The sequence below is a fragment of the Phascolarctos cinereus genome, unplaced genomic scaffold (genome assembly GCF_003287225.1).
Source record: "Phascolarctos cinereus isolate Bilbo 61053 unplaced genomic scaffold, phaCin_HiC Scaffold_4;HRSCAF=312, whole genome shotgun sequence".
In the NCBI taxonomy this organism is placed as follows: Eukaryota; Metazoa; Chordata; class Mammalia; order Diprotodontia; family Phascolarctidae; genus Phascolarctos; species Phascolarctos cinereus.
This window is the reverse complement of record NW_027555847.1, coordinates 721,666,135-721,777,535: the sequence shown is the minus strand read 5'-3', so window position 1 is coordinate 721,777,535 and position 111,401 is coordinate 721,666,135. Positions and strand designations below refer to the sequence as shown.

The window sequence follows — 111,401 nt, the reverse complement described above, 5'->3', positions numbered from 1 at the left end:
AGACAAAAACCAAGGTCAGCTGGGGGTCAGTGCCTGCGCCAGCCCTGGTCGTAGCAAGGGCGCTCGACGAGGGACACGAGCTTCTCCCCTCTCCAGTCTCCCTTTCCTTCTCTGTCCTACAAGGCCTTGGGCTCCCAGGGCCCTTCTAGCCCTGCCTAGTAGACTTTCCTGGGCGGGCGGCAAGGGTGATTTTCCTGCGTGGACAGACAGCTAGGCACCCCACAGAGGGCTTGCCAAGGCTGCCTAACCAGTGTTCCTCCCATAAATAAGGGAGGCTGAATCAGAAAAGTCAGGGAGGCAGACCCAGTGATAAGGAAACCTGGATGCTTTTACTTCTCTGACAGCAGCCCCAGGAGGCCCGGGCTCCTGGCACAGGGATCCACGAGCCTGTCCCTTTAGCCCACAGCTGGGGGCCTGAGAAATGGATCCTTGTTGACCTGACCAATGGCCAGTGGAGGCCTGTCCTGCACGCTGGACCTCCTGACCTGGGGCAGAGGGCTGGCTGGGAGCCGAGGCCACATGTGCTCATCCCCACCCCCTGGCACCTGCTAAGGGGCTCTGAGCTCTTGCTTCAGGTTTCTGACCCCACACAGCCCAGGCAGAGCTCTGCGGAGCAAAGTCTGGGCTGGGAGCCTCTCACACCCTTCCCAGCCCAACCCAAACAGGACTCCTGGGGCTTCTTTCCAGGAGCAGGCCACAGAGAGCCCACCCTCTTGCCCCAGAGTGGGGGTAACTGCTGAGGGACAGCAGAGGAGGAGGGGGTGGCGGCTTCGCCTGGGCAGGCCCAGATAGGCACTGTGAAGGAGAAGGCCTCTGGGCGTGGGCAGGAGTTCGGGCTGTGGGTGGCAGGCAGGCAGGGCCAGGCAGCTCAGGTGCCCAGCTCCCGCCTCAGCTTGACAATCTCCAGGACCAGTTTCTCCTTTTCCAGCAGAATCTTCTCTTTCTGCAGCTGCAGTGTCTCCTTCTGCAGCTCCAGTATCTCTGTCTGGAGGCGGCTCTGCTTGGCCAGTTCCCCAGCATCCTTCTCTGGGAGCCCCTCCTCGCTGGGCCGGGGACCTGGCAGCAAATCCTCCTCCGCAGTCACCACCGAGCCGCTCACTGAAGGAGAACAATTGAAGAGAGGGAGAAAAGACGAGGAAGTCAAACAGGATAAGGAAGACTGGCCAGCCTAGCTGGGAATGGGGAGCACAGGATAAAAGGGCAAGGACCCAGTCTGCACGACCACGTGGCCTCTGGCTACCTCTGAAGCCCAGTGGCAGGCACTAGACCCAGAATCAGAGAATTTGGGTTCGAGTCCCAGCTCCAGGGCTCTTCCTCACGCCAGCGGTCAAAAAGGCAAGATGGTACAGTGGAAAAAACTGCCTTCGGAGTCACAAGGTCTGGGTTCAGACCCCACCTCTACTGTGTAATCCTGGGCATATTCCTTCCCCTCCCTGGGCCGCAGTATCCTTTTCCATAAAATGTCAAATGGACTCTGAGACCCCTTTCAACTCTAAATCTAGCATCCCAATGGCCTCACTTTACCAGTGAGTGAGTCAGTAACCTGAAGCCCTGGCAGGTGACAGACTCAAGATCACCAATTCCTGGGCAGGTAGAATGGGTCAGCAAATGGCCTTAGCAGCAAGGAAGCCTCAAAGGCCCAGAAGGGATGAGGATGGAGGCTGCTGCTCAGGCATGCACCCACCCTGGGCTCCATCTGCAGGCTGAGGGCCTGCTCTAAGTGCATGACTAATCAGGGAAAGCCCCAGGCTGAGGCTGGCAGACAAAGGCATTCCTGTGGCCTCCAGGGCGGATGCGTGACTGTCCCCTCCCTCCTGTTCTCTTCAGACACTGCCTGATGATCTCACTCGAACAAGCAGACCAGAGTCATCCCCTGTGACCGTTGCTGATCTTTGTATGGACAGGCCGACTCCGTCCAGTGGTCCCTGCCAACCCTGAGGGGGCCCTGCAGGTCCTTCCCTTGGTGGGCCTCAGTTTCCTCACCTGTAGAATAAAGGGTTGGTTCGAGAGCCTCGCTCCAGGCCCAGCCAGGGTGCTTGGGAGAGTAGGTACTTACTGGCTATTATCACTATCACTGAAAGGTAGGGCAGCAGTGTGCTGAGTGTCTCTCTGAGACTGCGAGGTGTAGCCAGGATGCCCACCTGCACCAGGGGAGGAAGTTTTCTCACCTGGGAGAACGCTACTGGTGAAACCATGGGTTTAGCGTCTGCCCTCTTCTACTGATCGCCACCCCCACCCCAACCATCATCATCAAACGCTCCTTGAGCACCAGGCCCCAGCTCAGCGCCCGCCCGCTACGCCCATTCAGAGAGCACCTGAGCAGAACCTCAGAGGACCTGACTAGGACTTGTTAAGAGGCCCCCGAGGTCCCAGGTGCCAACTGTTCCATCTTCGAATGTTCTTGGGCAAGTGATTCTCTTGGAAGGTGAAGTGGATTTTGAGGAACGACAAAAGTCACTCGAGTCTTGTCCAGAGACTACACGGGATGGGATGGGGGGGGGTGTGGCATGTCCCCGCTGGCTCAGGCCACTGCCACGGCCTCCTCACTCACCTCCCTGGCTCCAGTCTCTCCTCATTCCAGGCCATCCTCCACAGAGCTGGCAAATGAACTATCACCACTCCTACCCAGTAAACTCCAATGGCTCCCTATTACCCCTGAGACCAAATACAAAATCCTTTGGTAATAATTCCCGTCATCTGACCCTTCATTCCCCTCCACACTCTCCAGGCAAGTCACAGTGCCTTTCTTGCTATCTCTCTTTCCCACCTCTGTGCCTTTGCCCTGGCTGTCCTCCACACCTGTAAATGCTCTTTCTCCTCAGCTCTACCTAAACTCAAGGACCCCGCCCCTCCCCAAAGCTGCTAGTCTTCCTCTTTAGTTACTCCAAACTGGTCTTGCGTTCACGTCCAGGTGCCTGACATTCCCTGTTCTGAGGCCGCTCCCAGCCCTGACATGCCCTGTTCCAAGGCTTCTTCCATCCCTGACATCCCCTGTTCCAAGGCCCCTCCCAGCCCTAACATTCCCTGTCCTACGGCCCCTCCCAGCCCTGACATCCCCTGTTCTAAGGCCCTTCCCAGTCCTAAGCCAAATTCTGTGTCCAAACCCCTTCTACTGCAGCTCTGGCATTCTAGACCCAAAGGTGCCTTTTAACTCAGACCTTTCAAGCTCTGACAGTCTCTGATTATGTTTCTTTCTTTTCTCTTTTTCACAGAGGAGGCCCCCCGACCTTGCCTGTGCTGGGACTGCACTGACCACTCACTGGCCTGATCCCACTGCTCATGGAGGGGAGGCCGCTCCGTTTCTGACCTGGTCCCCGGCAGCCCAGAGATCTGCCAGGCCCCGCCTCCCACAGGGGGGCTATGGGTGTGTACCGCCACACCCGGGTCTCTGGGGAAGAGGGGTCCTAACCTTCCTTCTCGGGCTTCCCACACTCCCCCTTTGGTATCCATTTGTGTCCACATTCACTTCCTCATTTAGAATACACACTAACAAGTCTGGCAATGGCCTCTCCTTGGACTGGGAGCATGGTAGTTGATAGACCAACAGAACAACGCATGGAGAGGCCCGGGCTTCGAGACCTGGCTTCCTGACCTCACCCCTCTGGGCCCATTCCCAAGAAATCATCAGCTGCTCACCGGGGGGGAAGCTGACCTGAGCCGATCCCCAGACCAAGGCCTGAGCTCCAAGCTGGACAACTGCTAATTCAGCCTGTACCCTGGGAATCTGGAGACCAGCCAGGCTAACCCTCCCATTTCACAGACCAAGAAACTGAGGCAGAATGAAGTGAGCTATTTTCCCAGGTCACACTGAGGTAGTAAGCAGCAGCAGGACACGGGCCCATGCTCCAGCCTCTGCACACACTATTCTTTCTCCCATGTCCCCCTGCAGCTCCTCTTCCCTCACTCAGATCCTCTGTCTGCTGAGGCTGTGGGAGCCCCTTCCCTCCCGTGCCTCTTCCTCCCTGCCCTCCTTGGGGGAGTCGAGAGGGAGACCTCTGACCCTGGCTCTCTGGGGCTCTGCTGGTGATGCAGAACCTCCCTCCTCATCCCCTCCCTCCTCATCACCCTAAGGCCTTCACACCTCCCACCCCTGATGCTGGAGCCACCAGCTTGGCCCGGCAGGTAGAAGAAGGGGAAGTTTTTTCACAGCCATCCTCAGCCACCCTGGCAATGCTGATTGTCAAATCTTCCTTCCCCAAGTCTAGGCCAAGGCCAGTTGTGGTCACCACAGCCGTTTCCTCTGTTCTGGGGCTAGCACAGTGGGGTGAGGGGGAAGGAAGGTAAAAGCACTCTGTGCCGGAGCACTTAAAGCCGACAGACGTGAGTGCAGCAGGCTGGCGAGGCAGGAGGGGGCGGGTGAGGGGGCTGCTCTGGGACATTAGCTTTGGCTGGCAGGATAAAAGACATGAAGACCTCGAGGGAGAGGTGGGGAGATGTGCAGTGCACCCCCAGGAGGGAGACGACCGGCATGAGGCCCCAGCCACAACTCTGGGAAATACATTTGCACTTAGGAGGAAGGAAACCCCAAAGGTGGTCAGTGCTGCAGGAGGGAAATCAGGAGTGTCCATTATCAGGGGAGAGGCGGGGTCACTGGCCGTGGTACGAGGTCACAGGGTGGGCCCCTGACACCTCGGACAGCTGCTCTCTCTGCCAAGTTACGGTGGCTGTGCCAGCTCTGGCTTTGGCCTGTGGCTTACAGATTCATCCCAAACCACCCGGTGCCGACATACACAAAGAAATCGTCCAGGGTCTTCCCTGATGAAGTAGCTGCTTTTCTCGGTATCAGAAGGTAAGAACGTGGCTCTGTAACTGACTCTTCCCTCTCTCCGAGCCCCCTCTGCCCCATTCTCAAGCCCAAGCCAGGAGGCCAAGGTGCATTCTGGTCAGGGGGGCCAGAGGCACTCACTGGCTTGTTGCGGGGGTGGGGTCGGGGGGCAGAATCAAGGCCATGAGCCCAGGTCCATGCCAGCAGAGGCTCCAGGAAGGGGTCATGCAGGCACCATGGCAGAAGAGCTGCAGCTGTGGGAGGTGCCATGCTTGGGTCATGGGGTTACACACGAGGAAGGGAGTCAGTTAGATGGGGCAGCGGAAGGTGCAGGGGACTGAGAAACAGAAACCCCCTGGCCACTTACTGCCTCTGCCCTCAGAGTGCTCTGGCTTGGCTCCCATCACATCTGTGTGAATTATGTGCCACCCCTCCCCTTCCAGGTACCTGGAAACCTTGGATTTCTTTTTATCTTTGTATGCCAAGGACCTTAAATGTGGGAGGCAGTTATTTAACAAAGAGAAATCAGATCAATGACATGTTTTAAGACCTCGGGCAAGTCACTCCCCATGGGCCTGAGTTTTTTCCATCCACCAGTGAGAAGGTGGAACCTGAGATCCTCATTCCTGCCTCAATGCTTCTGCTCAGGCATCCTTCACCTGAAAGCCCTTTTCTTTTCCTTGGCAATCCACAGCTCCCCCAACTCCTTCCAGGGCAAGGATCAGAGCTGTCCATAGTTCTAAGACTGATGACAGACAGTGGGATTCCTAACACCCTTCTCAAGGACTGGGATAAAGGCACAGATGGCACGGTGACCCCAGTGGGGAGGCAGAGTTAACATACTGGACGACTGAGTCAGACCGAAAGGGTCCCGCTTGCCAGGCTGGAAGATGAAATTCAGCAGAGAGAAATCTCTAACCTTGTATTTGGGAACGAAGAATGGCAGTGGCCTGGCTAGACAGCAGATCTGACAAAGCATTTATGTTGCACCTACTATGTGCCAGGCATTGGGCTAAGCACTTTTGAAATTTCTTACAAGTTTCATCTCATTTACAGATGCTCTCTCCTTCCATCTCGCCGCCTCCTTAGGTCTCTTCTGCTTATACCTCTGTGATGGGGGCCTCGCTCCCTGTACCCCCATTCTCCTTAAGCCCCTCCAATTCCAGCTTCCAATATCACTATTCCACCGAGATGGGTCTCTCCAAAGTGCCCAGTGAGCTCTTAGGGGCCAGACCCAGCGGCCTCTTCTCCATTCTCATTCTCCTTGGCCTCTCTGCATCACTCTCTCCTCCTGGATCCTCTCCTCCCTCTGTTGGCTCCTTCTCTGCCTCCTTTGCTGGTTCCTCCTCCAGGTTAGGCCCTCTCACCATAGGCATCTCTCAGGGCTCTGTCCTGGGCCCTCTTCTCTTCTCCCCCATACTACTTCACTTGGGGATCTCATCAGCTCCCACTGATTTAATGACCATCTCTGTGCTGATGATTCTCAAATCTACCCGGCCTGACTCTACAATCTCGCATCTCCAACTGCCTTTCAGGTATCTCACACTGGATGTCTAGTAGAGATCTTAACCCCTTGGCCTTCGAGTACCAAATGAAGAAAGGTAGAGACTGATAGAGTTTTGTCAAGATAACTCGCTGTTCATAGCAAACGCTTTTTCAACAACCCAAAAGGCGACTCTCCACGTGGACATCACCAGACGGCCAACAGAGAAATCAGATCAATGACACGCTTTGCAGCCAGAGGTGGAGAAGCTCTCCACAGGCAGTGAAACAAGACCTGGAGCCGCCTGTGGCTGAGATCATGAACTTCTTCTTGCAAAATTCAGACTTCATTTGAAGAGAGTAGGAAAAACTACAAGACCTTACAAGTGTGACCTAAATACCATTCCTTATGAGGATAAAGTGGGAGTGATGAATAAATTTAAGGGAACAGATCTAGTAGCTAGAATGCCTGAAGCACTATGGACACAGGTTTGCAACACTGTACAGGAGGCAGCAACAAAAAACATCCCAAAGAAAAAGAAGAGCAAGAAAGCAAAATGGCGTCTGATGAGGCTCTATCAACAGCTGAGAAAGGAAGGAAAGTGAGAAAGGTAAAGATCTACCCAGGCGCATGCAGAATTCCAGAGAACAGCAGGAGAGATAAGAAGGTTTTCAGAGAAATTCAAAGAAACAGAAGAAATCAATGGGAACAGGAAAGACAAGAGATTGCTTCAGGCAAATTAGAGAGTGTTTCATGGAAAAATGGACAAGATAAAGACAGAAAGGGGAGGAATTTAACAAGCAAAAGACATTAAGAAGAGGCGGGAAGGATTCACAAAAAAAGATCCGAACACCATTTCCCATCAGATCTGTGGCTATCAGATCCCATCAGATAACCACAAAGGTGTGGTTACTGGTCTAGAAGGAGTCAGACGTCCAAGAGAATGAAGTCAAGTGGGCCTTAGGAAGCATTGCCAACAATAGGGTAGTGGAGGTGATGGAATTCCAGCCGAGCTATTGAAAACCCTAAAAGATGATGCAGTTAAAGTACCTCACTCGATATGCCAGCAGATTTGGAAAACTCAACAGGTGGCTACTGGATTGGAAAAAATCAGTTTACGTCTCCATCCTAAAGAAGGGCGACGTCAAGGAATGTTCAAATCACTGAACAGCTGCCCTCATTTCACATGCCCGCAAGGTTATGCTTAAGATTCTGCACGCTGGGCTCCAGCAATAGGTGAGCTGAGAATCACCAGAAGAGCAGGCTGGTTTTCAAAGAGGCAGAGGAACCAGAGACCAAATTGCCAGCATTCCCTGGATTACGGAGGAAGCAGGGGAGCTCCAGAAGAACATCCACCTCTGCTTCACTGACTACACTAAGCCTTTGACTGTCTGAATCATAAGAAAATGTGGCAAGTCCTCACAGAGACCGGGAGGGGGGGGGGACCCAGATCATCTGACTTGTCTCCTGAGGAACCTGTATGGGGGCCAAGAAGCAACAGCTGGGACCAAACATGGAACAGCTGTAGCAGGTTTAAGATGGGAAAGGAGTATGACATGGCTGTACATTGTTGCCTTATTAATTTAACTTCTTTGCAGAGCACATCATGTGAAATGCCAGGCTGGACAAATCAAAAGCTGAAATTCAGGCTGCCAGGAGAAATATCAACAATCTCAGATGTGTACAGATGATACCACTCTTGAGAAGCCTCTTGATAAGGGTGAAAGAGGAGAGTGTCAAACATGAAAAAAACTAACATCGTGGCAATGGGTCCTGTCACTTCCTGGCAAACAGAGTGAGAGGAAATGGAAGCAGAGTCAGATTTTGCATTCTTGGACTCAAAGATCCCTGCTGATGGTGACCACAGCCAGGAAATGAAAAGATGCCTGCTCCTTGGAAGGAAAGCCACGGCGATCTGGACAGCAGACTAAAAAGCACAATCACCTTGCCCAGAACGGTCCACATAGTCAAAGCTATGGTTTTTCCAGTAGCAATGGATGGCTGTGAGAATTGTACTTGAGGAAAGCTGAGCAGCACAGAATCAATGCTCTTGAACTGTGGTGCTGAAGAAGACCTCTGAGAGTCCTTTGGACAGAAAGGAGATCAAATCAGTCACTATTTAAAGAAATTAATTCAGGCTATGCACTGGAAGGTCAAATACTGAGGCTGAAGCTTAAATACTTTGGCCACTTAATAAGAAGAAGGGACTCACTGGAAAAGATCCTGATGTTGGGAAAGACTGAAGGTAAAAGGAGAAGGGGACGGCAGAGGATGAGATGGATAGAGAATGTCATGGAAACAAGGAACATGAGTTTGGACAAACTTGGGGAGATAGTGGAGGACAGAAGGGCCTGGCACATTATGGTCCAGGGGTCACAGAGTCAAACACAACTGAACTAGACATCTTAAACTCAACATGTCCAAGATGGAACTCATCATCTTTCCCCTCCTCCTACCTTCCCTATTCCTGCTGAGGGCGCCTCCATCCTCTTAGTCCCAGACTTACACCCTAGGACTCATCCTGGACTCATTAATAGCTCTGACACCCCTTCACACACACATCCAAGCTGATGCCGAGGCCTGTCAATTTAACCTTGGTACTACGCCCCCTTCTCTCCTCTGCCCCTGCCCCAACCCTGGTGCAGGCCCTTATCACCTCATACCTGGACTATTGCAATGGCTGCTGGGGGGTCTGCCTGCCTCCGGTCTCCTCCCATTCCAGATCATGCATCAGCTGCCAAAATGATTTTCCTAAAGGGCAGATCCCCACTCCCCACTCGCCCACTCTCTAGTGGGTCCCTATCGCCTCCAGGAGCAAATACAAAATGCTCTGGTTGGCATTCAAAGCCCTTTATAAACTAGCCCCTCCCATTTTTCCAGTCTCCTTACACCTTACTCTTGGGCCAGTGACCCTGGCCTCCTGGCTGTTCCATAGAGAAGACCCTCCCTCTCTTGGATCTGAGCATTTTTTCTGGCCATCCCCTATGCCGGGAACACTGACCTTTATGTCTCAACTGAAACCCCACCTTCTGCAAGAAGGATGCTTTCCCCAACCAGCTTCCCCCTTCATTCTGGTGCCTACCCTCTGTTCTTTATTTCCTATTTATTCTGTCTAGAGCTGGCCTTGTACATATCTGTTTGCATGCTGTCTCCCCATTAGATCAGAAGGTCCCTGAGGGCAGGGATGTATTTTATCTCTTTTTGTATCCCTAGGGATTAGTACAGTGCCTGGCACATAGCAGGCACTTAGTAAATGTTTGCTGATTGACCGATCTTTTGATCTGGGGCTTTAGTGGACTGCAAATTCCATCGGAGTCAGTCATGTGATGTGATGGCCAAAAAAGCTAATTCAGTCTTGGGCTGCATGAAGAGAGGTTGGCTGCCAGGAACAGGGGAGTGATTGTCCCTGCTGGGATAGTCAGCTTTCAACAGAGGGCTGTGTTCTGTTCTCAGCACCCTGGCTTAAAAAGGGCGAGATAAGCTGAAGAGTGCCGAGGGGTCAGCCAGGATGCTGGAGGGCCTGGGGAGTGTCCTGGAAAGAGGCCAATTAGGCTGGGTGTCAGGACGTGACCCCTCACAATCCCAGCTGGGCCACAATGGAACACCCCCCGACTAGGTGAGGGATTTCTAAGGTCCCTGCCTCATTGGACATTCCCTGATTCTGTAATACTGGCCTCACAGCAGCTGCTGTGGACGGCCCCAGCAGAGAATGGACACTGAATAGGTTAGGGCACAGGAAACAGCTACTCGTATTTGTATAGAGCAGAAGTTCCAAAACATCTAGCCAACGTCCCCTTAAAAAAAAAAAATTACTCAGCACCACCTTGGAAATCTACTTCCTTTAATGGTTTTTTGAAATTTGTATCATTTTGAAAAAATATAAAATATATATTTTTTAAAATGATGCATCTTAAATTTAATAATTTATGGTAAATTTGTCTTTTTTTCTGCATTGAAGTTTTGATGATGCGATATGACATCATGTTACCATATAGTATCATATTGTAAACAAGTCATTACATGCACACCTTCCTGCCAATGCATGCTGGACTTCCCAACCACGCGTGGCGGGCTCACCTGCCAACACCTGCTTGTTAAGACCTGCTGGTGCACTTGACCACTGATTGGTCAACTTTCTTTTTTGTGTGTTTATTTGGAAAATAATGTAATCACTGCGACTTTGACTCTGTTCCACGACAGATGAAACACGTGCGAATGGTTTTTCAGAATTCTCTTCTCTTCTCTTCCTTCCTTATGCTTCCACCGCCCCACAGTCACAGCTGAGGCTACTACCGTGCCCCCCATTTGTTCCAACACCCCAGGCGGTGGTATCACCCACTTTGGGAACCTACAGGTCACAAAGCTGGTGGGCAGGAGAGAAGATGTAGGGGTGGCTACGTGGCATCACAGGGCACCCAGCACCCAGCATGGAGTCAGGAAGGTGAGTCTTCCTGAGTGCAAACCCAGCCTCAGACACTAACTGACTGACTCTGAGCTGGTCACCTCAGCCTGTTTGTGATCTGTGCCAAGAAAACCCCAAATGGGGTCATGAAGAGTCGGACACAATTGAAAGTGACCAGTGGAAAGAATATACCCTGACCAGAGGTTCTCCAGTCTAACCCAAGGCCTCTAGTAAGGGACAGCCCCCGCCCTGTGCCCTGGGCAGCCCCTTCCCTTCTGGGACAGTCTGACTGTTAGGAAGCTTTGCCTCAGAATGAACCAACATCTGTGGCCCCCTCCATGTTCTGCCCTGGGGGGCCAAGCAGAATGAGGCTTGAGATAAGATTTGCAAAGTGCCTAGCACAGTGCCTCCTACACAGTGGGTACTATATAAATGCTTATTCCCTTCCCTTTTCCCCATTCCTTCACCCATGGAAGTCCTTTTTGATCCTGATCATCACCCAGGATAATCTCTCTCCCTCCTGGCTTTGACGTGTGAAGATGGGCTAAGTAAGCATGCCTGGCCCACCTCCATCCAAGTCACTGATAAATGTTGTGCCAGTCAGATCTCTGGGACACCCACTCCCATAAAGGCCTTTGGATCTGATCACTCAACTGGTGCAAAATTCACCTGTAGTATCAGAGGTGTGTCATTTGGTGTGCTCTGGCTGGGTCCCAGAGCTACAAAGTGTCAGGGCCAGGATTTTTCCCCAGAGGACGCCAGGATCACAGACAGGTTGACTGGCAAAACCGATGAGGGTGGAGCTCACACTACTTAGGAATCGATCCAAATGTCACATCTTCCCCCCAAATATGGCCAGTATCAAACATGATGAAAACTGATTCTCTCTATTGAGTAATGAGGGACAAAAAGGGCATGAACAAAAAATCTTCTTATTTGAAATGAGAGAAATTTTTAAAAAGCTCCTTCAAAAAATGTCATCAGTCTATGCTGTTTCCATCAATGCAAATCCTAATCTCTACACACCCTGACAGCCCATTTTTCAAACTGCTGTTGTTAAAAAAAAGAAAAATCATCTCCTGATGGCTAACTTGTAAATTTGTGAACAAATCCGTGTCATTATTGTTTCGTGTTTAACTCTACGTTTCTCTTCTAACAAAATGGTTCAAAGAGAAGGAGAAACGGCAGGGATCACAGAATGCGAACCCCTGGGCTCCAGTCCAGGCTCTGACACTTTGTAGCGTGACCTTGGGCCGCCGACAGCCTCAGTTTCCTCCTTTGTAAGCTAAAGGGATAACCCTGAAGATCCCTCAGACTGAGGCCTCATTGTGGGGCACAGCCTCGATGTTAACCATAGCAATAACCGGGTCACGTTGCTAACTCACTCTGCTAGCCTTCAACAAGGCCAAAGAGAGCTCGAGGTGCTCACCATTGTCGTTTATGGCCGTGTGGATCCCTTCCGTGCTCAGAGCGTCCATGCGGCCGCTGGGCGTGACGGGGCTCGAGCTCACTCCCAAACAGGGCCAGTCTAGCAAAGGACTCACGGGACATTTAATCTTATAAGTCAGAGCCGGGTCTGGAGATGGGCTTGCTGGCACTGGCATCACACAGAGAGGGGGCACGTCCCCGGATGGGCCCTCCGGTGACACTGCCCTGCTGGCCGCGACGGGATGCACCTGGGGCACGGGCTCACAGTGCAGAGGCAAGTCTTTCAGCGGGTCTAACAGCCTCTTCTCGCCATAGTCGGAGGCATCCTCGGTTAGACTGTCCTCCTTGAATCGGGCCTGAACCTCCACAGGGGGTGGGAGGAGGCTCTTCCCTGTGACTTCGGGCCAAGAGTCTAGTTTTCTGCCCATCTCAATCTGACAGAGACCCTCCCTCTCCTGGCCGGGCTCTATCCCACCACCCTGGGGCCGGAGCACCAAGTTGGGCACAACGGGGTCCAGAAAGCCTTCCACCTTGCAGGCAGGCCCCGAGGGGCTAGCGGGACCTTTAGTCCGAAAGCCGGGGCCGGCCGCATACAGCGGTTCGGGGAGCTCAGAGCCTGTCTTATTGAAGAGGGCAAAGATGTTATGGAAGAGGCGCTCCTGGGGGCGCCGCCGGAGGAGGGGGTGCTTTGCGGTGGCCAGCTCCTTGCGGGCGTCAAGGATCATGTTCTTCCACTTCTTGCGGACCTCTTCGGGTGTGCGCTGCACAAGGGGGTTCAGCGAGTTCACGGCCATCGTGATCTCTTCCCAGGCTTGCTGCCGGTCCGACGTGTTGCGGTAGCGGCCTGTCTTGGGGATGAGAATGTCCTTCCGCAGGCTGAACTCTTCCAAGATCACAATCTTCTCTTCCTCAGAAAACTTAATTCTCTTTGGCTTGGATGTCATCATGGTGACCCTGAAAAAAAGTCCAGCACATCATTCCCCAAGCACTGGCTCACCTACACACAGCCATCAGCCCAGGGCACGGCAATACCGAACCCCAACCTCGTGCTCCTGCGGGAGTCCTTTCGACAGCCTCTCCCTGAAATGCTGGGAAGGACGCCAGAAGCAGCCCCACTTTCCTGAGCTGTAATTCTGCCCGTGTCCCTCCTCTACTCAGGGCAATCCAGAGGCTCCCTATCGCCGTTAGGACCCCACCAAGACTCCTCTGGCTGGCGCCTGGAGCCCCCCAAACGTGGCTCCATAGCCCATGGCTCTCCTGCCTCCTGTGTGACCCCACCATCTCCCCCACCCAAGCCTTCGCCCTGTCTCACCTGGGCTTCTCAGCATCTCTCAAGGGCCAGGCTCGGGGGTCACCTGAGGGGTCATACACGGGATGGGAAGCCCTCCCTGATCCCCTTCCCCACCCCTCCTACAACATCGGGGGGTCCCCAGTGCCCTTTGGCCTACTGGCCCTTCCTGGGCACCGAGTCTTTGGGGACGCCGGGGGGTGCACCAGGTGGTCCTGCCCACCCCAACCCCAGTGTCGGCTCCCAGAGGGCAGGGATGGTTTCGCTCCGGGTGTTTCGGGTACAGTCGGCACCTAACCATTTGGGAAGTGGCGAAGGCGGCGCGAGGGTGGGTGGGGCACCGGACCCGGGGTTCAACTCCAACCTCAGACGCCTGACAGCTGTGGGATCCAGGACAAGCCTGTTTGTGTCTCAGTTTCCCCATCTGTAAACGGGGGCCATAACCGCACCTACCTCCCAGGGTGGTCGTGAGGGTCGCATATGACTAGAACGAGGACGGCTAAGCCCAGCGAGGGGTCCCCTACACGCCCTCCCTTGGGGGTGCGGCTCCGGGCCTCCGTGGGTGGCCGGCCAGGGCCCCGCCGCGCAGCCCACGCGCGCCCTTCCAACCCACCGGAGGCGAGGGCACCCGCCCCCACCAGTGGCCGCGGCCGGCGCGCTCCCAGCCGGTGTCCTGGCGGCGCGCGGCGATGACGTCACGGAGCCGCCATCGCTCCGCGCCAACGACCGCGGGAGACCGGGCGGGGCAGGTGTGGTTGCCTAGGGAACCGGGGGGGCGTGGCCGGCGCCCACGTGCGCCCCCGAGCTACGGAGGCTCCGCGGGGCCAATCCTCCCATTCTCGTGGGTAGGCGGGGCTGCGGGCTGGGAGGCTTTGGCTCTACCGGGCCGGACCACCTCTTACCCTCCACAGCCCGGCGTCCTTCCGGTCAGACAAGCATTTACTATGCACCAGCTACGTGCCAGAAACTGTGTTCAGCGCTGGGGATGCAACGAAAGGCAAAAGCACATGCCCTACCCTCTATGAGCTCCCAGTCTAATGGGAAGACCACGTGTAAAGGAGATGCATTCAAAGTATTATTGGAGATAACAGGGGAAGACGCCAGAATTATGGGGAATCCGGGAAGGCTTCCTGTAGAAGGTGGCCTGGGAGGTCAGTGGTCAGAGTGATGGGGTGTGGCCCAAGCCGAGGTCTTTGCCCCTTGCCCTAAAGGGAATCTGGCTCCCCTTTTGTCTACAGGCCCCAGCCCCTCATCTCCCTTTGAAAGCCTTAGCCTACCTTTTAATTTCATTGATACCTTTCAGTTCCTTCATTATCTATTCCCATTGTCTATTCAATCTCTGAGACATTCCAGTCTCTGGGAATTCTCACCCAGACCCTTTTCCCAGACCCAAAGTATATAAGATCTACCCTGGCCCTCATTCGGGGCTGAGAATCTGTCATGCCTGCTCGTCTTTATGGGCATCACCCGGCTGAGAATCTTTCGTGCCCCAAAGGCTGAGCCTTGTCCTTACGGGTGTCACCCGGCCTATATGTTTTACCACTAATAAACTTTTCCTCTGGCTGAAGAAGATTTGAGTTGAATTCTTTCAGGCAGGGCCCAGTACCACGATCTTGGGGTCCCAGCACCCCAAAACCCCTAGACCTCTTCAAGAGCAGAGGTGGGAGAGCATCCAGGCATGGGGGACAGCCAGGAGGCCCCGGGCATTGAATCAAAGAGGACCTGAAGGGCAATGAGGTGGAAAGGGAGGAGACGTTTTGTATCTGATCCTGGAGGCCACAGGGGGCCACGGGAGTTTATTTATTGAGTGGGGGGGTGACATCATCAAATCTGTGCTTTAGGAAGATTATTTTGACATTTGGGGGATGGATTGGACTGGGGACAGAGTAGAAGCAGGGGGTTCAACCAGAAGGCTACTGCAATAGTCTGGAGTGAATTTTTATGTAGAAAGCTATATACAGGGGTGTGTGGGTGTGGGTGTGGGTGTGGGTGTGTGTGTGTGTACCTATATAGAAAATGTTTTGAAGGTAGAATTAACAGGACTTGGTAACAGGTTGAATATGGGGGTGACAGAGGGAAGTAAAGCTGATCCCTAGGCTATGAGGCTGGGTGACTGAGAAATTAGGAAGAAGAGAGAACTTTTGGAGAAAGGCAGTGAGTACAGTTTTGGCCCTATTGAGTTTAAGACTTCTACAGGACATCCAGGTCAAGATAGGCAATTAGAGATGTGAGTCCACATGTCAGGAGAGGTTAGGCCTGGATAAGTTGACCTGGAAATTTTCAGCTTAGAGCTCCTGAGTCCATGGGAGATCACCAATCCAAAGAGTCTATAGGGAGAAGGGGGAGTAGGACAGAACCTTGGAGAGCCCCCATGGCTAGTGGTCATGAGCTGAATGAAGATCCAGGAAAGGAGACTAAGAAAGAGCAGTCAGGTAGAAGGAAGAAACAGGAGGTCATGTAGTAAGTGGCAGAGCAGTTAAATTGGCAACTATTACTTTGTATGTAATTTGGATTTCCTTCATTGTGTATATGTTGCATCCTCAGCCCAGTAGAATGTAAGCTTCTTGAGGGCAGTTTCTTTTTATCTTGAATCCCCAGCACCTTGTATAGTGTTTGTTCCAGAGCAGATGCTTAATATATGGTTGTTACATCAAATGCTATGGTGGGAGCAAAGTATAAAAACTGATATGACAGAAGCAGCTCTCCAGGATCTGCCAATCTAGTTGAAAGACCTGTGCCACTTAGCTGGGCAAGTCCTTTTCCCTTTCTGAGTCTGTTTCCTGCTCAGTAAAATAAGAGTGGTCTCTAAAGGCCCTTCAAAATTTTTTTTTAAAATTGTATTAATTTATTTTGATTTGGAAATAATCACTTCCATGTGCTTTTGAGTTTAAAATTTTTCTCCCCCTTCCTCCCCACCACCCTCCCCAAGATGGCACACAATCTCATATAGGCTATACGTTTATATTCCTATTAAACATATTTTCACATTAGTGGTATTTAAGTAAAAATTAAAACCAATAGGAGGAACCATCAGAAAGAGGAAACAAAACTCAACAGAAGAGAAAAAAAATAGCAATTCAACTTTCATGGTTCTTTCTTTAGATGTGGATAGCATTTTCCATCACGGGGCCTCTGGAGGTGTCTTAGATCCTCGTGATGCTGAGAAGGGTTCAGTTTAACAATCTTAGTCACTGCACAACGTGGCTGTTATTGTGTACAATGTTCTCTTGGTTTTGCTTATTTCACTCAGCATCAGACCATACAAGTCTTTCCAGGTTTTTCTGAAGTCAACCTGTTCATCATTTCTTATAGAACAATAGTATTCCATTACATTTATATACCACAACTTGCTCAGCCATTCCCCAATGGATGGGCATCCTCTCAATTTCCAATTCTTTGCCACCACAAAAAGAGCTGCTATGAATATTTCTGTCCATGTGGGTCCTTTTCCCATTTGTATGATCTCTTTGGGATACAGCCCTAGAAGTGCTATTGCTGGGTCAAAGGGTATGTACATTTTTGTAGCCCTTTGGGCATAGTTCCAAATTGTTCTCCAAAATGGTTAAATCATTTCACAACTCTACCAACAATGCATTAGTGTTCCAATTTTCCCACATCTTCTCCAACACTTATCATTTTCCTATTTTGTCATGTTAAGGTCCTTTAAATTCTAAATGCCTTCCAACCATTCTGGAGAGCAATTTGGAACTATGCCCAAAGGGCTACAAAATTGTGCATACCCTTTGACCCAGCAATAGCACTTCTAGGGCTGTATCCCAAAGAGATCATAAAAATGAGAAAAGGACCCACATGTACAAAAATATTTGTAATAGCTCTTTTGTGACGGCAAAGAATTAGAAATTGGAGGGATGCCCATCCATTGGGGAATGGCTGAGCAAGTTGTGGTATGTGAATGTAATGGAATACCATGTGCTATAAGAAATGATGAGCAGGCGGACTTCAGAAAAACCTGGAAGGACATACATGAACTGAAGCAGTGAAGTGAGCAGAATCAGGAGAACGTTGTACACAGTAATAGCCACATTGCAGGATGACTGACTGACAGACTTGACTCTTCACAGCAGTGAAAGAATCTAAGACAACTCCAAAAGACTCATGGTGAAAAATGCTATCCACATCCAGAAAAAGAATCATGGAATCTGAGTGCAGATGGAAGCAGACTATTTGCTCTCCTTTTCCTTTATTGTTTTGTTTTATCGCTTCATTCTTGTGGTCCTCCCATTAGTTCTAATTGTTCTTTACATCATGACTAATGGGAAAATATGCTTAATAAGAATGTATAAGTAGAGCCTATATCAGATTGCACACAATCTTGGGTGGAGGAGAGACGGATGTGGAGAAAATCTGCAACTCAAAATCTTATGGAAACGAATGTTGAAAACTAAAAATAAATTAATTATATACAAAAGAAGTTCTAAATGCCAGGCCCTCATAAAACTGCTGGTCTGGCCTTAGAGGATCTGCAGAGTGAGCATGTTACGTGTCTTTTTAGACACTGTTCTGCTCAGAGGCTCCGTCCCTCCTATTTGTCTCTCTCCCTTCCATCTCTCTTTCTGTTACTATCACCCTTTATTAAGCGTCTGCGGTGTGCCGGGTAGTGTGCTAAGCTGAGGATATACAAAGAAAGATGAAAACAATCCCCTCCCTCAGGGCAAACAAGTATGTACAAACGAGATGCAGCCAGGACAAACTGGAGAGAGCCAACAGAGGGACCACCCGGCGTTAAGAGGGATGGGGATTTCCCCTGAGCCTCGCGGCTTTCATGCGGTCTCGCGGCCGCCTCCTCTCTTTCCCCAGCACGTGGCACACAGTGGGCGCTGGATGACTCTTTCTCAGACCGTTCCTCGGACTCCGAGTCCCTGTGTCTCTGTCTCCATGAGTGGTCAGGCTGTCCCTGCGTCTCTGATCAGGTCTCTGTCTCTCTATCTCCCTGAGTCTCGGGCTCCCGGAGTCCCTGGTGCGTCTCTGCATCCCCCGCCCCCGCCCCCCCGCATGGTAATGAGCCCTCCGGGCCGCAGGGGGCGCTGTCCGGAGGCGCCGGCGGCGGGAAGGCTGGGCTCGGTGGCCCCGGAAGCCGGAGCGGAGGTGGGAGGGCACGCCGGAGCTTCGCTCCCAGCGAATCACGCACCCGCCGGAGACCTCCCGACAGCCTGGGACCGCCGCCGCCGCCTCCATGGGCGCAGAGCACCAGGCCCGCGCCTGCCTCGCCAGCTGCGGCCCCGCCACGCCGCCCGCCCTGCGAGAACTGCTGCGCATGCTCCAACGATTCGCCGGGTGAGCCGGGCCCCTCCCCCGCGCGCCCTGCACTCTTCCCTTCAGCCAAGCCCCGCCCCCTCAGCAAACAAGGCCCCGCCCTCATGGGGGGGAGCCTGACTCCTAGATGGGGCGGGGCCAAGAATTTGGCCACGCCCCAAGGGGAGGTGAGGGCCTGCCCCTAGACGAGGCCAGGGCACCCCCCCCAACTTTGGGGAAAGGGGCGAGGGGTCTCTGGGATATGGGGGTTTGGGGTTTGGGTGGGAGTGAAGGGGGGAGCCCCGCAGCCGCTGCGTGTCTGTCTCTCTGTGAACCTCTGTCTCTGACCCTGTCTCTTCCTGCATTCTTGTGTCTACATCTGTCAAGCAATAAGCATTTATTAAGCACCTACTGTATGCAGAGTCTTTGCCTACCCTTCCCTTTGTCCCTGCTGCCCACAGTGTCCTTGCCTCAGTCTCCCTGGGCCTCTGAGTCTCTCTGGTCTTGTACCTCCCTCTCCCTCCCAGACTCTCTGCCTCTCCCCTTGTCTCTGGGTCCCCATGTCTCCCTGAGTCTCTGACTCTCCCCTTGTCTCCATCACCTCTCCATCCCCCATGCTCCCTGCACCCTGCAGTCACCTCTGGGCTGCCCCGAGGCCTGTGGACTGCCTAGCCCTTGCATGGGTGAGAGAGACCACTCCCTCCCTCCACTAAGAGAGCATGGCACTACCCCACCCCTCACCCGCAGCAGGGTCAGGCTCTGCTCTTAGGAAGGGGTGCCCCTGGAGAGGTCCCCACCCCATCCCCAGATCAGTCCGATGTGCAGGGAGGGACGTGGGGGCTCAGGTAGATGTTTGGTTTGGGGTTCAGGTGCGCTTGTATGAGTGAGGTGAATGGATAGGCTGGGCCAGGGTTTGTGGAGTGAGTGAAGGTGGGTGATGCCGTCACACCGACCAGCCCCATGGGGGCAGGTGGGGAGTGATGCCCACACACTGACACGTTGGGGGGGCCCAATGCCATCATGCTGACCAGTCCCTGTTCCTGTCTCTGCAGAGCCTCTGGCCGGCGGTGCCAAGAGCAGAGCCTGGCAGACACTGGCAGGCTCCTGCCTGCCCTGAGCCAGGCCTGGGCTGAGCTGGGTGCCGCTGAGGCCCAGCCCTTCCTTCGCTGCCTCCTCAGCTGTCAGCTGGAGGCCATGGGCAGCCTGGGGGCCTTCCGCAAGCTGGAGAAGGTGGGTGGATCCAGGTAGCCCAGGCTGGGCACTGACTACGGGGGTGAGAATGGGGTGGAGGGGTGGGATCCCAGGTCCTCGGGCCTCCTCCCCTCATCCTCGTGGCCCCAGACAGGACCGCTTCTGGGTTCTAGAGCTGAAGGATAGCTCAGAGGCCAGCCAGCCTAACCTGGTCATTTTACAGAGGAGAAGGACTCAGGGCCACTTAAGTGGCAGAGGTGGGATTTGAACCTAGTCCCCTGGGCCAGGCTCTGTGCTGGGCTGCTGAACTGTGTCTGCTCGCAGTGTGCCTACATTTTAGGGGGTTGCCTCTTGGTGTGGTGGAAGATCTCTGGGTTTGAGTGTGTCTTTTGATAGCTAGGTCACCATGTGATCCCGCAACCTCTCTGAGCCTCAGTTTCATCACCTGTAAAATGGGTTGATAACACCTTTATGACCTTCCTCCTAGAGGTCATAGAGAAGTTATATGAGAGAGGGTGAGCCAGGTACTCTGTGAACCTTCCAGTGCTAGGAGGGATTGTGCTAGGGATAAGGGAAAGAGCCTGAGGAAAGTTTGAATAGGGATGAGAGCCCTTTCATCCTGGGAGGAGGTGACATAGGACCTGCAGCTGGACAGGAGAGGAGGAGGGAGCAGCACATGCAAATGCCCCGAGGTGGGAGATGGAGCCTACAGTACAGAAAGGTTGGGCAGGTAGATGGGTGCCTGATGGTGGGGAGCCTCCAGTACCAGGCTAATGGCACCTGGGGAGCTTCTGGAGAGGAGCCCTTTTGGGCCAGAGGCTTGATCAAGGGCCCCCCAACTCCCAGGCTGGCCCCATTTTTTGGTGGAATTCCACCCCCATTCTCCCTTCCTTCCTTCCTACAGATTGTGGCCACGTTGGCTGCAAGCAGAGAGAGCATGGTGTCTGAGGAAGTGGCCAGGATGCTGGGCAGCTTGACCCAAGGCCAGCAGGTGAGGGGGGGCTTGAGTGGGGCGGGGTGGGCGGTGACAGGGCCCGAGTTCTCAGGATGCTGGTCCTCTGACAGGAACGGCCTGGGCTGCTTGGGGCTTCCTCCCGCCCCCTGGGGTCTTGGGTCTGACCATGCTGTGGACGCTGATGCCTGCCTTTGCCTTCTAGGCCCTGGCTCTGGGACATCTTCGCACAGGTCAGTCTCTCACCCTTGTCCCCACGGACTCCTCTAGCCTTACCCCTTTATTTCACAGAGGAGGAAGCTGAGGCTGTTGTCTAAGAGGGGGTGGCAGGTTGGGGCATAATCCCCTGGGGCCTCCCAAGGCCCAGCCCAGGATCTCTGCCTCCACACCATCTTGGAGATTGGGATCGCATCACTGGGGATGGGGACCAGAGAGCAAGCAGAGTTCCAGGAACTCTTTGTCCTAGGAACCCAGGGCCATCTACCTTCTGACCCTCTGCCCTGGGAGGCCTGGAAGGAGGCTAGGGGAGTAGCCCCAGCGGCCATGTTTTGAGGGGCTCTTTGGGGGTGCTGGGGATCCCCCATTTGCCCACTCCCTGACCTCCTGGGCCCTTCTGCCCAGTGTGTCTATTCCTGGAGGAGAGCAGCCTGGCCAGAGAACACTGGAGACGCGCCCTGGATCCCCTGCTGGGCAGTGCTGCCTCCACGCTGGCCTCCGTGTTAGAGGAGCCTGCCGTGGGGCCCTCAGAGCGGGCCTGCCACGCAGTGAAGGTGGGTGTGCTTCCTTGGTCCCCATCTTCTCCCCGTAGCCACACCCTGGAAAGTTGGGCTGGGTGGGCCGTGCCTGAGTGGTTGTGGTGGAGAGACCCTAGGGCTCTGGCAGCCCCCCACTCCTGCTTGCTGGCCTTCTACTGCCGGTGGGCCACAGGAAGTGTGGCGGGGGCCAGCTGATGATCACACCGGGTGACGGGCATGCTCTTTGCCCACAGCTGGCCCTCCAGCTTTTCCAAACCATGCCAGGGGAGGTGGGTGTCCTGCTCTGGAGTCCAGCGGGCAACGCGGAGGCCCTGGCAGGCATTGTTCAGTCGCTGGTGCAAGTCATCATGGGAAAGGTGATGAGACCCTTTGTGAGGCTGAGAGCCAGCCCTGTGGCCCAGGTGACGGGGAGGGGGAGCTGCTGACTGCCTTCACGAGAACACTCTCCTGCTTCTACTCTTGTCCCTTCTGCAGGTGGCCAACAAGGACGCCCGCCTTCTGGCTGGCACGGCCCTGGGCATGCTGGTGAACACTGCCCCTACCCTAGAGGCAGGGGCCAGGGCTGTGTCTGAGCTGCTGGAGCTGCTCAGCCCAGGTGAGGTGCTGAGATGGTGGGGGTGGGGGGGAGAGAGACCAGCGTGGCCCCTCCCCTTGTCCCCAGGCCCAAGCCAGGGCAGTCTCCCCTGCATTCAGTGTGGCCTGTTAGCTGACACCACGGGCAGGCAGGGCCTGGGGGCACAGTAGGGCTCTCTGCTCAGGGTGCCATAGTCTCATTGAGGAGATGGAAATGTCCCTAGGAAGTAGGCCTGACTTGAACCTCAGGGAGCTGAGTTCTGGTCAAGAGAGGAGCTGATCGGTGCTAAGCTAAGCTTGGCCCCAGCCCAAAGGAGCAGGCAGTGGTTGGAGGAAGGAGAGAAGCCCTCCTCTGAGCAGATCTGTTTGTCCTTAGGCCCCAGGGAGCAGAGGCTTGGGGGGCTCCGAGTGACTGTGCCCCCCCATGAACGCCGATGGGCTGGAGTGCCTGGTACTGAGTCAAGGCCTTCTGACCGCCTGTAGGAGGGAGGTCCTGACCTTCAGGCCTCCTGGTGGGAAGGTGAGTCCCAGCCTGGGCTTGGGAGCCTGGAGGAGGTGGTGGCAGCAGGGGTGACCTGGACGGAGGGATGAGGAGTCGGAGGCTGAGCGAGGCCTGTCGTGGCCTCAGACCCGGTCAGGGATTTGCCAAATGTCTGCCCTGCCTGTGCTCGGCTCTCCCAAAGGAACCTCTCCTTCTGTTCCTGGACCCTGGGCCCACTGCAGCCTGCTTTCTTCACACACACCACCCCCAAATCCCCAGGCCTGCCTGCTGCTCGGAGACCTGATGCCCCCCATTGGCCTAGGCTGGAGCGAGAAGAACATGGACTACCGGGCCTCCCTCTTGCAGGGTGAGGACTCCTGGGGGCAGCTCCTGCTCTGTGAGCAGGGCCTGCCGGTGATGGAGGCCTGGGGCTGGTGAGAGAGTGGCAGAGGCCTAGGTTGGGGTTGGGGAGCAGAGGAGATGATTCCGAAGATCTGGGGAGTGGACAGAGGGGCCGCCTTCCAGGACCATTCTGTCCTGGGCTTTGGGAAGGAGACGAGTCCCAGGCAGGGCCCTAATACTCGAGAATGGTCCCAGAGGTGCTAGGGCTGGAGACTGAGAAGTAGAAGGAAGAAGCTGTAAGCCTGGGAACAAGGGGATCTTTCCAGAGGGCCGTGGGCTGGCAGGGTCATAGAGAACAGGGTGGTCATGAGGTTTAGACAGAGAAGCCAGAGGCTGGGGCTAGGAGGGCTCAGGGCAGCCTGGCTCGAGAGAGGAGCCGAGCACTTGCTGCCCCTTCCCAGCTTTCTTCCTGTGGCTGCGGCGGGTACGTGAAAGCGCCCCGGGCATCTGGACTGGGCGACTGCTGAGCGGGGCTTCCCTGGGGGCCCAGCAACTGACTCAGTTCATCTGGACCAACATCAAGAACCCAGTAGGGAGCCCCCACCTTGCCATCTACAGCTGCCGGGATTGGGGCCCGGCCAGGCTGGGTCTGGTCTGTCTCCTCCCCGTGTCTGAGTACTGCGTCCAGAGAAGTCAGCCAGACTGCATGGCCTGTTCTTGGGCTACCCAGGAGGCGGCCCAGGGAAGATGCAGCCAGAGACACTGGCTTGGTCTGATACTGTGTGTGGTGGAAATGCCCCTGGCCTGGGACCTCAAGACCTCCGCTCAGATCTCAGCACTGGGAGCTCACGGAGGCCCCTCCCCTGTCTGGGCGTAGGGTGCAGGTCCTGTGTCTGTATAATGAGGAGGGGCTGAGGTGATGACAGGTGCCTCGAAAGCCCCTTGTGGGTTGATGAGATAAAACTCTAGAAGGAATGCAACCTCATCATTTTACAGACGAGACAGCTGAGGCCCAGATTGGAGAGGGGATCCCCAAAGTCACACATAAGCCATCTCCGCCCTGGGAGGGTGGACACCACGGTTGGGTCCAGGGAGTTAGGGACTGGAGAAATGCCAAAGCCTGGCGGGGGAACAGGGCACAGCCCTGTGGGGTGGCTGAGGAAGTAGGCGGCCGTCTCCCTGGCGCCCAGTGGGGAGGATGAGGAAGTAGGCGGCCGTCTCCCTGGCGCCCAGTGGGGAGGATGAGGAAGTAGGCGGCCGTCTCCCTGGCGCCCAGGAGGGAGGATGAGGAAGTAGGCGGCCGTCTCCCTGGCGCCCAGGAGGGAGGATGAGGAAGAAGGCGGCCGTCTCCCTGGCGCCCAGGAGGGAGGATGAGGTTGTAGGTGGCCTTCTCCCTGGCACATGGAGTCTGTGCCTTCCCCCACAGCTGGAAGGCCTGTCTGAGGCCACCCTGCGTTCCTTCAGCCTCTTTCTGGAGCTCTATGGGAAGGAGTGTGAACACCTCGGGGATGAGGCAGTGCGACCCCTCTATGATGAGTTCCTGGAGAGGGTCTGGGCTCTGCCCTGGCCGACCAAGGCCCGTTACCCAGCCCTCTGTGCCCTGCTGCCCTTTCTGGGCTCTGAAAGAGTGAGTGCTCCCTCCTTTGGGCCGGTCAGAATAGTGGGGAGGAAAGAAGGGGAAGGCTGGGGAGGAGCCCCAGGGAGGCTGACTGCAGGGAGGGAGCCCTCAGCTGCTTAGAGGTGGCACTAGGCGTGGAAGGCCAGGGTGGGGGAGCCCCAGCCTGGGTGTGCAGCATTTCAGCACCATGGCCAGGGGTGAGCAGGGCCAGAACTGAGGGCCCCTGTAGCCTTCCTGGGCTCCATCGAAGGGAGAGGCCAGTGGAGCTTCATGCTGGTGATTGGTAGACAGGCGCAAGGTGACTGTGATCCAGGGGAGGTCTTTGGGCTTCAGGGAGGGTGTGAGTGGGAGCTCTCCCAGCCTGAGGCACTCCTTGGACCATAGCACCCATACCCTGTAGCCAGCAGGGCCCTGGCTAGAGCGGGCAGAGGCCACAGTCCTCTTTTCCTGGGGTTATCTTGGTGGGCCTGGGAAGCCGGGCACTGTGGGCCAATGTGGGCACTGTTCCTTTAGGTCCTGGCTGTGCTCCCGGAGCTCCCGAAGCACCTCTTGCTTTGCCTCTCCACCAATCCCCTGAGCCCCGCAGCCACAGACACATACCGCTGCTTCCTCCAGGCCCAGCGGAGAGAGTGGGCCATTGCAGAGGCTGGGGCCAGTGAGGGGGCGCTGGCTGAGCAGTGGGCCCAGCACTGGCTGCCCTCTGTGGCTGAGGCCCTGCAGTCCCCAGTGGTGGCCCTACAGGCCCGGGCAGCCAGCTCCCTGCTCCCTCACACCCTCCGGCTCTTCCCAGCCTCTGCCGGGCTCCTGGAGAAGGCTTTTGCAGGCCCAGGGCTGGCCTGCCTGCGGGGGTGGGCAGCCCTGCAGAAGACTCGAAAGGAGCTGGGCCAGGGCCCCCCGGCAGCCAGCCAGAACCCAGCCCGCCTTGCCGCGTGCCTGGCATGTGAGGATGAGGCTGTGCGCCTGGCGGGGGCAAGCCTCTTGTGTGGGGGGCCTGGCTCTGCCCAGGCCCCTGGCCCGAAGGAGCTGGCCATCTTCCAGGACTTCCTATGGCTGAACCTCAGTGGCTCTTCAGCGTCCTTCCGGCAGCTGCTGCAGGCAGCTGTGAGCAGACTCCTAGGCCGACTTCGGGACAGTGCGCTGGCTGCGCTCCGTAGCCAAGGGACAGCAGGGTCAGGCCCGCCCCCAGAGCCTCTCTTACTCACTGGAGGTGAGCCTGGGGGCCCTGGGGAGATAGGCCTGGGAAGTGGAGGCTTGCGGGAGTGGACTCTGGGACAGGGAGGCTGGGAGCTTGGGGAGGTGGGCTTTGGGCTGGAAGGGCTTGGGGGGCCTGGGGAGATAGGCCTGGGAAGTGGAGGCTTGCGGGAGTGGACTCTGGAGCAGGGAGGCTGGGAGCTTGGGGAGGTGGGCTTTGGGCTGGGAGGGCTTGGGGGGCCTGGGAAGTGGAGGCTTGCGGGAGTGGACTCTGGGGCAGGGAGGCTGGGAGCTTGGGGAGGTGGGTTTTGGGCTGGGAGGGCTTGGGGGGCCTGGGAAGTGGAGGCTTGCGGGAGTGGACTCTGGGGCAGGGAGGCTGGGAGCTTGGGGAGGTGGGCTTTGAGCCCAAGGACGCAGGCCAAGAGGGGATAGGGGGGCCAGGGGAAGTGACCTCTGGGCTGGGATTGGAGTCCTGGGGTAGCAGGCTCCTTCTGGAGTATTCCCAGCCTCCCCTTGTCACCTGCAGACTTCGTGGAGTGGCTGCTACAGCTCAGTGTCTCCCAGCTGGGCCCAGCCTCAGGCTTCCAGCGCCGAAGGACTGCCCTGCTCCTGCTCACAGCCCTGCTGGCGACATGCACGGATAGCTGGAGCCCTGAGCGGAAGAAGGGGCAGCCTCCCCGTGAGTCCTGACTCAGCCTTGCCTCCTGTGACCCCTGCTGGGGTGTCAGCCACTTCCCACACAGAGCCCAACCCGACCCCCACCTCTGGGCCTAGCTCTCCTGACCCTCTTTCTGCTGCTTCCTCCCGGGGCCGACCTCCCACCCTACTGATCCCCCACCCCTCCATTGCCCCACAGCCAGCATGGCGGCTTTGCTGACCTGGGCCAGGCGGAGCGGCCTCTGGGACTTCACCTCAAGGGCCACCCTACTGGCCTTGCTCAGTTGCCTTCAGGACGGCACCAGTGAGGTGAGGTGCCTGGCCGTCCTGGGATGGGGAGGGGCACCAGGTGGGCTGCCCACAGCCTGGAGGTGGATAGGAAGAAGGGGAAGAGGAGATGGGACCCCAGCATCTGGGAGCTCTGAGTCTGGTTTAGGAATGAAGACCTCCCCAAAGGAGTGATGAGCCCATGATAAGAGTGCGTGGTGTTTCTAGAGCGGCTGAATGTTTGCAGAGCCCTTCTGGTCCAGGGAAGCCCTGGCTCTGGAGGCCAAGACGCAGGGTTCAAATCCAGTCTCTTCCTTCCCTTTTCTGGACCTCAGTTTCCTCCTCTGTAAACACAGGCCTGGACTCGATGTCCTCTGGGTCCCATCCGGCTCTAGCTCTAGGAGCTAGGAATGATGTCTTAGGAGGCAGGTGGGGTTGGTTAGTGCAGACCTGTGAGGTCATTGAGGCAGGTAACTCCGTGCATGGAGAGTCCTTTCACTGACAAAGCTTGGCCACAGCTTGGATATTGCACAAAGGAGGAGCTGAGGGTGAGCCTCGGGGAGAATGAGGACGCCTTCCGTAGAAAAAGGGGCATTCAGAAAGGAGAGGGCTTCGATGAATTCCGTTTTGGACATGTTGAGTCCAAGGCGTCTGTGAGGCACTAGCGGAGTGCTTAGGACTGGACCAGTAGACCTGTGATCTGTCCAGATCTGGGATGAGAAGCAGGGAGACGGGTTAGAAGGATGCTGTGATAACTTTGGGTGCAGATGAGGACACCCTGCCCTTGTCCCCATGCCCCAGGAGCTGGGCGGGGAGCAAGCCTTCCCCAAGCCCAGCAGAGCCTGACCTCTGCTTCTCCTCCCCCAGATCCGAGAGCCAGCTGCCAGCCTTCTGCTTCTCTACTTTCCTCCTGCTCTGCCCATAGACCTTGCTGGAGCCCTGTTGGAGCGGGCATGCCAGGCTCTGAGCAGTTTCCGTGGGCAGGAGGTGGAAGCTGGGGCCCTTATGATGCAGACTTTGCTGCAGAAGTAAGGCTTTGGGAAGGAGAATGGGGGCAAGGTGGGCTCAGAGACTCAGACTACTCTCCCTTTCTTCCCCTACCCTCTGGGGCCACTTCAGCCCTCAGGGTCCCCCTTGGCCCCAGGCCCCCTTTCCTCCACCCTGTCTCTGAGGTCCACTTGGAGTGAAGGGAGGTGGTGGGGCTCGGTGGTCTTGGCCAGGGCTCCCTGAGGCTGGAGGGAACCAGGGTTGTTTTCTCTGTTCTGAGCCCTAGGACCACAGACAGGCAATGTATATTCTCCTCTTTGTCAGAGTGGACAGTGACACCCTCCAGAACATAGTCCCCAGGCCCAAGGAGGAGGGCCCAGCCCTGGGCTGCCCCAGCCTCATTCTCATCTCCTACCTTCTCCGACTGCTGCAAGAGCGTCTCACTGTGGCCCAGCGAGACCTGCTTCAGGCTGCCTGTGTCCAGCCGCTCCATGGTGGGGCTCCTGGGGGATGGGGAGCCTCTAACCTTGCTCTCCCTTCCCGCTCCTGGGTCTCCTGAGTTCTCGCTCGCCCCCATTCTGCCTCTCTCTCCACCCCTTTATCTTTCCTTCTCACTGTGTCTTCTCCACTTTCCCAACTATGCTGCATGGTTCTTTCTTCCCGGTTTTTCTCCTTTCCCCATCTATGTCCTTCCATTTTCTTTGTTCACCATTAAGTGCTCCCTTTTCTCTTTTCTTATCAGTCTGTGCCCCTGCTTCTCTCTCCTTACCATTGTATGCCTTTGTTTCTCTCTCCTCACCGTTGGGTGCCCCCACTTCTCTCCTCACCGTTGGGTGCCCTGTTTCTCTCTCCTCACCATTGGGTGCCCTGTTTCTCTCTCCTCACCATTGGGTGCCCTGTTTCTCTCTCCTCACCATTGGGTGCCCTGTTTCTCTCTCCTCACCATTGGGTGCCCTTGTTTCTCTCTCCTCACCATTGGGTGCCCTTGTTTCTCTCTCCTCACCATTGGGTGCCCTGTTTCTCTCTCCTCACCATTGGGTGCCCTGTTTCTCTCTCCTCACCATTGGGTGCCCTGTTTCTCTCTCCTCATCATTGGGTGCCCCCCTTCTCTCCTCACCATTGGGTGCCCCCCTTCTCTCCTCATCTTTGTCTGCCTTTGTTTCTCTCTCCTCACCATTGAGTGCCCCCACTTCTCTCCTCACCATTGGGTGCCCTGTTTCTCTCTCCTCACCATTGGGTGCCCCCTCTTCTCTCTCTTCCCCGTTGTATTCCATCAGTTTTCTCTTGTGCCAAGTACTCTTTCCCTTTCCCCAGTCTGTTCTTCTAGTTCTACTTTTTCCTCCCACCACATCCCCCAGTTATCTCTGTCCCCCGTGTCCCCCACTCCTCCCTCCCCTTCTCATTCTATCTTCCCAATGCCATCTGCTCCCTCTCTCTGTGTCCCCCCAGTTCTCTCTCTCTGGACCCTGCCCCCAGTCTGATCCTCTCTCACTGTCTCTTCATTCTTTTTCTTCCCCATGGCATCCTCCAGGTAATTTCCTCCCCTCTGGCTTCCTCCTCTGTGCTCTCTCTTCCCTCCCATCGTCCCCACAGTGTCCTCTCCTTGTCCCACCCACGCTGTGCCCCAGGTCTCACTCTTCCCTTCCCTGCTGCCCTTGGCCCCTGCCCACCCCATTCCCCTTTTTCCTCCTAAGGATGGTTTCCAGGCAGCCATTGTCAGTGGGGGCTTTGGGGAGTTTGGGGCTCTCTCAAGGCTAGGCTGGGCTAGGAGATATCCCAGAGCTGGGCGGGGCGGGGCTGGGCAAAGGAGGGATGAGGGTTCAGGGAGGTCCCGGGGAGCTGATGGAGCAGGTGTCCCTTTCCCAGGACCTCTGTGTGCCCTGCGTCGATGCCTCCTGGAGGCCCCCTGCACGGGACGGTCCATGTGGCAGGCCTCTACGCAGGGGTCCTGGCAGGAGCTGCTCTTGGCTACCGTGAAGACGCTGTCTGAGGTCGCCTCCTTCCTTCTGGCCGTACTGCACGGTTCTGGAGAAGACTTGCAGCCAGGTGGGTGCCATCATCCTCCTTGCCCCACCATGAGCAGGGAGGCTTGTCCCTGTGTGGCCTGGGGCCTATCTCTAGCCCTTCTCCTGGGGCCTGCCCTGCCCTGCTTCCCAAACCCCTGGCTCCCAGCCCCCTTGATCCTCTGGGAGCTCCTCTCCCTCAGCTCTTGCCCCTTGATGGCCCTCATGCCACCCTCCTCTTAGCAGCTGCTGCACCCTCCCTGGCCGACATGGGTTTGGCCATCAACACTGCTGTGTGGCAAGGCAGAGCCGGGGGTCTGAGGTCTGAAGAGGAGGAGGAGGAGGAGGGAGAGCCCCCACTCTTGCTGTCCGAGGAGCAGGGATGTATTCTGACCTGTTGCTGGATCTCTGCAAAGGTAAGAGCAAGGTCACTCAGGGTGGCCTCTAAGGGCAGGACTGCCCAGTCACGGAGGACAGAGGCTCCCACCCAGAGGAGGAAGGAGACCACTGAGGCAGCCCAGCATGGACAGGCATGGTGAGAGTGAGGTCACTGAGGATGACCTCTGGCCCAGGGCCCCAGGCCATGTGCCGGGAGTGGACGAGACTGCCCAGTCATGGGGGACAGAGGCTCCTACCCAGAGGAGGAAGGAGACCACAAAGGCAGCCCAGGGTGGACAGGCATGCCCTGTGGGAAGGACTTTGAGAGGAGGCTGGAGGCTGTGGCAGACGTGGACCAGGCAAAGGAAGTGGGAATGTCGAGTGTGGAGAAGAGAAGGCCGAGGGGGGACGTGACGGCTGTTGTCAAGTACCCCACATTCTGCTGTGTGGAGGAGGCAGAATCAAGACCCCTGAGGGGAAGCTGCAAAGGGGCGGGTTTAGGTTTGAGTTAAGGAGAGATGTCCTGATGTTGGGAGCTGCCCTGAGGGGGAATGGGCTTCTCGTTCCTGGAGGTCTTCCAGGATATTGAATGACCCCTTGTCACGGATGTCAGTGAAGTCGCTTAGGCGGGTCCTAGTTGGTCTGGAGGCCCTCGACCCTCCCAGCGCTGAGATTCTGTTCCTCCCACAGTCTGGCACTGACATAGGCCCTTGCCCCCTGTCCCAATTAGGCCTCCATCCTTAGACTGGCATACTCCTCCTCCTCCTCCTCTGGGCCCTGCCTCCTGTCTGAGATGTCCCTGGGCAGGCTGGGGCAGGGGAGGGGAAGAGGGGAGAAAGAAGAGGGCCCTGGGGTGGGGTGGGGACACCTGTGTTGGGTCAGACCAGACGCATTGGGGTGTTCTTCCTTGGGGGTCATGTTCTCCATCCCCCTTGACCTGGACAGAGCTAGTTCTGCTGCCTGGGCTGGGAGGCTGCGGAGGCCCTTCAGGGCTCAGTTTGTTTGCCCCAGCTGGGCTGTTGGCCTGGGGCACTCTCCTTGCTGGAGCTGGGCTGGGCCCTATGGCCTGCAGCCTCCCTCACACCCCCATGCTCACATCCAGGAGATCGGCCTGCTTCTGGGAGGCCTGGCAGAGAAGGTCCTGCTGCTGGCCCCGCCAGCCGCTGGCCCCAAGCTTCCTCTTTTGCCCGTGGAGGGCTTGCAGACCACTGTGGCCACCCTGCAGGGGCTGCTTCTCAGATGCCGCCATTGGGTGAGTGGTCTACCTTTCCCCAGCTAGACAGGTGTACCGGGGTGGGCCCTGGGCCCCGCAGCTTCCAGCCTCCTGAGGCCGTGGCCCTGGAAGGAAGGGTGTGGCTATGGCTGGGGTGGACCTCAGTGACCAACATGGCCTGTCCTGATTACCCTTCCTAGGCCTCAGTTTCCCTCACCAGACACCCTTTCCCACCATGCCCTGTACAACCGGGCCCAAGGCTTAGCTTCTCACAGCACGTTCTGCCCAGTCTAGGCCACCTTCTTCTGGTCCCAGCCCTCCCCTCTCCCATCCCTCCTTCCAACAGGGCACTCTGGAGGGCTGTGCTGCTGGCCTCACCACGGTCTGCAGGGCATTGCTGAGCCAGCCTGACCCGGAACTGCAGGAACTGCCCCAGAAGCTCCTGTCGCAGGTACCTGCCCCTCAGCTCCTTCCCTGCGTCACCCGCGTCAGCAGTTTGGGCTCCTCTTGTGCCTTCACAGGGACCCCCACAGCCCAGGGGAAGCCTAGAGGGCTCACCCCTGCCCCTCCTGCTTATCCCGTCTCCTGCTTTGCCTCCGAGGGCCTGGAATTGCTGAGTGGTCCACGGAACAGCTCCGTGACACGCCGGGCGGCGGGTTTCCCCCTCTTCATCCAGTGCGTTGTGGCGGGGGAGCCACCGACTGGTGCCCGGCCCCTGTTGACCTGCTGTGTGAGCACGCTGCTTGAGCTGGCCAAGAGGCCCCTGCCTCAGGTGTGGGACCAGACGCTGGACCTGCCACAGGTGAGGGGTGTGGGCTGCCCCTCCCTGCCTGGGAGGACAATGGGCCATGGTCCTTAGTCCTTCTGAGGGCCTCAGCCTCATTGCCAGCCCGGCCCCCACAGCCTGGCCCCAGGAGCCCAACAGGGAGCCCACGTAGTCCCTGGCTCCAAGCAAACACTGTTTGTCCATCTGGCTTGGGGCCCCGGGGGTCCTGCCTCAGTTCCCTCAGGGGGACGATCATCCTGGTTGTCACTACCCCTCTGGGCACCCCCCCCCGGGCCATTCCCCGTGAAGGCGCCGTGTCTGTGAGTGTGAACTCTGAGTGTCCTTTGAGCTGATCTTGAGCTTCCGTGTGCCCCTCAGCCTCAGCGGGTCCTTGGTTCTTGCCTAGGCTGTCACTCCCGTGCCAGCCACACTCTTCTTCCATCCCAGTCTTGACACCTCGATGAACTGGGTCATCTTGCCACCACCCCTCCCCTCAGACCCCTAGTTCCTGTCTCCCCCCACCAATGACCCCTACCAGACCCCAGGCCTCGGTCTGCCTTCGCTCCTTTCCCCCCCTGCTCACGGGGCGAAAGAACGTCTCAGCACTGCTGGAGGCCTGTCACACGGTGACATCACATCATCCAGCCAGCTGTAGCAAGGCCGTCCTACTGCCCCCTCACACCCGCTGACCACAGAGGGCACAGCTGCCATCCCTCTGCCCAGGAGCCTCTGCACAAGTATTTGTGGGGCCTAAACGATGAGGTTCCCAGCACCATTAAGGGCTTCAAGTGTCTGGTGGGAAGACAAGACTGGAAACTGAAAGCCTTAGGGTGCAGGTCTGTAGGAGGGTGGACTGCCCAGGAGCCCTGGGATTTGTCACTTCTCTTCTCTGGATCACAGATTCCTCTTCTGTAACATGAGAACATTCAGAGCAGATGATTCCTAAGCCTCCTCCCCGCTCAGACATTCTGGTGCCAAGGCCCCTGCCGGCCCTGACATTCTCTCTGTTCTAAGGCCCCTGCCGGCTCTGACATCCCCTGTTCTAAGGCCCCTGCCGGCCCTGACATTCTCTCTGTTCTAAGGCCCCTGCCGGCCCTGACATTCTCTCTGTTCTAAGGCCCCTGCCGGCTCTGACATCCCCTGTTCTAAGGCCCCTGCCGGCCCTGACATTCTCTGTGTTCTAAGGCCCCTGCCAGCTCTGACATTCCCTGTTCTAAGGTCTCTCCCAGCTCTGACGTTCCTTGTTCTGAGGCCTCTCTCAGCTCTGACATCTATTCTAAGGTCTCTCCCGGCTCTGACATCCCCTGTTCTAAGGCCCCTCCCAGCCCTGACATTCCCTGTTCTATATTGGCTCATATGGTTCAGGGTATTAAATCAATGCTCTGAATATAGCAAGTGCTGGTACATCCCTGTTGAAGGCCTGTAGGTTGATGACACCTCAGCTCTTTGTCCTGAAGGGCCAGTGATGCCAAGGACAGGGATGTGGCCAGGAGGCACAGGGAGATGGGTGGGGAGCCCCCGGGGGGCGTGGGAAGGATGACTGGGCTGCCAATTCTCCTGCAGGTCTCTGCTCTGCACGTGCTACAAGCCTTGGTGCGGGGGGCTGGCCTGGGAGCCCCAATGCTGGAGTGGGCCGGGCCACTTCTCGAGCTGTGTTTGGAGGCACTGGGCCCCCCTTGCTGGGCCATGAGGAATGCTGGCACCCAGCTCTTTGGTGAATGAAGGGCTCTGCTGGGGCTTTCTCCAGATGGGGTGGGGCAAGGGGTGCAGGGAAGGGAGGGTCCTAGGGCTGATGCTTTAGCAGCCCTCCCTTGGGCTGAGCCAGTGGATTTATGGTCCCATCTCTGTCTCTCCAGGTGCCCTGATGGGCCGGCTTCTGGGTCAGAGCCTGAGCCGGGAGGATAGCAGCTCCCACAAAGGCCTGAGCCCAGAGGCTTTCTTCACCCTGTACCCTCCTCTGGAAGCTGTTCTCCTGGCCCCGCTGCTCGCTCCCCTGGGATCCCCAAGGGACAGCCACCTCCGCCCTGCCCTCCAAGCTGTTCTCACCCTCCTGGCCAAACTCCAGCCTGGCACAGAACCTCTGAGCAGGTACTAGGCCTTGGGAGGGCACGTGGCCTGGAGGAAGGAGTGCCCATGGGGGCGGGGGAGGGGAGGGTGAGACAGGCCAGGGCCCTGCCAGGAGGGACAGTCTGATCATGTCCCTGGTGCCGAGTGCCTGTGACGCTGGCCTGGGAGCATGGTGGCATTTCCGGGCTTGATCTCTGCTCCTCTGGGCCTGGGCCACACTGGTCTGCAGACGGGAAGACAGAGAGATGATGGTGGAGAACAGTGGCCGGTGCTGCCGCCAGATACAGGGAGAGCGGAATGCCAAGGGGGCCTCTCTCTGGCTTCAGCTCGTCCCACTCGGGGCCCCCGGCCCCCGGCCCCCAGCTTGGCTTTCAGTGTCTGTGCTAACTGTGCCTCACTTGTCAGTGCAGCTGTGGCCGCTGGCCAGGCCAGGAGGGACCAGCGCGGTCCTGAGCTCATTTAGTCCTGGCCATGTCTGTAAGGGGCCATTGCCTGGAGAGTGCCCGGCCCCCAGGCTTGAGCCCATTGGGTGGAGGGGTTGGGAAGCCTTGGGCTCCACAAAGGGCCAGAGGCCTCACGTGGGTTTGGCCTCATTCGTAGCCGCATGGCCCGGTTCCGGGAGCGGCTGCTTCATCTCTCGGCGAGTCCAGTCTATGCTACGCGGACAGCGGCCGCCCAGGCCCTGGTGCCCTTCGTGCCTCTGGCGGAACTGGAGGATGTCCTGCTGCTCCTGCTGCGGGGACTAGCGGAGCCCGGCCCCCACAACATGCTGCATGGGCGGCTACTGCAGGCCCAGGCCCTGCTGGCCCAGGACGGTGCCCGGTGAGCCCATCTCGGGAGCTTTCTCCTTGTCCCTCTCTCAGCGGGGACAGCTTCTGTCCCAGTCTGAGCGGCCAGCAAGGCTGGCCAGGCCCTGGGTTCAGGCCCATCCTGGGGTGGGGGGTGGGGCGGGCCCAGAGGGCCTATGGCTGAATGGTCTCCTGGGGAAGGGCTGCGGCACTCAAGGCGAGGCAGGGTGCTCCAGAGGGGCCATGGGCAGCCGTGGGCAGGTGAGGCCGAGGCCTGGGCTGTGGAGAGTCGAGGGTCTGGGATTGGGTCCCAGGTGAGATACCTCCTGGCTGGGTGGCTCTGGACCAATCACCCCCCATTAGATCAGTCTCCTCATTTGTCAGATGAAGGCTTTGGACTCAGTGCTCCCTGAGGTCAAGCATGTGGGCCTGACATTGAGAGTTGAAAGGGATTCCTTAAGAAGCCTCAGGGCTCCCCCCTCATCATTTGACAGATGGGGAAACTGAGGCCCAGGGAAGTAAAATGAATTGTCCAAGGTTGTGCAGCTGGGAAGCACCAGAGGTGAGATTTGAACCTAGATCCTCTGGCTCTGGGACTGAGGCTGAGTCCGAGTGCCCCGTGTTACAGAAAGAGACTGAGGCTCAGATCTTTCAACTCAGATAATGTGTGGATGCCAGTGAACAGCTGGATAAATGTTAACTATTCCCCCTCATTATTAAGGGGGGTCTGCCCGGGGGTACACACACCGGAGCCAGGTGAGGGGGTCTGCCCGGGGTCTCCTGGGGGTACACACACCAGAGCCAGGTGAAGGGGTCTGCCTGGGGTCTTGTGGGGGTACACACACCGGAGCCAGGTGAGGGGGTCTGCCCGGGGTCTCATGGGGGTACACACACCAGAGCCAGGTGAGGGGGTCTGCCCGGGGTCTTGTGGGGGTACACACACCAGAGCCAGGTGAGGGGGTCTGCCCGGGGTCTTGTGGGGGTACACACACCAGAGCCAGGTGAGGGGGTCTGCCCGGGGTCTCCTGGGGGTACACACACCAGAGCCAGGTGTGGGGGTCTGCCCGGCGTCTTGTGGGGGTACACACACCGGAGCCAGGTGAGGGGGTCTGCCCGGGGTCTCGTCGGGGTACACACACCGGAGCCAGGTGAGGGGGTCTGCCTGGGGTCTCGTGGAGTACACACACCAGAGCCAGGGACCAGAGCTTCCAAGCAGAGGCTGAGGGAGCCTGGGGGAAGGGGATTTCTTTGGGGAGTGAGATTCTGTGACAGAAGCTTAGGTCCTTTGACACCCCCCCAGCCCAATGTTCTTTTTTTGGGGGGGGCCTAGGCAGTGGGGTTAAGTGACTTGCCCAGGGTCACATAGCTAGTAAGTGTTATGTGTCTCAGGCTGGATTTGAACTCAGGTCCTCCTGAATCCAGGGCCGGTGCTCTATCCACTGTGCCACCTAGCTGACCCCCCAGTGTTCTTTCTACTGATCCATTTAATCCAACAAGCCTTTATGAAGCTCCTACTGTGTGCAAAGTGTGGGCTTCATGAGGCCACAAAGTGGGGATGACAAACTCTTGTAGCCTCGGCAGTTCCAGGTGTATGGAGGGGCAGGTGGGCAGGCAGGTCCCTTAGCATGAGGCTGGTCCTTTGTGGCTGAGGAGACAAAACAAGTTAGGGATGAGGGTGGGCTTCCTGGAGGAGGAGACACCTGGGCTGAGGATTCTGAGGGATGGTGTTGAGGAGGAGGGAGGCCCCTGGGTGGCCACCGTGGGCTGAGTCCGTGCTTTTCTCTGTCCTCAGCCGGGCCTCCCAGGGCCTGCAGGCTGTTGTGCGTCAGGCGGAGGCCGCGCTCTGGCTGCTCACGCCTGCCCAGCGCTGCCCACTGATCCGCTCGGCCTACTTGCGGCTTCTCTCCCTGCTGACCAGCAGCTGCAGCACGGACTTTCTGAGGCAGGTTGAGGCCACTGTGGCCCAGGAGCTGGGCCCCTCTGGGCCGGACCCTCAGGTAGGAGCCTGGTGCATGGGCCCAGACTTGGGGTGCCGGGTGTAAGGGGAGGCTGGGCTGGCTCCTTTTGTGGTCTGGGGCCAAGCCAGAGGAGGCCTGCGAGGGTGGGCCCCTTGCCGGGCGGGGCCTCTCTGGCCTCAGGAGCGTGGACATCATCGTCTGACGCCGTGTTGGGAGAGGGAGGGCGCCCTGGAGCCCCTGTCTGGAGCCGGTGGCCTGGGCAGGTCCATCATGAGCAAGACCGTGAGTGGGGGAAATGGACCGCAGTCAGCAGCAGTGGAGAGGAGAGGAGTCCTATGGAGGGCACTGGTTCAGAGGGAGAAGCACTGAGGCTACTGCTGTTGGGATCACCCTGACTTTGCAGAGAGGGAAACCGAGGCCCAGAGAAGTTGAAGGACTTGCTCACAGTCACGTAGGTAGTAAGTTCATAGGATCATCATTTAGAGCTGGGACTGCAGCGACCATCTAGCACCAGAGTGCGGCCTTCTAGGTCCTCGGGTGCGGCCTTTTGACTGAGTCCGGGTTTTACAGAACAAATCCTTCTATTAAGGTTTGGATTCAATCAAAGGGCTGCCCTTGAGGACCACAGGCTCCCCACCACGGTCTGGTGCGACCCCCTCATTTTACAGAGAGGAAAACTGAGGCCCAGAGAAGGAAAGGTCAGGGCCCAAGGAGCAGAAGAGTCCAGGGCCCCATGCCTCCCTCCATGTCCTTTTACTGGCCTGTACTGCCTTGCAGAAGCCAGAGAGAGCCCAGCCAAGGCCAGGTGGATCCTCCCTGGCCGGGCCACGGACTCTTTGGGGGCAGGGCTGGGCACACAGTAGGTGCTCAGGCCATGCCGGCTGATGGGCTTTGCTTGGTCCTCAGGTGGGCGCCAGCGTGCTGCGACAAGAGAGCGCCAGGTTCCTCTGCAGGGAGGTGGGGAGGTTGGCCGATCCCAGCCGGACTCAGGCCCTGGGCTCCCTGCTGCGGGGGCCACACCCAGAGGTGCACCAGGCCGTCCTGGCCTGGGTGCTGGAAGAGGGGGGCTGCTGCGAGCCCGTGGCCAGCGTTCTTCGGGCCCTGCTGCTGGTGAGCCCCTGCCCTCGGCCTCCCTCCCTCGGTCCTCTCTCTGCCACGTCTGTGTGGGGGACCGAGCCCGAGGGGGCAGGAACTGCCCCAAATGCATTTCAGCACAGTTAGGGCAGTGGGGGGTGTTGGGAGCTCAGCCACTCAGGGGGTGGAGAGGAGCTGGGGATGGAGCAGACAAAGCCCAGCCACCTCACAGCCCTGGGCAGGAGCTTGCTTGTGATCTGGCATCCACACCCGGGGGAGGGGGTGCTTGCTGAGCTGAGGCCGTGTCGGGGGCCCTCAGTGCCCCCGAAGAGGCCCCAGAGCCAGGCTGGAAGGCCCAGGGGCCTTAGGACGTGACAAGGATGGGCTGGGCTCTAAGCCTAGTCCTTTGGCCTACCCCTCAGGAGACCCTGTGGCCCGTGCTGCAGGAGGGAGGCAGCCCCGAAGGCCTGAAGCTCCACCTGGAGGCTTTGGTGCACCTTCATGAGGACCCCTCTGCCTGCAGTGACCAGCTTTCGCCAGCCCCGCCCCCAGCCTGTCTGGATCGACTGCTGGCCCTGGTGGAGATGGCCAGCGCCAGCCCTACCCTTCTGGGCAGGGCGCTGTGTGCCCTCAGCTTGCTCCTGGCCCTGGGGTAGGTCCCCTTCAACCCTTCCCCCACTGCCCTCTCTGGGCCCTGGATCAGCCCCGACTGGGGGTGGGGGTGGGAGGGTGCTCAGAATCCCTGGAGCCCTGGCCTTGGGGTCAGAGGAGCTGGGCCACATCCTCCCTGCCCTTTGGGATCAGGATGACCTTCAGCAGATGCCTTCATTTCCTGAGCCTCAGTTTACTCATCTGCAAATGTGGGGATTGGGCTAAATGACCTCTTGGGTCCCCTCCGGCTCTAAGGCTGTGCCCCCTGTGGTCCTGTGGCCTTGGTCTTGAGCCTCCAGCTCTGCTCCTCGCTCCCCCTTCAACTGTCCGGGCCTCAGTGTCCTCATCGGTAATTTAAGTGGGTCAGACGAGGTGTTCTTAAAGGTTCTATCCATTCCAGCAGCTTTTGAGTCTTGGATGAGTCACCCTGGGTGAGTCACTTCCCTTTCTCTGAGACTCAGTTTCCTCATCTGTACAATGGAGGTAACAATATCTGCACGCCCTCCCTCGTAGTGATTTCATCTGTAAAGGGTTCTGTGACCCTCAAAGTGCAGCAGGGGCAATACTAGCTGTGGAGGCCAGACAGACCTGCTGTTAGACGCACCCTTTCATGATAAGGCCCCTAGAGAGCCAGGAAGTGCCATGTGAGGTGAGGGCTGATGGGGAGGGCCGTCAGCCCGTGGAGGGATCAGGGGTGACCTCCTGGAGGAGGCAGCATTGAACTCAGAATTTAAAGGGGGGCCAAGTGTTCTGGCCTCTCTTGTGAGGAAGCTTCAGGAGGACATGAGCGCTGCCCTCAAATATCTGAAGGTGGGTCATGGGAGGGGGTCAGGGGTGTTCTGTGCAGCCTCAGATGGTGGAACTGGTGTTCTAGAGAGACACATTTAAGTCTGGGCTCAGCCACAGGCTGCCCAAACAGGTGGTGAGCTCCCCGTCGCTGAAGGTCTTTGAGTGGAGGCAGTTCTCTCTCAGGCACCCGGGCCTGATTCTGTTTGCTGTCTGTGATGAAGGGATCTGATCAGTGTGACCCCAGAGGACAGACCCCACAGCATTAGGAGAAGTGACCAAGAGAAAAATCAAAGCCAGGTTCTAGACAAACCTCCCTAACCGTCAGGGCTGTCTAGGGCAGGACCGGCTGCCCTCCTGCCTTGGAGGTGTCCAGGCAGGGGCCGCTGGTCATTCACTTGTCAGGCTGCTGGGGAGGGCCCCGGGGTCTCTGCCAGCTCTGGGGACTTACACGTTCCCCAGGCTTGGAGAGAGGGAGAGGGCATTACAGGCACAGGAAACGGTCAGCAAACGTTTATGAAGCACCTACTGTGTGCCAGGCACTGTGCACTGGGGATACAAAAGGGCAGACGTCATGGGCGCAGGCCCAGGACACCTGGAGGGCTGGAGATTTGAAGGAAGAGCCCAGCCCACAGGAAGGTGCCTCCTCAGAGCTGGGCTGTGCTGCCCACAGGCCAGAGGGCTTCTGTCTTTGTGGCTGGCTCACCCACCCCTTGACCCCTCAGACTCCTCCGTGTCTTGGTAACAATAATAGCTAGCATTTCTATAATATTTTAAGGTTTTATAAAGCGCTTTACAAATATCTCATTGAGTCCCCATAATAACCTGGGGGCAGGTGCTGTTCTCATCCCCATTTTACAGATGAGGACACTGAGGCAGGCAGGTGGTGATGTGACTTGCCCGAGGTCTCGTGGCTGTCTAGAAAGTGCCTGAGGTGGGAATAATCACTGTCCTGAGAACTGAATCCTGTGCTGGGTGGGCAGGCTTCTGACCTTTTGGCACGCAGGCAGGCTGGTCCTCATCCTCGGCACCTCCCTGGCATCATGGCAGGACCTGCCGTGGAGCCTTGGAGCCCCCTGGAGGAGGCAGGGGAGGAAGGGTTGGTGCCCGCAGGGGCATGGTAGCTAGAGAGCCAGGCTTGCAGTCAGGAGGAGCTGGGTTCAAGTCCTGCCGTGTGACCTCTGAGCCCAGGCAGCTCCTGCAGATGCTCAGTCACACGTGAGTGGCTGATCTGCACCAGGGCCCGAGTTTCCACACTGGGAGTTCCCCAAGCCCATCGTTCAATGGCAGTGCAGATTTCTTTAGCTCTTCGGAGTGGATGAGGGAGGGAGAGCAGCTTATGATCCCTTTTGAGAGAGGGAGAAGCTGAGGCTCTGAGGAGGTGAGCGGCCTGCTGGGACGTGAGACAGTGTTGCTGCTACCCCTTGCCCTCACAGCCGTCCTCCCTTTGTCGCTTACTCCACGTCCAGGACGAGCTTTCCTTTACATGATTGTCTCCGTCGCCCACGATATCCCTTTGTTTCCCCTTCTTCCTCTCTGTGTCAGCAGGACTGGGACTCAAGCCCAGACCTCGTGACTCTCACTGGGGCTCTTTCCCCTTTCCTACCCTGTGATCTGGTTCCTGGGAGCCCAGGGCTTGACCTGGGCTGGGGAATCTCTTTCTGGCCTTCCCCGTGGCTTTGCTCTCGCCGTGACGGCGTCCCTGCTTTCTGTCTTTGTGCCCTTCCCAGGCCTGAGGACCTTCCTGCCCTGGGCCGCTGGAGCCTGGCTCTCGAATGTTGGAGTGAGCCCCGCTCCGGTGAGGATCTGAGACTGGCGGCTGCGCAGTCCCTCCGCCTGGCTGGGGTGCGGGTGGTGGTCAGAGCCTGCGCAGGACCTGGGCCCACCCTGGCAGTCCTGGCTCTCCGGTAAGCTGCTCCCGAGCCTCTGGGGATGGGCACGGGGCACTCTGGCCAACTCTCGTTGGGATCTGCCCCCCACTGGGGGCTGACGGGTGGCCTGGGAGGGCACTGGTGGGGAACCAGAAGCGCTTAGTCTGGAAAAGTGTCTAGTCTCAGGGGAGACATGAAGGGCTGTTATCCGGCAGAAGGAATAGTCTCGTTCTGCCTGGCCGCCGGGGCGAGAACCAGGAGCGCTGGAGGGCAGGTCGCAGAGGGCCGCAGGAAGAAGGCTCAGAGTGGAGTCAGGAGCTGGGTTCAAATCCCAGCACTGCCCCATGCCAGCATCATCTCTCTGGGCCTCAGTCTCCCTTTCTATAACATGAGGGGGTTGGACCCACTGGCCTCGAAGGGCTCTCCAGCTGTGTCCTCTCAGCTACAGGGAAGCAGCTTTGGGATTGATGGTAGGGAAATTTTCGAACAAGTCAAATTGACCCCAGGTGGCAGGGGCTGTCGGCTGGCTGAAAGCCATTTGTCAGGAAAGCCTTAGTCAGATCTGGCTTAGGGGAGATCTCCTTCCTGCTTGGAGTTCCTCAGCCCTGGACTGTGCTCCATGAGGGCTAATGTGGTCCCTAACTCCACGGACTTCACAGCCCCCCTGGTGAGAAGGGACTCGTGCTTCTCAAAGGACAGGCAGTGAACAGGACGCTCTGAGGAGTCAGATTCCAGCCCAAGATAAAGACCGAGCTTCCTACAGTCAGATGGAGTGTTTGGTGATGTAGTGAGCTCCCCATCCCCGAGAGTGGCCAAGCCCAGAGTGAGTGGGCTCTTCTAGGGATAATGTGGCAGGGGACAGCCAGCTCTAGGAACCTGGAGCAGTGCAGAGGGGCTAGCATGTTGAAAGGCCCAGAGGCAGGAAATGAGGTGCTCGGTGCAGAGAGCCGCAAGTATGCCAGTGTGTCTGAGATGAGAGAAGGGAGAGCCGAGTGGGGGCTGCTGTCATCAAGGAAGGCTCAGGAGGGGAGAACGCAGGTACAGATGGGGCTCTGCCCTGCAGACCATGCGGGCCACCCAACCTACCACAGGTGTTCTAAGGCAGAAGGAATGAATGAATGAGCATTTATTAAGCACTTGCTGTGTGCTAGACACAAGTGGTGGGGGTAAAAATACCCAAACAAGAGACGGTGCCTGCCCTCAAGAGGCTTACTTTGTAATGGCCAGGGAGGGGTGTTTTGGTCTGAGAGGTCACAGGGATGGTGAGTGGAGCCTTAGGGCAGCCAAGGTCATCGATGTGGCCTTTCCAGAGGCACCAGTAGTGGTGATTTGATGATACTGTCAGAGGGAGAGGCAGAAGGGTCGTGGACCTGGTGAAGCTGTGAGGGGTGGGAGCACCATGAGAAGAAAACTAGGCCGGGAGTCAGGAGAAGAATGTTTGTGTCTTGCTGGCTGTGTGACCATGAAACCTTTCTGGGCCTCAGTCTCTTCATCTGTAAAATGGAAATCCCAAGGCTCCTGTCTCTAGAACTGGAAGGGACCTCAGGCTACCTGGTCCCACTCCCTCATAGGACAGATGTGTATGACTCTTCCCCCCCCCCATTATGATGAAGGCACACTGGTACAGAAGAGTGGGCCTCATGTCCACATGTGGACTAGACCGTGGGCAGCTCTGCCCTCGTGAGTCACCAGAGGAGAGGCTGGCACCCTTGGCAGCGTCTACCTTCATACCAACTGCCACCTTTCTCCTCCTTAGCTCAGTTCCCTTGCCTCTGATAGAAATGTCACTCTTCTTTTCAGCTAACACTCCTGGCCTGAACGTGCCCTGGCTCCTCTGACCATATCTTTCCCCTCAGGCTTCTGAACGCTGGCATTTTCCTGCTGCAGGACGAGGACCGGGCAGTGAGGCTGGAAGCATCCATGTTCGCCAGTCTGCTGGCCCAACAGACGGGAGCCCAACCCTGGGAGGCCGTCACAACACTACAGGCCAACCAGGGGCTGCTCATTCTGCTGCAGGTCATTGGGACACACTTTGGGGCCTGTGAGGACACCTGGCCACTTCTGATCCTCCATCTCCCCCAGTGTGATCTGGAGGGCCTCCTGGAGGAGGTGGGCGCCAGCCGGTGAGGCCTTGGATCTCTCTCTATGTACTCAGTGCCTCTCAAAGCAGGCTGAGTGCGGGGCATGAGCTGGTGAAGGCCTGGGTCCTCTCCAGAGCAGGCCAGCTGCTAGAATGGGGCTAGCCTAGGAGCACCTGGAAGGGGGCTAGCCTGGGCCAGCTACTAGAAGGGGGCTAGCCTGGCCTAGCTGTTAGAAAGGGGCTAGCAGGGAACCTGTAGGCTCTGGGCAGCTGAAGGAAAGAGGCAAGCCTGACCCCAGGGCCACGTGGTAATTGGAGGCCAGCTCAGGAAGACTCACTTCTTTTCTTACAGCTGATTTGAGGCCTGGTGAACCTCAGAGCTCCACGCAGGCTAGATCTGTTCTTTTCCTCGGCCTGTGATTTCTCTGGAATGGGGCCCTGGGGGGTGGGTCACCGTCAGCCAGCCCCATGCGAGCAGGACTTGCTGAGCTTTGGGTGCAGGTCAGGACAGGGCTGATGTGGCCGTCACTTCCCTAGGCCCCCCAGCCTCTATGAAGAGGATGGAGCCAACTTCTTTGCAGAGCCAGCCGTGTTTGCCCAGGTCCTGCTCCCCTTCCTGCTCCAGCTGCTGGACGGAGCCGAGGACGGAGCGCCCCTCAGGGCCCAGGCCCAGCAGTGGGCAGTGGCTCGGGCCCCCCTGGTTCTCCGAAGCCTCCAGCACTGCTGCCTCTGGTGGAGTCAAGGTAGGTGGGAGAGGGGCGGTCCAGAGGTGAGAGGGAGCAGGCAGGAAAGTTCTCTTCTCCTCTAGGAGGCCCCAGCAAAAGTCCCAAGCTTGGGCAAGGGTAAATAGTGATTGTTTCTGTTCTGGCCAGAAACCCGGAGCATCTTCCCTCCCAGATTGGGCTGGTTTTTTTTTTAACGAGGTAAAAGAGGCCATTCTCTGCCTCATTTCTTACCTAGCCTTTATCACTGAGTGAGTGTTACCTCAGACAAACTGAGACCTGGGAAAGACCTTAGCTTGGAAAGGCCAAGGCCCCCCACTGCATCCGGGGCCATCTCCAGTCGTCCTGATCTATGTCTGGGCACCGGCGTTAGGTGGCTCCAGAGGAGAAGGTGAGGCTGGTGCCTTTGCCCAACTCTGCCTCACTTACATCCGGTTCACTCGCGTGTCACGGCGTCACCTCCCTGACATCCCGGTCCTTTTAGAGAAGGAAGGACAAAACACAACAGATGCAGACCTGGGCCCTGGGGGCAGGAGGGGTTCACAGCCTGGTTGTGTTGTATGTTGGGGGGGGGTGACCGAGGGAGGGCCAGAGGGAGCCATTCTGGCAGGGGTCACAGCCTGAGCAAAGGCTCGGATGTGGGAATTCAGCACGTTCGAGTGTTGCTTGTTTGTGTCCCCCAAAGTGCTGTGTTAGATGCTGGGGACACAGAGACGAAACCCAAACGATCTCTGCCCTCGAGGAGCTGGCATTCTTTAGTAGTGAATTTGGAGTTTGCATGTGCATGCACATGTGTGTATGTAGGAGTGCGTGTGTATGGTCGTGTATGTGCACGTGTGCGCACATGTGTGAGTGTGCATGTACGTCTGTGCGCGCGTGTGTGTGTGGAGGGGGGTGCAGGAGAGGGAAGGCTAGCTCAGGAGGAGGGTGAAGTTGACGGAGCACCGGGCTGGGGGAGGATGGAGAGGCCGGGCAGAGCTCACAGAGACACTTGCCTGATGGACGTGGTCAGGCTCCTGGCTGGCAGCAGGGCCTTCCTTTGGGGAGGCCGCACTCTCAGACCTGAGGCGGGGCTGGTCGTGAATGGCTGGCTCCCTGTGCTCCTGGCTGAGGGCCCCGGCCACCCCTCACTCCCCATCTCGTCTCCCTGCTTGTTTCAGACGATGCTGGTGCTCTGTTCCTGAAGGCCCTGGGCTGCCCCAAGGTTCACACAGCCCTCGCCGTGCTGCTGGTAGAGGCCGAGCTCTTGGTCCGGGTCCTGGAGGCCCCGCAGGCCAGTGGGGCGATGGTGCCCGGAGCTGGCTGCTCCTCTCAGGAGCTGAGGCAGGCCTGGGGGAGAGCTCGGGCCCTGCTCACCCGGCACGGCATGGCTCCCCAGCTGAAGGACAGCAGGAGACCAGGGCCAGACAAGAGGCCACGCACCCTTCTCGATGGCACCGGGTGATTGCCAAAGAGCAGAGGGGCTGCCGTGCATCCTTGGCGGCCCCACGAGGATGCCTGGGACGGCGTGCAACAGACGGAGCTCCCCAGGGACTTCTCTGTGGCCCCGAGCACCTGCCCCCTTGGGGGGCACCCACCTGCTTCGACGTCCCTCCCCCTCCTCGGCCTCCCAGGAGGCATCGGGGCAGAAGCCTGGAGCCGGGGTTCTGGCTCATCCGGGACATCTACAGGTCACAGAACGTTAGCCTGGAAGAGACCTTGGAAGCCAGCTGGCCCAAGCCCCTCATTTTACAGAGGAGGAAACTGAGGCCCGGGGCGGGGGAAGAGGCTTGTCCAGAGATCATGCACTGAGTGACTGAGCTCCGTCACTGATGATGATCGATCAATAATCAATAAACATTTATTAAGTGCCTGCTGTGTTCCACTGCATGACGGTGATGACATTCCGGGGGTTAGAAAGGGCTCACCTCACGACTGCCCTGGGGCGTCTGTCAGTAGCTCGTGCTTCTCTGAGCACCCCTATTTTGCAGATGGGGAGGCTGAGGCTCAGTGGGTGTGGCCATTTGTCCACAGTCACGGAGGCTGTCTGTGTTAGAGTTAGGATGTGCGTCCAGCTGAAAAGCCAGCGCCCTCTCTCTTACGTCCCGTGCTGTCCAGGCTTCGTTTCCTCATCCAGAAAATAGGATTATCTCGGGTCCCTCCAGGCCTCTTGAGGCTCCCACAGGCCTTCATTGTCCATCTGGGGAACAAAGGGGTCGGGTGAGGTGATCTCTAAGCACCTTCCGGGTTCATCATTGGGCAATCCTGGCCGGGCAGGGCAGAGATGTGCATGACTCAGTCTTCCTGCGGAGACCACCTGGGTTCAGATAGAGGCTGCTCTTCGCTGGACTCCCCCACCCCCAGATCTGACTTGTACGTTAAAGAAATGTAAACAAAACATTGCTAGGAAAAATATATTTTGTAATATGGTAATTGTGTGTAATTATTCTTCAGCTTATACCTGGATTTTTTTCCACCCAAAGTGATCGAATGTCGGGGGAGGGTTGTCTATCTTGGGGCCCAGGCAGGTGGTGCTAGATGAGGGATAAGTCAACAAGCATGTATGAAGTGCCTACTGTGTGCAAGGCCCGGTGCCAGGGGCTGGAGGAAGCCAGTCTCTACCCAGTTATCTGCTAATGAGAAAGACAACAAAGTCATTGAGATAGAAGTCAATACAAAAGTTAAACGCAGCAGTTTGGGAGGGAGGGAAGGAAGGAAAGGCTCTAGCCATGGGGAGGGGAACCAGGAAAGGCTTCGTGCAGAAGACAGTGCTTAAGCTGCAGACCGAGGGTGAGGAGGGAGGGCATTTCAGACATGGGGGACAGACCGTGGAAATGTCTGGACATGGGAGGTGGAGTGGAGATGAGGGGAAAGCATGCCTGGCCCATGCTGCCTCCAGGCTCTCCCAGGTGCCTGGCGGCTTGCCTGCCTGCCCAGGGGTGGTGGGTAGTTGGCAACTGACCCCTTCTGCACAGGAATGACCTCCCTGGATGAAGGCTGAAGGCTGCGAGGGCTGGGCTGGAGGCAGGACCAGTGGTCTGGGAGGTGCTGCTACTCCCAGGGCTGCCCTGCTTGTCTGCCTGTGGGGGCAGGATGCCCAAGGTGGGCTGCTGTCCATGTGATGTCTGCCCTCGGCGATGGCTGTGGGGGCTGGGCTGGAAGCATGTTTGAGGGGTGCTGCTATCCCTAAGGCTCTTGGGCTCAGGGTCCTGGGTTGTCTCCATCAAGGTCTGAGGGGAGATAGTGGTCAAGGTGGTGGGTGGGGTTCGATCCGCCTGCTAGCACATATCGCCTTCCTTCTCTTCCTTTGGGTGACTTGCTGCCTCAGGCTGGCTTGCCTGCCTCGTCCATCCACCCACCCACCCATCCATCCATCCATTCATATGTCTCCCCCTTTAGACTGTGAGCTCCTTGAGGGCAGTGACCCATTTCGCCTTTGCCAGCACTTAGCACAGTGCCTGGCACATAGTAGGCACTTCATACATGCTGGTTGATTCCCTGGCAGGTTCAGTCATTTCTTTGGACTCAATAGCTCGGCCTTGGGTCTCTTCCCCTACCTTATGCTGCGTGTTCCCTGGGCCTTCCCATCTTCCCATCTGAAGGCCAGAAGGCCCCTCTAAGAGCCCCTCCCTTGTCCTGTCCCCCAACCTATCCCCTTGTTCTCTTAGTTCTTTCTGAATTTAGGAGACTTTTATACCCTATGTTGTTCTAGATACATATGTTCTAGATATGTGTTAACCCATTCCCAATGAGAGTCAGTTCTAGCACTTACCCTACTAGCTTCTTCTGTGGGGGGAAGGGAGGGGGATTAAAAAAAGAAAGTAAAAAGTGCACAGCGGAGAACAAAAGTCAGTCTACAAGGAAGCAAAGAAAAGCTGTACAGCTCTGGAAACAAGCTGCAGGACTCACTGTGTAGGCTTTCTAGAAATGGAAATGTATTGTTTTCTATGCAACCCTCTCTTAGGTTCTTTTCTCATTTTATATTTAAGCTTAAGATAAATTTAAACATTTACCAAAACAAAACAAAAGGCCCAAAGGACTTTTCTTACAGTAAATCATTGCTCTTGGGTTCAACATTACAACTTCTCAAGTACAAGATGGAGGAGGCGTGATTAGGCAGAAAGTTGTCTGAAAAAAGATCTCAAGGTCTTAGTGGACCACAAGCTCAAGATGAGTCCATGCAATGTGGCAGCTAATGCGATCCTAGCATGTGCTGAGAGGCCTGCTGTCCACAGTGAGGGAGGGCATGGTCCCTCTGCCTTCAGCCCTCAGCAAGCAACATGAGAAGAAGTGGGTTTAGTTCTGGATGTCCCGTTTTAGGGAGGACATCCCCATAGCGAAGAACATTTAGAGGAAGGATGCCAGGATGCCTAATCATAATAACAAACAGCAGGCATTTATGTAGCATTTTAAGGTTTGATCCTCACCACAACCCTGGGAGGTAGATACTTATTCCCATTTTACAGATGAGGAGACTGAGGCGAACAGAAGTATCTAGGTCACACAAGAAACACTGACTTCATCCTCCTGTGTCCCTCTCCCCCCCTCGGCAGGGCAGTGATACCAAGCCATTGATAGGGCCACAAGGGAAGTCTAGACCCAGGGACAAATTATAACTGGTAACCAAGGACCGGCCGAGCATGGACATTAGCTAAATGGGAAGGGGCCATCTCCAGAGAGCTGACTGGGATGTTTGACCCACAACTGGGACAGGGAAGATACAGATAGGTGGATGGACTGGACAGATGGAGGAGGTTGGGGAGCACTGGACACTGGGAAGTAGAGACAGTGAGGAGGAGGGAAGCCCCCATCAGGGAGGCTGGGAGGAGCAGGCCGGGAGGGAGGGAGAGTGCACAGTGCAGATGGAGGGGTTCCTTGGAAGATGCTTGACAGAGGCATCACCAGGCAGCTACAAGCCACTGTCCACCTCCGGGGTAGGGAACATGAGCTGTGCCTTCAGCCGAGCCTGGGACCACAGGGAAGCTGGGAGATCACACCGAAAGGGGAAAGGCTGCTGCCCTGGTCCTTTTCTAATGAATTATTCTTGGTAATTAAGCAGCTGAAGCCCCCCAAGCGCTATCAGCCCCCCTACATTGGGCACTGTGGGGCAAAGCTCAGGGCACCTAGCCCTAGTTATGGCTCTTTAGTTGTAGACAAAACAGGTCACTGGGACCAAAGGGTGAGGGGGCAGGGAGGCTGGGAGGCTGGCAGGAGAAGGCTGAGGAGACAGAGAAGTAAGGGGACTGGTAGGGACTGAGTTAGGGGATATGGAAGGGATGGTATAAGGGGACAGGGGAGTTAGGATGTTTGCAGGCATAGTGAGGACACTGAGGATGAAAGTGGGGGGCTGATGGGGAAAGGCTGAGGTACTGGGAACACAAGGAGGCTGGTATGGTGAGAGTGAGGCAGCAGGGGCAGGCCGGAGTGGGGGTTATAAAGGGCTGCTGGTTATAAAGTGAGGGACGCAGGACAAGACAGAGGAAGGGGTCGGGGGTGCCAGGGGCTGGTAGGGCCAAGGCGAGGGGGCCAGGGTGAGGGGGGTAGGGAGGCAGCAGGATGCTGGGGACCCAGGAGGCAGCAGGGAGGGGGGAGGCTGCTCCCTGTGGCCTCCTCACCACAGGCAGGATTTTCCCAAACCTATACATTCACTTTTGACAAATGAACGGCCAAAGCAGATTAACCTTGGTGTTAAGCCTCTCTAATGGCTTTTGAATCTCTTTCCCCAATAGGCCCGATCTTGGGCTGCCTCCCTCGGCTGCCTGCAGCCCTACATTGTTCTGGGCCCAGCCAGCTCCTTTCTGGATCTCACTTCTTTTCTCCTATAGAGCGGCCTGAGATGCTATCAGGAAGGAGGCTCAGTAAACAGGACATCCATAATCCCTTGGTTTCCCTCTCTGCTCCCAGGCCCCAGAGATGTGGGGCTGATTGGCGCCTGATTCCCAGCTCCTATGAAAGTCCTTTTGTCAGATCCGGGCCCTAAATCCCCTAATTCTGTGATAAAAGAAGCATTACCAAGCCATTTTCTCCAGTGAAAGGGACCAGGCAATGAAAAAAAGCAATCCCAAGAACGACTAATAGCCAGGCAGGCCTGGCCTGGCCTGGCCTGGCCTGGCCCAGCAGGGGAGAGGGGGCTTCGACGGCAGGCATATAGACAGGAGCAGAGATGGCAACAGGGGATGTCGAGGCAGAGACAAAGAGAGACATGCAGAGAGATGGGAAAAGACAAGAGCCAGAGAGAGAGATGGGAAATAAGATGGGAACAGGAAATACTGAGGCAGGGCTGGGAATGGGAGGGAGAGACAGAGACAAGGAGAAACAGGAAGAAAGACAGTCAAAGAGACTGGAGAAGAGAAGGAAGAGACAGAGAGTGGCATGGGAATGGGAGGGAGAGATAGAGAATGATTCGAGGTTGAGAGGAAAAGACATGGACAAAGTAAAAGGAAAAGAGAAAGGTAAAAGAAATGGGAACAGGGTAGAGAGAGAGATGAGAGAGACAGAGAAGAAGGAGGAGAAGGAGAAGCAGAAGGAAAAGGAGAAGAAGAAGAAAGAGAGGAGAGACAGCAAAGAGAGACAGAAAGAAGAGAGTTAGAGGGAGAGACAGAACTAGAGAGAGACAGTGAGAAGAGACAGGAATAGATGGAGAGACAGAATGAGAAGAGATAAAGAGAGACAGAGAGAAAGGAGAAAGAGACAGAATCAAAGACAGAGAACAGGAGAGAGAGAAGAGAGAGAAAGGAAGGAGAGAGATGGAGACATGGTTAGGGAGTAGAGATGGACAGAGTGAAAGAGAGGGGAGAGACAGAGAGAAAAAGAGAAAGGAGAGGGGGAGAAAGAAAAGAAAGACAGAAACAAGGAGAGATAGATAACAAGAGAGAGGAGAGAGAGAGTGAGAGGAAAGAAAGACAGAGACAGTGAGAGAGAAAGAGACAGGAGAGAGAGGGACAGAGAGAGAAAAGAGAGACAGAGACAGGAGGGAGAGAGAGAGAGAGGAGAGAAAGAGATAGAGAGAGGAGAGAGAGAACAGAAGAGGAAAGGAGACAGAGAGAGGGACAGAGAGACAGAGACAGGAGGGAAAGAGAGAGTGAGAGGAGAGAGGAGGGAAAGAGAGAGGAGAGAGAGAACAGAAGAAGAGAGGAGGAAGGGAGAGGAGACAGAGAGAGAGGGACAGAGAGAGAAAAGAGACAGAGACAAGGGGGGGAGAGAGAGAGAGAGAGAGAGAGAGAGAGAGAGAGAGAGAGAGAGAGAGAGAAAGAGAGAGAGAGAGAGAGAGAGAGAGAGAGAGAGAGTGAGAAGGGAAAGAGATGGAGAAAGAAGAGAGAGAACAGAAGAGGAGAGGAGGAAGAGAGGTGAGACAGAGAGAGAGGGTGTGGAAAGTGAGAGAGAGACAGAGGGAGCCGGGGAGGCAGAATCAGAGGAGCAGAGATGGGAACATGGGAAGGAGACACAGCTTGAGGTGAGAAAAGAGAGCAAAGAGATGGGTGGAGAGATGGGAAGAGGGCAAGGGAACAGAGCAGGCAAACGCGAAGGGAATAGAGAGGCGGAGAGACAGAGTAAGCCAGACAAGCAGAGCGATGGAACAGGAGATACAGGGACGTCCACGGGAGCCGGAGGCCGAGATGGAGACGGGACAGGAAGGAGTCCCAGAGCAGGGGAGAGGGGAAAGGAGGCCCTAAGGGATGAGAACAGGGAGCTCCATGGGAGCAGAGGGCAGAGATACAGAAGGGGGGAGAGGGGAGCTCAGGAAAATGGAAGAGGCAGAGCCGGAGGCATAGAACAAGGTGGAGAGATGGGGAAAAGAGACTAGAACAGGGACCCAGAGAGAGAAACAGGCGGAGACAGTGGCCCAGGGGGGAAGAACCAGAGAGTCTGTGCTGGGGGACAAGCGGAGCCGGGGGTACCTGGGTCCGTCAGGAGGAAGGGCGGTGCCATTTGGGCCCGATGGGGTCCCCGCCCACCCAGTGGAGGAAGCAGCCGGAGTTTACAACCCCTCGTCTCCCGGGGCATCTGAACTTAGGGCCCTGTATTCAGGAAGTGTCCTGGAGAAGGAAGACAAGAAGGGCAGAGTGGGGGGCGGGGGGGAAGCCTAGGGGTATCTGAGGGGTTGCCCCTGCTCTGGAAAAAGCCAGGAGTGCCCTGCCTCCCCATCAGAACGGAGCTCTGTTCTGGGACTGGCAGAGAGAGGATGCGTCTAGCTGGGCTATCCGGGAATGGGGCAAGGGACAAAGCTGAGTCAGCGGAGCCAGGCTGGCCTCTGTGTGAGAAGCTGCAGAACAGGCTGGGCACAGGAGCAGGTGGGGGGGGAAGGGGTGCCTCAGACACGTGGTCCCTTCGCGGTTGGGAGAAGATGGCCATTTCAGTTAAGACCTTGCCACCTCCTTGTCACGGTCCTGCCTTCTTTCATTTTACAATGTTACCAACTAGCCTGGAGGGAAATGAAAAACGTTGTTTCCTTTTTAAAAACAAGTTTACTAATGTGCTATCCAGGTAATGTGCCTAGATTTTAGCAAACGATTTGATAGGATGTCTCCAACAATTCTAGTGGAGAAAATGGAGACATGTGGACCAGTTGCTAAGACTTTGTGATGGGTTGACTGGACTTGGTCATGGTTCAATATCCATGTGCCAGGAGCTTCCCAGAGGAGGCCCCCCCGCCCCACTGGCCCATTTCACATTTTTATCAGAGACTTGGATAGAGGCATAGACGGTGTGGGTGGGATGGTAGTGAACACACTGGATTTCAATCAGGTCTCAGAGATTTTGGCTAACACTGGATTAAATCTAATAGATGAAATCCAGTAGTGATAAATGTCAAGTGTTACACCTGGGTTCAAAAAATCAACCTCACAGGTACAGGAGGAGGAAGGCATGATTGGACAACAGTTGGTCTGGAAACTATCTGGGAGTTTTAGGAGATTGTAAACTCCATCAATGTAAGTTAGTTGTGTGAGGGGACAGCTAACAAAGCTCAGGCCACCTTGGGCCGCATTAGGAAGGGCAGAGGTTCCAGGTCCGAGGAAGCAAGGGTCCCACTGTACTTGGCCATCCTCAGAAGGACTGGGATCATTTCTGGGTGTGACTGTTTAACAAAGGCCTGGCCGTTCATCCTTTTGAGTTCTAGGCACAGGTGGGGGGATTACCACCCAGCCCAGACTTGAAGCCATGGTGAGCTTGGAGGAAGGATTCCAGGCTGATTGTATAGCCTGGCCAGCAGGGAAATCGTGAAAAGCTACAGTGCCTGGGACTCAAGTTCTTATGCCAATAGCTGAGATCTTTGAATTTATCAAAGGCTAGTTTACTGTGCTTATTTGCTTCTTAGCACAGAGCCTGGCACATAGTAGGAGCTCAATAAATATTGGTTGATTCTGTATATTGTGGACCTAATCTGCCCCCAACCAAACTGTTCTGATAATTACATTTCTTTGGTTCAGTTGTGTCTGACTTTCCGTGACCCTATTTGGGGTTTTCTTGGCAAAGAGACTGGAGTAGTTTGCCATTTCCTTCTCTGTCTCATTTTACAGATGAGGAAACTGAGGCAAACAGAGTGAAGTGACTTGCCCAGGGTCATACAGCTAGTAAGTGTCTGAGGCCAGAACTCAGGAAGATGAGTTTTCCCGACTCCAGGCCCAGCACTCTGTGCACCATGGCGCCACCTAGCCGCCTTATGATAATTACAGCTTTGTAGTACAGTTTAAGATCTGGTACTACCAGACCTCTTTCCTTCCGATTTTTTTTCATTGGTTCCTTTGATATGTTTGTCCTTGATTTCTTTAGACAAATTTCATTTTCTTTTCTAGTTCTGTAAAGTAGCCCTTTGGTAGTTTGATATGACATTGAATAAGTAAATTAATGTAGTTAGTGTTGTCATTTTTATTTTATTGGTTCGTCCTACCCATGAGCAATTAATATTTTTCTAATTGTTTAGATATGACTTTGTCTGTGTGAAAAGTGTTTGGTAATTGTGTTCATAAGGTTCCTGTGCGTGTCTTGGCAGGTAGACTCTCAAGTATTTTATATTGTCTGCAGTTATTTTAAATGGAATTTCTCTTTCTAGCTCTTCCTACTGGATTTTGTTGGTGATATATAGCAAAGCTGATGATTTGTGTGGAATTATTTTATAGTCTGTAACTTTGCTGAAGTGGCTAATTATTTTGATACTTTTTTTAGTTGACTTTCTAGGGTTTTCTAAGTAAATCATCATAATGTCTTCAAAAAGTGATAACTTTGTTTCCTCACTCTTTATGCTTATTCCTTCAATATCTTTTTGTTGTCTTTGCTATAGATAACATTTCTAGCACTGTATTGAATAGTAATGGTGCTAATAGGACAGCTAGGTGACTCAGGGGTTAGAGTGCCAGGCCCAGAGTCAGGAAGACCTAAGTTCTAATATGGTCTCAGACACTTCCTTGCTGTGTGACCCTGGGCAAGTCACTTAACCTGGTTTGCCTCAGTTTTCTCATCTGTAAAATGAGCTGGAGAAGGAAATGGCTAAACCACGCCAGTATCTCTGCCAAGAAAACCCCAAATGGGGCCATGAAGAGTCAGACATGACTGACAGCATATAATGGTGATAATAGGTGTCCTTGTCTCGACCTTGTTAAAGCTTTGAAGTAATTATTCATTTATAAAAACTGGTCAATGATAAGTGATTAAATGGAACTGGGATGCTAATCATAGGCCCCTAACAATAGAAGGAAGACAACTGGTGGGGCTTTGAGATTACAGCAACAGGGAAGAGTGATACCTGCCCAGAGACCCCTCAGGATTATCCCCTGGGACTGTGCAGGGCCTTGTGAGAGAAGGCCAGACCTTACACTTGCTACAACTCCACGATCATCTCTTCTTAAAAGAGCTAAGGATGACTTCCAAATTAAAGGGTGAATAGAACCGAAAGGTCTCATAATTCATTCAGTGTTCATGGATAACAGAGCCTCTAGGTGGTGCCATAGTGCACAGAGCACCGGGTCTGGAGTCAGCAAGATTCATCTTCCTGAGTTCAAATCTGCCCTGAGATACTTAACTATCTGTGTGGTCTTGGGCAAGTCACTTCACCCTGTTTGCCTCAGTCTCCTTATCTGTCAAGTGAGCTGGAGAAGGAAATGGCAAACCACTCCGGTATCTTTACTAGGAAACCCCAAAGGGAGTCACGGAAAGTCAGATACAACTGAAACAAACAAATAATAACTACAATTTGGGTAACATCATGTTATAGGACTTCAGTGAAAAACAAATCAAACACTTCTTTCATCTGGTCAAATCCTTCTCCAATGATCTCAAAATAAGTGTGAAATGCTTAATATATACCCAGGAAAGACAGAGACGAAAGGCTTGACTCCCAAGGTCAAATAGGACCATTGGAATAAGGCAACACCGACGAATAGCCTCATTCTCCCTCCAGACAAGAGGAACTGAGTGTAAAGATATCCAAGAGAAATCTGTGGCTGAACCCATTCAGAGACCAACTGGCATCCTGCAGTCAAAGCGCATCCCAAGACGCTCCAACGTGGCATTGCTAGCCGGGCAACTCCCAAGGCCGTTGCTGTCAATCTGCTTTTTCCAGCTAGAAGTCCAGATTCTAGATTCTCACAGTCCAGAAAATAACAATAGCTAGTGTTTCTGTAGTGCCTTAAGGTTTTCAAAGCTGTTTTCATATCTTATCTCCTTTGATTCTCCCAATAGCCCTGTAGAGTAGGTGCTATTATTATGCCCATTTTGCAGATGAGGAAACTGAAGCCCAGAGGGGTTAATTGGCTTGCAGAGAATTACACAGAGGATATAAGAGATGAGAGTCAAACTCGGGTCTTGCCTTCTTCTATATAGGAGGCTAAGGTTCAAGAATTTTCACTCAGTAGCTGTGTGACTCTGGGCAAGTCACTTAACCCCAATTGCCTCACAAAATAAAAAAAAAACAGTATTTTCACGGCTACCATGTTCCTTGTCCCACAGTGGCCATCAGCTTCTCAGGACCCAGGTCAGGTCTGTTCCCAACTCTGGTGAAAGACACCATCACCAAAAATGCAATGATTCAGACTCTCATGGACCCCTCTCACCACTCACCATCCCACGGCAGTCAGAGCCAACTGATTCCTCTGTAATCATGGAGCCTCATGCACCAAGGAGCACGTCTATAACCGCCAGAGCCAAGAGACCCAGCCAAAGGCTCATGTCCCCGAAAGCTCATCAAATGAGCTGGAAAATTCTCGTGACCAACCCCCTGGCAGCATCTAAAGCAGTAATGATAATAATAACTAACATTTATGCAGCTCCTACTGTGTGCCAGGCACTGTGCAAATAACTTTATAACTATTACCTCATTTATCCTCACAATGACTCTGGGAGGCGGGTGCTATTATCATCCCCATTTTACAGATGAGGAAACTGAGACATCATCTTTCCTCCCAAAGTGTCCCTATTGGGGCAGCTAGGTGGCACAGTGGATGGAGCACTGGCCCTGGATTCAGGAAGACCTGAGTTCAAATCTGGCCTCAGACACATAACACTAGCTGTGTGACCCTGGGCAAGTCTCTTAACCCCATTGCCTAATCAAAAAACAAACCAAAGTGTCCCTATTACCATAGAGGACAACAGCAGCCTCCCAAACTAGGAGGCATCGTGGACTCCTCACTATCTCTCATCCCCCATACCCAATATGGTGCCAAGGTCCACCAATGTCACCCTCACAGCATCTCTCTAACGTGCCCTCTCCTCTCCTCTGCCCTTGCCCCCGCCCTGACGCAGACCCTCCTCACCTCACACCTGGCCTATTGCAATGGCTGCTGGGGGGTCAGCCTGGCTCAAGGCTCTGCCACTCCAGCCCAGCCTCCATTCAACTAAAGGGATTTTCCTAAAATGCAGGTCTGATCATGTCATCTCTGCCTTCCCCAAATAAACTCCAGTGGCTCCCTGTCACCTCTGGGCTCAAATATGGCATTCAAAGCCCTTCATAACCTCACCGTTCCCACCTTTCCAGACTTTTTTTTTTTTGTGGCTAGGCAATGGGGTTAAGAGACTTGCCCAGGGTCACACAGCTAGTAAGCCCGGATCTGAACTCAGCTCCTCCTGACCCCAGGACCGGTGCTCTGTCCACTGTGCCACCTGGCTGCCCCCTGTCCAGACTTCTCACACCTTACTGTCTACCTCGGACTCTTGGTCCAGAGGCACTGGCTTCCTGGCTGCTCCATGAACAAGACCCGTCTTTGGGCCTGGCTATTCTCTTTGGCAGTTCTCCAAGCCTCCAGCCCTTTCTCTCCTCTACTCTGACTGCTGACCTCCTGGCTTTCTTAAGTCCCGGCTAAAAATCCTACCTCCTTCAGGAAGCCTTCCCTAACCCCTCTGAATTCCAGCACCTTCCTGTGCTAATTGCTTCCTATTTCTCCTGTATATAGCTCGCTTTGTATATATTTATTTTCATGTTGTCTTCCCCAGTTGGACTGTAAGCTCCTTGAGGGCAGGGATGGTCGTCTGCCTCTTTTTGCATCTCCAGTACTGAGCACAGTGACTGCCAAACTGTAGGTGCTTCATAAATGCTTATTGATTGATTGAGGCAAACAGAAGGAAGTGACTTACCCAGTGTCATCCAGCCACTAGGTCAGCTGGTTTTCACAACAGCCTTGGGCAGATATTTAGCCTGGAGAGAGAAGATTGAGGGGGCACACGACCACTGTTTTTGAGTGGTCCAAAGGGTTGTCTGTGTTATAGATAGATAGATGAAGGATAGAGCTTGTTCTGCTTGGCCTCAGGCAGCACGGCAGCGAGGGGGTGTGAAGGAAGAGGTGCAAAGAGGCAGATCTGAGCTCCATGTTAGGACAGACTTTCTACACCCCACCGGGGATGGGCCATCTCAGAAGGGATATCCCCAAACAAAGATAAAAGGGGGTCTTGTCAGGAGTGTTGGAGATGGGGCCCTTGGCTCAGGATAGGTCGGACTAAATGCCTCTGATTCCCTTGCAACTCCAAGATTCTGTGGTAGTACTAACCCCATTTTACAGATGAGAAACCTTAGCCCGGGGACAACAGCTAGCAAGTGCTGGAGGTGGGATTTGGGTCAGGGAGTTGGCATCCTGTGCCCACGGGGCACATCATAGGAGGAGCACAACGTCTGCTACCGCCCTGCTCCAATATCTCATAGAACCTTGGAATCTCAGAGCTTGGGTTTTCTAGCCAAGTCCTCTCATTTTACAAAGGGGAAAACAGAAGATGGGATTTGCCCCAGGAAGGCCACCCAGATGGTAAGTGGGAGAGCCAGGACTCGGAAGGGGCCCTAGCTCAGCATTCTTTCATTCAGTTCCCAATTACCCCCGAGAAATAGTCAGTCATCCAGTCACTTTCTAGAGTCTGGAAAGACAGCTGGATCTGGGTTCAAATCTTGACTAGGCTACTTACTACCTTGGGAAACATGGTACAGGGAAAAATACCTAGGAGTCAGAGGCCCTAGGTTTGAATCCTGCCTCCGACATTTATTAACCTGTGTGGTCTTGGACAAATCACTTAACTTTCTTGAGGTAAAGTAAATGAGGGAGTTCTCTTTTGTTCTCCCTCACTGTGTCTCTCTTGCCATTTCTCTCCCTGCCTCTGTCTCCATCTCTCTCTCCATCTGTTTCTCTCTGTCTGTCTCACTGTCTCTGTCTCTCTCACTATCTCTGTGTCTTCCACTCAGCTTCTTGGCCTACGTTTTCATCTCTACAAGTATCCCCACCATGTACGGACTGGTGTCTTTTTCTCTGCCTGTCTCGAATGCCATCTGATGTGACAATTCCCTCCCATCCCCAGGGGATAATGGCCAGAGTTTTTTAAGGTGCTAATCCTCTGGGCCCATTTCTGGCCTGGGAACAGTTCTCTCCTGCTGCCTCGGACCCAGGCTGCTCACAATGGCCCCAAACGCCACCTCCAATCTCCACTCGAGATGGAGAGGCGAGATTTCCTCCCGGACTCATTTCGGGAGGATTAGCTAAATCTTAGATCCACGCTAACCCCACACAAAGCTATGAAGATTAGGGAGAATTTCTTTTATTCACAGAGGTCTTAGAGTTTTCTTTCCAAAGGGATTATACATCTCTCTCCCTCAATATATATATATATATATATATATATATATATATAAAGAGATAGATAGATATTTAAGACAGCCCCCGGCCAGCAAGCTGGGAGCTTAGGAGAGAAATACCTATCGATGCCTGCCGGTCTCCACACCATAAGGCTCCCTGGGACAGGACAATAACTGGCTTGCAGCTGACAGGCAGCAGGAAGGTTCTGGGGGCTCTCTGAGTCTGCTGGGCTGGGAGCTGCTTGTTGGCCCCAATCTCCTTGTGTTTTGGGATCCAGGCATCAGTAGGGGGGCATGGCATTGGCTGGCAGGACTGTCCCAGGCCGGGGGAACCTCGGAAGGCCATGTCCCTTCAGCATCGACCACATCTTGTCTAGCCCTCCTCCGCCGGCCTTGCCCCTCTTTGGCCCACAGACCCAGGTCAAGAGTCCTGAGCCACCCAGGGGGTCCCACTCTCCTGGAGCCCTGCCTGAGGACCCTGAGGAGCTGGGGGAGCCAGGCCCAGCAGCCTGTGGCATTTGCTGCTGCTGTGCCCACCATGCCAGCCCCCATGGGCTGCAGGAGCCTGCTGTCTGGCTGGGTGAGTATGCTTGCCACAGTTTGCCCTGATGTCAGTGCCAGAGAGGCAGTCAGAGGCTTTCGATTTGAATCCAACTTGAGTGGCCCTGGACACTCAGTCTCCTCCTCTGAATAATTGCTCAGGTCCCCCAGGTCCTGGCATTCTAGGACCCTCTATCACTGTAGCTGCCGAGGGGAGCCTGGGGAAGCGCTCCTCTCTGTAGCATGGAGCAGATGGGCCATAGCTCCCACCCAGTGCTCAGGGAGGGCTGGAGAAAGGAATTAGCATAGCAGCATGTATGGTCCTTGACTGTAGACCATGGAAGATTAAAGCTTTGAGGGTCCTTGGAACAGGGGATGTCAGAGCTGGGAGGGGCCTTAGAACAAGGAATGTCAGAGCTGGAGGGGGCCTTAGAACATGGAATGTCAGAGCTGGAGGGGCCTTAGAACAGGGGATGCCAAAGCTGGGATATCACCTAGTCCAACCTCTCATTTTGCAGGAAAGGAAACTGAGACTCAGACTGCTGAATCCACTGTCACACTGTATGAGTTAATGGCAGATCCCAGGCTACCCCAGGCCTCTAGACTGACTCCAAGGCTGCCTCTCAGCAGAATGAAAAGGCTGGGGCCGAGAGAAGGGGCCATTCTGCCCCAGCAATGCCTCCATCTCCCCCCCACCCCCTTCCATTTCTAGCAGTGCTGCTGGGAATCTCTCCAGGGGCCAAGCTAGAAGAAAAGTGAGGGGAGTCTGGATCCAGACAACTCAGTGCCCTCCAGGCCCCGCTTCTCCAGGACAATAATACGAATGCCTAACTCTCTAGGCCTTGTAAGATCTGAAAATCACTTTTGTCTCAACAACCCAGAGGGGCAGGGAGTCTAAGCATGATCATCCCATTTTATAGATGAGGCAAGGAAGCCCCAGTTGGGGAAGGGACTTCCCCTTCCCAGGTGGTCTCTCAATCTTCAGGGCTCAGGGACAGAATCATCCCCCTCTGGGAGGTCAGCCGCCCACGGGCCAGCCCGAGGAGGCTCACGCTGGGGTCACGTGTTCTTCCTCGTGACTGTGTGTCCAACTGGCCTCTCGGTCACTGCTCCTCGGCCCCTTGCGTATCCTGTCTGTCCAAGGTATTTGTCATCTCCCCATCAGACTGGGGGAGGGCCTGTCTTTGGCCCCTTTCTGTATCCCCAGCACTTAGCACAGCATCTGGTACACAGTGGGCGCTTCATAAATGCTTGACTGCCAGACTGCCTGACTCCCTTTGACTCCAGTTTTTCACTTTTGTTCTCTTCTGTCCATCTTTGTTTCGATCCCCCCTGCTCTGGGTCTCCAACTCGGTTTATTTCTCTTCCTCTCTGCCTTTGTCTCTGGCACTGCTGGCTCCCGCCATTCTGCCCCATCAGGCTCTCTGTGTTTGGTTTTCTTTCCTTCTTTCTCTTTTCACTCTCTAATCTCTCTCTCTCTCTCATTCTATCTCTGCCTCTCTCCCCTTCTCCTTTCCTTCCCTCCCTCTCTCTACCTCTCTCCCTCCTTCTCTCTTTCCTGTCTCTGTCTCATTCTCTATGTCTCTCTCCTTTCTCTCCTCTCTTTCCTCTCTTTCTCTCCCTTTCTCTCTCTCCTCCTTTCCCTCACTCTATCTCCCTCCCTTTCTCTCCTCTCCATCTGTCCTTTCTCTCTCTTTCCCCTTCTCTCCTCTCCTGCTCCTTTCCCCCCCTCCATCTCTCTCTCCTGTCTCTGTCTCTCCCCTTCTCTCCTCTCCTCCTCCTCCTTTCCCTCCCTCTATCTCTCTCCCTCTTTCTCTCTCCTATCTCTCTGTCCCATTCTCTGTTTTCTCTCCTCTCCTCCTTTTCCTCCTTCCCTCTATCTCTCTCTCCCCTGTCTCCATCTGTCTCATTCTCTCTCTCTCCCCTTCTCTCCTCTCCTCCTCCTTTCCCTCCCTCCATCTTTCCCTCCTGTCTCTGTCTCTCTCCCCTTCTCTCCTCTCCTCCTTTCCTCCTTTTCCTCCTTCCCTCTATCTCTCTCTCCCCTGTCTCCATCTGTCTCATTCTCTCTCTCTCCCCTTCTCTCCTCTCCTCCTCCTTTCCCTCTCTCCATCTTTCTCTCCTGTCTCTGTCTCTCTCGCCTTCTCTCCTCTCCTCCTCCTTTCCCTCACTCTGTCTCTTTCCTTCCTTCTCTCCCCTATCTCCATCTGTCTCATTCTCTCTCTTTCCCCTTCTCTCCTCTCCCACTCCTTTCCCTCCCTCCATCTTTCTCTCCTGTCTCTGTTCTCCCCTTCTCTCCTCTCCTCCTCTTTTCCCTCCCTCCATCTTTCTCTCCTGTCTCTGTCTCTCTCCCCTTCTCTCCTCTCCTCCTCCTTTCCCTCCCTCCATCTCTTTCCCTCCCTCCATCTCTTTCCCTCCTTCTCTGTCCTATCTCTCTGTCCCATTCTCTCTGTTTCTCTCCTCTCCTCCTTTTCCTCCTTCCCTCTATCTCTCTCTCCCTCTGTCTCTGTCTGTCTCTCAGTTTCAATTCTCTCTATCTCTCTCCGTGTCTGGCTTACCTCAGTGTTTCTTGGTTTGTTTTTATGTTTCTTCCCTCTGTCTCTCTCATTAATATTTCTGTCTCTTCAGTGGATACAGCACTGGCCCTGAAGTCAGGAGGACCCGAGTTCAAATCCGGCCTCAGACCAAACACTTGACACACACTAGCTGTGTGACCCTGGGCAAGTCACTTAACCCCAATTGCCTGAAAACAAACAAAAAAAACCATTTCTGTCTCTTGCCCTCTCTCTCATGCTGTTTTTCCCTCTCTGTGTCTCTGAGCTCCCATGTCTGTTTTTTCTGTCCCTGTTCACTGAGTCCTCTATCTGTCCCTGCCTCTCTTTATTTCTCTCTCTCCTTCCCCTGTATCTCTCTGTCTCCCTCCTATGTCTCCATCTCTGTCTGTCTGTCTCTCCCAGAGAAATTCCATGGAAAGAGCCAGTGGCTTTGGGTCCAGAAGATCAGTTAAAATCCCAGCTCTGCCTCTTATGACCTTCCTGACCTTGGGAAGTTCTCCAACCTGTCTGGGCCTCTGTTTCCTTGGCTGTAAATAGGAGAGAGTTGATTTGATGCCCTCTGGGGTGTCTTTTGGTCCTAGATCTAGGACACTGTGTTCCCACCTGCTTGACTAGCTGGCTCTGCTTCCACTTGGACATTGGCCCCAGAAGGCCCCCACGCCTGGCCAGTGGGTCAGGAGCTCAGACTTTCTCTCTGCCTTTGTTTCCCTCTCCCAGATTCCAGGTTTCCTTGGCCACTGAGGCTGCTTCCTGCTACAGGCCGGGTGTGCAAGGGGCCCCGGGGCCCCCCAACTGGGACCTTGCCCCCATTCCAGCCCCTGCAGAGAAGAACCCGGCGGCACCGAACCATCTTCAGCGAGGAGCAGCTGCAGGCCCTGGAGGCCTTGTTCCTGCAGAACCAGTACCCAGATGTGGTGGCCCGGGAACAGCTGGCTCACCGCATCCACCTCAAGGAGGAGCGTGTGGAGGTAGGGAGCTCATGGAGAGGGAGGCCAGGGCCTGGGAACCTCTGAGGGCTCAGGCCCCTCAATTCTACCTCATGGGCCCCCCCCCCGCCTCCTCCCACTCCTCCGTTCCCCCCCCCCCAGTTCTTCATTCCTGCCCCTCTTCCATTTCTCCCGTCTGCTCCTCCCTCCCCCACCCATCTCAATGCCCTTCCTCCCCCTTCATCTGTTAAGGTCCCTGACACCTCCTCCTCTAAGACCCTCCCAGCTCGGGCACTCCCTGTTCTAAGGTCCCTCCCAGGGATGCCATTCTGTAAGTCCATGGCAGGCCCCCCAGCCTCCCTGTTCTATCGTGGGACATCTCTTTCCAGAAGCCCTCTTGTGAAGTCCCTGGGGGATTTGCAAGCAGATCCCACGTTCACCCTGAGCCCTCTTCCCCAACCCGCTGAAGGAAGGAAGGGAAATCAAGGAGGCACCTGCTGTCTCAGTTCTGAGCCCAGGCTCTTCCTGTCTTTCTCCCCCTCCCCCTCCCACAGGTCTGGTTTAAAAACCGTCGGGCCAAGTGGCGGCATCAGAAGCGGGCGTCAGCCTCAGCCCTCATCCTACAAGGCACTAAGACGGCTCCTAAGGAGAGCTGCTGAGGCATGCAGCTCCGGTGGGACAGCATGAAAGAAAAGTCTGGGGACTCCCTGGGAGAGAAAGGGGGCTCAGAATGGGGTGGCTGGCGGGGGAGAATGAGAGCACCTTGTTCCCCTGGGTCCCTGAACTTTTCATTCTCCTTGTCCCTTGCCCTTTGGCCTGAGGTGGGGGAGGGTCAGTAATCTTGGTGGTGAAGGGGAGTGGGGGAGTTGATAAAAGGGAATGGCCTGCCCCTTGGCCCTGATCCAGTCCCTCCACCCTCCTGACCAAGGAGGCCCACTCTGCCTCGTTCTTGGACCTTGGGTTAGCTGTGAAGGGCACTGAAAAAGGGGGCCAGACAGTGCCCCCACCCCCTTTATGTCAGTCAGGAGCCTACATAGAATCTCAGAGTTTGAAAATGTGGGAGGTCATCTCGTCCAAGGTCTGAGGTGCCAGGACTTTGCTTGTCAATCCCCCCCTCCAACCCAAACCTGCCATCCATAGCATGCCTGTCTATAGTCCCTTGTGATCATCTTCGACTGAAACTTCCCATCACCTTCCAGTGACCACCCGGACCTCTAGTGGCTGCTAGCAACAGCTGACACCCATTCATGGCCCCTTTTCCCCGGGCTGGCTAGAGTGGTGGTAGCCTTGGGTCTCTGGGGCCCAGATTTATGATTTGCCCAAGCCTGAGGGACTGCCTGGGTCCTGAGAGGAAATTCAGGGGGTGAGGCCCCTACTATGTGTTGTCCTGGGCTGACACAGGCAGGGATGGGAGTGCCCAAAATGCCAGGGCCTGGGTCCTGCTGTATGTGGGTTATTTGTCAGTCCAGGGCACCAGTTCATAGTCTACTGAGGTGTGGACTTCTGACTATTAAAGCCAGAGTGTTGGTAAGTTGGAAAAATCAAAGGCGGGAGGTATCCCTGGGGCCTGGCTTCCTAGATGAGATGAGAGCTGGGTGGCACCTCACAGCTTACTTAGGGCATCAGCCTTCTACCCTGCAGCCCTCCCTTCAGTCTGTCTCCTCCCCGCTACGTCTCCCAGGAGGAACCTTCTGCGCTTCCCTAATGCCTAGATGAAAAATCCCAAATCTTTGTTTCTGCATTGAAGTCCAATACGATTTGTCACCAAGGGCCTGCAGCAACCTGGCTTACCCCAAATGCCCAGCCCATCCAAGCCCTTGGGACTGACTCTTACCCTCTTTCAGATCCATATGTGACCTTGGGCAAGTCAGAGTTTTATGAGAACCCACCTGAGTCACTTACTATCCACGTGACCTTGAAGCTGGGCTCTTCCTCTAGACCTCAGCTTTACAGTTTTTCTTTTCCTTAAAATTGTGCATAAATTTTGTCTTTATATCATTCTCTTTCCCAATATATCCCTCTCTCTCTTGGTCCAGAGAGCCACCTCTTACAAAAAAGAAAAGATAAAAAAAATTGATTCAACAAAGTTAATTTCCATGTTGTGAAAGTCTGACATTATGGGCAACATCCCCCAGCCTTAGGTGTAGCCTCTGCAGATGAGGGCACACTTCTAGTTCTCTGAAGACAAGCTTGGTCATTATACTCTTTGCCTGGCACATAGTAGGCGCTTAATAAATGTTTATTGACTGACCTACTAAATTCATTTTCCACTGTTTTGTCTCACTTACACGGGTGCAGATATTGGCCAGGTTCTGCTTACTCCTGGGGCTATAGAAGTCTTCCCATGAGATTTTGCATTCGTTGCACGCATTATCTCTCTTACAGGACAGCAAAATTCCATTAAATGAGTGCTTACTGCCATGGCTGGCACATGCTAGGCACTCTCTAAATGTTTCTTCCCTCTCCTTCCTTTCCCTCCCTCCCCTCCCCTTTCCTTCCCTCCTCTCTCCTTTCCTTCCTCCCTTCCCTCCCCTCCCTCCCTCCCCTCCCCTCCCCCCTCCCCTCCCCTTCCCTCCCCTCCCCTCCCCTGCCCTTCCCTTCCCTCCCTTCCCTCCCTTCCCCTTTCCTTCCCTCCCCTCCCCTTTCCTTCCTCCCTCCCCCCCCTTTCCTTCCCTTCCCTCCCCTTCCCTTCCCTCCCCTCCCTCCCCTTTCTTTCCCTCCCCTCCCCTCCCCTCCCCTTTCCTTCCTCCCTTTCCTTCCCTTCTTCACTTCTCCCCCTTCCCTTTCCTTCCCGTGACATTCACACACCATAGCTTGTTTAGCCATTTCCCAATCGATGGGCATCTATACTTACCAGAGTTTTTCATAGGATTTAGGGCAGAGAGTGAACTTCAACACAGACTGACAATTTATATGCACTGTGCGGACTCCAGATTAATGGCTCTGGGTGCCTAGATGAAAAATCCCTCTAGGATCAAAGGCCCTGGGTTCAAATCTTGCCCCTGATGCTTAGGGTCTGTGCACCCTTGGGAAGGTTAACTAACTTCTGTGGGCCTCAGTTTCTTCATCTGTAAAATGAAGAGGTTGGATTAGATGATCTCTGAGCTCCCCCCAGCTCTAAATCAATGGTCCTAGGACAAGAGGTGACAACTAGTTGGTATGACAGGATCCTTCTTAGAGGATGTGGCATTTGAGAGTGCTGGTATATCAGTTCTAAGATAAAGGTTCAAACCCTGGTGCCAGCATTCATGTGCTAAGCCATCCAGGGCAAGTCACTTAAGTCACCTGAGCCATAGTTTGTTTTTTTTTTTTGGCTAGGCAATGGGGTTATGTGACTTGCCCAGGGTCACAGAGCTAGTAAGTGTCAAGTGTCTGAGGCCGGACTTGAACTCAGGTCCTTCTGATTCCCGGGCCGGTGCTCTATGCACTGCACCACCTAGCTGCCCCGAGCCTTAGTTTCTTTACCAGTAAAGGGAGATACTAAGGCTTGTACTGCTTATCTCCCAGGCTGTGTATGATGAGGGTTCTTTGTGACCCTTAAGGCCTGCTAAGAAGACAAAAGCTAGCATCATCATCGGAGCTGACCTTCTCTTTCGAAGGCCAAGTTCCTCAGTGCTCTCAGCCCATCCCCCTCAAAGCCCAGAGGGCTGGCCCAGCACACCGGGCCAGAGAAGGAAATGACCTGCCCATGGTGAAAGGCCAGGAGGTTTCAGAGCTGGGAGGTAGACTCAATGGCTGGAGCGCCTTTCCTCTACTCTATGCTGCTTCTCAGGCATGTACACAGACAAGGATAAAACGAGGTAGAAAATGATTTAGTGTATAAGAAAGGTCAAACCGAGGGGCACTGAGAGGAAGCAGGGAAGGCTCCCTGGAGGGGATGGCGGCAGAGCTGGGCCTTGGAGGGAGACAAAAATCGAGTGAATCTATCAGGCCTGAGGTCCTGCCTGTCTGGGACCAGACAAAGCCTCATTTCAGGGGTGTTCTTCCTAGCCACACCCCACTGTTCCTGACATTCTCACCTTCAGATCATGGTGAACAATGCCTTGAAATCCTGGGGAATAGGAGAAAGAATGATGGATGTAGGGTCAGAGGGCCTGGGTTCAAATGCTGCCTCTGTCATTCACCTCCTTGTAGGATCCTGGGCAAGTCCCTCCCCCACCTTTGTATCTCCAGTACCTAGTGGAGGGCTTTGCACCAGAGCAGGAACTGAATGAATACCCAAACATTCCTTAAGTGGCTGGAAAAACACGGAAACAAGGAGGGTGCCTGCCCATCAGTTGTGGGACATCCCTCTGGTTATGACTGTAGTGGTACCCTGGTGTGCTCTAAGAGACAATGAGCAGGAAGGATTCAGGCAAACGCGGGAAGACACCTAGGAACGGGTGCAGAGGAAGGGAAGCAGAACCGGGAGAACAGATTTGATGAACACACAAGAGTGAAAAAGCAGCTGGCCTCAGCTCACCAGTCTTGGTCCCCGAGGAGAAATGGTGGGATACTTGCCTCGTCTTGGCGGGGTGGGAAGGGGGGCAGAACGGGGAGAACAGATTTGATGAACACACAAGAGTGAAAAAGCGGCTGGCCTCAGCTCACCAGTCTTGGTCCCCGAGGAGAGATGGTGGGACACTTGCCTCGTCTTGGTGGGATGGGAAGGGGGGTAGGTGTCTGTGGGTGTGCTCACTCTGTTAGCTGGTGTTGCTCAGCCCTTTTTTTCTTTGGCATATCAGGAAATGATTGTGGCATAAAAAGCAGAAGGCATCAAAGAACAAAAACCAAAACGATGTGGCTTCAATAAAATGTGTACGTTGGACTCCTCCTCAAAGATCCCCTCCTGGTCTGTCATCCTCTCTGCACTGAGTCCTGGGAGCGAGGTGAGCCCCAGACTGGGACTCGAGGAAAGTAGGGTTTGAATCCTGCCCTAGGAATACACCGGTCCTGACCAGCTCAGAAGAATCAGTTTGCCATCTCTGCTCCACAAGAGACTCGTGAGCTTGGGAGATGCCCATTCCTGGGGATGGGGAGATGGTTATGGGCACCTTTAGTTATTATCACAACTCATGGCCTAGAACTGAATAAGCCAGGTCCAATGTTGGAGGATTCTCAGTGATTATAATCTCTTTTTTTGGCCTGTGTCTCTGCCTCAGGGTTTTCCTTGGAAATATCAGAAGTGGGCTCATAGCTACGTCTCCCCAACAAATGAAAAGGGCTCCCATGGAAGCATTCTGGCTAAAACAATCACTGCACACAGGGCAAAGAGGCAAAGAACCTACACCTGAGCCCATAAAAGTCAAAGTAACTTTCCTCCTGGCTCCAGCATGCACCACCTCCCCAGGGACTTGTCCCGTGTCTCCAATGTCTTAGGGCAACGTGAAGCTTCCATAGCCAAAAGCACTTGGGAATCAGTGGAAAACTGGCCCCTTTCTGTGGACTTGAACCGTCTGTGCCACTCACACAGCCACAAAGGGCAAGCTTCGCACGTGTTCCCCCTTGTTGTGGATCTCTCTTGGGTTATGCTCCACTCTGGTTGCCACCTGGTCGGCTCCTCAGCTGGATCAGGAGCTCCTTGCTGCTTGGCTTGGGCTTCCACTCACCATCTTATCTAAATTTTTAGGCAATTAGGGTTAAGTGACTTGTCCAGGGTCACACAGCTAGTAAGTGTTAAGTGTTTGGTCTGAGGCCGGATTTGAACTCAGGTCCTCCTGACTTCAGGGCCTGTGCTCTATCCACTATGCCACCTAGCTGCTCTCCTGGGAGCAGCCTTCTTAAGGCAACTGAATCTGATTTTGCACTCGACTTCTCTCCTTGTCTCTGCTTCCCCTTTTAAAGGTCAAATCCGGGTACAGCTCACGTGTATGAATTGGCTTTCAATCCATCAATTACTCATGCTTGATATTATGTTAAAGGGGCCAGGGCAATGGTCCAAGCCAGCATTCTTCACATCTTACCAAAAAGCTAACTTTGTCAAGAGATTAGTGCCTTGTTAAGAAGAAGAAAAGGGACTTGGGAAGGCCAAACAAGTCTCTTCCTGGGCACACCCTTGGCACTCTCTCTCCAGTGGAATGAATAACAACTTCCTGTACTGAATATCAAAATATTTACTTTGGACAGAATAGCAGGAAACTTGGGTAACATCATTCCTCTCAGCTCCTGCTCTAGAGGCCTCTTCTGTTCCCTTGTGTTTGTTTTGTGACCCATCTTATACATACTAAGTATTCAACAAGAGCCCTAGGTGAATGTTAACCTGCTTACGTTTCCTATAGAGGTACTATGCTTTATTAGAGCCTAGTTCTGGAGAATTAGGGACTAAGCCAGTGGTTTAGGTAATGAACAATCTTATCGGTCTCTTTTGTTCTTTTCCATTTGCTAAACCTGCATTCCTGAATGAACCCCCTATCCAAATTCCCAGTGAGCTAATGGGTAGCTGAGTATAGTGGCTTCATGGGCTTTGGGAAAATTTCTGAGAACCTAGCCAGGCAACCAATTATAATGCTCAAAGATTTCAGAGGATAGATCTGGGAGCAAAAGCTTCATATATCATTTTGTTTTTCCACCAATCACTGCTCTAAAATCTCTGAGAAGTGAGAAAACTGATAAAACTTTGTTGCCACTTGTCAGAGATGAGACCTTTCCAGAATAACGTCTAACACAGATGGCATAGGGTAGCTTAAAGCCTGCCATTCATATTTAGGTGATAAAGGAACGTGGACCAAGAAGACACAAGATCATGACCATGCACACTTTAGCCTTTGATTTACTCATATTTACTTGCATAGCAAGAACCTGGGCAACTGAGGAAAACTGGGGTACTTCAGACATAGCTCCTGAAATGATCTAAGATGGATGCCATGTCTTAGGAAGTCTTCAGAGTTAAAGGAATTTTCTGACCCTAAATCAGATAGAGGCTTGGGACAGAGGCATCCTAAATGTTTACAGGAAGAAATAAGTACCTATGTTAGTCAATTAGACTAATTAGCTGCCTGTTTCTAAAGAGCTTGGCTTGCTGTGCCTCCGGGAACTAGACATTCCCAATCACATCCACACAGCCCTGGAAACATCTGGGGACACACCAGGGGAATGATTACTAAGCTCTCGGGCACATTGATGGCGACAGATTTCCTGGCTCTTTCAAGCAGGTGTTGGCTAAGTATTGAGAGGACTTATTGCTCTGCCCTGATGGAGAAAACCCCAAGCGGTTTCTTGGTTTTCCCCTGACCCCATGACAGCAACAGGAGTACAGAGTGTCACAGCAGTTAAAAGAAGAGACGGTTTCCAGCTGGCTCTCTTCATGTGACTCTCCAAAAGGCCTCACATAATGCTGAGACTTCCAGTGTCAGGTGGGGTACCTGGGCTGGCCCCCTCCTCACTGTGGGATCACGGCAACCTCTTTTACGTGGCAGAGGAGGATGACTTCCTTAGGTAAACTTGTAGCTCAGTCCTTGGATGCCTTTCCCACTTTGTGTTTCTCCTCCTCAGGAGGTGACTGGGCATCAACTCCAAGATGAGAGTTTACAGGCTTGTAGGAAACCTCGTGAATCCAAGAGGTTCGGCATTCTGGGAAATTGCTTTACTCTTGATGTTTAAGTATCAGCTGCCTAGCTGACTGAAACAGGAGTTCACAGTTACTGAATCTTGTTTTAAGTTGTTCTGGAAATGCCTGAGGTGAATCTTAGATGTTTAACATTTCTTTTGTATATAGGAATAAAATACCTGTCCCATGACTGATTCATATTGTACATGGAATACATTTTACTCCCCTTTGTGGAAAAACCTAGGCATGGGTCTCAAATCTAAGTTTTAAATAATTTGTCTGCAGGATGCTAGGGCAGAAATTTAAGGAGCCAAAGGTTGGGAGAAAAGGAACCCAGTCTCTCCTCCTAATTAGGTTTCAGGCTCTCCAGGACTGAACTGGATCGGGACTACGTGCTTGGATAAAGAGCTGAGGGGCATCTTAGAGAGGAGTGGGTGCAGTGCCCTAGCCCCTGGGGACCAGTAGCTGTACATGAAAAACTGCTGCTGGCCCACAAGACTGAAAGTAGCCAGAAGTTCTTCAACTTCTAGTTGAAGTGTTGAATTACCATACCCCTATGCCCCCATAAATTTCTAGGGGACCTCTAGGAACATGATCCCTGAGATGGCTTCTATAGGTCAATTCCATGTCTGCTACACAGGCATGGTTATTTTTCAAGTACTCGTAAATGCCCCTGTGAGAGATGATCTCTCAGAAGTGAGGCCTCCTCAGACGGTCATTAGTTCTCCTTAATGGCTCTGGTATTGTTGCTTTTGAGTGGTACATGTGGACCAACACTAAGTGAAGACCCCTCAGAACACAAGCCCCCCTCCCCTAGCCTTCTCCCTCTCCTACTCTTGGATAGTGTGAGCAGAAATTCCTGAGACACGGGAGCATCCTGTCTATCTCGTCCTCTAGCTGGTTGTATGACCTTGGGTAAAAGACCGCTGAAACTGTGAGGCCCTGCAGAGGGGAACGTGCTAACACAATCTCTATACCTCTTTGTTCTCTCTGTTGCTGGGGTAGCTTTTACACAAATAGATTGTACACCTGAGGCTCAGTCAATGAGCCCAAGGGAAGGGGGTTAGGGTGGGCTGCTATGTTGGGGTCTATGTAGCCTTACCTTGAACAAAGAGCACTTGGAACTCTCAGGGCAGCTGAGGCAGCATGGGGGTACACTTTCTCGAGAAAGTCAATGAAGAGATCTCTCATTTTGCAAACTTTTGTCAAGACTCTGGTTTTTTTAACTGAGTGAAACAATGTGAACGATGTGAGATCTCTCAGATGGACTGAGCCATAGCAACTTCTTAGACTGTTACAAACTCAAGGTTGGTTACACTAGCCTGAATAGGCCTAAGTTTCAGGTTCCCAGTTACATCAGAGTTAGGTAGTGGCTAATTACTAAAAAAGGATAAAATAGCTAAGGATTGATAGTGTTATAATGAGATTCCTTGTTTCTGGGATAGATTGTCGCGTTTTAGATTGTAAGGCTGAAATTCCTGTCCAATGGGAATTCAAAGCCAGTGGTGGGTGGGTATCTCTGTGTTAGGGCTATATAACCTTTGTCCTGGCCTTTGTGCCTTGCCTCGCTTCCCTGGGACTGCTGGTGGAAGCAGACGCCCGCTTCTCGCGAGGATGTAATCAATCCTTCACATTATACCTAGAAAATGTCTGAGTGTTATTTTTGGGCAGCTGTAGCACACACCACTATGGTAAACTATTTTGCATAAGTGATAGTTTCTGTTATCACATATTTAATAACAGATTCTAATACTACCATGTTGAGGTCCACCAACTTTTTGGACATTAATGAGCGGTCCTCATATTCAGAAATGTTGGGAACTTAGTATTGGCTACTGGGGATTTGGTTCTGGGGCTCAGGAGGCACAGGTGAGGGATGGAGACGGGCTTTGGAGTCACCCGAGTGAAAGTACAGGAATGAATAGTAACAGCTAGCCTGTATACAGTGCCTTAAGATTTGCAAAGTGCTAACAACCTTATGTCATTTCATCTTCACAATGACTCTGTGAGATAGGTAGGTGCTATTATAATCCTCCTTTTACAGAACTGAGGCTGAAAGGCTGTGACTTGCTCAGGGTTATACAAACTAGTATAAAAGTGAGATTTGTACTAGTTTTCTTGTCAACAGGTCCAGTGTGCCCCCTGCTGCTTAATTCATTTAATTACCGTGGGAGTTTGACTAGAGAGAAAGTATGCCCAGGAGGGAGCCTTAGAGACAGCCACGTTGAGAGATGAGGAAGAAGTTGTGTCTGAAGATAAGTAGTTAGGCAGGTAGAAGGAGGAGAGAGCAGAGGAGAGCCCGGCTAGCGGTCACAGGACCATATATTCAGAGTAGGACCCTTCCTCATTTTACAAATGAGCAAAGCGAAGCCCAAGAGGGTGAATGGCTTGTCCTGGTTACATGACAGCCTAGTAGGACACGCAGGGAGGAGCCTGGTGTCCCAGGTGGCAGCATCTGGGGAAGAAGTTAGCCATAGTAGTAGAAATAGAAATAATAATGCTGTCATTTTTATCATTGTTATTATTAGATTTTTACCGATTACAATGATATTGTTGTAAGTGAAGTTTCCATTTCTAAGTACTTTTCTTCTCACAATCCTATTTGGTAAACTGTGCAAATATTACTGTCCCCGTTTTGAGACAGCTAGGTGGTTAAGAGCCCTAGACCTGGAGAGTTCAAACTAACCCACCTGCCTCAGTTTCCTTATCTGTAAAATGGGGTTCACAGCATCACCCGCCTGCCTCCTTGGGGTTGTTTTGAGAATCCGATGAGATATATGTAAAGAGCTATATGCCTGCTAGGTACTGTTATTACTATTATTATTATTATTGTTGTTGTTATATTACAGCACGTCACGGGAGGAATTTGAACCAGATCTACCCCCGGGGCTGCCCGTCAATCTCCGCCGCCCAAAGGCAGGAGACTACAACTCCCGGCAAGCCACGTCGCTATGTCCGGAACGCGCCCCGCCCCCTTACGTCAGGCGCTGTTGGCGGCCACGGCCACGCGCCTTCCGGAGTCCCCGCTAGGCGCGGGCCCCGCCCTCGCGGCACTGTGACGAGCGCGCGCCGGAAGTGTCGTCATCAGCGCCCGGTCTCCCACCCTCCCCCAGCTCCACTGCGAGGCCGCACTCGAGCCCCGGGGGCCCAGCGAGATGGACAGCCTTGCGCGGGCAGCGCCTCGCCGGCCGCTGCGGCCCGGGCGCTGGGCACCCTGCGGAGGCAAAGTACGGCCCTGGCCGGCTCCAGGGCGCGCGGCAAGCGGGTGACGGAGGCGAAGACGAGGAAGCGGGTCCTCGACGAGGAGGAGTACATCGAGGTAGGCGGCCCCGGCTCGGCCTGCGACTGAGGCGGACACCCGGATGTTCCCCACCCCTTTCTGACGCGGACACCCGGATGTTTCCCCTCCCCCATCCCGATGCAGAGACCCGGATGTCCCCTCCTTCCTGAGGCGGGCACCCGGAAATCCTGCCCAGAACCGGATGTTTCTCTTCCTATGCCTCTCCGAAACCCGGACGTTCTCTCCCCCCCTTTTTCCTGAGGACCCGAATGTTCCTTGCTCCCTCCCTTCTTCCTCCCTTTCCCAGGGTGGAGCTCGGGATGTTCCGTTCCCCTTCCCCCCGCCCCTTCCTGAGGCGGAGGCGATCCGGATGTTTCTCTCTCCAGTCCCTGGGCCGGAGACCCGGATGTTGTCGGGTCTCAGCCTGCTCTGGCTCCCGCGGTGTCGGTTCCCCGGATCCTCGGGTCCGCCGACCCTTCCGTACCCCGCCCCGGCCCCCAGCGGAGACTCGGATGTCCCCTTCCCCCACCCCGCGGGGGGTTCCTGATAATATCAGAGAGTAATCACAGCACTGACAACTTCTGGCCTCCCTGAGCCGCTCGTTAAATCCCTTTCGTGGCCTTGCCAGCGCGGTTAGCCCATTTTACAGAGCAGCAAACTGAGAACCCGAGAGGGAAAGGAACTGGTCTTCAGCCACACAGCTGGGAAGTGTCCCAGGCCGAATTTGAACCGTGGCCTTCCTGACACTTTAACGAGGGTGTTTTGGGCCCTCTTTCCTTCTGACGTCATCTCACTTCCACGTTTACTTCCCTACCCCCACCCCTTACAGACTCCATTCTGTCAGCAGAGCCCAACGGTTTGTGTTAACTACATCCCCGTAGCCCCTCGCCTCCCTTGGGAGGGAAGGGAAGGAGTGGAAGTAGAGGAGTTAGAAGATCCTGAGCTGTTTTCAAAGTCCCGGGCACACAGTAGGCACTCGATAAATGCCCGATCTCTTCCTCTGCTCCCCGCACCCAGGCAGGCTCGCTCACGTCGGACTTGGGTTTTGTCGCCCTCTGCGCTTTGCCAGGCCCTCATCCTTCTCTCGTGTCGCCTCACCTTCGGTACTGCGTTTGTGCGGCCCTTTCTCAGGGGTGGTCTTCCCTTCCTCCGGGCCTCACCTCGTGGCACTGCAGGGCTGCTCCTCGGCTTCCTTTTTTTTTTTGTTTTTTGCTTTTACCATATGTTGGTGCATGTGGTCCCTTTCTGTCTTTGGTCACCTCACCGTGTATCCTTAGAATCAGAAATCTCTCCCTGTCGAGCGAGCATTGCTGCAAACAGACAGTGAGTTGGGCTTCGAACTCATCAGAAGGAAAAGAGGGGGCTGGGTGGCCTTTGGGAAATCGCCACACCTTTCTGTGACCCCTGAAGCTTTAAAGGCCTTTTATAGTAAAAGTGGAGAGTTATGGGGGGGGGGATTGGTTAAAGGTGTCATCCCAGAAATGCATAAGAAAATGAGAAGGCCAGGCGTGTGTCGCTGGACATCTTGGTGGAGTTGAGAGAGTTTGAGGAAGGCCCTTAGCACTTCAGCTGGACTTCTCATGGCAGCCTCGTCTGTCACAACCTGCGTCATTGGACCAAGACCTGTGGGGCCCTCAGACTCGGGTGCTGCAGGCTGGCTGTGTGATCTTGGGCGAGCCACACCTCTGGGCCTCAGCTTCCTTCTCTTTCATGTGAAGGGATTTGGGCTAGTTGGTTCCTCCACATGACTCTGCCCCTTGTGGGGTGGCTGAGGAACGACAGCCGAAAATCCAGAACTTTGCAGGTCGTCGTACCCCCCTCCTTTATTTTATATGTCAGATGAAGACCCCGGGTTTCGGCGCAGTGCCTGCTCTGCCTGTTCCCAGCTATCCGGCGAGGTCACGTCTGCCGAGACTCCAGTCTGGCCTTACCGAGCCTAACGCCAGCTGTCTTTCCACTGACCTGGCTCTGTCCTCGCACCTCCTGCCCATCCTCTGTGTTGTCTTGTGCTGTGACGTAGATCTTTTGGCTTTGCTGAACTTTCCACATGCTGATGTCGTCTCTCTCCCTTAGATGTTGAGCCCGTATTGTATGCACAGGGAGTCCACAAGTGTCTAGCGTAGAACCTGCCATGTAGTAATCATTTGGGAAGTAGCCATTTTGGGAAAATAAATGTGAGCTGTTGATGGGCATTTGGAACCCCTCTCCCGAATAACACTGTCTCATTGTAAAGGTTACAAAGTGTTTTTCTCCCCAGGCCTGGGAGGGAGGTAGAGCAAGCATACCTCATCTCCATTTTTCAGATGAGGATGCTGAAGGGTTTGAGGGTTTCACTGACACGTCCCTTTTTGTGTTTTGGTTTCCTCTCCCCCAGGGCCTCCAGACAGTGATTCAGCGGGACTTCTTTCCTGATGTGGAGAAGCTGCAGGCTCAGAAGGAGTACTTGGAGGCAGAGGAGAGTGGGGACCTGGAGAGGATGCGGCAGATAGCAATCAAGTTTGGCTCTTCACTGGGCAAGTTGTCCAGAGACACCCCTCTGCCATGTAAGAGTCTCTGGAGGGGGGCCGGGCCCATACAGAGCACCCTCTGGCCCTAACCTGGGAGGAATGGCACAGGCTTTAAAGGGGTCCCCCTGCTGGCGTTGGGAGAAGAGGGATGCAGATATTGGCATCTCAGGAGTAGGACCGTCTTTGTCCTGGGCAAAGTGTGGCAAAGTTGGTGGTCAGGGACCCGGTTTTTTCAGTGCCTTTTTCCTCTCTTATTTCTCAGATGTGACTCCAGCCACATTTGAGACCCCTGAGGTTCACCCGGGTACTACCTCCTTGGCGACTAAGCCCAGACTTCGTGCCAGAGGTCCCGAGGAAGGTAAGTGGTCTTGCCCTTGTCACTGCTGAGGGGTGCTTTCACTGGGGAAGTTCCCCCACTGGTCGTCCTGTCCGCACTGCTGTGGGGGGCTGTTGGTGGCCGTGTAGGCCCGGTGAGGATGAGCTCAGCCTCTGGCACTGCCCGGAGATGCGGGAGCCGGAGTGACGTTTCTCTGGCTTTGCTGACCCCCTGTGAGTGGGCGCAAACTCTGTTGCTTCTGCCGAGTCTTTGATGTGCAGAAGTGATTCTGTCTTTAGGGCTTTTGCCTTCTAGCCCAGCCTGGCATCTCACTGCCGGCTGCCCAGCGGAGATGTGCCGAACTCTAAGTGGCAGTTGCTGGGAGGGCATCTGGGCTGTTCTGGGTGAAAGCCAGCCTGCTCTTTGAGACTGTGTCTCAGGTGGTTTCCATATACTCCCTTGGTCTGGTGGGAGTGCAGATGTCATCCATCGCCTTTGTGCGGGAGGAGGAAACTGACTGTCCAAAGAGTTGTGAGTGATTTGTTCAAGGTTACAGGATGGAGAGGTGGCCCCAGCCCTGGCTGTGATGGGGGCATGGTGGGTTTGCTCAGGATGGCAGAGGGGCTCGCTGCTGGTCGTCCCTCAGAGTACTCTGGGTTCTTGTCCTTGTCAGGGTCAGGAGAAGCAGAGGAAGAGGAGGACAAAGAGCACCTTCCTAGTCTCGACGCTTTCCTGACCAGGTATACCAGTGAGGACAATGCCTCGTTCCAGGAGATCATGGAAGTGGCGAAGGAGAAGGAGAGAGCACGGCATGCCTGGCTCTATGAGGCGGAGGATGAGTTTGAGAAGGTGAGGAGAGATCTCTGGGATGTCTCGGCTGCCTTTCATGGAGAAGGCAGAGCTCCAGGGAAAGCCAGGCAGGGGAGGGGGCTGGAGGAGGGGAGGGCAGGGGAGGTTCCGTGTTTGCGGCTCACTCTGGAGCTTGGGCTCTTGAGCTTTCTTGGCAAAGGGACCTTGTGTTGCCCACGGCCCAGCTTCCCTGATTTGTGGGAAGCAGCAGTGTGGTGAGGGAGAGGGCCCCCAAGCTTCTCTCAGAGTGTCTGCCTCTCAGCATTGGGGTGAGCCAGGCTCTGGGTTAGCCAGAAGTTACTGGGAGCAGCCGGTACCCAGAGCACCACAAGGTCCATGGGAAGCACTTGCCGTAGATTCATCTCAGGTGGGCCTCCCGGCAGCCTTGGGATCTGTTAATGGCCTCTGGGGCCCTCCTCAGGGTACTTACTCTCTGTACTCTGGGCCCCTTAGAAGGGTGGCTTCTGGTGAGCAGTGACTACTTCCCTTCTGTCTTTGGGTCTCCTGGGACCACCACAGGCTTGCAGAGCATAGGAGCTTAACAAACTTGATTTGAATCAAAACAGAGGCTCAGAGGGTTGAATTCCTCGCCTCCATGCTTGTGTGGCTAACAGATGTTCAGGCTGAATTCACACTCTGCTGCCAAGTGTGGGTCTGCTCTGCTCCCTGTTGCCCTGCGCTGCTGCTGGCCTCCTCACCCATCCTCTTTGCTGTGTCTTGTTGGCCCCTTCCGTCTCTCACAGTATTCCCAGGACTGTCTGTCTGCCCCTCGGCAGTTGCTTTCAGCCCCTTCCCTCCCACAGTTGGAGAGGTCCTGAGTGACCAGGGCGGCCTTTTAGAATGAAATTGCAATTCATTTTCAAACATGAGGCAGCATTGGGTGGTACTAAGGACTTGAGATTTGAACCTGGGTTCAAATCCTCATTTGTTGCTGACTACCTGTGTGATCTTAGGCAAGTCATTTCCCTTTTCTGGGCCTGTTTATTCCTCTGTAAAATGAGAGAGTTCAAACAGGTGATCTCTGAGGTCCTTTCCAACTGTTATCCTATGACTTGGGGCCCTCCTGGGAGCTCTTGTGGACAGTCACTGATCATTTGAAAGACCTGGGGACTTGCAGGGGAGATGGGATTTCACTTTTGTGTTTCTTATAAATTCCATTTCCTGAATTTCTGAAGTCCCCCAAGTGTGTGTTGTATGGGGATGGCAAGGCAGGGCAGCTGACTCAGCCTGGCCTTCAGGGATGCTCCCTCTCACTTGTCTCCTGCTTTTAGAGGCAGCAGGAGAACCTGGCCCTGCCATCCACCGAGCAGCAGGCCCTGCAGAGCAGCCAGGCCGGAGTAGAGACTTGGAAGTACAAGGCCAAGAATTCCCTGATGTACTACCCTGAGGGTGAGACTGGCTGGAGAAAGGTTTCCCAGGGATTGCTGATCACAATCCTGGAATGGGAGCCTGGGATGGGGGCCTGGGATAGTAGGCCTGGGGTGGGGGCCTGGGAAATAATGATTGGGTGGGTAGTGCCCTGGCTGTCCTCAGGGCATTTTCTTTTCAGATATTTGTTCGGAAAGTTTACTTTGGGGGAGGGTGGGGGGTGTGTTTTTTCCTTTGTGGAAGAAGCCACATGACATACTGGAAATTGCTCTGGATTTGAAACCAAGAGGTCTGAGTTAAAATGCTGGCTCTCACATTAACTGTTTATCCCTGAGCAAGTCAGCCCACTGTGTGGTGCCTCAACTTTCTCATCAGTGAAATGGTCACAATTGTACCTGCTCTGGCCCCGGCTGTAGCTGTTGTAGGGAATCCAGTTTGTTGGCACCCTGGAGGAAGTGAGCCATTTCTGTCCATCCCGGTGGGGGTAGGGGGTCAGCTTTTGGAGGTTGTCGTTCCCCTTTGGTCATTCCAGAAGGTGGGCATGCTTCGGGGAGTCCCTGGCCTGGACCTGGAAACCATGTGACTCTTATTGTAGCCACGGATAATTGTGGAAACTGAGGCCTAGAAAAGGGTGCGCTGCGCCCACGGTCCCAAAGTGCCTCTGTTCTGAGTGTGGCTCCTGCTTGTGTTTCCTCAGGTGTCCATGATGAGGAGGATGTGTTTAAGAAGCCCCGGCAGGTGCTGCATAGAAACACTCGTTTTCTCAGGGACCCTTTCAGCCAGGCCCTGAGCAAGTCCCAGCTGCAGCAGGCGGCTGCCCTCAATGCCCAGGTGTGTGGACCCTGGTGGCTTGCCTCGGCCAGGAAGGCTCGTCGGCAGGCTCAGCTGTCCGAGGAAGGGTTTGGCATCAAACTGAATGGGGACGTGTCTCACTGAGGCTCCCGGGTGCCCGGTATTGGTGGAGGATGCCCAAGCTGCCACCTCTGCCCTGGTCTTGGTTTTCAGTCAAAGTGCATGAAACCATTTGAGCTCAGTGAAGGGCCAAGTTTGATGGTGAACTCTCTAAATGTGGGCGAGAGGAGTCAGGGTAGACTTGGTGGAGGCTGAGGGGGCTTGGGCTAAGACTGGGAGGGCCAGGTGGGGCAGAGGGGAAGGGTGCTCCAGGTAGGGGGTACTGCATAGACAGGTATAGAGGCAGGAATCTGCAGGGCCTATGTCAGAACAGGGGTGACCAGCCTGGTGAGTCAGTAGTGTGGGGCAGGGGTGGGATGGTTAAGGAAAGAACTTCAGGTTTGTGCTTAATTGTGTTATCTTGAACAAAGGACTTCCTTGTAGCAGATGGAGAGTGTTAAGATTAATCAGTGGGGACAGGAAGGGAGAGGAGAGGATGGAAAAGGGGGACTCCCTTGAAGGCTGTGATAATCGAAGTGTTGAGTTGAGGTGACCTAGCTTCAAAGCCCAGCTCTGCCTGCCATGCTACTGCCTCTGACCTTGAGAAAGCTCCTTCCTTGTTGAACGTCCTGGTCAAACCAAGAAGCCCAAGTAGTCACCCATCAGTGCCCTCTGGAGATCCAGGGCATTTGGCCTTCTGAGGGCAGGCACTCTGGAGACAGCAGAGCCCCTGGGGCCTGGACTCTGAAGGGACCAGGGAGGTGGGCCCTAGGCAGCAGCCTTTCTGGACTCGGGTAGCAAAGGGGTGCTGCTTGCTCCCCAGCCCGAGGGCTGCTGCAGAGAGCTTTTGCCCCTCGCCAGAGGAGGCCGCAGAGCTTGCTGGCTGGAGCTGGGAGCGTCTAAGGCTTTGGACAGTATCGATCGCCTGTGCACACTGGTCATCTGCGGCTTTCTTTGTATTTCAGTACAAACAGGGTAAAGTGGGCCCCGACGGCAAGGAGCTGATCCCCCAGGAGTCTCCCAAGGTCAATGGGTATGGATTCGTTGCCACCCCTTCTCCGGCCCCTGGTAAGAGAAGCTCTTGGTTTGCGTATGTGGTTTTAGCTGCCTCTGGGGGGATGGCAGATCCCAGGGGATGTGGGGCTTCTGCTCTGAAAATCCAGAGTCATGCCAAGAGCATGGGCCTGGGAGTCAGGACCCTTGGGTTCTAGGCGTGGCTTTTCCTGAGCCCTGTGACCTTGGACAGGTGCCTTCCTCTGTTTCCTCACCTGTGAGCTGTGGGAATGATGATCCTTGGGCTGCCCCAGTCATGGGCACCCAGGGCATCATGGCACAAGCGGGCACGAAGGCCCGGGCTCTGGTCCCGGCTCTGCCTCCCCAGGTGAATCCTTTCTCCATTCTGGGCTGAGTTTCCTCCTAGATAAAATATGGATCATGACATCATCACATGTCCTTCCTTTGTCCAGAGACCCCATGGTAAATGTCAGCGTTCTAGAAATGGGAGCAGCTGTGAAATAGTTGATGGGCTGAGCCGCTCTTGAGCGGTGGCACTCTCCTTTGTTCATGTCCGCCTGCCCGCCTGCTGTGACTGTGTCTGTCCCAGCGTGGGCCGTCCCTCAGTCCTCCTGGGCTCTCGCCGGGCGACCAGCACACCCTCCTTTCCACCCTCCTCCTTCATCGTTCGTCATTCAGATGTCGCGTGTTGCAGCCAGGTTGTGCCTCCCAGATGCCTCCCTTTTGTCCTTTTGGTGGTCTCAGCGTCAGTCTTTGGAGACTTTGACGTTCTGTGGCTTGGTGCTGCCCACCAGTGTTGGAAGAAGATGGCTGTTGAACATACGGCCTGTGCTTGAGGGAGAATCTTGGCACTGGTAAAGCACTTAGAGGTTTCCCAGGGCTGGCCTAGCTGGCTTCCTTTCTGTTTGGTTCAGGGTCCGATTCAGTGTGCATTCACGGCATCCGTCTAAGGCCTGTGGTGCTCATAGATGTGCTCTCTGCTTTGTCCATCTGAAGTGGGCGTTCTTCCTCTGCGTGGCTTTTCCTGCATGGGCCGTTGGGCCGGACTCTTTGAGAGACTGTGGATCTCATTTAGGAGGTTCTCTAGCGCTGAGGGGCTTCATGTGGTCAGTGTGAGGTTTGTGATTAAAGAACGTTGGGAGGCTCGGCCACCCATAGGGAATCTTTCTCCTGTGTGTGCTCTGGGCAAGATGCCCTCCATATCAGTGGCAGCTGTGTTTAATGAGGACGTATCTACTTGTTTTATTATAGAGCATTTTTCACATACTAATGACCGTAAGGCCCGACCAGGGTATCTCTTAAATATTTGTTTTCTTCCTTGTTGCTTCCATTTCCTCTCTAACCATCCAGAACTGCAGTTAGTTCAAATATGGCGGCTCTCTTTTCTTCAGTGGTGAAAAAAGTCGGTGATGGAAATCTCTGCAGATCTTTTACATCTTTTATTGTCTTTGGGTCTGTCTTGAGGTTTTTTAAAAAACTGGTTTTTACTGTCTGCTGCTTCTCACTGTTTATGAAGAGCTGTTGTCCGCAGTCCTGTACCCTGCCCGTGGCCGCCATCTCTCTTCATTCACCTGGTAAGGAGGTGCGCGGTTAGCTGATGAAAGGGCTGTTTAGGTACTCTTGGTCCTCGCTGTGGTGAGCAGTTTACATCGGTTGAACTTCTCTGTGGAGTTGTTAGAATTTGTGTCATTCTTTTCCTCCATCTGCTTCCCATTTTCATTGTTTTAATAGGTCAGATTAGGATTGTTTTAATTGGCCAGTATGCCTTTTTCTCATTTTTAATTCCTTCTAGCTCTGTGATCATTTTTACGTTAGCTTTCACAAGTCAGTGGTCTAACTGTACGCAGACACCGATTTGGAAACAGCTCCCATTTCATTAACAAGTCCTTTCTTGTTGTAATAGAGTTGGTTTCCATTTTTGGTGATCGTATTTAATGCTTCTCAGACCCTTATGATTCTTCTTAGGAAGAAAGAATTCCCAAAGAGTAGGTGTGAGAGAGGCTTCTCTGTGGTGTGCGCCCGTCTGTGACTTCTCTTCTTCTGTGCTTCAAACCATATTTTCCACACCAGGGTCACGGTTTTAGAGCTGCATCTGAGTGGTCACACAGTTCAGCTGGCACATTTGCCCAGAGAGGTTACTCTGCATGAAGTCACGGAAGTAGGCATGATGTGTTTCCCTCTCCTCCCCTTTGCCCAGCTTGGCATTGGCGTCGTTGGCGATCTAACGGGAGGCTGGGGTTGGTTCTTGCCAGAATGGTTTTTTTTCCTTCCTCAAAATTTGCAGCTAATGTTAGCACCTCAGCCACCCGTGTGTCCCAGGGGTTTTTTCTGCAGACACTATCAGCATTGCAATGGAAGATGAACACATACCCTCTGAAGGGTTTTCTTGTCTTTGGATGCCTGGCAAAACAAGCTTTCTTTGTCCTTCTGAGGAAAACTCCTCCGGGCACAGCTTCCTTTAGCTGCTGGTTTTGTTTCTGGCGAGCGTGTCCAGATTGGTGTGATCGGTCATTGGACTTGTCTGGCTTGTTAGCAGCTTCCATCCTCCTGTCCTTTATCCCACCACTGTCTCTGCAGAGGCAGCCCAAGAATCCATCATCCTGGGGACCGGTGTGCTGGTGATGAGCCTTTGTGTGCTTGGGTCGGCCCTTGGGAAGCTCACTTGTCTTTGGCCAGGCCCGTCCTCCAAGGCTCGCCAGCCTTGCAGTGTGTGGAGAGCTGGAGGTTATCTCCACGCCACACCATCTGCATGCCGTGTGGCACGCTGAAGTAGTTATTTCTTGTGAGTGAATGAATGAGAAAGCATTCATTAAACGTTTAGTATGTACGTAGTACATAGCATAGTGGGTGTGTACAAGTGCTAGGGATCCAGATGGAAAAGCTGAGACCGCCCCTGCCCTCCAGGGACTTACTAATGGATAGAGACAGCAATAGCTTCTGATATTGATCACAATTATCAGTTTAGGTATTGATCATATAGTTGGCAGTGATAATAGTAGTTTCTTCTGCCCAGGAATCTGGGGATGTTGTTGGCTTTTTTTTTAAAGCTTGAGTGGAAATTGTTTAGGAAATCCATTGAGCTGTATTTCCTTCTGCTGACAGCCCTCAGGCCCTTTGGATAATGAAAGCTTTGGTAGACTTAACACCCAGCATTCTCTTCCTTGTCCTCATCCCATCGTCTGTTCTCTCTGTACACCTCCAAGGGCCTGGAATCATCTCTCTGCTCCTGTTTCTGAGCAGGCCAGTGAAGTGCGGGTGGGCCTGCAGCGAGTTGTTCCTTAGGCTCTGACTCCGAGAGTTAAAGACTGCCCCCAAGGCTGGATTAACCCCTTGGGACCGGGCTTCCCAGGCAAGGGTGAGCCCTGGCTAGGGTTCAGAGGAGAAGCAGGGGCTGGGATTTGTTGTGTGTCCTGGCCTGTCCCACTTCTCCCAGCCATTCTCCGTAACCTTCATATATTTTTGCCTCTGCTGCTTTTCACTGTCTCTGTCTTGGCCTTGGCCTCTTCTCTAGGTGTGAACGAGTCTCCCATGATGACATGGGGAGAGGTTGAGAGTACCCCGTTGCGAATTGATGGGTCAGAAACTCCATATGTGGACAGAACTCCAGGGCCCGCCTTCAAGGTATGGTGTGTGCGTGTGTGCGTGTGCGTGCGTGTGTGTGTATGTTTGTGTCTCAGGGTGGGGAGGGGGGTGTTGGGAATTTGGGAGAAGAAAGTGCTTGTGGAACATTGCCTCTGTGGAGATGGGGAGAGTGATAGATGTGTGGGTTTTACCAAAAGGGAAGAGCATGCAGTCTGCAGACTGCATGTAGAGGCTCCTGAGCTTGCCTTGAGTTTCTGTGGCCATCCCAGAGACCCGGCCTGGCCTCATCCAGAAGAGGTCTGGCCAGACTGACCTCACTGCCTTTGACGGCAAGTGGGTCCCCCAAAAAATTAGAATATAAGCTCCCTAAAGGAAAAGACCATTTTGTTTTGGTACCCTTGGTGTCTAGCAAAGTGCCAAGTACATGCAGGTGTTAATAAATACTTATTGACTGTTGATTAAGATTGTAGGATCTTCCATGCCATCCGATGGCAGGTCTGCAGAAGGCTCTGCCCACTGAGCTTTCCAGATTGGCACTGATCATTTCTCCCAGACATTCTTGTGGGCCGTGATGGCTAGGATCATACCCTGGTAGGGCTGTGTGGCATGAGCCTTGTTCAGCTCGGCCCCCAAGGGCCAAACCAGGAGCAGTGAAAGGAAGGGGCTGCCTCTCTCCAGGTGGCACTTTTCCTCTCCTGGAGGTCCTCAGGCAGAGGGTGAGTGAATGACCATTTGCTGGGGAGACTTGGAGTGAGGATTCTAGGGGGGACCCAGAGGATGGTCTGGTCTTCATATCTGCCATATCATGGCCAGCCAGCCACAGTGGGCAGCACACCTCTCCTTTCTTCTCTGCTTCTGGGGCTCAGCAAATTCCCCGTCAGAGTCCTCGGCTTCCAAACGTGTCTGGGGAACGTGGAGGCCTGGCCCAAAGACAGCTGGTCCTCCCTCCACCCAGACAGTGAGAATGCCCCTCCCGCCCGCTGCCTGCTTCACTTTGGCTCAGCCTGAGAGCCTGAGTCTGACTGACTCCCCAAGACTTCCCCTGGTTGCTCTCCGTTCTGCCCTTTGAAACTCCATCTGCAGACTTACATTTTGGTCTCTGCCCAGATGGAGGAGGCGGCCACGCCCTCCTCAGTCTTGCGTCCATCAGGGCTCTGGAGTCTTTCAAAGGCATTTTTTCTGACGAGATCGTGGTCACTGTGTCCAGGGCTCTCCTGCTTCTGCTCCCTATGCTCAGCATCAGTTCAGATGGGCCTTCCCAGAATGTTCTCTCGTATTTCTGGTGACGTGGTGACATTCTGTTGAAGCCACAGAACAGAAGTTGTTCAGCTGTTCCTCGGTTAATGCCAGGGGCCCCTTTCCAGAGATAAGAGGATGCAGGTTCTGCTGCAGGTTTGAGTCTAGGCCTGGGGGTGGTGCCAGTCCAAAGCTGCCTTGGCTAGGAGTTCTGATGTCTTTGATGTCCAGACCATTTGAGAATGCACAGGCCAGCTGTAGAGAATGGGAAAGTGAGGAGGGTTATGGTGGGCTTCTAGGAAGGAGCCTGCTACACGCAGCCCTCCAGCAGAGCCTTCCTCTGTGCTTTGTGGTGACGTGAAGGTGACCCTGAGGTCTGGGGAGATTCTGTCGGGGAGGGGTGGGGCCTGAGGCTGAGGCCTGGCCAAGCGCACCAAGGCTGGTCCCCAGGTGTTGGCTGCTGCTGATGCCCGATGGCGTGGCATGGCATGGCGTGGCGGAAAGGGCCCTGTGCCCTATCCCGAGGATAGCCTGCATTGCTGAAGTGAATGAGAAATACGAGATGTAGGCAGACCAGTCACCAGTCACTGACTCTGGAAGGCCCTTAATGCAGATGTGTGGCCCAGTGACTGCTGGGCCGACACCCCAGAGAGTTGATAGAAGCCTTTCCTTTTTAGCATGAGTCCAGGGAGTTTGTTGCATTCATAAAGGGGATGGGAGACCTGTGAGGTGGGTGAATGAAGGATAGTTGACAGCGGAGGAGGCTGGGTGGTGCAGTGGTCAGAGTGCCAGACTTGAGCCTCCAACACATCCAGCTGGGTGACCCTGGGCAAATTGCTTAACCCCTGTCAGCCTCAGTTTTGTCGGCTGTAAAGTGGGGATCATGAAAGCACCCGCCTCCCCAGCTGGTTGTGAGGCTCCCTTAGGTGATGCCTGTAAAGTGCTAGGTAGCTGCTGGCAGTGATGAATACTGGGGAAGGGAGCCAGCCCCTGCCTTGACTCTGCTCTGCATGGGAATTGGGAGGGTTCTCAGGTGAGGACCCGCTCCCCTCCCGTCAGAGACTTGCGGTGTGACGTGGCAGGCATTTGCCACATTGGTGAGATGGGCCAGTATAGAGCAAATCATTCAGTTTGGCTGGAAGCCGCCAGGCCTGTGCTGGGAGGGCCCCCCACGTCTGACTCTTGGTGCGTGGTGGCGAGTCTGTGCCCATCTCCTCAGCCGGCAGCCTGGGTCCAGGGACCAAGTGGGGTGTGGCTGTTGGCAGAATGTGGGAGGGGGGAGGCCAAGTCCATTTATGCACGGCCTGGTGCTTTGGAGGCCTTCCCCAGACCCTTACCCGGTCTGCCGTCTCTCCAGATCCTGGAGCCTGGACGCAGAGAGAGGTTAGGTCTCAAGATGGCCACTGAGGCAGCTGCCAAGAACCGAGCCAAGAAACAGGAGGCCCTAAGAAGAGTCACGGAGAACCTGGCCAGGTGAGGCTCCGTCTATCCCTCTCTCAGGGCAGGGCAGGGCACCATTGCTTGCTTCTCCCGCACTTGTGGGTTGCTGTCTTGTGCTGACCCAGATGAGCCTTTTCATTTCAGGAAAAGGATTGTGCCCCTGGGTTTGCAGAGGCCTTGGGGAGGCTGGGGTGACCCTGTCCCGGCAGAAGTGCTGGGCCCTCAAGAGTCTTCAGGGCCTGCAGGCTCTCAGGGTGGCACGGAGCCTCGTCTCTCCCAGGGTTGTGAATCTCTGGCCTCAGCTTTGTCTCAAACAAGGAGGGCATGAGGTAGCTTATGTCCAAGCCAGGCCTTGCGGGCTCTGTGCCCTGGAATCCCTTCATGGCTGCTGGCCCAGGGCCCCCTAAGTGTCTGTGCCTTGTCTCCTTCCCTCTGTTGCAGCCTCACCCCCAAAGGCCTGAGCCCAGCCATGTCCCCAGCCCTGCAGCGGCTAGTGAACAGGACCGCCAGCAAATACACCGACAAGGCCCTGCGGGCCAGCTACACGCCATCCCCGGTTCACCCTGGCTACAAGACGCCTGCAGGCGGTCCTCAGACTCCCACGGGCACTCCCGCCCCCGGCACTACCACGAGGACTCCTCTGACCCAGGACCCCGCCTCCATCACCGACAACCTCCTGCAGCTACCCAAGAGACGGAAAGCATCGGACTTCTTCTGAGGACCCTGCACTGGGGGCCCTGGGCAGAGCACGGCCCTCCCTGGCAGCAGAAGGCTTTGTCAGGTGGGATGGAAATGCCCCCATGGAGCGGCCATACCTGCACCCAGGTAGTCGGTCAGGCCCAACTAAAAGCTGAACCAAAGCTTCCCTGGGTTCCCATCCCTGTCTGGCTGCACGGCCCCTCCCTCATCTGGGTCGGCCACGTGGTCTAGGCAGGGCTTGGTGGGCTTGGATCTGGGTCAAGGTCCTTCCTCCTGACCCTCAGGAGCATGATGACACTGAACACATCTCTTAGCACTTCCTTTCTCCATGAAATTGGGATACGAGCGCTCGCCTTCGCGGAGGAGAAGACGCTGGGATGGAGCCTTCGGCCTGGTGTTCAGGTCCCAGAACCTGGGCTCCCTCTGGGGGATTTGATAAAACGCCCAGGGGGAGGGAGACCCCACCCTGACCTGGCATCCCCTCGCCAGCCTTGTTCCCATTCTGTATTGGAGCCTGAACTGTGTGAGCCTGCATGTGGGACTGGACCATCAAAGGCCGTCTTAGCCCCTTGAGATCCTTTCTGGACCTTGGCTTGGTTGTTGGCCATCTTAGCGGCCTCTCTCAGCTTCGTGTCTTCCTCAGGTTTCATGGTGGTCACTCCCACTATGCAGTCAAGTCATGCGGATGAGCTGGACAGTAGCAGTAGTGCACATTCCTGTGGTGCTCTGGCTTAAAGAGTCCGAGCTGGGGCTCCAGGCCCTGTCTTCTTTGGTCATTATGACTGTCACCTAGAGAGAGGGCTGAGACTCATTCTCTTTGGCCCTGGAAGGCAGGCCCAGGGGCAGTGGGTAGAAGTTTCATACAGGGGGCTCTCTCCACGTGGAGGTGGCAGCTTGGGGAGGTCTGCGAGCAGAGGCTGGCTGGCTGCTTGGGAAGAGCGTAGGGAGCCGAGGAGGGTCCTTGTAAGGCCCCCGAGCTCCCTCACAGAAAAAAGAGCTATGGCTACCAGTCTCATGCTGTGGGCTCTCACCATGTTTGCTTGCTCTGGTCCCACTCCTGAGGCCTTAGGCCTTCAACAATTGGTGCAGAGAGAGAGAGAGAGATGGAAAGTCACTCAGGCTGAGAGGCCAACACCATCCTTCCAGGGCTTATCACTCGGCCCACACCACCCTGTCTTGCCCAGAAAGATTTCATCAGAAACTTGGGTGTGTGCCTCTGAGATGTTCTGGTTTGTTTTTGTATGCCTGTAGCACAAAATTACACCTTACCAAGTGGTTTTCTAAAAGTCCTTTATCTCCCTTTTGTGAGAGTGTGCGTGATTATTCTCCCCATTTTACAGAGAAGGAAGTAGATTGAGAGTGGACTGGACTGGCTCAAGGTCACATAGCTGATAAAGGTCATGGCCAGGGCTTAAAGGGGGCTTCTTAAGTCTTGGCGCACCGATCTTCCCACCAGTCTCAGCATACTACGGCCTTTTCTGGGCAGGTCTAGGCTTGCTCTGCTTGGCTGTGGCCTCCCATGTTGCCCATTTGTGCAGTGACGAGTTTGGCCGAGGTGCCCTCTCAGGACACTCCTTGGGCACTGGTCACTCCAGGCCTAGAAGCGGGTCTGCCAATGTCCTCCGTTGCTCTTCTGTCTCTCTGAGCCTCCCTGTCCATTCTCCCCATGCTGGGTGTGTCCCTGGAGGCCAAGGGCGGGGGCTTCTTTTCTTAGTTCAGGTCAGTAGAGTCATCCTAAATTAGAGTCTCAGAGTTGGAAAGGACCCGAGAGCCGAGGTCCCCTCTAGAGTGCCTGACTTTGAATGATTGGTCCTTCAGTCCTTACTTGAAGACCTCCAGTGAAGATGAAGCCATCTCTTCCTGAGGCAGGTAGCCACTTTTGGTGAGTTGGGATTGTTAAAAGGATATTCGTTGCCTCCCCCTTAAATATGTTGTTTTGCATCCCCTTCCCCCTCCCCCCACTGCTCGTAGTTTACCCTTTGGAGGCAGGCAGAACAAGGTTAAAATGTCCTGCTAAGATCCTTCTAAATGCTTGAAGACAGACATTCTGTGTTGCCTCAGTTTTATATTATTTTGTCTAAAAACTCCAAACTATCCCTGAAGAGAGTCTACCTCCCTCCCTCCCTTAGACTCCCCCCCGCCGACTGTTGGACAGCTAGCCGTTGTTTGAAGACTTCTGAAGGATTGAAAACAACTGGGGTCCCCCTAGTCGTGTTATCTCATTTACAGCTCACCACCCTATGGGGTGGGCAGTGCAGTTATTCTCATCTCCATTTGGAAGAGGAAAACACTAAAGCCCAGAGGGGGTGGCGATGTGCCCAAAGTCTGTTGGTGAATAAATGTCTGAGTGCAGCCCGGGCCTCTTGACCGTGTAAACAGGGAGGGACCAGCTGCCTTCCCTTTGTCAGCCCCTCAGCCAGACAACCCGCAGGCTTGCCCAAGGGAAGAAGAGTGTGCGGGTGATGGTCCCAGTTGGGTTGCATTTTGTTACAGCAGCAGTTGCCCCAGAAGGTCGTTGGGAACCAGGGGCTGGTTCCCTGGGTGCAGTGGTCTCCTGGGGGAGGGGTTGGGGAGTTTCCAAGGGTTCATTTTCTTTACTAGGGTAACACTAGTCTTCAGTCAGTGAGTATTTGTGGAGTTGATGATGAATAAAGCGCCATAGGGGATAGAAAGGCAAACGAGACATGCCCAGATAACAGTGAGGAAGAGTGCCTTTAGAAGCTGGGTCTGGGTTGGAGGCCTGACTGCTATTTTTACTCTCTGGGTGACCTTGGGAACACCTCCCCACTTTAGGTTTTTGTTTTCCTATTTGTATAAGGAGGTTGATTGGTATGGTTTCTGAAGTCCTTCCCCTCCTAAATCTATGTTTTCAGTTGCTGTTAAGTGAGTGGAATAGAAAGGAAGTGGTTAATTTGGACTTAGAGAAGGTAGGACAGTTTCCAGTGATGTGGTCAGGAAAGGCTTTATGGAGGGGGCTGCTGAGCTGGATTTGGAAGGACAGGTGGCATTTGGCTTAGAGGGGGATGGCATTCCCTGTAGGGCCATGGTAATAGGGGTCCATGAAGGATTTGGAGTGGGGAGGTCCCTGCTCAGCACTGCACCTGAGAAAGGTCATCATATCAGTGTGTGCAGGGTGGAAGTGATGGCCGCATGGACCAGAATGGTAGTTCTGGGGGTAGGGAAGGATGGATTTGAGAGACAGAGAGGAGATGGGCATGGTGCCTCCCTCCTTCCGCCATTGCCTTCTTGTGGGCTGATTCCTGTTCTTGAAATTTACTTCTCTTGGTCTTAGATTCAGGTCTCTTTATCATCCAGGCCCAGTTCATACCTTGAGCCTTTGAAGCCATTTTCCCTCATTTCCCTGGCTGCTCCTGAAATGCTCCTAGAACACAATGGTGGGCTATTTCCTTGGGCCATGTCATAGTTGACTTTGTATCTTCCTTTTTTTTTTTTTAAATTCTCAATGTCTTGTTCCCCTAGTAGTTAATAGTAATAATTTACATTTATCTAGTACTCTCAAGCTTCCAAAGTGCTTTATGGAAATGATTTCATTGAAGCATCAGAGCTACACTGTGTGAAAAGTATTATCCCTGTTTTATGGGTATGGAAGACTGAGGGCCTGAGAATGACTTGCCTGTTGTCATGTAGCTAGTAAGTGCCATAGGCTGGATTTGAATTCAGGTCTGCTGACTCCAGGTCCAGAATTCTAGACCTAGCCCACTTAATAAATCGCTTGTTGAATCGAACCAAGTGCTGGAAGGAAAGGAAGCTTTTTTTGGAAGCTGATGAACTTGGTTTGATACTGGGGGCATCTCCCAGGCCTCTTGGAACAGGATACTAGTGTCGAGGGCAGAATACAGAGATGCCTAGGGTGGGTGGGGGTAGGGGTGGCCGCCACTACAGCTCTCCCCGGAGCCTGGGATCTGACCCCCAGGGAGCTCCCTCGTTGAATAGACACCTGCTTTCACCACCGACTTCTCTGCAGGTGCCTCTTGCCCCCCAGGACCCGGTCTGAGCAGACCCCCACCCCAGCCCCACCTTGGGGAGGGTGGTGAGGCCCCTTGGCCCTGCCGCCATGTCCTAGAGAAAAAGACTCCTCACGGTGCATTGTTTGCACTTGTATAGACTTTGTGATTTATTTGGTGATTAGCAAGTAGCATCTCCGCTACTGAGTGGGAAGAAAGCTATAGAACGTAATCAAAATAGTGGTTTAATTGACAGATTTTACTTTTTCCTTGCACCTGCGCCTTCTTCTGCTCCCACCTGCCTACTTAGCTACTTGTATGGAAGCTATGCGACAGAGACTACCCTGGGGGAGAGGGGCAGGCTGTCGGCTGCCTTTAGCCGTGAGCTTTCCCCACCTCCGATCCTTGCAGATGGTCTTTGTTCCTGGATGTCTCAGCCAGCCGGTCTTCAGGCCTGGTCTCCTCGCTCTCGGGGACCACCAGCAGCCTGTGCTGGGTCTTGGCTCCCAGCTTGTGATCAGGTCTGTGTTCTTGCTTGGTGGCCGGCCTGGCATCCAGCTGCTTGTACTCAGCCCTGCATTTACCCTCCCCTTCCTGCTTGAAGGAGGCCGAGGGCGTGACTCTGGGCTTGGGCGGCTGCATCCAGGAGTGGCCGAGGATCTCGTCGATATGCAGCCGCCGGTTGACGTCGGGCTGTAAGATGCGGTAGATGAGGTCCTTGCACTCGCCCGTCAGGTTCTTGGAGCGGGGGAAGTTGACGCGGTGCTCCTTCTGGATGCGCAGCATCTTCTTGATGTCAGAGTCGTCGTAGGGCATAGCGCCGCAGACCATGATGTAGAGGATCACGCCCAGGCTCCAGATGTCATACACCTTGGGCTGGTAGGGGATGCCCTGCAGCACCTCGGGGGCCGCGTAGGCCGCCGACCCGCAGAAGGTCTTGCTGAGCGTGATGTGCCCACTGTCATCCCGAACGCAGCGCTTGGAGAACCCGAAGTCGGACAGCTTGATGTTGAAGTCTTTGTCCAGGAGGAGGTTCTCGCACTTGAGGTCACGGTGGACGACGTCCAGGTCGTGGCAGTACTTGACAGCCGAGGAGAGCTGGCGGAACATCTTACGAGCCACGTCTTCGTGCAGGGCTCCCCGGCACTTAATGAACTCCAGGAGGTCTCCTTGGACCCCGAGCTCCATGACGATGTAGACCTTGCCGTCGGACGTCTCGAAGATCTCGTAGGTCTTGATGATGGAGCGATGATTGACCGTAGCTAGGATGTCCATCTCCCGGGGCAGGAATCGCTCCACAAAGTCAGTGGGTGTTTTTTTGCGGTCGATGATCTTGACCGCCACGTTGAATTTCAGGCGCTCGGAGTAAGCGGATTTCACTTTAGCATAAGAGCCTTTCCCTAAATTGATCCCAACGATGTAACCCTTCTTCCTTAGGACTGTGGCATCATCCATGGTGCCAGAAGCAACCGATGCCTCTGACGCTGTTATCTACATCCCCTCCCCACATGGGCCGACAGCATCCTCATTTACGCTGCGGGAGAGTCCTCTGAGCAGGCTGGGCCTGGAGTTTGTTGGAGGTAGAACGCTTGGCATTGTCTCTGGAGTGACTTCAGCGTGTGAAGTCACAAAGCGAAGCTGCCGAGAGGGGGAACTGGGCTGGGGGGGAATGGGGCTTTTGCCCCAAGGCTGTGGGGCATCTGGAACCCTGGAAGGCTAGCAGCAAGGAGCATCCCCCCCCTCCCCCCACCCCAGGATGCTGGTAACTTCCCCTCTTTTTTTCTCTTAACCAAGATGTGCCTGGACAGCTTGTCCATCAGAATGGATTCTTTCCCAGAGTTCTGCCAGTCAGAAAAGGTGGCCTGTGGCCAGGGCAGAATGACAGGCAGGATGTCTGATGTCTGCCTTGGTCACACAGTGCGGGCTTTGACTCTGGGGCTGGGCATTTGGCCTCGTCCCACTCAAGGAGAAGTTGTTTGATTTCTTTTGAATGTGAAAACGTGCAAAGCATTAGCTCCCTCCCTCCATGAAGACCCCTGGCTTTACCTGGAGAGACAGTTATTGCACTTGGCTACATGTAATTGTTTCAGTCTCTGGAAGGTTGGGAACAGTTTTCTACCCTGGCCAGATGTTTGGGGGAGAAATGGAATTTGGGGCCTGGGGCTTCTGATGCAAGTAGAAAGGAGGGAGACAGGAGAACGGTGCATATTGTGCAAGAACTTGGAGTGGGCCTGGGGGCCAGGACCCAGATTTAAGTGGGCAATGCCTAGGTGAGGCCCTCAGATCAAAGGCCTCTCATCCTGGTCTTCGGAAAAGTGCACGTGCACGTCGAGGGTTTACGAAGAACCAAGATGTTTCTGCTTCTGTTACCCGGGATGGGAGCCCTCTTCCTCAGTGGGAGAAGTGGGGGGCCATACAGCCACCCTTCCCCTAGCCCGGCTTCTCTCCTAACTTTGATATTGTCTGCATTCGTGAGTTGCTGCACCTGCTTCCTCAGGCAGACACCTGGGGGGGGGTTGGGGGGGCGTTAAGTTGGTCCTGGAAGGATGGGAAGGCTTGAACAGGAAAGAGAGGTGAGTCCTCTTCACGAAGGAACAGCATGAGCAAAGGCATGGGAGAGGGAGCGCACGCGGTCGCGCGTAGGGGGTCGGTGAGTGAGATGGTCTGGCCGACGCGCAGGACGTGAAGGAGGAGCGACTTTTTCTAGGCTTGGGGTTGTCTGATTTTTATCTTCTTGTCACCAGCACCTAGCCCATTGTCTGGCAGGTAGTAGGTACTTAGTAAAGGCTTGTTGATTGACTCATTAAGACAAGGCTGGAGTGGTTGGTTGGAGCTGAATTGTGGAAGGCCTTGAAGGCCAGACAAGGGCATTTGGGCTTTATCCTATAGTTACTGGGGATGCCTGAAGTGCTTGAGCAAGGGAAGGACAGATGGAATGGAGGAGGAGAGAGAGAGAGAGAGAGCAGTTAGAGGGAGGTGAGGGAGTCCCTGGATCAGGATTCTCTTAACAGCTCCCATTTCTGGAAGGCTGCAGCGATACAAGTGTGTCTTTCAAACAAGCATTTGAGGGAGGTGGCGCAAAGATGTCTTCGGTAAACTCCAAGGATCTATGGTTACTCTTCACAGGAGCGCACTGCAGTGACCCAGGGAGAAACCCCCTGCACAGCTTGGCCGAGGATTGACTGAGCAGCTGCATCCAGGCCTCTGCTGATAATACTCTCCAGACTTTGGTGGGCTGGTGTTTGGATGGAAGGGACACTGTTCAACACAGGACCCAGACTCAAAGTCTTGCTAGATTAGTCAGTCGGTCCTCTCCTCATGTAGCCTTTGAGAGCTCAAGGTTACTCCTATATAGTAGGGGAAAGGAAGGCTGTCCTCTTCAAACCTGCTTTGTAATGGCAGTCAGGATGTTTCTAAGGATATTATTTCTGGTTATTTTTTGGTCTGTGATTTCATGAGTGTAGGGAAATCCTAATGTGGAAGCTCCTTTCACCAGTGCTGATTGGCAGCTCATTTATCACTTACACCCTTAGAGAGTGGCTTGGGGACACTGGGATGTTAAGTGACTTGCCTGGGTCAGAGGTGTCAGAGACAGGATTGAACATAGGCCCTCCTGACTTCAAATCCAGTGCTTTTTCTCCCAAGTTAGGCTGATGTCTCTGTACCTTTTATGTCCCTGTAATTAATTGTACTGATTTCCAATGGGGAAGCCATCCTGGTCAGAGAACCGGATAATAATTGAGTTGAGGAAGCTTTTGGATATCTAGGGAGAAGAGGGACTGAGCGATGATGGGCAGAGAGGACTGTGGAGGTCAGAGCCTGGTTGGAGAGCTGGTTGGAGGGTTGGTGCATGAGGATGGATGTTTGGGGTGCGGTGGGCTTCCAGAGAGGAAGCTGGGCTGGGATCTCTATGGGCCCTTTCAGTTCTCAGCCCTTTGAACCATGAGCTCTAATTCCTACAGCCTACAGCATAGGGATTAGAAGGATTAAGGCCAAGGTTAGGGGTGGGGGTGGAGGGGAGCTAATGACAGTGGCTATGGAAGAGAAATGTCTGTTTTGCTGAGGATGGCTTCTTGAATGTCCTCTGTGCTTAACTAGCAGTCTGTTGGGTCCAGGCCCTGGGATAAGGTGTACCTTGCTGGAGTTTCATGAGCAGCTGTTTTCAGGAAGGGCAGAGGTAGACAATTGGGCTCAACCCTGCAGGGAGATCAGGTAGAAGATAGTGAAATATCTAAGGGTTTCAGTGAACAAGTTCCACCTGTCAGTCCCCCCAACAAAATAGCTAATGCAGTCTTTTTTATATTGAGAGGAACAGTGTCTGGAAAACAGGAGGTGACTGTCCCTCTGCCCTTGGCAGATTCCATCTGGAGTACTGTGGTCAGCCTTGGTCGGACGCCACATTCAAGGAAAGACATTGACTTACTGAGGTGTATGCACGGCCAGGAGACCGAGCCGTCTGAGGGTGGCTGAAAGGAATGAGGGCTATTTAGCCAGATAAGCAGACGCAGGGAATGAGGTGGTAGCTGTCACATGGAGGGGGATTTAGATTAGTTCTGTTCGGCCTTAGGGAGCAGAACCAGGAGCACTGAGGGCAAGTTTTAAGGAGATGTTCAGTCAGAGGGAGATGTTGTTGGGAGCATTCCTCTTCAAGGATGGCTTGAACCTGATTCGACTCTGAACTGCCAGCCCCGACCTGTGGAACAGTAACGTTGGAACGGACCCACTACACCACTGAGTCCAGCTTCCTCACTTTACAGAGGAGCAGGCTGCAGTCAAAGAAAGGGGAAGAGGCCTATATTCACACTCGTATCAAGTTGGTGTCAAAATGAGGCCTCGTGATCTTTGTTCTTTTCATTGGGCCATACTGCTGCTCAGATGAGCCCTCCCTTGATAGGTAGGAAGGTCATGTTCTGAGGCACGATGCAGGGTGCTGGGCTCCCTTATGGGAGCTGGAAGGAAGAATCACAGATTTCTTAGAGGTAGGAAGGATCTTTGTGGGTTATAATTCAACCAACACCTGACCAGTACTTGACAATATCTCAGACAAGCGGTCATCCAGATTGGGTGTGGAGACCCCCAGTGAGAGGAAACCCTCTTGTTACCTCGCTGGGCAGGTCGCTTCAGCTCCTGTTATTTGAAAGTTTTTCCTCATGTCCAGCCTGAACCTGTGTCTCCACAGCTTAGATTTGTTGTTCTGGGTTTTCCCCTCTGGACCCAGCAGAACAAGGCTAATGTCTTTCCCATTGATCATCCTTTAGAAGCTTAAAGGCAGTCTTACCCTCTTTTTCATCTGCTCCAGGAAATGTCAATACGGTGGTGACTCAGATCCTGGTCCTTGTTTGGGTGGGTCAGGCCTCTTGGCTTGAAGTCAGAGACACCTCCAGGCACATGGTGCTCTTGGGGCCAGGAAGGATCCTCTGACTTTAGCCATCTCCAAGGGACTTGGGATCCCCTAAGAGTAAGAGGGTGGGGCTGGCTTCCCCCAGGCTTGTTAGGCCTTTCTGAACTCTCGGAACACAGAGGTGATAAGAGGGGATGCAGGATGGTTTAGGGGAGGCTTAGAAGGGCTGTCCTTTCTTCTCCAGGGTCTAGGATAAAAGGGAGCATTTCATTTATTAAGTGCCTGTTGGCAAATACAGAAACAACGGTCTTGCCCTCAAAGAGCTTAACATTTTATTGAGGCACCCAATGTGTACCTACATGTAAGCATATACAAAGTATTTTTTACAAACCAAATCTATAAATATAAGAACGTTTTGTGGGGGAGAATCAGGAAAGGGTCTGCTGAGCTTTGAAGGAAAGGAAACTCAGCCCTCTCAGAGGCAGAGGTGAGGAGAGACTGGTGAAGGGATAGACTTAACACAAGGAGACTAAGTAGGAGGCTTTTAGAGTGCGCTAGGTGAAAGGTGGTGGCTGCATGACGAGAGAAGAGGGGACAGGTGCAAGAGGCGCAGAGTTTGAATTGTCTATGGGATATTGAGTGGAAAATATCCACCAGGCAGTTAGTTGGCAAGGTGGGGCTAGCTCTTAGGAGTTGTCTGCATAAAGATGAATCCTTAACTCCACTAGAATTGATGAGGTCAATGTGAGACAGAATGTAGAGAGAAAAGAGGGCCTGGGACAGAGTGTTGGGAAGAGAATGGGTTATGGTTGGCAGTCCAGCAGAGGAGACTGAGGAGGACCTGTCATACAGGTTGGAGAAGCAAGATGGAGCAGTGTCATGGAAATGCAGAGAGGAACTTGGGAGCAGGCAGTCACCTGATCTTTTTGAGATGTTCAAGAAGGACAGAGATTGAGAAGCCGGTAGATCGGGCAATCGGGAGGTTATGGATGAGTGATCAAGTTGGAAGCTAGATTGCACAGGGTGGAGAAATGAGTGTGTGGACAGGAAGTGGAGGCAGCTTTTCGTAGGAGGTTAGGGAAGGGAAGAAGATGAAAGATGACCACTTGAAGGGATGTTATAGGATCAAGTAAAAAAACCTTTTTTTTAAGGATAGGTAGCAGAGAAGGAACCAGTAGACTGGAAGAGATCTAAGATTAGGGAGAGAGAAGGCAGGATAGTGGGAGTCACTCTGGGGGGAGATGAGAAGGGTACATGGAGAGGGGTTGGCTTTGGGGAAAAGGGCACCACCTCTTAATCGGAAACTGGAATAGAGGGAATGCAAACGGGGGATAACATCAAGGAGCTTGGAGATGAAGACAAGGGAGTGGAGAGAGCTCATGGCAGATTCCCTCAGTTTTCTCAGCAAAATAAGAAGAGAGGTGCTCAACTGAGGAGATGAGAGAAGGCTTGGAGCAGCCGCTCTGGGGAGGGGACTGACAGTCACTCTGGGAGGGAATGCAGTGATTGCCTTATGGTTGTGAGGGCCCAGTTGGTATTGGAGAATACCAGTAGACCCTTTCCTCCTTCCTGGCCCCAAGTTTGGGATCGAGGGTCTGGGAGAGACGGGGGTCGGTGAGGTCAGTCCCCGGTTTTTCGTGTCCTGAGATTTACGGAGTGCTTCCTTTAGGACAGTCCCATGAGGTAGACTGTGCTAGTGTGAGTTGTTATTTTCATTTTACGGGTGGGGAGATTGAGGCTCAGAGGGGAGAAGAAAGTCATCGCTGCTGTTGGTATGACACTGTGACCCTTGCAAAGTCTTTTACACGGGTTCTAGATCTAGAGCTGGGAGGAACACTAGAGACCATCCAGTCCAGCCCTCTCCTTTTACAGATGGGGAAACTGAGCCCAGGAAGGCTGTGACTGTTTCAGGTAAGAGGGAAGCTGGGCCCCAGGCCGAGGATTTCAAGTCTGATTCTCAGCTACATTGTGGGCTCATCTCTGAGCCTGGTGGATGGGGACCCCCCTCCTCAGGTCCAGTGGGCTCAGCTCCCTCACCGTCAACTCTGCTTTTCTTCTGAAGGACCATCGCCTAGCCGCGAATGGGGCTGGAGATGCCTGGGGCCAGCCAGGCTCTGGCCACAGCAATGCCTCATTGGGAGTCCCTGTTTCCACAGGGATGATGTGAGCTGTGGGCCAGGTAACTGGGGACAGCCCATCCTAGAAGCCCCACTGTGCTTCCAGGTGAGTAGGTGAACCGTCAGGGAACTAGCCCCCAAGGTGGACCTGGGGTCCCAGAGGTGGCTAGGCCTGAGCTTAGAGCTGAGCATGGTGGGCCTCCTGGCATGGAGGGTCAGGTGGTTCAAAGTCTAGCTCAACATCCTGGCCTCTAGAACGGGAGCAAGGTGGGACTTTTGGTTGCATCCCTGTCAGAATCTCTCCTGTTCTCTATTCTAGGAAAGCCAGTCAGACACTGGGCTAAGCCAAGAAGGCCCGGTTTATGTGATGGGAATGTCAGCGTGTGGGCAGGATGGGTAGGGAGCCAGACAGGGGTGGGGTAGGGAGGCCTGCAGCTGGGAGCCAGGCTCCCCTCTCCTTTCTGTGCATCACACAAGGCACGTCCTCTGAGTACACCCTGCCTGTAGCAGGAGATTCTGATGCACAACAAGCCATGAGCTCAGTGAAATGAGGGGCCTTGGTCTGCAGAACCTGGGATCCTAATGTCTTACCCACCTGCCTCCTGGCCCGTGGTTCCCATGTAGCCTGAGCTGACGAGCCCAGTCGAAGATAGGACTCAGCCTTGGCTTCCCAGGGATGGACATCCCTTGTCTAGGACTTGGGGAGCTAACACTAACAGGGCACAAATGGGGTGACGTTTTGTAACCGTATGTATTTCTCATGCCAAGAACCCCCCCCCCCCCCGCAGACGAGAAAGTCAGGTGGCATGGGCCAGGGGAGGGTTCAGGCACTCTCAGGGGCTGTGATTTCCAAATCCTGCCCTGGTCTCCCAGATGCCCATTCCTACCTCTGCCCTAGCCCGTCTCTCATCACGGCTCCCTCTCTGGCTAGCCTACAATACATTTTCCATGGTCCTCTTCTACCTGTTCTCTCCTTTATCCTCACAAAGGCAGGGAAGGCAAACTTTATCATCTCCATTTTAGCGATGGGGAGAGTGAGGCCTGGAGATGGCCAAGGTCTTGTTTAAGGCCATACAGCCAGGGATCAGAAAAGGCAGGGGTCGGAAAGGAATCCAGGATTTAGAGCTGTGACAGTGAAGGAAGGAAGGTCTAGGGTGCTTGAGTGATCTGCTTGAGGCCACACAGGTGGTTTCCAACCTGGACTTCAAACCGAGGCCATCTGATCCTAAAGCCATTGCTTAGCACCACCTTCTTCCCTCCCTCTCTCCTTCCTTCTTTCCCCCTTCCCTGCTTCAGTAGTGAAAACTGGCCTAGTCAGAGCTGCCAGGTACTGGGGACTTCCCCTGGGCTAAAGGCCCTGAAGTGGGAGGGGGTTCGTGGTGGGGCGAGATCAAGGGCAGGATGCCTGGGAGGACGAGTGTGGTCTTGGCCTGCCTGTGCACAGGACATGGAGCAGAGGCCTGCTGACCCTGGGCTCTGGGGAGGTCACCAGAGGGATGGATGACAGCTGCCTGGGAGCTCCTTCAGTGGGGGTTCACAAGGATATAAAACTGGGAGGGAGCAGAGATTAGCCTATTCAACAACCTGTCTCATTTTCCAGAGGAGGCGGCTGAGGTCCACAGAGTGGAAGTGACTTGTCTAAAGTCACCCAGCTAATAAGTGCTAGAGCCAGGATTTGAACCCAGGTCCTCCGACTCCCAATCTGGCTCTCTTTCCCAGTCTCCTCCGCTGCCCATCTCCACCTCCCCTTGGGCTGTGTTCCCTCCCTGCTGGACGTCCAGAGCAGGGAGGGGCCGGGCCAGGGGAAGAATACTCTTGCCAGATTTGGGTTTTAATATAGTCCGTGATTTATTGGTTTATTCTTTAGCCATGTGGTTACTATGTTCGAAGGAAGGGAAGAGGAATTAATGAAAATAGCAGCTTATAATGGACCGTGTTTACTTTCTCCTGCACGCTCCCGACCTCTCCCATCCAAGCTCCGAACTGAACCTCAGGCTCCGTTTCTCTCTTTCTCCGGCCCCCGGTGGCCCGGCCAGTCTCTCTAGGTGTGCACGGTCTCTGGAGGCGGTGAGGGGTCCCCTGGCTCGTTTTCAGGGGCCGGCTCATCCGAGTTGAAGCCCAGGGTCTCCGACTGCCTTGTCACCTGCACCGGCTCTTCCTTCTCCAGGAGCACCTCCGACTTGGGCTCCTCCTTTATGTCCACTTTGGTGGTGGACTTCCTGTCTGGGTGGAGCTCTGGGACCTTGAGCGTGTCCTTGGCTGGGCGGGAGCTCTCCCCGTCCTTGGAGGAGGTCGAGGGCTGCTGACTCTTGGCCTTGCTCTGCTGCACCCAGCAGTGGCCGAGGATCTCGTCGATGTGCAGCCGCCGGTTGACGTCGGGCTGCAGCATGCGGTAGATGAGGTCCTTGCACTCGCCCGTCAGGTGCTTGGAGCGGGGGAAGTTGATGCGGTGCTCCTTCTGGATGTGCAGCATCTTCTTGATGTTGGAGTCGTCATAGGGCATGGAGCCGCAGACCATGATGTAGAGGATCACGCCCAGGCTCCAGATGTCATACACCTTGGGCTGGTAGGGGATGCCCTGCAGCACCTCGGGGGGCCGCGTAGGCCGCCGACCCGCAGAAGGTCTTGCTGAGCGTGATGTGCCCACTGTCATCCCGAACGCAGCGCTTGGAGAACCCGAAGTCGGACAGCTTGATGTTGAAGTCTTTGTCCAGGAGGAGGTTCTCGCACTTGAGGTCACGGTGGACGACGTCCAGGTCGTGGCAGTACTTGATGGCTGAGGAGAGCTGGTGGAACTTCTTGCGGGCATCGTCTTCGTGCAGGGCTCCCCGGCACTTGATGAACTCCAGGAGGTCTCCTTGGACCCCGAGCTCCATGATGATGTAGACCTTGCCGTCGGACGTCTCGAAGATCTCGTAGGTCTTGACGATGGAGCGGTGGTTCAGCATTGCCAGGATCTCAATCTCCCGGGGCAGGAATTTGTCTAAGAAATCCGTGGGGGGCTTTCTTACGGTCTATGATCTTGACCGCCACATTGAACTTCAGGCGCTCAGAGTAAGCAGATTTCACTTTTGCATACGAGCCCTCTCCCAAATTTATTCCCATGATGTAGCCTCTTCTCTTAAGGACAGCAGCATCATCCATAGTAGTAGAAGTGGTGCGTGCCTCTGACGCTGCTCTCTACATGTCTCTTCCCCACATAGGCCAGCAGCGCCCTTATTGACACTGCGGGAGAGTTCTCTGAGCAGGCTGGGCCTGGAGTTTGTTGGAGGTAGAACGCTCGGCATTGTCTCCGGAGTGACTTCAGCGTGTGAAGTCACAAAGGAGAGGCGACTGCGTGGGGGAAAGGGAGCTCTCTCCCTGAGCCTGTTAGGGACCTGGAACCCTGGAAGGCCCGAGGGGAGGAGCCCTCCACAGATGTCACGTAGAGAGCTGGCTCGGCTGACTACCGGCCTGGCCCTTGGGCCCTGAACTGAGGTAGGAGGGGAAATGAGATCTTCGGTGACTCTCAGTGAAAGCGGCTCCTCCTTTCTCAATCTGGCCTTTGAGATTTTTCTCCCAAAGACTGGTCTCACCCCTGCGGAGATTATAACATCTTCTGAGAATGATTTAGGATCCTCTTCGCCATCAAAATGTAACCTTCCACTTTCTCAGAGCCTTTTTAGGTTACAGGTTGGTTACCACTAGTAAAATAGGTTGGGATGTTAATGACTAATAGTGGCTTCTCAGAATATTTGCATTTTGGTAGAGGATTCTGGGGGACACAGTTTCTTAGCCCAAAGGGCAAGTGCCCCTCTGTGGGGAGATGCTGCTAAATCATAGTTTTGTGGGGGAAAAAACGACAACCCAGAGATGATAGCTCACCTTAAGGGTCATCCATACAAGCTGAGTGTATAATGCTATAGTGGCCAGACAAAGACAGCATCCAGTCTTCATTGACAAAAGTCCAGTGAGACCTGGGTGAGGGACGTTCCCACTGTTGTCTGGCTTAGATGTCATTTAGAGTCCCTGTGTCCCAAAGCACTCCCCTTTAAGGAAGGTGTTGACAAGCCCGAGTGTGAGGGGCTTGGAAATCATATACATACATACAGGAAGTGGGGAGAACTGGGGGTTTTAGCTTGGTGAAGAAAAGACTTGGGGGTCAGGATAGCTGTCTTTAAGTCCCTGGGGGGCTGTCCCCTAGAAGAGGGACAGAACTTGTTTCACCTCCCCCCACCATCCTATCCCAGAAATAGGCAAGTTTTGGGGAGGGCAGATTTTGGTTTGATCCAAGGAGCGATGATAGATGGGTCTGCCTTGTGTGTGAACTGATGGGTGAGAGGCCAGACCAGACTGGGAATCGGTAGTTCTGTGAATTTTGCACTGCCTCTGTGGAGCATCTGAAGTGTTTGTGTGTAGCTAGGTCTCAGGGTGGGGGTGGGGAGCGGGAGGCCTGGATTTCTGCGTCACAGCCGGGCACCGAGGCCAGCCAGAGCAGGGAGAGAGTCAGATGTAGTTCTCCTGAGAGAGCTCCTTTCCCGTGCCTGCCTAGCTTCTCCTTCCAGTGGAGGGGATGCAGTCAGCCTTCTTCCCTTGGAGGACCCGGGTGGCACAGGAGCAGTCCAGGTCAACAAACTTCTATCGAGAGCCTGCTGGGGCTGGCCGTGCAGATCCAAAGATGAGAAATAACCATTGTCGTTCCCCTCAGAGAGCCTGGGGAGGGGCAGGAATGCCACGTGGGAGAAGAGGAGGATGGGGTGAGGGAATCAGAGATGGGACTGCAAGAGATCCAAAGGCATATTTGAGGGGCAGAACAGTGCCAAGGCAGGACCACTGGATTTCTTGTCAGAAGACCCAGCTCTGTCACTTGTTAGCTATGTGACCTGGAGCAAATCATTTCTCTGAGCCTCAGTTTCCCCATCTGTGAAATGGGAAGATGACCTCCGGTATCCCTTTCAGCTCTAAAAGGATGGTCTGGTGTCTAGGAGGGAGGGATCACTTTTATTAGGGTGGGTGGGGGCTGAGGGAAAGCTTTGGAATAAGAGGATTTCCTGAGTGAAGGGATCCTTCTTATCTAGGAATAGCTTGTGTAAGTGTGTGGATGTAATGGGTGACAAGAGGAGATCCCAGGAGAGTGAACTGTCCAGTTATGTGTGAAGAGGGTTCATGGGAAAGAGAACTGGAAAGGGGGTTGGAGCCCGCTTGTGGGGTCTCGGCGCAAGAGAAGACCTCAGATTCTTTTGAGCAGCATAGCGATCTGACTGCTCTCGCTCAGGGCTCTCTGTAGCTGTCTGGTCTCTACCTCACTGTCCGCTGCCCTCCAGGCACTTTGCCTGACACAAACCTCGCCTTCTTTTACCTTAGCTCTGGTGCAGTGGACGTTGTTCATAAGCAATTGTGACCAGAAAATGGAGGGGAAGGCTATACAGAAAACACAGCCTGGAAGGGCCCAGACATGACTCTTCAGCAGCTGGGTGTCAGGCCAGAAGCACGCATTAAGCTCTGCGTGGTACCGTGCCGAGAGCTGAGGGTGCAGTGACAGGCTAAAGAAGCGTCTCTGCCCTCACGGTCACATTCAAATGGGGGAGATAATTGACAAATAACCAAATGTATCTCTGTATGTACACAGGTAAACACGTCTATGTGTATACATAATGTAAGACATATCTTTGCACGCGTGTGTACAAAGTATACATATATGTCTATCCACACATGTATATGCATACTTACATATGCACAAGGTACATATGGTATGTCTGGATGGGGAAGGAGGGGAATCATGAGGAAGCCAGGAGGCAGAGGTGAAGTGGGGGAGCACTCTGGGCATAGGTCCTGCCCACGCTGAAGTTGCAGGGGTGGGAGATGGAGGGTTATGTTTGTGGATAGTACGTGGAGAGGAGTGAAGCGTAACAGGACTGGAAAGGTAAGAAGGGGCTGGTTTATGACAAACAACGGAATTTCTGTTTGATCCTGGAGGTAGTAGGTAATAGGGAAGCAGTGGAGTTCATTGAGTGAGGGGAGGGGGAGCCCCCTCTAAGGATCTAGGCTTTAGAAAAATCCCTTTGGCAGCTGAGTGGAGGATGGGCTGGAGTGGGTAGAGACTTGAGGCAGGGACACCAGGTAGAAAGATATTTGGAGGACCTGAGTTGAAATCCTGCCTCAGACACATGATACTCACTAGCTCTGTGTGACCCTGGGCAAGTCACTTGACCCTGATTGCCTCACCAAAAAAAAAAAAAAGATATTGCAGAAGTCCAGGACAGAAGTGATAAGGGCATGAGCTAAGACGGCGACTGTGTGAGAGAGGGGGCATGAATTAGAGGTCGTGAAGGCAGAAACAAGAAGTTTTGGGAACATATGGGCTGTCTGGGGAGAGTGCAGGGAAGGAGTTGAGGATGACCCCAAGGTTCTCATCGTGGGCGACTAGGATCATGGTGGTGTCCTGGACAGTCACAGGTAAGTTTGAAGAGGGGAGGGTTTGAGGTCGGAGAGAGTGAGTACAGTTTTGGACGCGTTGAGTTGAAGGTGTCATGTGGAACATCCAGTTCAAGACGTCCGATAGGAATTGGCGTGTGACCAGAGGTCAGGAGAGTGGTTATTGTTAAGTAGATTCAGTCTTGTCCAACTCTCCGTGACCCCACTTGGGCTTTTTTTAAAAAAAAAAATGTTATTAATTTATTTTGATTTATCAACAATCGCTTCCATATGCTTTTGAATTGAAAATTTTTCTCCCCCTTCGTCCCCAAGACGGTGCACAATCTGATACAGGCTTTACATTTACATACCCCTTAAACATATTTTCACATTAGTGAAGTTGTAAGTAAAAATTAAAACCAATAGGAGGAACCATCAGAAAGATGAAACAAAATTTAACAGAAGGTAAAAAATAAGTGAGAGCGATTCAGCTTCCATAGTTCTTTCTTTGGATGTGGGCAGCATTTTCCATCCCGAGGCCTCTGGAGACGTCTTAGATCCTCATAATGCTGAGAAGGGTTCAGTTTAACAATATTAGTTGTCGCACAGTGTGGCTGTTATTGTGTACAAAGTCCTCTTGGTTCTGCTCACTTCACTCAGCATCAGACCATATAAGTCTTTCCAGGTTTTTCTGAAGTCAGCCTGTTCATCATTCTTATAGCACAATAGGATTCCATTCCATTCGTAGACCACAGCTTGCTCAGCCATTCCCCAATGGATGGGCATCCTCTCAATTTCCAATTCTTTGCCCCCACAAAAAGAGCTGCTATGAATATTTTTGTCCATGTGGGTCCTTTTCCCATTTGTTTGATCTCTTTGGGGTATAGCCCATTTGGGCTTTTCTTGGCAGAGATACTGGAGTGGTTTGCTATTTCCTTCTCTGGTTTGTTATACAGATAAGGAAACTGAGGCAAACAAGGTTAAGCGATTTGCCCTGGGTCACACAGCTAGTGGGTGGCTGAGCCAGATTTGAACTCAAGATGAGGCTTCCTGACTCCAGGCCCAGTGTTCCGTCCACTGTGGTGCCACCTAGCTGCCCCAGGAGAGGAGTCAGGGTTGGGAATCACCTGCCCAGAGATGGTAGCTGAGCCCATGGAATCTGATGAAGAGTCTAGAGTGAAGAGAGAAGAGGGCTTAGGACCCAACTGTGGGAGAGAGAGAGAGCCAGAGGCACAGCCTGAAAGAAGCAGCAACAAATGGCAAGGGGAGACCCAGGAGAGAACAATATGAGGAAAACTGGAGAGGAGAGGGTGTCCAGGAGGTCCTGCTGCAGAGAGGTCAAGGCCATGGCCAACTGAGAGAAGGCCATTCAGAGAGAACTTTGGAAAGAGCGGTTCTGATGAAGTTGGAAGCCAGACTCCATCGAGGCAAATTGTAACCTGGTAGACAAGTCCTAGGGGATTCCCTGAGGCATACAGAGCCCAGGCTCATCCAGCTAGTAAGTTCCAGGGCCTGGGGTACAGGCCAGTCCTCCAGCCACAATGGCGTGCTTCACCCAGAGATCAGTAATGTCAACAAGAGGGGTTTTGGTAGAAGTGTCGTCTCGGGGCCAGCTCATTGTCCAGCTCTAACATCTGTTGGTGGGCTACCTGACCAAAGTGGCCACCGTCATCTAGGCAACGACAATTGCTTAATTTTTTTTTTTTTGGTGAAGCAATGGGGTTAAGTGACTTGCCCAGGGTCACACAGCTAGTAAGTGTTATGTGTCTGAGGCTAGATTTGAACTCAGGTCCTCCTGAATCTGGGGCCGGTGCTCTTTCCACTGTGCCACTTAGCTGCCCCGATTGTTTACTTTTCTAAATCACTTTAAATGAACTATTTAATTTGATCTTCACAAGAAGCCTCTGAGGTAGGTGATGGTGCAGGTGCTTTACCCATTTTACTGGAAGAAGAGGAAGCTAAGTAGGGAAATGGCCTGCTCAGTGTCATCTCTCGTAGATAGCAGAGGTGGGATTTTAGTAAAAGTCTTCAAACTAGAAATCCATTATTCTTTTTCATCCATCCCTGTTGTTACGGATTAAGACTGTTTTGCCTACACCAGAGGGCAGAAGTGGTGGAATCATAGAGGCAGATTTTCATTATATTATGGAAACTTCTTAACAGTGAGAACTGTTCAGATTCAGTTGGGTGGCCTTGGTAATTTTTTCCCTTGGTCACTGGAGCTCTTCAAATGGAGGCTGGGTAAGTATATGTTGCCCTCTGGAACTCTTGCTCTTTCATGAATAAATTTCCCTTCACTTTAGATCTCTTTCCCTCACTCAAGTCAAATCAAATCCAATCAGATCACATCAGTAAGCATTTATTAAGTTCTTACCATGTGCCAGGCCCTGTGCTAAGCTCTGGGGATACAAAGAAAGGGAAAAACATGATCCTTGGCATCAAAAGGCTCACAGTCTAGTGGAGGAAAGACTGTGCAAGCAGCTATACATGAAACAAGCTATAGACAGGGTAATTTGGAGATAAGAGGACTAAGGAAGGGGGGACTGGAAAAGGTGGGATTTTAGCTAGGACTTCAAGGAAGCAGGAGGCAAAGGGAAGAAAGGAGAGAACTCCGGGGAGGGGGGAAAGCCAGCGCTGAATGAGAGTGGCCTGTGCCAGCAACAACCAGGAGGCCAGCGTCTCTGGATTGGAGACGATGTGGAGGGGGGGAAAGGCTGGAAAGGTAAGGTGAGGCCAGGTGGTGAAGGGCTTTTCAAACCAAGTGGGGGTTTTGTGTTTGATCCCGAGGGTGCTAGGGAGCTGGGGAGGGGGGGCTTTGTCAATGGAGGTGACACCTGACACTGGCCTCCCCAGCACCAGGAGCTCCTGCATTCCCGGCCTCCCTCTCCAGCCCTGGTGGCAGCTTCTCTCATGCCCCCCGACGCACTGGGCCAGGAGGAGGAGGTGGCCACTCCCAGACTGTCTCTATACTGCTTTGAGGTTCGCTCATCCTCAGCCCCCTTCGTCTTCTTCCCTTTGTTCCATGCCATATCACTACCCGGCCCTGGGTTGGCCCCGTCTCTTCTGTGTGATTATCCTTGATTCTTCACCAACTGAATTTCTAATGCACTTGCTGTGGCCCCTGTTCCAAATCCTCCTGTGTCTTCAGCCTTCTACACTGTTCTTCCCCCAGCCTCTCACCTCAGCAGAGGACCTCATCTCCTACTTTTTTGGACATCAGCCATAAGCTGCTTCTACCCCACCTCGAGATCCCTTGATGTCATGCCCATTTTCTCCGTCTCTCTGATCTCTTCTCCCCAGGACTGGTTCTTCTACATGTGCCTTTGATCCTTTCTCCCATTTTCTGGATGTATGTGTGCAGGTATATGTGTCTGTGTGTATACACAATAGAAGACACGTCTGTTGTTGGAAACCTTCAAACATCCCCCCTCACCTTCATCTTCAGTCTCTCCCTACCTACGGACCCTGTCCCTGATGCTCCCCATTGCCCTCAGGTCTCCCTTATTGTCCTGTTATCCCCTGAAGTCCAGAGCTGGCCTTGTTCCCCTGCCTGAGAAGTTTGTGGCTCACTCTTGCCTCTAGGAACACATTGAAGCTCCTCGGGTGGCCTTTCAAGCCCTCGCCCACCTTTCCTGACGTCTTATGCATCACTCCCCTTTCTGCGTTCCATCCTCTGGCCAAGAAGACCCCTTTCCTGCTCCCCAGACAGAACGAGCCCCGATCTCTTGTCCGGTTCTCATGCTTGGAGGCCACTACCCTTCTACCTCTGCCTCCTAGAGCCTTGGCTTTCTTCAGAGCTCAGTGCCCCGGTCCCCATTCAGCAAGATGGGGTTGTCCCAGCCGCCTCTTCAGTTACTCTCCTGTGAGTACGATTGTTCCTCCCTAATAAAACTGAAGCTTCCAGAGGGCAGGGCTGTTTTGTTTTTGTCTTTGTGCCCCCGTTGCCTAGCACACAGTAGGCACGTAACAAATGCCGGTTTGAGAGCTGGGGGGCGGCATGGCATAATGTGGAGAGCCAGCCTCAGAATGGGAAAGTCCTGGGTTCACATCTTGCCTCTGATGCTGAATGGGTTTGTTAAATCGTTTAACCTCCGTGGGCCTCAGTTTCCTCATCTGTTAAAAGGGGGAATTGGACTCCACGTCTCCAAAGTCCTGCCAGCGCAAAGCCTGGGATTGTGTAATTGTTGACTGATTCATTGACTTTCAAACTTTCACTAGCCCCTTCTCTTAGGCTAGCATCTTGTACATGCTCCAGGTCCCCAGCTGGCCGTGTCCTGGAACAAGTGGTCTCGGCTTCTTGTTTCCTCCCCTTGCGCTCTTTGTCACTGCTCAGCCTTTGCCGTTCGGACTCTCAGTCTCATTCTTCAGAGGAAACTGCCTTCTCCAGGGTTGCTCATCTCTCTTCAAAAATCCAGTGGATTTTTCCCAATCCCCCTTCTTGCCCTCTCTGTATTCTCTGACTGTTGGCCACATTCTCCTCCTGGGTGTTCTCTCTCTTTGTCCTCTTTTTCTCTGTCTCTGTCCCTCTTGCTCCCTCACTCTTTTTCTCTCCCTCCATCTCTTCTTCCTTGTCATTGCTTCCCATGGTTTTAACTGTCATCTCTGCAGATGACTCATCTACATATATAGCTCTCATCTCTCTGTGGAGCTCCAGTCACTAACCACGTCACCAACTCCCTGTCCCCATCTCCAACTGAATGTCCTGAAAGAATCTCAAACCCGAACTCGTTATCTTTCTCTCTGAAGCTCTCTCCTCCCGGCGTCCCTGTTTCTGTTGAGGGCACTGCCGTCCTTCTGGAGACTCTAGATTTCCAACCTCCGAGTCACCCTCCACTCTTCCCTCTCCCTCCCTGATCCAATCGCCTGCTGAGTTTCGTGGGTTCTTCTGTCGCAGCATTAGCCTGTGTTTAGCACAGTGCCACATCCACCACAGGCATAAGCGAGTGCTTATTGGATTGGCTCGGCCCAGATGTCCTGGACAGAATTATTGTACTGTCTCTGAGATCGTGTGACTCTTCTTTCCTGGGCCATGGTTTGGTTCTGTGGGCTCAGGGCTTCCCTTGAGTCACTTAGTGAAAAGGGACTGGTCATGTTGGGGACGGAGACGTTGCTGGCCTCGCCTGTCTCTGAGCGCGTGGATGGAGTTGGCCTCCTGTCTCTCCCTGGGCTGGACACATGTCCCTTTTAAAGGAGGGGACCTGAGCCCTGGAGGATGACGCTCTAAGCCAGAAATGTTAGGTTCACACTTGTGGCCGTGATGTTCTCTCCCCCAGAGGGTTTGGAGAAGGGTAGAACTGGCCCCAGGTGGGGGGGAGGGGGGCATGGGAACGAGAGCAGTCAGAAATATTACTATTCTCAAATTTCCATAGGACTTTAAAATGTAAAAAAATTACTTTTGTAGGAGGAGTAACTGGCACTAGGGTCAGGATTGGGGAGGGAGGATGGTGAAGATGATGCGTATTTGTAACTTTCCCCACATTTCCTACTTCTCTTTCCTGGGGCTGAGCAGCACAAGGCTCTTCCCCGCAGGTACCTGGAAGCCAGTTTTCCCAAGTTTTCCCCAAGAAGGGGAGATATGGGCCCAAAGAATTCCCACAAAAGATAGGATGTTTGGGGGGCAGCTAGGTGGTGCAGTGGATAGAGCACTGGCCCCAGAGTCAGGAGGACCCAAGTTCAAATCCTGCCTCAGACACATAACGCTAGCTGTGTGACTGTGGGCAAGTCACTTAATCCCATTGCCTAGCCAAAATGTGTGTGTGTGCGCGCATGTGTGCCTGCGCCATACTGGCACAAGTCATACCTGGGGGTTTTGGACCAGGGGAGGACGAGGTGTGGTGGGCAGATGAGGGCG

The 111,401-nt window shown here is 54.1% G+C and overlaps 7 protein-coding genes across 10 annotated transcripts; 4 read left to right on the top strand and 3 right to left on the bottom strand.

Moving 5' to 3' along the window:
• Positions 1 to 310: 310 nt before the first annotated feature.
• On the bottom strand, positions 311 to 14,084 carry LOC110215291 (uncharacterized). Its single transcript, XM_020996655.2, has 3 exons — positions 13,820 to 14,084; positions 12,080 to 13,032; positions 311 to 1,098 (listed from the first exon to the last, which is right to left on the bottom strand). Exons 2-3 carry the CDS (start codon positions 13,023 to 13,025, stop codon positions 869 to 871), a joined length of 1,176 nt encoding a protein of 391 aa, XP_020852314.1. The 5' UTR covers positions 13,026 to 13,032; positions 13,820 to 14,084; the 3' UTR covers positions 311 to 868.
• A 3,977-nt stretch (positions 14,085 to 18,061) lies between these two features.
• LOC110215317 (uncharacterized) lies at positions 18,062 to 21,455 on the top strand. The gene is made up of 6 exons (XM_020996680.2): positions 18,062 to 18,344; positions 18,406 to 18,661; positions 19,672 to 19,849; positions 20,715 to 20,801; positions 20,876 to 20,995; positions 21,384 to 21,455. Exons 1-5 carry the CDS (start codon positions 18,062 to 18,064, stop codon positions 20,927 to 20,929), a joined length of 858 nt encoding a protein of 285 aa, XP_020852339.1. The 3' UTR covers positions 20,930 to 20,995; positions 21,384 to 21,455.
• Positions 21,456 to 22,023: 568 nt separating this feature from the next.
• On the top strand, positions 22,024 to 46,402 carry LOC110215157 (tRNA (32-2'-O)-methyltransferase regulator THADA-like). 4 transcript variants are annotated; one of them, XM_020996392.2, is made up of 25 exons: positions 22,024 to 22,112; positions 22,467 to 22,610; positions 22,851 to 22,938; positions 23,375 to 23,502; positions 24,340 to 24,540; positions 25,045 to 25,738; positions 26,249 to 26,401; positions 26,579 to 26,688; positions 27,514 to 27,674; positions 27,958 to 28,127; positions 29,500 to 29,679; positions 29,883 to 30,052; positions 31,117 to 31,266; positions 31,574 to 31,678; positions 31,829 to 32,029; positions 33,557 to 33,707; positions 33,850 to 34,081; positions 34,661 to 34,882; positions 36,641 to 36,845; positions 37,713 to 37,916; positions 38,303 to 38,532; positions 41,048 to 41,224; positions 43,045 to 43,311; positions 43,806 to 44,011; positions 45,151 to 46,402. In XM_020996392.2, the coding sequence occupies exons 2-25, from the start codon at positions 22,515 to 22,517 to the stop codon at positions 45,432 to 45,434; spliced, it is 4,785 nt and encodes a 1,594-aa protein (XP_020852051.1). In that variant the 5' UTR covers positions 22,024 to 22,112; positions 22,467 to 22,514; the 3' UTR covers positions 45,435 to 46,402. The 4 variants fall into 4 exon arrangements, with proteins under 4 accessions (XP_020852051.1, XP_020852050.1, XP_078010573.1 ...); XM_020996391.2 differs by having other exon boundaries at positions 29,880 to 30,052; XM_078154447.1 differs by lacking the exon at positions 45,151 to 46,402 and having other exon boundaries at positions 29,880 to 30,052; positions 43,621 to 43,897.
• A 12,680-nt stretch (positions 46,403 to 59,082) lies between these two features.
• GSC2 (goosecoid homeobox 2) lies at positions 59,083 to 65,286 on the top strand. The gene is made up of 3 exons (XM_078154446.1): positions 59,083 to 59,589; positions 62,819 to 63,069; positions 63,582 to 65,286. The coding sequence occupies exons 1-3, from the start codon at positions 59,304 to 59,306 to the stop codon at positions 63,684 to 63,686; spliced, it is 642 nt and encodes a 213-aa protein (XP_078010572.1). The 5' UTR covers positions 59,083 to 59,303; the 3' UTR covers positions 63,687 to 65,286.
• Positions 65,287 to 72,428: 7,142 nt separating this feature from the next.
• ESS2 (ess-2 spliceosome associated protein) lies at positions 72,429 to 89,037 on the top strand. Its single transcript, XM_020996479.2, has 11 exons — positions 72,429 to 72,461; positions 73,428 to 73,871; positions 76,207 to 76,375; positions 76,602 to 76,697; positions 77,329 to 77,504; positions 78,776 to 78,893; positions 79,570 to 79,703; positions 80,729 to 80,831; positions 84,289 to 84,398; positions 86,953 to 87,068; positions 87,477 to 89,037. Exons 1-11 carry the CDS (start codon positions 72,429 to 72,431, stop codon positions 87,751 to 87,753), a joined length of 1,776 nt encoding a protein of 591 aa, XP_020852138.2. The 3' UTR covers positions 87,754 to 89,037.
• A 3,035-nt stretch (positions 89,038 to 92,072) lies between these two features.
• On the bottom strand, positions 92,073 to 93,154 carry TSSK2 (testis specific serine kinase 2). Its single transcript, XM_020996485.2, has one exon. The coding sequence runs from the start codon at positions 93,152 to 93,154 to the stop codon at positions 92,075 to 92,077; it is 1,080 nt and encodes a 359-aa protein (XP_020852144.1). The 3' UTR covers positions 92,073 to 92,074.
• Positions 93,155 to 101,190: 8,036 nt separating this feature from the next.
• On the bottom strand, positions 101,191 to 102,301 carry LOC110215211 (testis-specific serine/threonine-protein kinase 1-like). Its single transcript, XM_020996484.2, is given in 3 exon segments — positions 101,191 to 101,750; positions 101,752 to 102,156; positions 102,158 to 102,301. Coding segments are annotated over 3 exon segments (1,101 nt in total). The 3' UTR covers positions 101,191 to 101,198.
• Between the last annotated feature and the right edge of the window lie 9,100 nt (positions 102,302 to 111,401).

What these genes read in the sequence shown, in the direction of transcription:
- LOC110215291 (XM_020996655.2), bottom strand. Translation starts at nt 13,025, where the DNA reads ATGATGACATCCAAGCCAAAGAGAATTAAGTTTTCTGAGGAAGAGAAG. An exon ending in CACGGCCATAAACGACAATG is followed by an intron (nt 1,099 to 12,079) that starts GTGAGCACCTCG and finishes GTTCTCCTTCAG; the next exon opens with TGAGCGGCTCGGTGGTGACT.
- LOC110215317 (XM_020996680.2), top strand. Translation starts at nt 18,062, where the DNA reads ATGCAGCCAGGACAAACTGGAGAGAGCCAACAGAGGGACCACCCGGCG. An exon ending in ATGCTCCAACGATTCGCCGG is followed by an intron (nt 18,662 to 19,671) that starts GTGAGCCGGGCC and finishes CTGTCTCTGCAG; the next exon opens with AGCCTCTGGCCGGCGGTGCC. An exon ending in CCTTCCGCAAGCTGGAGAAG is followed by an intron (nt 19,850 to 20,714) that starts GTGGGTGGATCC and finishes TCCTTCCTACAG; the next exon opens with ATTGTGGCCACGTTGGCTGC.
- LOC110215157 (XM_020996391.2), top strand. Translation starts at nt 22,515, where the DNA reads ATGAACGCCGATGGGCTGGAGTGCCTGGTACTGAGTCAAGGCCTTCTG. An exon ending in CCGGGCCTCCCTCTTGCAGG is followed by an intron (nt 22,939 to 23,374) that starts GTGAGGACTCCT and finishes GCCCCTTCCCAG; the next exon opens with CTTTCTTCCTGTGGCTGCGG. An exon ending in AGACGCTGGACCTGCCACAG is followed by an intron (nt 32,030 to 33,556) that starts GTGAGGGGTGTG and finishes ATTCTCCTGCAG; the next exon opens with GTCTCTGCTCTGCACGTGCT.
- GSC2 (XM_078154446.1), top strand. Translation starts at nt 59,304, where the DNA reads ATGGCATTGGCTGGCAGGACTGTCCCAGGCCGGGGGAACCTCGGAAGG. An exon ending in GGAGCCTGCTGTCTGGCTGG is followed by an intron (nt 59,590 to 62,818) that starts GTGAGTATGCTT and finishes TCCCTCTCCCAG; the next exon opens with ATTCCAGGTTTCCTTGGCCA. An exon ending in TCAAGGAGGAGCGTGTGGAG is followed by an intron (nt 63,070 to 63,581) that starts GTAGGGAGCTCA and finishes CCCCTCCCACAG; the next exon opens with GTCTGGTTTAAAAACCGTCG.
- ESS2 (XM_020996479.2), top strand. Translation starts at nt 72,429, where the DNA reads ATGGAGACGGGCTTTGGAGTCACCCGAGTGAAA. An exon ending in CACCCCTTCTCCGGCCCCTG is followed by an intron (nt 80,832 to 84,288) that starts GTAAGAGAAGCT and finishes CCTCTTCTCTAG; the next exon opens with GTGTGAACGAGTCTCCCATG. An exon ending in GTCACGGAGAACCTGGCCAG is followed by an intron (nt 87,069 to 87,476) that starts GTGAGGCTCCGT and finishes CCTCTGTTGCAG; the next exon opens with CCTCACCCCCAAAGGCCTGA.
- TSSK2 (XM_020996485.2), bottom strand. Translation starts at nt 93,154, where the DNA reads ATGGATGATGCCACAGTCCTAAGGAAGAAGGGTTACATCGTTGGGATC.